Consider the following 140,818-nt stretch of genomic DNA (forward strand, 5'->3'; position numbering starts at 1 on the left):
TCAGTTGACATCTCCAATATTATACGCTGATACTCTTATTTTAACTTACTACGATGTTTCTTCTTTTTCACTTTCTTATAAATTAGTTTTAAGAGTTACTATCCTACTTAATATTCTAAACACGTTAATTAATTGATAACTATTATTTTATAATATATTTACAGAATCACGAATTTAATATTTTTAATAAAATTTAAATTAAAAACATTAAAATAAAATATAAAAATTTAAATAATTAAATTACCTTATCGTTAGATTTTCCATAGTTAATAAATGGAATAGATTGGGGAAAGCAGTTGATTATTTGGAGCATAAAAAAGTGGGGTAGTGGCAACATTGAAAGTATTTTATCATTGAAATGGGGGGTGGCAGCATTTAAGTCACGGGGGTCCTACCTTACATACCATGCTAGCTGTTACCATCCCATGCTCTTCCCTATCAAATTATTTACTTTTAATTTTTTCTTTCCCCCTCCCACCCCCATGTTTATTATATTTTTTAAGTTTTTTTTTTAAAAAAATAAAATGAAGTATTATAATAAATATATATTTTTATTTTTAATTATTTACTTTTAATTTTTTCTTTCCCCCTCCCCCCCCCTTGTTTATTATATTTTTTAAGTTTTTTTTTTTTAAAAATAAAATGAAGTATTATAATAAATATATATTTTTATTTTTAAAATATTACTTTATTTTCAATTAATTTTACCTTTATTCAAACTACTGTAATTCCTCCTTTTTTTTTTTTAGATTCTCGGTATTATTTCTCCTGCCACTTAGTAATTATCACCCATTAATTTGGACATCACATTGTCGCAAAATTGGTCCCATTGCCAATTCATCTATACCTCAAACACATTTTTTATGTATATAATATGTGTGTGTGTGTATTTATGTAAGTACAGGTATCTTTCTTCTTCCGTGATATCTATACATTTGGGAACAACCCCACTATTCTTCTAATTAGTGGGAATTTTATTACTGTCTTTCATGTTAACAATAGTTGTACATCAGTAAATTTCAATTATTAACTCTCTTCTCATTTTCTTCGCAATATAAAGAAATAAAGGGTAGATTGAACGAGACATTTCAACGTTGATTTTGTTTAAAGTTGAATCATGTAATAAATTATCGTCAAAAAATTGTATTTATGAATTATGGGTAAACGTGTTTAATCATTTATTGATTCAATCTACTCAATATATCATCAATTATTAAAAAGTAATCTTCATATTTATTAAGCTTATGTAAATAATTGGCAGTAAATTTAGTTCCAATTACATGCCACGTTAAGCAAATGAATTTATTTTAATCCCCCTCCAGAAAACACTTGAACTTCGACCATAGTCTGTTACTACTTGAGCTATTTACTGCACCACCGTAAAAGGTAAAAATGGATGGTAAAGAAGGGGGAGTAAATTTAATTGTAGAAAATTACTCTGGGTAGGTGAAAACTTAGATGTGAAGTAAATGTTGCTGGAATTACCGTACCGGTCAAAACAATTCCAAATTTTAATGAAGTTGGTACAAACTCATCTGGGTAAGTCGTGTAGCAACCCAGTTTACGTAAGTCCACTGTTCATATCCTCTTATCATGCATGTGTGTATATATATATATATAAAATTGTACTATCAATGAAAGTTCACGTCACCTATTTTCCCAAACCCAATAATGTTACAGGCAAAGATTTTGCCCACCTCATTCTTCATCTGCTTCAATATTTTTATATGACTGCGAAAAAATCTGAATTATTTTTCCACTATAAATCATTTTGATTTCTATTTTATTTATTAATAAATAAAATTTAAAATACATATTGATTAGAAATAATTAGAAGTAACGTGAAAAAATAATAAGAATACAAAACAAAATAATTACAAGAAAATAATAATTAGTGTGTGAAAGTGAAAAGGACTGTCCCTGCATGTGAGGTGTCAAACGGTAAATCATGATATAATAGTAGTCTGCCTCTGCAACGACGACGTTTTGTACATCACACGCGAATAAAACAACACCGTATAATCTATGTATAGAAAAGCTGGTCCACAAAAACTGATCTATTCCAAAGACTAAATCCACACGCTTGCCGAACCAAATTTCGCCACGTGGTGGTAAATGCTTATAGTTCAGGAGCTGTGGGTCCCACATTCCCCACCCACTTCCTGAAAAATAACAAAAGGCCTTTAAGGCCCAAATACGCAAAGGGAAGGCAATGAAACTGCCGTCACTGGTCTGCGTGTTCTATTTTTCATTATATTTTGGTTTGACTTTCAAACACGATACGCCTATTTTCTCTCCTCCTTCCGCTTCTTTCTTTCAACGCCCCCCAACATATATGGTAGTTGGGTGTTGGGTGTGGTTAACTTTATCTCTCTACGAAAACTCCTCTGTCTATAATCCATATCACCTTTCTCTTTTCTCTCTTTTTTCGTCTGTTTATATTGGGTTGGATATGGTGGTTATCGTTGCTGGCTGGTAAATCTCGACAGAGAACAGCGTTATGGGTGCTTGTGTCTCGACTCCTCAGGGCTGTGTTGGTGGTAAATTGAGCTCCTCTAGGAAGAAGAACCGAAAAAGAAGGAAGGCCCTTAAGAAAAGAGTTTCTTCGCACTTATCTGATCGTAGATCACTCGACCGGGTTGATAGGTCCGCCCAACCTGATCATCACCGCGCTTCCTTCACCAGCCAAACTTTTCAAGGTCCGCGCCCCTTCCCTCTCTCTCTCCCTACCGCTCTATTCTCTTGTTTTTGTGATGAAAACTTGTTTACATTCAATTTACCGTTTACCGTGAAATGTGATCGGTGGTTCATGTCTGTTTGTTGATTTGTCTGGTGGGTGTCGGCTTTTCTGCGTTTCTGTTGGTTTGCATGAGAGGTTTTGGGATTTACTTTTGAGTTTAGATGATCTGAAATTGTTACCTGAGCTAACAGATTAATCTGTTAGCTCGGAATGCAGGCCTGTGATAGGCTACAGAGATAAGTTAAAGTAGCTGTTTTCTTTTCCTAAAAGTGAGTCTATATTGGTAAATGTGATCACAATAACCCCTCTCTCCCTCTCTCTCTCTCTCTCTCTCTCTCTCTCTCTCTCTCTTTAAAGCCAAGTACAGTGGTGTGTCCCGGTGAGTAATTCGTGTTTTGCCTGATCTTTAGGCAAAGTAAGTTTTGTGTGGGGTTCTTTTTTCTGACCAAATTATGACACTGTTAATGAATAGAAGCTCAGTTTTCGGAAAAGTATAGTGGGTATCTGGAAAGAACTTTGGTACCTTTCTTCTTTGATGATCAACAAGTAGTTGAGATGCGTCTGGATCATACCCCATCTTGAAACTATACATAGTCTTTGCTTTGTCCTTGGATGTTCTTTTCCTGGGAAGTGCTTTATCATTTGCCAATTTCATCTACGTTAAATTTTTAATATAATTAGAAAATAGTAGATGAAGTCCTCTTCTGCGGTTTATAGTGATTGACTGGTATCTTCTTCTAATCTATTCCAAATTAACAATTGGGTTTAGATTGCTTTTGCTTAGACTTGAGCACTAAAGAGACTTGCTTTATCATTAATCTGGCTGCGGAACTGTAAGTGATAGTTGACTGTTAGGACCTGGGTTCATTTCTCTGAGCTGCACTGACTCAGCTTTTTGTTGTTTCCAGCTGTTAGAGGGGCCTATTTAATAAAGTGGGACTTCTCTTATAAGTAGTAAATGGTGAAAGGTATGGCAGAAGTGATCATGTTTGTCTAGACCCTTGCTTAACCAAAACAGGAGTAGGGAAGCCCAAATATAATGTACTGTTACCAATGTACATGTGGATGATGCCAATGCCTTGTTTTTATAAGCACTTTCAGTGAGTTGATGCCTAAATTGTTTTGAATGGTGGCAAGAAAAAGTAAATACTGATCAGAGAGCCTTTGGTATATAACTTGAAGAGACAGATCTTCTAAAGGGTATCAAGATCCTTCTTCTGTAATCTTTTGTTGGACATTCATTTGATGTGCTTGTTTTTTACTATGCCGAACACTACTTTGCAGATTAGTTGCTTGATTAAGTCCAGTCCTCTGCACCTTTTTATATTTTTCAATACATTTATAATTCGTTATGTCCTCTACAAAATTACATTTCATACCTTACTTTTTCTCATTCATTATCCCTCTGTGCTTTTTCCTCTTTAGATATCGCTATTTTATTGCCGATAACTTAACAGTGAGCTGGGTTTGAAAACTGATTCTAATTACTTTTTTTCTATTTTAGCATTCTTGGTTATTGTTTCTATCTAATTGACGTATTTAATATATATATACTCAGAGCTGTCATTTCCTTTAAGATCAGTTCAGTTTTTTTCCTATATAAAGTTATGCCTAATTTAAGCACTTTTTCCCTTTAGTTGAAAATTGCATTCTAATACGTACCTCCTTCTGTTACCATGTCACGGCATAAGCAGGAAGCACTGAAGAGGCATGGTATGATTCAGTTGCAATATTTGAGTCTGACTGCGATGAAGACTTTGAAAGCGTACAGGATGGTAGGACATTTTGAGGTGTCTAACATCTAAAGTAGATAAGATTTTTTTCCCCCTTTCTGATTAGCTAGGCATGTTTATCATTGTATTGTATATACACATTTATGTGCAGATGTGTTTTCTTTAAATGACTTTGAAGGTCTATCTGCATCAAGCATGTCATCTGTTCGAGATATTAGTGGTGCGGGGCGCACCTCTTTTACTGACCACATGCATAGGCAAGGGGATATATCAGCTGGCAATTCCTCTCGCTATTCGGTCAGTGAAGTTGCTAAAAATTCTAATGGTCAGGTTTCAAATTCAGATGATGGTGGTTCCTTATTGAAATCTGACAGCTCAACAAATGAAGCAAAAAAACCTGTCTTCCTTGATGAAATCTCCTCCTCTGTGGATGAAGGCTCTAGCAAGCAGGAAGGGTTGTTGGAAAACTGTGGGATTCTTCCCAACAATTGTTTGCCTTGTCTTGCTCCTATTGCCCCTACAGTTGAAAAGAGAAGATCACTAAGCTCTAGTCCTCCCAGCGCAAGGAAAAAGACTGCCTTAAAATTATCATTTAAATGGAAGGAAGGGCATCCTAGTGCCACTCTATGTGAGTACCTAAGCAAGTCTTTGTCAAGGTTTCCCTTTGACTACTTTAAACTTATTCTACTTCTGTATATTCAGTTTCTTCCAAGATGCTGCTGCAGAGACCAATAGCAGGTTCTCAGGTTCCTTTCTGCCCTGTGGAAAAGAAAATGTTTGATTGTTGGTCAAACATTGAACCAAGTAGTTTTAGAGTTCGAGGACATAATTATTTAAGGTATGACTAGGCAAGGATCCTCATCTACAGCTCTTATGTTTAAGTTCTTAAAAAGATTTTGTAAGATACTGCATCACGTGGGTGGCTATCTTATTGCGATAAATGTTTTTAACTTTCTCTTGGCAATTAATATTTTCCATGACAGGGACAAGAGGAAGGATTTTGCATCAAACTATGCTGCGTACTATCCATTTGGTGTTGATGTATTCTTAACTCCGCGAAAAATAGATCATATAGCTCAGCATGTGGAACTTCCTGCTATTAGCTCTTCTGGGAAGCTTCCACCTATTCTTGTTGTAAACGTTCAGGTATTCCAACAGTTTGCTACTCATGTCTCTTTCTTTTGCATAAATAAGCTTAATATGTCTATTCCCTGGGACTTGCATATTTGTCTTGTACAGAGATTTAGCTCTTTTCAATAGTGTATTTCGAGAATTCTTTAAAATAGTCTTGGTGTTCATCTTTTATCTTTCTGGGATAGGCTGCTTTTATCTTTTTTCATTGGGTGTTTTGTTTGCTTTATCTTCTTCCTTAATCCTTTATGGTTAGTTTTCATTTGGAACCAACAAATGAGGCTTTCTCTATATTTATATCTAATACATATATTCCGGGAAATTTCTTGAGCTTGAACTGATTATATTGTATCTACATATATAGAAGTATGTACATACGCATGCAATTACATTCGTTTGTTTCTTTCCTTATGTTTGAACTGACCATTTTCTTTCCTCACATTACAGATTCCATTATATCCTGCCGCAATTTTTCAGGGTGAAGCTGATGGAGAAGGAATGAGTTTTGTTTTGTACTTTAAGCTTTCGGATAGTTACTCTAAGGAACTCCCACCCCATTTTCAAGAAAGTATCAGAGTAAGATGTTGCCTTTTTAAGATTATGTTCCAAACATGTTGCTTCATTTGTCTAGTGTTTGAGGTATCCGTATGATCATAAAACAAGAACCCAAACCTTCATTGGGGATAATTATTCTTGATCATGATTCCTCTAAAAAAGTTAGTCTTTTCTTGATTATGATATCTTGAGCTTACTTGACAAATTTCCCAACTGGTCCTTGTTGGAGTTCTTTACTCCTGTTTAATGTATGTTCAGAATTTTAATTTCTTCTTCATGTATACATTTTTTAGAGTGATTTCTTATTGATTTGCATCCATATTCCCTTTCAAAACAGAGATTAATCGATGATGAAGTTGAAAAGGTCAAAGGTTTTCCTGTAGATACTATCGCCCCATTTCGTGAAAGACTGAAAATACTAGGTCGCGTTGCAAATGTAGATGATCTTCATTTAAGTGCTGCAGAGAGAAAACTTATGCAGGCTTATAATGAAAAGCCTGTACTTTCGCGTCCACAACATGAATTTTACTCTGTAAGCTTGCCACTGATTGATTGATTTATGATTTATGTGAATATATGGAAAAAAATAGTTTAGCATTACTTCCTTTTACATGTGCAAATGCAATTCTGCTTAATCTGTTTCTTTCTTTCTTCTATCCTTAGTGCTTCTTTTCTTTGGTTACAAACTTATTGGATCATTCTTTCGTTACAATCCTTAGTGTTTTCCTTATTGCATCTTCTTGTTAGGTTTCATTAACCTTCTTTATTAGGATAATCTGTGCTAAAATGTACACAGCTCATTTTTCTTGAACCAACATGTTTCCTGAACCATGTCATTAAACTAACACCAGGGAGTCAATTGGCATTGTCTTTCAGTGATAGAATGAAAAAGAAAAAATTAGTAAATCAAGGGTATATTGATTCACCATTATTCTTCTTTGGCTAACTATCATCAATTTTTGTAGGCTGAAGATTACTTTGAGATTGATATAGATATGCACAGATTTAGTTACATCTCTAGAAAAGGATTTGAAGCATTCCTAGATAGGCTAAAGCTCTGCGTCTTGGATGTTGGCCTAACAATTCAGGTAACTTTTCCCCCTGTACATGGAGTGAAGAAAAAAAGGCGTTTCTCTATTACTTTTGTTACTTTGTTTTTATTCTGGTGACTCTTCAAAGCTCAGAAGCATTTATTATGGAATATTGGATTCTTAAACAGGGAAACAAAAGTGAGGAGCTTCCAGAGCAGATATTATGTTGTATACGGTTGAATGGTATTGACTACATGCATTACAATCAACTTGCAATAAGTCAAGAGTCCCTTTGACTTAATAAGTGCTCAAAGAATGTAAGAACCACAGTTAATATTTTTAATAAATGGCTAACTTCAATACCTTTTCTTTGTGCGTTTCTTGATGTTCTAGAATGCCTCACCTTATTTACCAGAGGCAGCAAATCAAGATTTGGAAACCTGTTCAGCTTATCTGGGCCCACCCATATAACATTTTCAAGGATTATAGTCTAATCATTTATTCATGAGTTGGTGATAAATTTAGCCTGGAAATGGGCAAGGAAGAAGCAAAAGCCTGTCTTCCAAGATCCTTTTGTTTTTTTTGTTGCTGCTATGTTTATCATTTTGTAGGCTGCGTTTAGAGTTTCAAAGTCATGTAAACAACAAAGATTTTCTTCAGAAGTGAAATGGAATGTTAGCAAAGAAATAGATGAGATCATTTTTGGATGCTGTTCTTGCATATCGTGGTCTATGTTCCACTGATAAACTTGACGAGTTACTTGCCTCCCCGATATGTGCTCTTGTCATCATCATATTAAAGGATTTATCATCGTAAGTTTATGCGGAATCTATTAATGATACTTTTAGTTAGAAAAAAATATTTTGTGATTTTTGGTTGAAAATTGTGTTTCCAGAATCAATTTACAACTGTGAATAACAACATATTCCTCTTATGGTAATGTTGAATCCACAAGTATATGCGAACTGAATCTCAAGCCCTACAGGCATACAGGGATTTTTCAACATATAAACTTAAAGCTTACAGGGAGCGAGAGGCTTCCCACATAAACCTTTGTTTCTAGCAAAGGAGCTCTCAGGAAAGTCACTGAGAGGTTTACCAACGGGAATTTGCCCCTCCAAAAGATTATCTGATAAATCTAGCTCCTTAAGCTTTCTCAGATTCAAAAAACCAGTTGGTATTTTTCCTGCGAACTGATTTCTCTGGAGCTTCAGTGTCTCTAACAAGCTTGCATTTGCTAGTGCCTCAGGCAAGCTCAATCCTAGCCTATTGTGGCTTAAATCCAAACTTAGCATCTCTTTGAGTTCTCCTATTGAATCTGGTAATCTGCCATTGAGAAAGTTATGTGACAAATTGAGATACTGAATCTTTTGCTGTCCTTCAAGACTGATTTGCTCGATTCCATTGGAGAAACTGTTATCTGAAAGATCAGTATATGTCAATGAACCATCACCAAACCTGTTTCCTATCTCAAAGACCTTCTTGATGGTGCCTGTCAGCTTGTTTGAGTGAAGATCCAGCACTCCTAAGTTGTCCAGGCCTGTTATTGAATCTGGGATTTTTGAGACCAAAGAGTTTGTTGAGAGGTTTAACAAATATAGCTGAGAGAGCGTTCCAAGCCATTCTGGCAGGCCTCCAGTTAGATGATTAGATGACAAGTCCAGTTCCTGTATGAGGCTTGGAGTAGTGGCCAAGAAATCTGGAATATGCCCTTTGATTCCACAGCCTGCTAAGTAAAGTTTGGAGAGAGATGGCAATCTAGCTAGCCATACCGGTATTGAGGAGAAGTTTAATAGGTTAAATGACAGATCCAGTGATTGAAGGTTTTGGAGGGAAGACAGCTGATCAGGCAGTGTTTCTTCGATCAAATTATGTGAAATGTTTAGGAGAATAAGTTGGGAAAGTTGAGCTAGTGATCTTGGTAAACGACCAGACAACTGATTGTCATTAAGATACAACTCTGTCAAAGATTTTAGGCTGCCTAAACCAGAAGGAATAGCTCCTTTAAGCTTGTTGTTTGCTAAGGAAACTCTCTGCAGAGAGCACAGATATCTGAAATTTGGTGGTATTCTACCGACTAGCTGGTTGTTCTGGAGCCTGAGAAAACCAAGAGAAGGCATCTGACCGGAACTAGAAGGAAATGGTATCACTCCTGTGAGATTATTCGTGTCCAGATACATGATTGAGATGGCTGTAAGATTGGCTACTGAGAGTGGAATTTTCCCACTTAACAGATTGTTTGAAAGATCGAGCTCTTGCAGAACCTGCAATTCTCCAATTTTTTGTGGTATTTGACCAGTTAGAAAGTTGTCATGAATATCCATACGTACCAGATTCCTTGAGTTTTTAAATGATTTTGGTATTGAGCCAGAAAATCTATTTGAATAGAGAAGTAGAGTATTAAGACTTTCCAGATTACCAAGGCTAGATGGGAGAGATCCTGATAGTCTGTTCTCTTGCAGGTGAAGTTCTTGGAGTCTCACCAACTTACCAATGCTTTTTGGGACTGAACCACTGAGCCTGTTGCCATAAAGATAGAGTTTTTGAAGCTTTGGAAGTCGAAAACCAATCAATGGAGGGATTCTGCCTCTGAGACCAATGAGGCCACCGAGATCAAGCACTTCAAGTGAGGCAAGAAGTGTTATTGAAGGCGATAACCATCCTTCCATTTGAGATTGGTAAACAGAATCATTGTCGGAAATAAATCCTGGGAGACGGATTTCTGTCACTCTCCCTGTAGTATTATCGCACGAAATACCTTCCCATTTGCAGCAGCTTTTGTTCAAATCCCATTTTCCCAGCCTACCAGAAGTGTCAATCCAAATCCCGGCCTTGAAGCTTGTTAAACCTTTCAGGTCATCTGTATTGCAAAGTCTATCTATACCGCTTCTTACCTGTCCTGCTATCACTGCTGTGAATAGAACCGGAAGAAGCAAGAACAGTTGACAACACATGTTGTTTTCACAGATTGTCTGATGGTGTTCAATGAGAAAAATTGGCAGAGAGGTAGTTAGCTGCAGGAAGGTGAGAGGGACTTGTGGCATGAAAACCGGGGGATGAATGGAAGTTAATTATGTCAAAGATATTCATTTAGCTTTTTCTTTTTTGTTTCCTCTTTTTCTTTACAGTTTGTAGTGCTGAAAAGTTTTAAATCTGTCTGAATCATTATGTCTTTGGTTACTGTTTAAAGGGGTCAATGGAGATTATTTAATAATAACAATAATTAATAAAGCTGCAAATTGTATATAATTCTGTAAAATGGCAGAACCCAATAGTTTCAAAATGATTAAACAAAAAAAAAAAAATCCCTTCCAGTCTCCTCTTTTCTTAAAATGTTCAAAAGATCCAAAACGCAACTTTTTTTTTCTGAAGAAGCAGCAAGGGTTTTAATTGCATTGCATCTTTGTTTATGTTAACCGAGGACTGAGACTGACTTCTGTCAGCGTATTGGAATATTCAAAAGAGAAATATAAATGGTCATATTATAATTAATATTAGTTTGAGTTTTTCCAAACAGCCTTCTTGAACTTCCCTAATTATATGTTCAAGACTCATTCTCACTAAGATCTTGGTTACTTCTGTTTTGTTTTTTTTTTCCTTTTCCATAACAAAGAAATAGAAGAAAGATGACAAAAGAGAAACATGTACATGTTCCAACATTTTTTTTTGCCTGAATTCACATAATATAATGTTTTTAATTTGAACTTTATGCTAACAACATGAAATCACTTAAATTAGTGAGTGGAACATGCTAAAATTAAACTGAAAATTTCAAATTTGCAAGAAACTTTTAATTTTAGATTCATAAGCATCTGCTATTTGCAAGAAACTTTTCCCATAAGATTTACAAATGTTTGAAGCCCATAATCGTCTTGGTCATCTAGTTGTAAAGAGTACAAGTTCTTTAGTTCTCAGTTTCATTGATCAGCTTTAGCCCTCAATTTCATTGAGCTTCAGGGCACTGCACATGCAAGAAATCCCAGTCAGTCTCCCTTCCAGCACACAAAAGACAATGTTCTTTAAAAAGAAAACAAAAAAGCTGAAAACCAGTTGATTTGCCTAAAGAAAGCAATATTTAGACTGTACCAGTAGCCGCTGGAGTCCTTTATGTGTTTGTAGAGACAAAATCCAGAACTCTAGTTACTGCCATAAGATTTTGCTGAAGAAACAGATCTTGCAGATGTAGATGCAGTTGGACTTGTAGCATCTCGCTCTATTCCAAAATTGGCTTTCCCGGTTAACATCTTTATCGCAATCTGAGCAACTTCAACGAACCAATCATCCTCTGGCAGTACACTGCTAAAACAAAGTTACTTAGCTAGAGTTATCAATGGCATATTTCTTGACAATAAAAGAAGGAATAAATGGGTTCAACAAAAATTGAACAGTCACTTTTGAAGGTGCTTGGTATATAAACATGCTCTCTAGTTTGGGAATTGATTCTGATTAAGTTTTGGTTTCTCTTCTGCTGGGTAATGTGTGAGAATTTATACCTTAATGAATGAAAGATACTTAGCAACCATCACATAAAGCAATCGCACCTTTTTACGATTAAGGACCAGTCCATTTTACGCTTCTTACACCAATACTTCTTACTGTTCTCACACAACAAACCTTGTCTTTATTATCAGGTCCAGGGCTACACTGATAATCCCTACCAATAACCTTCTTACTTTTACTTCACATTATAATAAAAACTAATTTTTTAACTTAAAAGTATCCAGGAGAAATAAAACAACTCTAGCATTACCTGTATGGATCTAGTCCAGTAGCAGCAACTGCATCAATGGCCCTAGCTATAATGTCTTTGATAACTTGATGCAGATGACGAGATAAATACCGGCCTTGGGATGAGAAGATCATCACAAACTCCATGTCCAAATAAAACTGAAAATCAAATTATTACAAAAAAAAAATTTAATTCATCAATGATGATACTTTCCAGTAAACAAGATTTTTCTCTTCTTTTTCTTCCTCTTGATTTAAATTATACCTGTTGCAGACCAAGGGAACCAAGAGGTCTTGTTCCTGCTTCGATCTCTTCCCAAAAACTTTGATCATCAGAGATCCACAGAATCACAGTCTCTGTGAGTCGCATTAACAGAATAGTAGCAAATCTTTCCCTACCCACAAACATATCAGTCACAATGCCTGCCATCCGTGTCAAGTTGGTAAAAAGTTCCTGAGGAAAGATGGAGTTGATGACACGTTATAAAAACACAAATATGCTACGCAGAGTATGGGGCAGATGATGGAAAATGTTCTTGCTCCTTCATGTTGAAGGAATTAAATTATGAAACAATAATTATTCATGAGAATTACTTCATGATCCTTTCATGTTGCAGTTTTGAGCAGCATGCTGACGATATTCAAAGAACTGATAAACTTCCTCATGGTATAATTTATGGACATTCTATATTTCAAAAAAAGAAAAAGAAAATTTCATAGACATTCTGTTGTCTATGTATGCCACTGGCATCAACTTGATAAACGTAACAAACATTTAATATTTGTATACCAAGTCATCAACTGCAATGTAAGCTATTACCTGAAAAATTGGAGAGGGAAACCATTCTGGTTCTTCAGTTGTCTCATCCATGGAAATGTAAATGTCTGCACTTAGACGAATGTCCCCTTCTTCTGTAAAGATGAGATCCAAAGCATGCTGCCTACAAAAGGTATCTCGCAGGCGATCCACTGAGCGCTGAAGCCTCTTCTTCCATTCTCTTTGTTCAGTTAGACGGCTGTGTCTATCCGAACCTCCTCTGAGGGACTCATCAGACCTACTAGACTGATTGGCGTTGAAAAGCTTCAGTGCGGCTCGAGGGAGGAACTCATCTGCTAATAACAATGAATTAGACAGCAAAGCTACTTGTTGTGCTTCAGTTTCTGCCATCTTAACAATTTTATGTCCAGAGCCTTCTAAGCTCTCTTCATTCTCCACTGATCCTGGCAATGCATTTATCAACAGATTGACATACGAGTTGAATACTTGCAAAACACCTTCTAATGCCACTCCACCCAACTGAAGGCTCTCATCAAGGGGCCCTATGTCCTCTAAAAACTCCTGAACTCAGAAGTAATCCTAATGGGAAGTTAGATATTTCCTAACATACAACCAAATAAGAAACCAATTGGATTCTAAGGAGCATGAATGGTTATTTTTCATATTACTCAATGATCAATGTTGCCTAGCACCAGATGAAACATGTGACCAGCCTTTTAGCTTTGAATATACCATACAGAAACTATCAACTACTATGTTGATTTTAATGCCTATTCAAGAAAGAAATAGTAGCCATGTAAAGATGCACATGCTTGTTAATGATATTAAAAAGTATATCACACAGAGGGAAACAAAATTAAATTACCTGAACCATTAAACTGAACCTGTTGGCACTGATAGAAAGCTTCGGCAGTGACGTAATCATAGAAGATGAATGACGTGAACTGGTTGGCGAATAAGCGAGCGACCAGTCATCTGTGACTGCTAGAGCAGAGCAGCTTTGTTCAATTCTTCTCAAGTTGGCATTCACCGCCTGTTCGATATAAGGCCTAAAGAGTCTCAGCAAAACAGGAGAAAGGGCCAAGCCACGAGCTTCCAGCAAAGAACAATGGCCCATGCATATCTGCAGACATTCACTCGTATCTCGTAGAACACCTGATGCTGCTGATGAGGCTAAAGTGTTCCTCTTCACAATAAGAGCAAATGTCTCGCACTGTTTCACAGCCCAAGACACAAGCTCAGATGAAAAAGCAGGCTCCTCACCAAACACTGCCAAGGAATCACTAGCTGCTTGCGCAATGGTTGAGAAAACAAGCTGAGAAAGAGCAGCCGTAAATACTCCTCCATACGAGGTATATGAAGAGCGAAGGCTTTGCATATTGCGTTGCAGTTTCTGCTGGTGAGAATTAAGTAGCAGGGAATGGGCACGGGGACCGTCCCCAAGGGCTTTCAAGGCTAAAACAGTCGAACGGAGCTCAACAGCATGTGTAGACGGTTGGCAAATGGTCTCTGCAAGTTGATCAGCTAGCTTCTGTCTCTGTTCTGTGATAGCAGTCTGTAGTGAAAGAAGTGCGCTTGGACTCAAAGTGTGTCTCCCATTTGCCTCATCTGCTATATTCTGTCCTTCATCTAATGCAGCCATGGCTTCATTCACTCTCTTTTCAGCCATCAAAACTTCCAGGTTGTCCAAAAACTCTGCAAGCCAATTCTCAATCTTGGAAAGTTCTCCATTTTCAGCGTCAGATGTGTCCTCTTTCGTAGCATCTTCAGCAGCAGCACACAAGGAAGTGATGAGAGCACCATCAACCAAACCATGAACAAGAGCTGCTTGAGCAGACAAGAGATTCCTCATGGAAAGTATCTGCCCCTCTAGATCCGAAATCTCTTTGGATGTGCTGCAACATGAAAATCACTATGATCACAATGATAGCAGATAGATACGCTTATAATAAGTGATAAATCACCATGATCCTGCCGTGGTAATTAACTCTTTGGAACTACTAAATCTATTATTTGAAATTTTATAAAATACTTGTATGAGCTCCTAACGATCACCAGTTCTCATTCCTAAATGCAAACGGACATGTGTTTGTGTGTGTTTTGACATATATATGCTCACCGAATGAAGGCTCCATAATTAGCATAAACACTTCTACGCATCTCCTCTGCAGATGCCTTCTTTAATTCGACAAGGTAAGAGCACAAATGCCTTATCTCCTGTCAACAATGCAGAGCATGCATGATCAGTGATTACGCTCTTATACATCCTGCGTCTGCTATGCCATGACCAAAACCCAGCAGTTACATTTGGGTGACCTATTAATCCAGAAATCAGAAATTAACAGGTTTAAACTCCTACAAATTGAAGAAGCTTTCGATTTATGCGAAACAAATACCTACATAAGAAAGCACTTTTCTCTTATGTGTCTGTGTGCATTTGAGGGAGAGAGGGAGAGAGAGAGAGAGAGACCTTCTCATTCATATGCTGGCATTTGGAGGTGAGATAGGCATCAGGATCGAAGTTGGAACTTTTGAAAGCTTTCAAGCGATCGTTGAGAGTGAGATTGCCTTCCAGCTCTGCCGAGTCCCCAATACTCGACGACATTGAGATTCTTGATCTAGCTTCCATCTTTTTAGCAAAGCACTGTTACAAAGTGTTCTTTCCCCGAAGAAGATATAAATATGAAAATCCAGAGTTAGCAACAGAAAACCTCCAACCAAAAGAATTCGAAACCAATAAAAAATAGCCCAACAAGAGAAGAAGAAGAAGAAGAAGAAGAAGGAGAAGGAGAAGGGAGGAAGAGACAAAATGGAAAAAAAAATGGAGGGGGGTTGAATTGGGAGAGAAAGGCGGCAAAATTGGCTCTGGTGAGCCATTGACAACACATACGCCTCGCTTGGTTCGTTGCCAATATGTACGGGTCATGATATGTTGCGCGCTAAGCTGACGTGGCAAAACCACCTCGACATATTACTAATTTCAATAATTAAATATTGTTTATATTTCTAAATATACTATTTGGCATATATTTTTATTAAAAACAAGTAATACTTAATTATTAAAATATATGGTTTTCATAAATTTTTATTAAAAATGTTGATTGTTAAAACTAAATTAAGCAATTGTTATTTAGTTTTAAGAGAAATGTCAAAAGAGCAATTAAATAAATTGAGTATATAAGGAAATTAGAATATGAAAAAGTTATTATCACTTTTTAAAATGTTAATAAGCATCATCATATCAAATTTAGACCCTCAAAGAGAAATTTCTAATAACTGATTTCATATCAAAATTTCGTATACTCAACTTTTATAATTATCTTTTACTAAATCCTATTAAGTGTGAACTTTAAATAAGATTAAACAAATTTCTTAATTAAGCTTTGTTTCTGCAGCAGGAATTAGATTATGAAAAATAATTCATGGTAAAAGAGCTTTTACTGTAATTAAAGCACAATACAGATGACCGTAAATCGAAGCAGAATAACTCAAACTTTCTAAATTAGCAGCCCATAACTTTATTGCCCATTTTAGACTTGTCAACCACCGTGCCGTCGTTGCCGGCGAGCGCTCTGTACTTATCTTTCCTAGTGAAGCTGGTGCACTCATACGAAAGAGTTGCAGCGATCGTCCTCTGTATATAATTGGCCACCTCGTGGCTAGACTTGCCGGAACTGCACGTCAATTCGACCGGCAACTTGTTCAAGAAGGTGACTTCATAGGCCGGACTTGGGTTCATGAAGAAGTAAAACGGGTCCATCCCTTTCCATCCTCTCGCCGTGGTTCCATGAAACATGGTCATGCGGTTTACCATAGCCACCGGCACCAGCTGGTCTGTTAACTCAGCGAACAATGCGGAAAACCTAAGAAGAAAGGGTTCACGGCAAGTGGTGCCTTCTGGGCATATGGCTAGATCGCCTTCTTCGAGCAGTTTCTTGATCATGGACGCGTCCTTGGCTCGGTCTCGACTCAGCCGCACGGTCTTGATGGGAGAGATGATTTCGGAGAGTCGAGAGACGGAGTAGGTGACTGCAGGGATAGGGCGGCCGAGGGCTGTGGAGAGGAAGATTGGGTCGAGTAGGGTTCTGTGGGAGCAAATGAAAAGAACCCCAGATTGACCGGTGGATTTTTTGGCCGGAGGAGGAGGATTTCCCTTGACGGTGACACGAACGCCGAGTGCCCGGAAGGCGTAATAGACTAAGGGCATGGGGAGGAGAGCACCGGCGGCAATGCGCAAGCAAGCTAACGGAAAGCCAATGGGGATCCAGAGAATGGTGAGGAGAGCCATGATGGGCGTTGGTTTTTGCACGAGACGGCCGTCGTGGAAAATTACTGGCTTTGGGAGCTTGTCAATTGTCACTGCCTTCATCTCTGGCTTCCTTGGCACAATGTAACTCTCCTGCAATAATTTTGTTATTTATTAGTGTGGAAATTTTATAATAATTAATTATTAAAATATGGGAAATTTTAAGGGAAAAAATTTAGTGATGGGTGGATGGAGACCTTGCAATTTGCCATGAAAGGAAGATCAGTACGCCTATCTCCAAGCCCAATATCAGGCTTCGTTTTTCCAAAAGCTTCTGTAAGAGCTTCCGCTTTGTTCTTCCCCACCAGCACGCCACGCCCGCCAACAAACCCTGTTGCTCTTCCCTTAAACGTCCCAATCTCAGTCCCCAACACCATATCAGCTCCCAAGAAATCTCTCAAGAACGGCTCCACCATCACTCCTGGATTGGCCGTCAGCACGCACCGTTTCCCGCAAGAAGAAAACACCCGCCATGTCTCCGGGTGAAGATCGGCCGAGTAAAACTTGGGCAGCACTGCTCGAGCCACCGACTTGATGTCACTCACCTTCATGCCAACGAAAGTTGCAAAGATGAGAACTTGGATGCCGGCAGACTCCGAGATGAAGTAGTAGATAAGGCCGGCAAATGGGGAGACCAAGAGCAGGAAGAAGAGCCTCAAGACGCCACCAACTTCAAAAGCCACGAGCGCAAAGTAAGGGAAAGAGCTGCGGCCTCTAAGCAAGGTCCCATCCATGTCGGCAACCACTGTGTCCTTTTCTCTCCCTATCGACGCACAGTTTTCTACAGTAGGAAAGGTGTTGATAGCCATGGCAGGCTGATGGTCAACAAAAACGAAGAAGAAGAAGAAGAAAAGATATATATATATATATATATTGTATATGGTGTCGATATGGTTTGATGCAGGGTATATATAGAAATGATAGTTGATAAAGAGATGATGAGTTTGGTTTATGATGGCTGTGAGAACAATGACAAGATTGGCTGGCGCCGGAATTTCCAAAATTGAAATTGACAGAAACTGAAAGTTTGATTATGAAATAACCGAGGGTTTGCCATTCTTGTTTTTCTGCTGAGAAACAAATTAAATTTGGAATACGTAACTAGTTTATTGCCTTCGTTTGCATCGCCATCTTTTGTTTGCTCTCAATTTATATAAAAAACTACTTTCCCGTGTCTCTTTCGTAGCTTACGTGCGCATGCATGACCATTCTATTATAGTGTTATATTGAAAAGTAAAATCTACTTAACTTCCCAACATTAAGGCTCTCATAGCCTGTATACGTACGTACACATTATACATTGTACTAACGCGGAGTATACTATAACCTCCCATTCTCGAGATTTAAATACAACAACATCGCATATTTATGAAAAACTCTCATAAATATATGAGCTTCATTAATCATACTAACTTTAACCAAAATTTCCTATATGTATGAATTTTACGTTTTATAATTAGTTGTTATCATGTAAGGAAAAATAATACATCTAATTTGACAAATAATTTTTTCTAATTCTCAATTCACACTTTTCTACAAAATTTCCAATAAAATTTTAATTTAAATATATATATATATCTCATATATATTTTTATATTCAAAATTTAACAAAATACATATTTTATATACAAAAAAAAAAAAAAAATTAATTCCTGAAATAAACTAAAACCATACTTAACCTCCATGATATAAGTTAACATGATATTTTATCATCATTAGCATGATCTCTGAACCGACTCTTATAACATAAACACGTTAGCATAGTCAATGTTTAACCTTTTCCTTCTCATTCTTTGATAGAATTATAATGTGTAATATTTAACCCATTTGACATGATTATAATATCATAAAATAATATCAAGAGAATATAATTAATTATTATGAGTTTGTATCACTTGTTCAAAATAATTTGAAATCTCTATACTAATTTCTGTATGACATAAAAACACAATGATATTACCATCTTACATTTTTCAAACTTACATAAAATAATAATAATTCTCAAAATTATAGTTAGTTAAACTCCCAAAATAATTACATTTTAGGAAGTACATTAATTCATAATTTTATTTCTTGAAATGAAATCTAATAAATTAAAAATATACATATATTACATGAAAAGAGTTTTAAGTTCTCAAATTTACATTATTTGTATGTACAATAATAGGATTTTGAACTTATAAATTATAATATATATATCTATATATTATTTAAAGCTTAAAACACTAATACAGAGTATAAATTACTCACGTCACTAGCAATTCAAACTCAATTAAAAGAAACACTCTAACTACATTAAACTATCACCTAAAATCACATAGATCGTTTTATTTATCAAAACAAGTCTAAATTCATACTGATTGATGTTGTACAACTAACATCCTATGCCGGATTCTTGAAGGGTTATCAACTCAATTCTTATGGGTGTGTCAAAATTTTTTTTAAAATAATATTTTTAAATTTAACTTAACCAAATAAAAAAATAAATTTTATAACAAAATGTATATCATAGTGTCACCTCCATTTGAAATATTAAGAGAATGTTAGAAAATAATTTATGTAATTTTTTGAAGATTTTAAAACCTTAAAAATTAAACACGTTCTCTATAATAATAAGTATAATTTTAAAAAAATATTTTAAAATTTCAATTTTTAATTCATTCAGAAAGATCGAGGATAAATTACAATCCCTGATAGTAAAGTTTATTTTTAAATTCAAAAAATTTTCCAAATTAAAATGATCAAACCCCTAAACTTCAACATGGTGATATTTCTCGATCCTAAATGAACCAGGACATGATTTTATTGCTATTATAAAACTTGCTTGAAGGGTTATCAGATCTATTAAAGAATCACCCAAAGCGTGGCTAGAAACATACTTTTATGCACCAACAAGTTGACCAAAAATTATATAAGAACCTGCCACCTTAGTATTTTTAAACTCTAATTTTATCTCACCACGCAATTAATTTGGGTGCGATGCCAGGTATAGGAACCTTCATTAAGAACTTTTAGACAGTATACTTGTTATATAATGTAATAGATATGTAAGGGAGTGGGATGGACGGTTGGGATGGGATGGGTATAATCAATGGTTAGGATGTGAAGTTGGGTGGGATATAAAAAGTGTGTAGGGCAGAGAGAAGAAAGAAAAGAGGGAAAGAAGGGAAAAAAGGAAAACAGAGAGTGTAGGAGAGAGAGAGGGAGACGATTGCGAGAGGCGAGTGATCGAAGGTGCAATTTATCGGATGTTTCTGGAAGAGGTGAGGTCGCGGTAGATTTGGTGAGATAGAGGAGTGTGGAAGCAAGAGGTAAGAAGAATTTAGAGTTCAAAACTGTATTGTGGCAATGTATCTTGAATTTATGTATTGCAGGTTAACCAATGGTTACAGATGTAGGGAATACGGATTAAGGAAATGATTTGAGGTGGAGTTGTGTTCGAAAATAGTAAACGGGGGAAGAAGGTGATACATTCGTTGAACCGTAGGGGAAAGTGGGGTTCTAGCAGGCCGATACTTAGGGATTTTGGTGAGCACATAAGGGGGAGGATTAGAGAAGGTTAGAGTTAAAGTCTGCTAGGCTAAGTGGGGAGAGAAGACTGGCTAGGAACGAACAGAACTGAGCAAACCGAAAGGTGCAGGAGACGGACAAGAACGGACAAGAAGGCACTTACTTGTTCAGGTGTGTGTGTTTGGGAGGCCTTTGGCTGATACTTAGGGACTTTGGTGTGCCGATATGGTGAGACGGCACGTCTATGTGTATGTGTTATGTGGCCACTTTGTGGTTGGTGTGTGCCTGGGCGTTTACTGATGCGCAAGGTGCCGATAGGGTGAAACGGCACGTTTGCATGTGTGGCCACTCAGTGGTCGGGATGTGGTTGGAATAAAACAGGTGATGGTGCATGGAGGTGCCAGTAGAGTGAAGAGGCTCGGCTATGTGAGTGTGGCCCTTAAGGGGTCGATATGTGTTTGGGTGAGGGCGTTTACTGTTGTGGTGAGACAGTGGATGTGGCACAGGTGTGCGTGGGTGGCCTTCAAGGGCCGTTATTTGCACAAAGACTTGCAGTGTGAATTGGGTGGTTTGAATATGGGAAATAGGAAGGATATGATTGAGTCTGGTCATGTTGAGAGGTTGTACTCGTGAGGGCTGTTGGTTGTTTGGGTCGTTATGGTATTTGGTGTGACGGTATTGTCGAATGTGTTGGGTGGATTTTGTGTTCTGTATCTAGGAGTCGATTGGGCCCATGGTTGAGAGCCGGGCTGTGCCAGCTAGTCGCAGGGGACGAGGAAAACAAAGTATTAGAGTTGGTAGGTAGCAAATAGGAATGAGTATGAGCATGAGGGAAGCATGGGCAGAGAGGAGTTGTAATGAGTAGGAAGGAAGGAAAACGGAGTGTGGAATAAAATGTTGGGAAAGGAGTTTAACTAATTGTCATACTTTAGTTTTAAATTCTAAATTGTTCTTATTGGGTTATGTATACTCATTACCTTCATTTTCAGATGCAGTACAATAGGAATCAGAACCGAAATGCTTAGTCACGGGACTCCATACTTAAAAGAGATAGAATAGTAATATTGAAATTGAGATGAAATATTACAATTAGCTGTGCTAAAATGATAATTGAATTTCATGTGTTTATTTGTATTCGTTGGATTAATTTTGGTTTAATGTTGTATATCTTGTAAAGAAATGCGTCTACCTTATAACAAGAATTTTAATAGAGTTGGTTAAATTTTTTTCGATACAATGCGTTGATATATGATACTGTTATCCTAATTTCGTAAGACAGAAAAGTGGTTTGTCACAGTTGGTATCATAGCATCATTCTAGGAACGAAGATTCATTTAGTAGATTATAACATCCTTATGGATCAAGGAAAAGAAAACTAATATAAGGCGTTACAATGCAGGTGGACAAGGAGAGGCGTTGAAAAAGGGTAGGGGCCGACCCTGACAGGGATCGACACCAGTCCCTCAGGGGGTACTGACGGTGTCTTATGGGCCTCCGTCCTTCCAGTAGGTGCTACTCTCCGCCTTTCAAGAGCCGCCCCATTCCCAACAATGCCACCCACCACTCATCCTAGACCATCTCAGATACCGCTGATGAGACAGCCCCCTGGCCATCAGGATGACTTCAATTGGTTGTGTAGAATAGTGGAGAGTCTGGCCATAATGATTAAGGAGAGAGAATTACGGCCAGAGCCATCTTTTTAGGTACACCAGAGTATTGGCCAAGGGGGTGGATACAAGTAATATTGAGAAATATCGAAGATTGAATCCCCCTGCATTCAATGGAGGTTTCGACCCACTAGTTGTAGGGGATTAGATCAAGGAAACTGAGAAGTTATTTGATGTAATAGAGGTAACAACCGAACAAAAAGTACAGCTAGCCGCTTTCATGTTAAAAGAATTCGCTGAATGTTGGTGGAATCTAAAAAAAATGGGTCTTAATCCCTCTAGTGACTTGGGAAGTATTCTTAGAGGCTTTCAATAATGAGTATTTTTCAGACTTTCTTAGGCAAGTGAAAGATATTGAATTTGCATAGTTGCATCAAGGGAGGTTGTTAGTGGCAGAATATGCGGAGAAGTACATAAAATTGAGTCGTTTTACTCCAGAAGTTATGATGAATGAATTGAAGAAGGCCAGAAGATCTGAGAAAAGACTGAGGCCAGAGTTGTATCACCAAGTGGCAGTGTTCACCTTATCTACTTATCAAGCGATACTAATGAAAGCATAGTTGGTAGAAACTCTCTACAGAGAGCAGATGGAGTATGGTAAAGGACCCCTCAATTATAAGCGAGTACCACCACCCTCCATTCAAATGGAGAAGATACAGAGGATAGTACAGGATTTAACCCCAACACATTAGATACAACCAAAGAATGCAGTGTGTACGCGTTGTGGCAGAAGTCATGAGGATAAACCATGCCCAGATTCTGGTCGGAGATGTTATAGATGTGGCAATACACAACATTTAGTACGGGACTGTCCCATGCCCAGGGAGCATAACATATCAATGGTTCCAAGTTGAGTGTTCGCTCTAACGGCATAGGATGCAGAGGCCACTTCAGAGGTTATTCAAGGTACACTTTATATATTAAACTTTCTTGTTAAAGTTCTAATTGATCTAGGGACAACACATTCATTCACCTCGTATAGGTTTGTATCTAGACTGAAGGTAGAGCCAATGAAGCTAGTGGGCATGCTCATGGTATCTACGTCAACTAGTGGCATCATGTACACTGATGTAGTGTATAGGTCATGTAAGGTAGAAATAGCGGGAAAAGAGCTACAAATGGACTTAATTTTGTTAGATATTAGGGATTTTGATGTAATATTGATGATAGATTAACTAATTGCACACCATGCCGATGTGGATTGCTTCCATAAGAAAGTTACTTTTGAAGTCCCTAATGAGGAACTTCAAAAGGGAGGGGGGGGAGGAAGGCATGCTCATGTGATTTGTTACTGGAATATAATAAAATGGTTGCTTAGTATTGGTCTTCATTAAATTTATGTTCGTTACTCACGGATTATAAATAACGTGTAATCTTTTGAATTACATAGATTATACAACAAAGTCCTAATGAGTATGTTTGATAGGGATTGGGAGTAAAAAGCCACACTTCAGGAGATACCAGTGGTCTGAGACTTTCTTAATGTATTTTTGGACGATCTTTCGGGATTATCGGTGGATTGAGAAGTCGAATGTACTATAGAATTGTAACTCGGTACTCAACCCATCTCTAAAGCCCTACACCGGATGGCTAGATTAGAACTGAGTAAACAACTACAAAAATTATTAGATAAGAAATTCATAAGGCTAAGTGTATTGCCATGGGGCGCACCCGTATTGTTTGTAAAGAAAAAGAATTGAACTATGCGAATATGCATTGACTACAGAGATTTGAATTAAGTAACAATAAAGAATAAATACCCACTTTCGAGGATAGATGACCTCTTTGATTAATTATGGGAGCGCAGGTATTCTCAAAAATAGACCTACGGTCCGAGTATCACTAATTGAAGATCAGGGCAGAGGATATTGTAAAAATGACTTTTTGCACCCGGTATGGACATTATGAATTCCTTGTTATGCCTTTTGAACTAACAAATGCCCCTGCAGTGTTCATAGATTTGATGAATTGGGTGTTTCGACCTCTCTTAGACTGGTATGTAATTGTTTTCATACTGGTATACTCTAAAGATTCAGAGGAACATGCAGAACATCTGAAGAGTGTATTAACAATACTGTGAAAGGTCAAGTTATATGCCAAGTTTAGTAAGTGTGAATTCTGGTTAGATCATATATCTTTATTGGGGCATTATAGTATCAAGAAAGGGAATTTTAGTAGATTCGGCAAAGGTAGAAGCAGTAATAAAATGGAATAGACCAAGCACTATAACTGTGGTTAGAAGTTTCCTAGGATTAGCAGGGTATTATCACCGGTTTGTAAAAGAGTTTTCGAGCATAACAATCCCACTCACTAGATTAACGAAGAAGGGTACAAAATTTGAATGGAATAAAAATTGTGAGAACAGTTTTGGTCGGCTCAAACGGAATCTCACTACTGCTTCAATATTAACCCTCCCATCAGGAAGTGGGGGCTAGGCGGTCTACAGTGATGCTTCTTGTTTGGGTTTGGGGTGTGTATTGATGTAGCATGCGAATGTAATTGCGTATGGATCTAGATAACTAAAGGTACATAAAAAAAATTATCCCACACACGATTTGGAATTGGCGACAGTGATATATGTCCTGAAGTTGTGGTAGCACTAACTATATGGGGAGACCTTTGATGTTTATACTGATCATAAGAGTTTACAGTAGTTGTTCACACAGCGAGAGCTCAATATGCGGTAAAGGCGATGGATTGATTTGTTGAAAGACTTTGACTGTCGAGTCCGCTATCATCGAGGAAGGGAAAATATAGTAGTCAATGTTCTCAGCTGTAAGAGTACTAGGATACTGAGCCATTTAATGGTGACTGAATTGGAATTACGGGGGCCCATGCAAATGGTGCAAATTCAGGGATCACAACAGGGTAAGCATATGGCCAGTTTGAGAACTCAGTCGACTCTGATTCAGAAAATTAAAAAGTGTTAGATGGCCGATGTCAGTTTACAATTGATCAAGGAGGGGGTGAAGCAAGGGAATTCAACTGATTTTTGCTTATCTGGGAATGGAGTGCTCAGATATAGGGGCATGATGTATGTGTTCAACGACAGGAACTTAGGGAAAGAAATTTTCAAGGAAGCACACAACACAAAGTTTGTTATGCATTCAGAGAGTACCAAAATGTATAGAGATCTGCAGAAGCATTACTGGTGGCATGGGATGAGACGGGATATTGTTGAATATGTGTCAAGATGTTTGATTTGTCAATATGTAAATGCGGAACATCAGAAATCTAGGGGGTTATTACAACCATTACCTATACTGGAGTGGAAGTGGGAGCACATTTCAATAGATTTTATGATAGGTTTATCAAAGAACCACATGAATTAGGATAGTATTTGGGTGATTGTGGATAGGCTTACCAAATCCTCATATTTTTTTTGCTATGAAGATTTCAGACTCGGGTGGATCATCTTGTTAGGCTATATGTGAGGGAAATAGTTAGACTGCATGGAATTCTTGTCTCCATTGTCTCAAATAGGGACTCCAGGTTCACTTCAAAATTCTGGAGAAGTTTACAATCACCCATGGGCACGAAATTGAACTTTAGCACTGCTTTTCATCCCTAGATAGATGGACAATCCGAAAGAACTATACAGGTATTAGAAGATATATTACGAGCATGTGTTTTGGATGTGAGAAAGAATAGGGAAGAGATGTAACCATTGATAGAGTTCGCTTACAATAATAGTTATCATACTAGTCTTGGGATGACCCCCCTATGAGGCTCTTTATGGTAGACCCTACAGGTTGTTGGTTTATTGGGACGAAGGGGAAAGACAGTTGTTAGGTCCAGAGCTAGTGGAAGAGACGATTGCTAAGATATCAGTAATAAGAAAGAACTTGCAAGCAGCTCAGAGTAGAGAGAAGGGGTACACGGATAATAGAAGAAGGGATCTGGTGTTTGAGGTGGGTGATCATGTATTTATGAAGGTGTCACCCATGAAGGGTTTGTTGAGATTCGAAAAGAAGGAAAAACTGAGTTCTTGTTTTGTCGAGTCTTTTAAGATTCTGGAAAGAGTGGGTGTAGCGGCCTACCGAATAACACTTCCCCTGAGGTATGTGGTGATGCATGATGTGTTTCACGTTTTAATATTGTGAAAGTATCAACTTGACTTATCGCATATTATACATCATAAGTTGTTATCATTGGAGAGAGACTTGATGTATAGAGAAAAACTATTGTATATTATGAAAAAGGCAAGAGAGAAAATTGAGAAGTAGAACAATATTAATGGTGAAAGTGTTATAACAACATCACTCGGGGAGGCAACTTGAGAATAGGAGGACGAGATGAGAACTAACTATCTGTAACTTTTTTCAGGAAATGTAGTATAATAAAATTTGAGAGACCAAATTTCTTTAAAGAGGGAGGGAGAGGGAGATATTGTAATAGATACGTAACAGAGTGGGATGGATGGTTGGGATGAGATGGGTATAATCAACGGTTAGGATGTGAAGTGATGGGGTATAAAAAGGATGTTGGACAGAGAGAGGACAGAAAAGAGGGAAAGAAGGGGAAAAAAAAGGAAAACAGAGATAGAGGGAGAGAAAGAGGGTGACGATTGCGAGAGGTGAATGATCGGAGGCGATTGATTAAAAGTTTTTGGAAGAGGTGAGGTCGCGGTAGATTTAGTGAGATAGAGGACTATAGAAGCAAGAGGTAAAAAGAATTTGGAGTTTAAAATTGTATTGTGGCAATGTATCTTGAATTTATGTATTGCAGGTTAACCAATGGTTACAAATGTAGGGAATACGGATTAAGGAAGTGATTTGAGGTAGAGTTGTGTCCAGGAATAGTAAACGGGGGAAGAAGGTGATACATTCGTTGAACTATAGGGGAAAAGGGGGTTCTAGCAGACCGATATTTAGGGATTCTAGTGAGCACATAAGGGGGAGGATTAAAGAAGGTTAGAGTTAGAGTCGGCTAGGCTGAGTGGGGAGAGAAGACCGGCTAGGAATGAACGGAACTAAGCAAACCGAAAAGTGAGGGAGATGGACAAGAATGTGGCCACCTGTTGACTGGCATTTACTTATTCAAGTGCGTGTGTTTGGGAGGCCTTTGGCCGATACTTAAGGACTTTAGTGTGCTAATGTGGTGAGACAGCACGTATGTGTCTGTGTGTTATGTGGCCACTATGTGGTTGGTGTGTGCCTGGATGTTTGTTGGTACGCAAGGTGCCAATAGGGTGAAACGACACGTCTGCGTGTGCGGCCACTTAGTGGTCAGGATGTGGTTGGAATAAAGCAGGGGCTGGTGTGTGGAGGTGCTAGTAGAGTGAAGAGGCTCGGCTGTGTGAGTGTAGCCCTTAAGGGGTTGATATGTGTTTGGATGAGGGCGTCTACTATTGTGGTGAGACAGTGGATACGGCACAAGTGTGCGTGGGTGGCCTTCAAGGGTCGTTATTTGCACAAAGAGGTGCGGTGTGAATTGGGTGGTTTGAATATGGGAAATAGGAATGATATGGTTGAATATGGTCATGTGGAGAGTTGTACTCGTGAGGGCAGTTGGTTGTTTGGGTTGTTATGGTATTTGGTGTGGCGGTATTGCCGAATGTGTTGGGTGGATTTTGTGTTCTATATCTAAGAGTCGATAAGGCCCATGGTTGAGGATTAGGTTAGAGTAAGAGGGGAGTCGGGTTGTGCCGGCCAGTTGCTAGGGACGAGGAAAGCAGAGTATTAGAGATAGTAGGTAGCAAATGGGAATGAGTATGAGCATGAGGGAAGCATGGGTTGGGAGGAGGTGTAATGAGTAAGAAGGAAGAGAAACGGAGTGTAGAATAAAATGTTGGGAAATGAATTTAACTAATTATCATACTTTAGTTTTAAATTCTAAATTGTTTTTATTGAGTTATGTATACTCATTACTTTCATTTTCAGATGTAGTGCAGCAGGAATTGAAACTGGAATACTTAGCCATGGGACTCCATACTTACGGAAGATAGAATAATAGTATTAAAATTGAGATGAAATGTTACAATCAACTGTGTTAAAATGATAGTTGACTTTCATGTGTTCATTTGTATTTGTTGGATTGATTTTTGCTTAATGTTGTATACCTTATGACAAGAATTTTAATAGAGTTGGTTGAATTTTATTCGATATGGTGCATCGATACAGAATAGTGGGATATGTTATCCTAATTCCGTAAAACATAAAAGTGGTTTGTCATATATAACTTACTAAAATGAGGAAGTTATTGTATAAAAATAAGAGAAATTCTATGAAAATTATATGAAATGACTATCAAACTCTTATATATTATCTGTAAACATATAAAAAAACTAGTTAATACTAACATTAGAATTTTGATGCGCAGACATAACATAATCCGCTATACAGGAGTGAGCTGTTATGCCCTCTATATATATTATATACATGCCTATATATATATATGTATATATATATAACTAAATAGTTGGGGAAGTAAGTTTATAACTTGGCAGACGCAGTCAAATAAGATTGAGTATTCATAAGTTTGATTATAGTGTTTCCATCTCTTTTTATGAAGATTTATGTTTGGATGTTATTATTGATATATAAATACAATATAATTAATAAAATATATAAATTTTTAAATAAAAATAAATACTGCACTTATAATGTATAAATAATAATATTTTTTTGACAATTAAAATTTATAATTATAGAAATACACCAAATATATAAATTTTAGTTAAAAATTTTATATATTTAATAATTAAGAGTATCTAATTCTGATATTTTAAATTTGTGTATCCATTTTTTATTTTTTATTTTAAAAAAAACAAGATATAATATAATAAAATATATGAAATAAAGAAGGTGGGAGGCCAATCAGCAAACTCTGGGCTTCAGAATTTTTGGTCTCTTCTAAAATAATCCGCGTGGAGGCCCAAGGAAATAATATTCAAATCCTATTATGCATTAATATAATTTGCAAGTACATAATTTCCTCTTGCTTATATAACATATAATTGTATTAAAATAATTCAAATAAATACATTCACTTGTGTCTGGATGATGGTTCTCTAATTCTTATTTTACCTTATAAATTTTAAATGCTTGTTATAAAAAAATAATAATTAAATTTTATATATTTAATATTCAATTGAATCAACCACATGAAATATTTAAATTTATACGTTTAACAGTCAATTATAAAATTACAAAAATACTTATTTAAATTAGATATTAAATTTTTAAAATCATAAAACTATTTTTTAATTTTTTAATCACAATTTCATTTATATTTTACATAATTAAACTTTGAACCGAATATAAATTTTCATCTTAATTCAAATCTCATTATTTGTCAAATAAATTATACCCAAAATCAATGTCCACAACAAAAATAAAAAAACAAATAATAGAATGCAACATAAGATTGAGCAAATACAGATAACTTGGTGAATTATTAAACTATACTTTTGAGTCACATGATATTGCAAATTCTTTATAAATCAAAATAATAATCAATGAATATTATTATTCGAAAATTGTTAAATTGGTACACCTATAGAATATTGTTAGGCATGTGTAGAATTAGAGATGTAATCAAATTCAAAATAAATTAATTACTATATATTCGCCCACCATCCAAATCTACAGCCTGGTCCACCTCTAACATTTCTCAGAAACCTCCAAATTTCTTCAGTCGCAATCAACACAGTTCCATTCTGGGATGGAGAAAAACTGATTGTCAAACCAAACAAAAAAAAAAAGGAGTAACTCAAGATTTATTAAATTGTGATGATTAAATTTTGATATATATATATATATGTATGTATGTATGTATATTGTTGGGCAATTATGGTATAATGTTAGGTTTAAATTAGATATGTGTATATTAAAATTTTCCCATCAAAATGCCATTTAGATATTGTAGCACCCGGAAAGGAGGAGGGGAAGAAAAAAAAAAAAAAAAAAAAAAAAAAAAAAAAAAAAAAAAGGGGGGCCACGTCAGCAGCCGCGTCAGCAGCCACGTCAGCAGTCCCGGCCAACCAGTGCCTGCCACGTGGCAAGATCGCGTCACTCCGAAAGGAGCCACGTTGGCGATCCGCGTGGGTGCGATCCGACGGCCCAGATCAATCACGCGATCGGACGGCCCAGATTCAATCGCACGGACGGCCCAGATTCAATCAAAAACGAACGGCCCAGATTAAAACAAAATGAACGGCTGTGATCAAAAGGCAAGGGGTTATAAATAGAACCCCCACACCAGACCACAAACCCTAGCCGCCAGCCGCTCGCCGGAGAAGACGAACCAGAGGCCGACCGCCGCCACCCGCCGCCACTCGCCGCCGCACCGGGGAAATTTCCGACCGCCGATCGAGGTAAATTTCATACCCCCGACTCGTTTTTCCGCACTGATTCCTCCTATGGCCAAATCGAAACCGAAATCCCGGCCAAACGGCCGGAATACGCGGCCGAAGCCCAGCGGCGCCGCCGCGCCCCCTCTCGGTTTTTGCCTCCGACGAGGCCCTTCCCGGCCTCCGTTCGATGCAATTTTTATATCACCGTGATCACCATTCTTTTCTCTACAGGTTGACCGGAGCCGAATCACCAAAACACGAACCTCGCCGGAGAGCCGCTGCACCCGAGAGCGCCGCCGCCGGTAAGCTCCGTTTTTTCCGTGATTTTTGGCCCCCCGAGGGCCCTAGGGCTGTTTTCTGACAAGGACCAATGCGAGTGTGGCCGAATTCGGCCGAAAACGGCCGAAAACAGTCAACCCGAGGCGACTCGCCGCCGCCAGCGGCGGTGCCGTCGCCGGAGCACGGCGGAGCCGCCGTGCCGGAGTTGCGATTTGGTCCGAAAGGGGCCCTGGGCCTAATTTGGATTTTTTTTGGAACACGTGCAGGTATTGTTAGTGTGTTTCAGTTCCCCGGGAAAAATTCAGGGAAAATTAGGGAAGGCCTGCAGGCGCACTGTGAATCGTATTCGGATCTCGAAAACAAGTAAGGACCCCTCACCCTATTTCCTATCACGGTATTAAAGTTCAAAATGATAAAACGGTATTTCTTGAATTAACGCATGTGTGAAATTGCTTAAGGTTGCTAATGGAGCCCGAGTCTAGTGTGATTGATGATTTACTGTTATTTGGCCTGTTTTACACTGTTTTACAGCTTTAAATGCATTATGGGGTTTGATGTGTTCATTTTACAGATTTGTGTGCATATACTACGTTTTTATTAATTATGGGTTGAATGACTGAAAAACTGATACTGTATGTTGTCTGTTTGGCATGAATTACTGTTTGCTTGTTTAAATGTGAATTGATGATGCTTATTGAGGAAAAGGGAAATGAAACATTGTGTAGACTGATAATTGTATGATGGGGTCAGCCTGACTAGATATCCTGGGAGATGGTGGACGGACCGGGTCCGTAGGGAACCCTACCGGGATTGTGGTCTCACATGCCGGACGGGGTATGGAGATCTTATGGTTTTGGCGCCCATACCGGACGGGGTATGGGGACGGCCCGTTTCACCCTCATACCGGACGGGGTATTGAGGTTTATGGTTTTGGCGCCCATACCGGACGGGGTATGGGGACGGCCCGTTTCACCCTCATACCGGACGGGGTATTGAGGTTCATGGTTTTGGCGCCCATACCGGACGGGGTATGGGGACGGCCCTGGAAACTGATTATGAATGTTAAAGGTTAACGGGTAGCGGAACCCCTATGGACCCCCACGGATACTAGTAGGCTGGTAAATGAGAAAAAGATATGTTGTACAATGATTGAATTTCAAGAGGCGTGATAAGTGTTATGTTTTACAGCTTATATTATTCAATGATTATGATAATGTTATTGTTTTCTTATATTGTTTTCATAAATTCCACCAAGGTAAGTGGATGGTAAAAGTTTTATTATTGATAAAAGGTTTTTTTGTAAATTATGCTCCATTGGTCTTTTGTGTTTTTCTACCCACCTTTACCTCCGTGACGGTGAGATATCGTGATGTTCTTACTGGGCTAGTGTAGCTCACTCCTTATTTAACCATTTCAGATCAGGAAGACATGGTTCCCGAGCCCGTTCCGCAGGAGGATGACGAAGGGGATACCTAGAGACTCTGTAGTCATACTCATAGTTTTATTTTCGAGTTTCTCTCTTAGTTAGTTTAATCTTTTATATTTTAAGTACGTTTCTGGTTTTTCGTGTAAGGGATGTTAACTGAAATTTTGATCTCGCTTCCGCATTTGATATATTTAAATACTCATTTCATTTTAATATTTACGGGGCCGTTACAGTTGGTATCAGAGCCGCATTTCCTCGGACCCATCCCTTACACAATAATGCCTTAGAGTAATACTCACCGATATATCGTTACCCAATCATTCCTTGTGAAAACGAGTACACGGGAATGAGGAGAGGAAGGCCCCCACTAAACCAAGCGGCCCAAGATAATTCGCTTCGGGAGGATTTAGACAGACTATTTGAGATGGTGGAGGCTCTCGTAGCTGCCCAGCAAAGGCAAGAGGAGAGAAGGGAGTTACCCGGACCTCCTCCGCTAGCGCAGGTTGAGCCCCCGCTACAGCAGGCTGATCCCGAGCCACCCCGGCAGGAGCCTGTTCCTCCACAGTACCACCCGGCGCCACAGCCGCGGTACGACCCTGTACCACAGCCACGGTACCAGCAGGCGCCGCCACAGCATATTCCAGTGCCCCCACCCCATCAGCAGGCGCCACCACAGGGTCCCCCAGTTCACCCTCAGCCGGCCCCAGTTCCTTTACCTCGGGACCCCGCTCCCTCCTTGATCGACCCCGGCTTCATAGAGAGGTTGTCTACAGGGCATGTGCCGTGGAGATAGCAGATAGAAAATTGAGGGTAGACCTGATAGGGTTAGACACAGGGGATTTTGATGTAATCCTAGGAATGGATTGGCTGGCGGCGTATCACGCCACCATAGACTGCTTTAATAAAAAGATTGTATTTAATCCTCCCAACGAGGAGCCATTTACAAGTTAATAAAATTATTCGGTACTGATTCTCCCTAATGACAAATTCTTTTCTCCTTAATTCCCAGTGCGTTGATATTGTATTTTCCCTAACTAGGTAAACCCAAGAAGGAAGTTTGTATCCAAGAGATTCCAGTAGTCCGAGACTTTCCAGACGTATTTCCGGATGAACTGCCCGGTCTACCAGGGGACAGAGAGGTCGAGTTCACCATAGACTTACAGCCAGGAACCCAACCCATCTCGGTAGCTCCTTACCGAATGAGCCGCATCGAAATGGAAGAGCTAAGGAAACAAATCACTGAGCTACAAAACAGTGGCTTCATTAGACACAGCATTTCCCCATGGGGTGCCGGGGTTACTTTTGCAAGGAAAGGAGATGGAACGTTGAGGCTGTGTATTGATTATAGAAGGATAAACAAGGTAACAATTAAAAACAAGTATCCTCTCCCCCGGATTGATGACCTTTTCGATCAGTTGCAGGGTGCACAGGTCTTTTCTAAAATAGATCTACGATCAGGTTACCATCAGGTAAAAGTGAGAGCAGAAGACATCCCCAAGACGGCATTCCGAACCAGGTACGGACACTATGAGTTCCTGGTTATGCCGTTTGGGCTAACCAACGCCCCGGCCATCTTTATGGATCTAATGAACAGAATCTTCAGAGAGTTCTTGGATAAATTTGTCATCGTGTTCATCGATGATATCTTAATCTACTCAAAAAGTAGAGAAGAACATGCTCATCATCTTGCCCAAGTCCTCCAGGTACTCAGGGAAAAGAAGTTGTATGCAAAGTTGAGCAAGTGTGGATTTTGGCTCGAGCAAACCGCCTTCCTAGGACATGTTATATCGAAGGAAGGGGTGTCGGTGAACCCCGAAAAGGTTGAAGCGGTACTTGGTTGGAAAAGGCTGACAACAGTTAAGGAAATTCGCAGTTTCCTAGGGATGGCGGGTTATTACCGCCGGTTTGTCGAAGGGTTCTCCAGTCTAGCGGCCCCTCTAACCCGACTCACAAAGAAGAATGCAAAGTTTGATTGGAATGAGAACTGCGAAAGGAGTTTTTCAGAATTGAAGAAGCGACTGACTACTGCACCCGTGCTGGCTCTACCGAGCGGATCAGGAGGGTATACAGTTTATAGTGACGCCTCCTATCTGGGCCTGGGTTGTGTCCTGATGCAGCATGGAAAGGTTATAGCATATGGGTCTAGACAGCTAAAGAATCATGAGAAGAACTATCCTACCCATGACTTGGAGCTTGCCGCAATCATACACGCCTTGAAAATCTGGCGCCATTATTTGTATGGAGAGACCTTTCAGATCTACACCGATCATAAGAGTTTGAAGCACATCTTCACTCAGAAGGATCTCAACATGCGTCAGAGAAGGTGGATGGAACTCCTCAAGGACTATGACTGTGACATCCTATACCATCTAGGTAAGGGCAACGTAGTAGCCGATGCCCTCAGTAGGAAGAGTGCAGGCACCCTAGCCCATCTGATGGTTTCGGAATGCAAGTCCATTGGGGCTACGCAGCAGGTTCGACTGCAAGATCTGAAAAGGGCCACATGTTTGAGCCACCTAGCAGTCCAACCCGAGTTAATCCAAAGAATAAAGGAAGCCCAGTCAATCGACCCCGCCCTAGTAAACCGCAAGAAGGATGCAGAACAGGGAGTGAACTCAGAATTTCAGATCTCTGCCGACGGATTGATTCGTTTCAAGGACAGAATGTGTGTCCCAGACGACAATGAATTAAAAAGAGACATCATGACAGAGTCCCATAGTTCAAGGTTCGCCATGCATCCAGGAAGTACAAAAATGTACCAAACTATGCGACCCCGATTCTGGTGGAATGGGATGAAGAGAGATATAGCCGACTTTGTATCTAAGTGCTTGGTATGTCAGCAGGTCAAAGCAGAACATCAACGCCCAGGGGGGTTGCTTCAGCCTTTACCGATTCCAGAATGGAAGTGGGAACACATCACCATGGACTTCGTATCGGGACTACCCAAGGCACGATCGGGACACGATGCCATATGGGTAATTGTTGACCGACTCACTAAGTCTTCCCACTTCCTGGCCATCAGGATGACTGATTCGTTGGACAAGTTGGCAAGAATGTATGTCCGGGAAATAGTCAGACTGCATGGGGTCCCAGTAACAGTGGTATCCGACAGGGATCCCAGATTCACTTCTCGGTTTTGGAATAGTTTCCAGCAAGCTATGGGAACAAAGCTGTCCCTCAGTACTGCCTTCCACCCCCAAACCGATGGACAATCAGAGAGGACAATCCGTACGCTGGAGGATATGCTCCGAGCTTGTGTCCTTGACTCCGGAGGCCATTGGGACGACCACCTACCCTTGATAGAGTTTGCCTACAACAACAGTTACCAAGCAAGCATCGGCATGGCCCCATACGAGGCGCTATACGGGCGTCCGTGCAGGTCACCGATTTGTTGGGAGGAAGTGGGCGATAGAAGATTGTTTGGCCCGGATTTGGTGGAAGAAACCACGTCCAAGATAGTTAAGATCAAGAAGAACATCCAGACAGCTCAGAGTAGGCAAAAGAGCTATGCTGATACCCGGAGGAGAGACCTGGCCTTTGAGAAAGGTGACCGTGTGTTTCTTAAAGTCACCCCCTTCAAGGGAATTAGTAGGTTCGGCAGAAGGGGAAAATTAAACCCCAGATACATTGGACCCTTTGAAATCTTAGACAAGATTGGTACCACTGCCTACAGACTTGCACTGCCCCCTGAGTTCTCCCGGGTTCACAATGTGTTTCATGTATCTATGCTGCGCAAGTACAATCCGGACCCTTCTCATGTCGTGGCTCATGAACCGCTTTCACTCCGAGAGGACTTGTCTTATGAAGAAGTACCGGTCAGTATCACAGACCGAGAAAGCAGAATACTCCGTAACCGGGAAATATCATTTGTAAAAGTCTTGTGGCAGAACCACACGCCTAGGGAGGCGACTTGGGAGCTGGAATCAGAATTTAGGGCCCAATATCCTCATCTGTTTGATCAAGAGTAATGAGGCAAATTTGGGGACCAAATTTCTTTATGGAGGGGAGAGTTGTAGCACCCGGAAAGGAGGAGGGGAAGAAAAAAAAAAAAAAAAAAAAAAAAAAAAAAAAAAAGGGGGGCCACGTCAGCAGCCGCGTCAGCAGCCACGTCAGCAGTCCCGGCCAACCAGTGCCTGCCACGTGGCAAGATCGCGTCACTCCGAAAGGAGCCACGTTGGCGATCCGCGTGGGTGCGATCCGACGGCCCAGATCAATCACGCGATCGGACGGCCCAGATTCAATCGCACGGACGGCCCAGATTCAATCAAAAACGAACGGCCCAGATTAAAACAAAATGAACGGCTGTGATCAAAAGGCAAGGGGTTATAAATAGAACCCCCACACCAGACCACAAACCCTAGCCGCCAGCCGCTCGCCGGGGAAGACGAACCAGAGGCCGACCGCCGCCACCCGCCGCCACTCGCCGCCGCACCGGGGAAATTTCCGACCGCCGATCGAGGTAAATTTCATACCCCCGACTCGTTTTTCCGCACTGATTCCTCCTATGGCCAAATCGAAACCGAAATCCCGGCCAAACGGCCGGAATACGCGGCCGAAGCCCAGCGGCGCCGCCGCGCCCCCTCTCGGTTTTTGCCTCCGACGAGGCCCTTCCCGGCCTCCGTTCGATGCAATTTTTATATCACCGTGATCACCATTCTTTTCTCTACAGGTTGACCGGAGCCGAATCACCAAAACACGAACCTCGCCGGAGAGCCGCTGCACCCGAGAGCGCCGCCGCCGGTAAGCTCCGTTTTTTCCGTGATTTTTGGCCCCCCGAGGGCCCTAGGGCTGTTTTCTGACAAGGACCAATGCGAGTGTGGCCGAATTCGGCCGAAAACGGCCGAAAACAGTCAACCCGAGGCGACTCGCCGCCGCCAGCGGCGGTGCCGTCGCCGGAGCACGGCGGAGCCGCCGTGCCGGAGTTGCGATTTGGTCCGAAAGGGGCCCTGGGCCTAATTTGGATTTTTTTTGGAACACGTGCAGGTATTGTTAGTGTGTTTCAGTTCCCCGGGAAAAATTCAGGGAAAATTAGGGAAGGCCTGCAGGCGCACTGTGAATCGTATTCGGATCTCGAAAACAAGTAAGGACCCCTCACCCTATTTCCTATCACGGTATTAAAGTTCAAAATGATAAAACGGTATTTCTTGAATTAACGCATGTGTGAAATTGCTTAAGGTTGCTAATGGAGCCCGAGTCTAGTGTGATTGATGATTTACTGTTATTTGGCCTGTTTTACACTGTTTTACAGCTTTAAATGCATTATGGGGTTTGATGTGTTCATTTTACAGATTTGTGTGCATATACTACGTTTTTATTAATTATGGGTTGAATGACTGAAAAACTGATACTGTATGTTGTCTGTTTGGCATGAATTACTGTTTGCTTGTTTAAATGTGAATTGATGATGCTTATTGAGGAAAAGGGAAATGAAACATTGTGTAGACTGATAATTGTATGATGGGGTCAGCCTGACTAGATATCCTGGGAGATGGTGGACGGACCGGGTCCGTAGGGAACCCTACCGGGATTGTGGTCTCACATGCCGGACGGGGTATGGAGATCTTATGGTTTTGGCGCCCATACCGGACGGGGTATGGGGACGGCCCGTTTCACCCTCATACCGGACGGGGTATTGAGGTTTATGGTTTTGGCGCCCATACCGGACGGGGTATGGGGACGGCCCGTTTCACCCTCATACCGGACGGGGTATTGAGGTTCATGGTTTTGGCGCCCATACCGGACGGGGTATGGGGACGGCCCTGGAAACTGATTATGAATGTTAAAGGTTAACGGGTAGCGGAACCCCTATGGACCCCCACGGATACTAGTAGGCTGGTAAATGAGAAAAAGATATGTTGTACAATGATTGAATTTCAAGAGGCGTGATAAGTGTTATGTTTTACAGCTTATATTATTCAATGATTATGATAATGTTATTGTTTTCTTATATTGTTTTCATAAATTCCACCAAGGTAAGTGGATGGTAAAAGTTTTATTATTGATAAAAGGTTTTTTTGTAAATTATGCTCCATTGGTCTTTTGTGTTTTTCTACCCACCTTTACCTCCGTGACGGTGAGATATCGTGATGTTCTTACTGGGCTAGTGTAGCTCACTCCTTATTTAACCATTTCAGATCAGGAAGACATGGTTCCCGAGCCCGTTCCGCAGGAGGATGACGAAGGGGATACCTAGAGACTCTGTAGTCATACTCATAGTTTTATTTTCGAGTTTCTCTCTTAGTTAGTTTAATCTTTTATATTTTAAGTACGTTTCTGGTTTTTCGTGTAAGGGATGTTAACTGAAATTTTGATCTCGCTTCCGCATTTGATATATTTAAATACTCATTTCATTTTAATATTTACGGGGCCGTTACAGATATATATATATATATATATGTAGTCACTTGTTAAATCTATACAAATTGGAATGACATACTCATTTATATTAAACTTCCAAATATCAAACACAATACACTTAAAATATCAAATAATAATATTTAGCTTTAAAGTTTACAATAATTATATTTCATTAACTAATCTTATTGCACTATGTAAATTATATTTATATAGTAAAAAATGTAATAAATTAATAATTATAAAGTGATTATTTATTTATTTAAATAATTAAAACTTTAAAATATAAAGAAAAATAAAATTATTAACCTAGTAGTTTGTTTAGTTGATATTTATAACAAAATATTAATAATTAGTTATAAGATTAATTACTTTTTTATCATCTATTTTTACGAAATTGTGAATTAATTTCGTATATTTTGTTGCGTAATTTATGTTATAATTATACGTAAAATTAATGAAATATATGAATTTATATTTAAAAAATAAATTATTATAAAAAAATCGTCAATAGTATTATTTAATCATAAGAATAAAATAGAAAAATTTATTTTAAAAATTTTAATTTATTAGCTTACCATTTTCTGTCCACAACTAAATGAATAGAAAATACATTAAAACAATACTAATAGGATCCTAAATCAATTATAAATTAAAACTTAAGTAGATTTTAAAAAAGTACATTTAGTTATTGAAATTTAAAATTATTTTATGATTTAACAATATGCATGAACTAATTACATTTCATTTGACTTTTATAATAATAGTTCATTTATTTTAAACACCCGACTAATTATTCAACTGCAAATTAATTGTAATTTACATAAAGTTAGACGACCTAATGTTTTAATTGTTAATTAATACTTGGAGTCTAACCATCTCTTAAAAGTTTATTACTAACTAACCATACGTCTCATTTATTCAAAATTAACGTAAAAAGGAAAAAACGTCACGTGTTTTCACACCTCGTTCATCAAAAAATATAAAAACGTGACCGGTGAACCGGCGTTTCCTGTCACCTTCCGCGGGAGTTGAATATTAATACACCGAGTGACTAATGACGAGTCCTGATAAATTCCCAATTTCATGTTGGTCCACATCAATCGTGGCTCTTTTTTCACTATTTTTTTCGCCTATCCGAATATAAATCAAATAATAATTCGACATTATTAATAATTTACCTTTTAACTTAAAGTAATAGTAAATTAAATAATTGTTATCGACATTATATTTATGAAATAATCAAATTTAAAAAAAAAAAAAAAATTAGAAACTGGTATAAATTTTATGGGTCATTTTGGCTGTGCCATAATGATTGAAGTGACAATATTTTAAAATTTGAAAAAATAAAAGTGATAGACAAAGACACCTCCAACGATTAAAATTTAAAACCCCGTCACAACTTTTAACGGTCCTTCCTTCGCCGCTACCAATCTTAACCATTACATTCTGTAAAGTTCAATCATTATTTTTAATTTTATTATAATAAATATATTTTTTTTAATTTTAAAAAAATTACACGGGAGAGAAAAAAGTTGACCAAGACCCCGCGTCGTTGAAAGAATGTGGTGTCCACGCCATCACCGACCACCTGTGACCTGTCCCTTCATTACTTGCAAATTTTAATCTCTAGCAATTTTTAAGAAATTCAAACGGCAGCGTTTAGGGAATCTAAATGTGGACTGCAAACGCCGTCGTTTTGGTGTTAGAAGCAGAAGCCACTACTCCTGCCTTCGTCTCAGGTACGCGCAACGATAGGGAAACAAACTGGGGCGTTTTGCTCTCTTTTATTTCCCTTCACCGCATGGGAAGTGGTGAAAAGGACTTGGCTGATCAAATAGTCTGTCAATTTTTAATTTTTCTCAATCAAGTTTTCAAAGCTTCTATTTCTTATTAAGTTCTAACTCTTTTGCTTCTTTGAGTTCTTTCCCCAAATTTGTTTTTGCACGAATCTTAGGGATTCAGAGGAGCGAGAGAACAAACACGGTTTTGTATACCAACCAAACCAAATAGAGGCTCTTTTGATATTTGTTTTCTTCTTTTGCCTGACGACCCACTTCCTTTCTTCTTGAAAGGTGAGATCTTTTAGGGAGTTTTTCCTTCTTCTTCTTCTTCTTCTTCTTCTCAGTGGCAATGAAGCGAGGGAAACTCGACTCGCTGCTGTCACTGAGTCGACTCCGGCTGATTCAGTTCTTGATGGGTGTTCTCTTCTTCTACCTCCTCTTCATTACTTTTGAAATCCCTTTAGTAATCAGAACTGGCTTCGGCTCTATTTCTGGTGACGGTTCCGTCGGATTCCTCACTGACGCATTGCCTAGGCCTCTGGCTCTCGAGACCGAACAGTACTTTTCCGCCAAAGAAGCCCCGACTCGACCTTTGAAAGACCCCTCCCCCAGTGCCGCCGAGATGTCATCCTTTCCCACACGGTCGAGGACGCCGGAGAGGAGAATGGGGGAGTTCAGGAAAGTTTCTGGTCTTTTCTTCAACGAGAGCAAATTCGATGGTACTGGCAACCCTGACCAGTTCCCCGTGCTCCTCAAGGCCGTTAAGCACGCCTTTTCTGTGGGCAAAAAAATTTGGGATGAACTTGAATCGGGGAAGGCGAAGCCCGACATAGAGAAGCTGAAGCAAAATCAATCAGAATCATGCCCTCATTCTATTTCCATATCGGGGTCGGAATTCTTGAACCGGAGCCGAATCGTAGTGATTCCTTGTGGGTTAACACTCGGGTCGCACATTACAGTTGTGGGTATGCCGCGCTGGGCTCACGCGGAGCATGATCCGAAGATATCGGTGCTGAAGGAAGGGGACGACTCGGTGATGGTGTCGCAGTTTATGATGGAGTTGCAGGGGCTGAAAACTGTAGACGGTGAGGACCCGCCGCGGATATTGCATTTCAATCCAAGGCTGAAAGGCGACTGGAGCGGAAAGCCAGTGATCGAGCAGAATACTTGCTATAGGATGCAATGGGGTTCGGCGCTTAGATGCGAGGGATGGAAATCCAGAGCTGATGAGGAGACTGGTAGGTGATTTTTCGTTGTCTTTTGCCTTTCTCTGGATTTGATATTTGTCACTGTAGCTTGGGAACATTGGTTATGAAATCTAGTGATAGTGAATGCAGAATAACCTACCTTATTTGAAGGTTCTAACAAATTTTTAACCACTCTGAGACCGGTGTGTTTTAATGGTCAAAAATTTGTTGGCTAAGTTCATTACTTTCAAGTGACAATATGCAATTATTTCCAAATTATGCAGTTGATGGACAGGTAAAATGTGAGAAATGGATTCGTGATGATGATAATCATTCTGAAGAATCAAAATCCTCATGGTGGTTAAACAGACTAATAGGCCGAACAAAGAAAGTTACGGTTGATTGGCCTTACCCTTTTTCAGAAGGCAAGCTGTTTGTTCTTACCTTAAGGGCAGGCTTGGAAGGTTACCACATTAATGTTGACGGCAGACATATTACTTCATTCCCTTATCGCACTGTAAGTATTTTTCTACATTGCTTGATCTTCGTGATTAATATGGAATACTTACTTGTTTGTCTATAATCTTTTCAGGGATTTGTCCTTGAGGATGCCACTGGATTATCTTTAAATGGGGACATAGATGTGCACTCTGTATTTGCTGCATCCTTGCCTTCTACGCATCCAAGTTTTGCTCCACAGAAGCATCTTGAGATGTTAAACATTTGGAGAGCACCACCTCTTCCCAATGGACCTGTGGAACTTTTTATAGGCATCCTTTCTGCTGGCAATCATTTTGCTGAGCGGATGGCTGTCAGGAAATCTTGGATGCAGCATGAGTTAATACAAAATTCGAACGTTGTGGCTCGGTTTTTTGTAGCCCTGGTATGGGTGAATGCAAGATGCATATTTTCTTTTCGGAACTACTATGAGAGTTGTTGTTAGTATGGAGAATTTAATTACATTCTCTCTTTTTTCAGCATGGAAGAAAAGAAGTCAACTTGGAGCTAAAGAAAGAAGCAGAGTATTTTGGTGATGTTGTTATAGTTCCTTACATGGATAACTATGACCTTGTTGTGCTGAAGACTGTCGCAATATGTGAATATGGGGTGAGGGTGTAGGGACAATATATTCCCACTGTATTTTGTCTATTAAAATTTACATGTACAATCTATCAGAGTTCTTGTTACTAATGAGCTTAGCTTACATGAGATACTTTGTTCTCAATGTTTGTGGTTATCCACAGGTTCGTACTGTAGCTGCAAAGTACATCATGAAATGTGATGATGATACATTTGTTAGGCTGGATGCTGTTATCAAGGAAGCAAAGAAAGTCCATGCCGATAGAAGTCTATATATTGGGAACATGAACTACTATCACAAACCTCTTCGTCATGGTAAATGGGCTGTGACATATGAGGTATGATTTTCTCTTCAATTCTGCAAATATTAGATGGCTCAATTGTTTAATTACCTTTCCCAGAGTGCTACTTTCTTTTCTGATGCTCAATTATAAGATTCACCATATACTTGTTTTCATAATGATGTGGGTAAGAAGGCGTTTTCATGCAAAAGATTATGATATAATCTGCTTGCTTCCTGTTTGGATGCCCTCTCTCTTGAGTGGCTTTCTTTTGTGGACTTGGTTCTATTCATGTTTGGTTCGATATGCTTTGGCATGAATTTGTTCTGCTGGATGGTACAATGCTTTTAGTTTCAAGTGTGTTGTTAGAGTAGCAAGCTAAGAGATTTCTATTTCATTTAAATAGATCTATGTTACCAATGTTGTGATTTGAAACTAATTCAGTGCTCTTCCTAAAACGAGGATTTTGAAATAATATCTATCTAATCTTTTATTGCCCCCACCTGCCATTTAGATGATCTTTTTCTTTGCCTTGTAATGGGGGAGTTTTGAATTTTTGTTTGTTTGCAGAAATATGATTTAGCGCTCTGTTGTTCCCAAGTACCTAGTGAAGGTCAAAGCATTATACAGTTGTCATTTTTTCTAAATAATCAACTGATGGTACTGAGTTTGGCCAAATTTCTTGGCAGTCCAGAATTTGTTCAATCCCATAAAACGTTAATGTTATGTTTTATTGAGTTTCCTCTCTTGAGGGGTATTAGGATTTTTCCATATCCTTAACAATTTCTAAGGATATTGTGTTGATAACCAGGAATGGCCAGAGGAAGATTATCCTCCCTATGCTAATGGTCCGGGATACATAGTATCATCTGACATTGCAGAGTTCATTGTTGATGAGTTTGAAGAAAATAAATTGAGGGTAAGTATTTGCAGTTACTTCTGTACCAAGTAACCTCTATGTCCCTTTCCAATTCTGTGTCGATGCATGAGTCACTCATGCGAAGGCTGCGCTAATCGGTAAACATGGATGAATTATTGAAATGGATATGTACATTATGCAGTTATTCAAGATGGAGGATGTGAGCATGGGAATGTGGGTGGAAAAGTTCAACAGTTCAAAACCAGTGGAGTACATTCATAGTTTGAAGTTTTGTCAGTTTGGTTGCATTGAGGATTATTATACTGCTCATTACCAATCTCCAAGACAGATGATATGCATGTGGGATAAATTGCAACATCACGAAAAGCCCCAGTGCTGCAATATGAGATGATCGTGGCACATTAATGCGGATAGTGTTAATCTCAGCATGTGGTAAATTTGAGAAAGGAGACATAGAAAGAAGTTTTGCAGTTATAATTATTTCTGTAAATATCCAATGGGTTTTTTAGTTTTATATATATATATAGGGGCTTTTCATGATCCCCCTTCCAAATTCATTCATTAATTTAGCCCTTTTTCCCCCTTTAGCCTCTCCATTTCTCTTTGAAATGGCTTCAGGATGTCTAATATCTAGTTTGATCCGTAGCCTGTAATTGAAAAACAGCTTGACCAGAATGCAACAAATACTTTTGTTTAAGGGCAGACTCTCTCTCTCTCTCTCTTTCTTTGTGTGACCATCCTGCTGATGTATTCATTTCATTTGCTTTATTTGAGTATGTAAATCTGAGTGTGAGGAGAAAAAATATTTGTATTGACCTCCAGTTTTTCACATGGACTATTCAATTTTAACCCATAAGATCTTACGAAAGAAGCAATTTTTCAGTTGAATACGTAGATATACCTTGTATAGATATAACTTGTAAGTGTCGTCTATAAGTAATCTCAGCTTTTGCTGTAAGTAAGTATTGAACATTTGGATGCAAAAAGGAAACCAAGTAGGTGGGTTTTTTCTTTTATTGGGTTGATGTAAAAGTAGGCGTGGAACTTTGTATGTCACTATGTAGAAGCAGCCAAAGAAGCTTACATAAAAAGAGAGAAGCTTTACACATAAAAAAAAGACCCAGGCTTTATTATATTGAAAGCGATTCTCTGTTAGTGGATGCTTAAGAGAATCTTATTCCATTCCATCACTCAATTTAATTTAAACCCACCAATCCAAAATTCAAATGCCTACTTTATCCATGTAGACCTGAAAACTCATATAAAACTTCTTGGCTTAATTTAAATTTTCTAGCATTTGCTGGATTTTTTTTTTTTCTTCTTAGTTTTGGGATGAATTAGTTTGTGCGTGTGACATTTTAAAAATACCTTATTGTATATTACTTTTTCTAATGGGTCAAAGATTTAAGCACTAAGATTAATGTTGCACTTGGTTCAAACATGTTTTATGTCAATTTAATTCTTAAATTTTAGTAGTAATTTAAAATTTTGATGTACAGTTGAATCAATTATGGATTTGTGTTTATACTCGTCAAAGGAAAAAAAAAAAATGAAAACACCTACTTAAATTGAACATAAAATTAACTTAACTTTGACTTGTAAGTTTATTTTTCATTTAAAATTTTATTTTATTTAGCAAAATTAAATGTTGAAGCAATCTTAACATTATTTTTTTAAAAAAGACAAATTATCAACGTTAACTTTAAAAATTTGCAAAAAACAAAAATTAGTAATAATCCTGCAATCTAATCACAAAGGTAACCTTAGCTTATAAATTCACAATTCCTTTATTACATAATTATATTATCAACAATAGTAAAAGTGATGCCTAAAAGAAATAATAGCAAAAACTGATTACTATATTTACTTATAACACAAAATACATACATACATATATATATATGTGTGTGCGCGTGTGTTTTGTGTTATAAGCACAGAAATCATAAAGTCATTTTCTTCCTGTTTTGACTCCGTCCTTCACCGTCCACCATTACCTTTATTTACACATTCCTTCCTTCTGAAGATCTTTCCCAGTTCATCACATCACATGAAGAGAAAATGGTCTTAAAAAAACTTCGGCATTAACTTGAGTCAGTTTGGGACTGTTATAATTCCTTTTTTATTATTATTAGTTTTTCACAATTAATCTACAGTAGTACCCAAACCAGAATCCATGGCAGACCACCAAGCAGCCAATTCCCTGCACATCAAAAAATTCCCAATATTAGACAAACCAACCTGACGTAGTTTTTTTAAAGAAAAAGAAATCAATATAATTAGTACCTTTCTGCAATGGAAGAAGTTTTAAGCCATTGTTAAAAGATGTTCCAAAGAAACACTCAGTTGATGTATTGAATCCACTAGGACAGCTACATATAAACGTATTATAAGATTCTGTCCTATACCCACAAGCTCCATTTGTCCTCTCGCAACTGGCGCAGGAGTTTGGATAATCATTATAAACATTGAACTTATATTTCAGGGCAATCCCATACTTCCATTTTCTTGGGTCTGATTCCTGTCCGTTAAAACTATAAAGCCCAGAATAAGAAGAACAATGCAGCTTCTGTAAATCCATCTCAAACGACGGTCCAAGATCAACCGGCGTGTAAACACAGCAAGTTGAGATAGGCAGATTCATCATGCTAATCGACGTGCAAGAATACAAGAAAGTGCAAATGGGTGAACCCTGTTTGTCACAGAGAGGAACAGAGCTGGAGTTTGATTTGAGGATTGGGGAGGAAGTGGGGGAGCAGTCGAGGAGAGTGAAAACGGTGTCGTCGTGGAAAGAGAAAGGAGCGGCCCAGTCGAGACCAAAGCCATTGCTGGGTCGTGTGCAGTCGCAGGTTGACATGGAAGGATCTGAGATGAATATGAGCTGGTTGGTGTAGTCTATGTCGGTGACCGGGTAGCAGCCGGTGTGTGTGGTTAAGGCGAGTTGCTGGTCATGGCAGGTTACGTATTGTTGAAAGCGTGGGTCGCCGCAGCCGGGGCCGGTGCCGAATGGGTATCGGACTGGTAATTTGCCGCAGTATCTCTGGCAAGATTGAGATGAGATTAAGGAAGGTAGAAAGAAGAGAGCGATGAAGGAGACGAAAGGAAGAAGAGAGTAGTTTAGATTCATCGCAGGAGGAGACTGTGAGACTAATCAGACAGAATAGGGAGAGATTTGAAGGTGTGATATGTATGTATATGGGTGTCGGTATATATTCTGATTCGGCAATCGGATTGGTGATGACATGGATTTTTAGTTTGTTTCATTTTTGTAAGTTGCTTTTCTTTTGTGTACTATTTCAGTAATTATTACAGTGATATAAAGTTTGTTGGTCTAAAATTCTTATTTATACAAATTTATATTAAACTAGAGCATAAAAGTTTATCTTATCATTTTTCTACTACAAAAATAGGGAGAAAGGCAACTCTCATTAAGCCATCTTCGCTCTAATGGTGTTTCGATAGATTTGGTGAGTCTTATGAATTATAAGTTGAACATAATTATTATTTTTTTATATAAATATACATAATTTAAATAGCGTAGTTGTAAAAAATAAATTTATTAATAAAAATATCAATAAGAACAATTAACGTAGATAAATCGTGTCACTGACGTAATAAAAATTTGAATACGAGAGAATCGACTTTAATGATCAACTTTCGAATCTCTGAACACTTTACTAACTTTAAATTTTTAAAAATTTTATAAGTTTTAATCAATAAAAACATGTAAGAAATAATTTCAAAATTATTTATAATTTAATTATTTATTTACCATAAATATTTCTGACAATATTACTAATAGAAAATTTGCACAAATTATTTTGAATAGAATTATGGGTGTTGAGTTTAAATCCCATTAGAGAGACAAATCAACTTACACCAATATAAGTACAAAATATTATACATAAATCATATGTAAGTACCTTAATGATAATTAAAGTGCACCAAATGGTACAACACAACGAGTTAATATTATTACACAATAAAAAATAGTTATATATATACATACATAATATATAATATGGTAATGCATGTTTCTTCATCCAAAAGAGTGGATAGTAAATATTAAAACTAATTTATTTAATGAAGTAAAGAATGGTCCAAATGGAAAATAAGGTGTTGGCATGCGTCTTGCTTCCTTAGCGGGATTGACTTCACTTTTATGACTTTCGGTGTTGGTTGGGGTGAAATGAAGTTGTGATTTTTAAAAAAACAATTCCAAAAAAGAGAAGAAAAATTAGATTTTTGAAACGAAAAGTTATAATTTTATTCTAAACTCTTTTTTTTTTTTAAAAAAAAAAAAAAAAAGTAAAACGTGGTGGCAAGTGAGCCCTCAAAACATGGCTAACAGTCAAAGCAAAAACCCAATAAAGGCAAAGGCAAATGGAATCAAATAAAGGATAAGAAAGAAATGGGCTGAAAAAATAAGGCCATTACTATACTTACATTATTAATTTGAACTAGCTTTTTCCCCATCTTCATTTTTAATGTTCGTGATCATCATTCCTAACAGATATATTTATATATATATATATATCACCTCGAGAGTCTAGAAGATACATCCCTGCATTAGTTTGATTAAATTATAATAAGGGTTCAATCGTTTTTGTTTCAATAATAATTTTTCATACTTAAAATTAAAGGCAAAAGCATGCTTTTTTGCTTAGTGGGAACCCTTCACATGGAATTTTCAAATAATCCGATTTCTATTTATTTTTGGTGAATTATTATTGACACTCTGTTCATTAAATTATTTAAATTGTTCATAAAAAATCAGTTGGGTTGAGAAATTTAATATTAAAATTTTTATAGTCGATTACTGGCCCCATGGACCTTAAAACTAGTTTTGCGTCGACCATAGTCCATACATATTGAGCTGGATATCCGAATGATTCGGGTTCCGGGTCATGGGTTCTGTTTAGACGAGCTAAAATGATGTGGAGCGGTATGTGTTCGTGTTCAAACTCTGGAGGCGATCAACAAATGCTTCAAGATTGTTGTCTGAGTACAAATTTTTTCTCAAGGGCAAACGCTAAGCCTGAAGCTTGTTGCTATTTGTTGGCTTCAAGATATTGTCGAGGACTCTTTTCTTTACTTATTGTTTCCTTCTATGGCGGTTGGTATATCCTCCTGCTGAAATACGCTAGCATTGTACAGGTGGGTTTCTTTGTTAAGGTACGAGGTTAATGGAGGACATGAGTTTCAATTTCTAAGTTGATTGGGATTGGTAGTTAGTTTACGGACCATGGATTTTTGAGATTTTGGGCATTACTCTGTTGCTTTTTGCCTGTCTGGACGCTAAGGCTAGCACAGAGGGTGTTTGATGGAACGTGTCTGAGAAAAGTTGGATTCGTTTCGAAAGAGGATGAATTTTTAGGATTAAGGTTTACTCAGATAATTTTTTTATAAGATTTTGTGGGAAAATTTGTATCGTGAAGTTTGCAACAAAATGTTTTCTTAACTTTTCATTGGTTTTACGTGATCAAATTTTTTCATTTCTGCTTGCTAGCTTCTAGATGCTTATTGGGGTGGCAAAGATAAAAAACTGGAACTTTTAATTGGTTAGCTTCTTTTGTTGTGTAATTACACTGAGTCGAGGCTTATTGGGATGAGTAACTGGAGTGGTTTGTGTCTCATCATTCTGATGTAGATTTGCTTTGAATGTGGAATTGGACTAGTTTTGCTATATTTTTTTTGTATTAATGTATTTGTTTATAAGAAGAAAACGTTTAAGCTAATTTGTCCAGAGTGCTTGCTCTTTTCTCAACTCCTTTTTATTTGTTCTCAGTTAATATCAGTTTCCATGACGGAGTATTAGATTTCTAAGAGATACCAACTTTCTAGAGGTTCTTCCGCAGTAATTATGAAGAATATAATGGATATACTTTAATTGCTTGAAGATTTTGAATCACAGATGGTAATTCACTTGTGATGGAGTTATGAAGACCCCTTTCATCTTTTCCTCCACTTGGAGGAAAGCTTCTGCATCAACAAACAAGGGTTCTCAATATCTCTTATGATGGATTTCATTCAAGATTATGGAGAAGAGTGCCATCTCCTCCCTTGGCTGTTCTTTTCAGCTCTTGTCCCAACGTTGTTTTGCTCCAAAGTCTTTTCAGGTCTCCTTATTTAGAAGACTAAGCCAAAGACTTCATTATGCAAGGTCAGCCAATGCTAGACCTTTTCCTGATTACTCCCCCAAGAAACCCACCATAAAAGACTCTGAATTTGTCCATCAAATCTCCAATGCAATAAAGTTACGTCGCTTTGAGCCCCTCCGTCGCATCCTAAAGCCTTATGAATCCAAGTTCAGGCCTGATCACTTTATTTGGATTCTCATGAACATTAAGACTGACTATAGACTGGTTTTGAATTTCTTTGATTGGGCATGCATCCGCAGAGAACCAACACTAGAAGCCCGTTGCATTGTTATTCAAATTGCCACAGCTTCAAAGGATTTAAAAATGACGCATAAGCTTATTCGTGATTATTGGGAAAAACCAAATTTGGATATTAATCATTGCTTCCCTTATTTTCTGGAGCGGTTAATTTATACATATAAGGACTGGGGTTCAAATCCTCATGTATTTGATATTTTCTTCCAAGTCCTCATTGGAGCTGGAATGTTCGGTGAGGCAAGAAAGGTTTTTGACAAAATGTTGAACTATGGATTAGTCATCTCTGCTAATTCCTGCAATTTTTATCTCAGCCGATTATCGAACAATTTCAATGGAGTTGGGATGGCAATTCGGGTTTTTAACGAATTTCCTGATGTAGGTGTCTGCTGGAACACAGAATCATACAACATTATTATTCATTCTCTTTGTCAATTGGGGAAAGTAAAAGAAGCCCACCATTTAGTCCTGCTAATGGAGTTCAGGGGCATTGTTCCTGATGTTATAAGTTATAGTACCATAATTGATGGATATTCTCATGTTGGAGAGCTACAAACAGTGTTGAAGCTTATAGAAGAGATGGAAATAAAAGGATTGAAACCAAATTCATATACCTACAACAGCATAATTCTTCTTCTCTGCAGAACAGGTAGACTCTTGGAAGCAGAGAAGTTCTTTAGGGAGATGATAAATTGGAAAATTTTTCCTGATAATGTGGTTTATACAACTTTGATTGACGGGTTCTGTAAGAAAGGAAATACAGGAGTTGCGTATATGTTGTTTGATGAAATGCATGGTTTAGGAATCATTCCTGATGTGTTAACATATACAGCCATGATTTGTGGCTTGTGCCAAACAGGAAAGATGGCAGAAGCAGATAAACTCTTTCATGAAATGCTTAGTCGAGGGTTTGAACCAGATGAAGTTACATATACTGCAATTATTGATGGCTATGGCAAGGCAGGTGAAGTCAAAAAGGCCTTTTTGGTCCACAACCAAATGGTTCAGATGCACTGTACACCAAATGTTGTCACATATACTGCTCTGGTTGATGGCCTTTGTAGACTTGGGGAGGTAGATACAGCAAATGAGCTTCTTCATGAGATGTGTGGGAAGGGCCTTCAACCAAATATCTGTACCTACAACGCAATTGTTAATGGCTTATGTAAAGTGGGAAATATTGCACAAGCTCAAAAGCTGATGGAGGATATGGAGGTGACAGGACTTCATCCTGATACTGTTACTTATACCACTCTAATGGATGCTTACTGTAAGGCAGGGCAGATGGTTAATGCACATGAGCTTTTGCGAGAGATGCTGGATAGAGGGCTTAAACCTACTGTTGTCACGTTCAATGTCCTGATGAATGGGTTTTGTATGTCTGAAATGCTAGAAGTTGGTGAGAGACTACTAAATTGGATGTTGGAGAAGGGTATAATGCCAAATGCAACTACATACAATTCTCTTCTGAAACAATACTGCATTAAACGTGACATGCGAGCAACTACAAGTATTTATAGAGGCATGTGTTCTCGAGGAGTGATGCCTGATGGAAACACTTACAATATTTTAATAAAAGGGCATTGTAAAGCTAGGAATATGAGAGAGGCATGGTTTTTGCACAAAGAAATGGTTGGAAATGGATTTGATCTCTCTGCTAGTTCCTACAATGCCCTCATCAAGGGATTTGTTAAGAGGAAGAAATTTTTGGAGGCAAGAGAACTTTTTGAAGAGATGAGAAGGAAAGGATTAGTTGCAAATAAAGAAATATACAATTATTTTAATTATATAAATTTTGAAGAAGGGAGCACAGAGTCCATTCTGGATCCTTGTGATGAAATTATAGAGAAGTGCCTTGTGGGTGAGGCTGACAATGAAAACTAATAGCTGGCAGCCAGAGTTTCAGTTTTGATTCGCATACACCTGCAGGAAAGTCTCTTTTCAGAATCGGTTATAATCTTCTAAGCATCATGGTAAATTTTTTCCTCCTGGTCTCTGCTGCCTTTAGTAGTCTCCACTAAGTTGTCACACATGGTAACAGTTTGAATCTCATCGGTTTCTCTTTTCTTCACGATAGTTCATCCTTTTAAAATATATTTTTTTTAGTATTTGTTCATCTTTTTAATTACTTTGTTGCATTAGGCGAATATTGGACTTCACTGAGGAATAGTCTATGGTACAGCAAAGTTAAACACGGGTTTAAAAAGCCTAAGTTAAGCATGGGTCATATTAACCAACCTCGACCATAAGCATGCAAGCACATTAACGTGCAAGGATGCACATGAACGGGAACAAACCACCAGTTTACACTTAATGCATGAAATGCATGAACACAATAGCTGTGGTTTGGGAAAGTGAATTGAAGAAGTTTTAAGCATGTCGGTGACTCCTAGTGCTAGTGATAATGAACACTTTCTTAAATATTTTGATAGCCAGACTATTTACACGAATACATTATTTTTTTGGTGAACAGTTGATATGTGCACTGGGCGTCTGAAATTAATGATGACGACATGATGGATCAAGTGCTCTGATATGCATTTTCAGCATGCATGTGTCGACTATGTCAATATAGCTGTCTATGAGTTCCCTATATGAAGGTACTGACGATGGATGAAGTACTCTGAAATGCATTTTCAGTATGCGTGTGTCGACTATCTCAATGTGGCTGTCTATGAGGAGTTCCCTATATGAAGGTACTGAACACCGTTCCTATAGACAAATAATTCAGCTTTTTTCTGAGCTAAAAGATGAACTTGGATTGATGCAGTGGGCTTGGTCATCAGAGTTGAATTTCTGTCATCTTAGGTTGGAGTTTTGACCCAAAACAGATGAAGCACAGTTATGGAAACCCTACGAAAATCAACCCCAATGGAGAGAGGAAGCTGGTTCTTGGGCATTATTTTTATCGAACTGACTAGAAATCACTTGTGCATGAAGACAAGTTGACCGGTCACCACATGAAATGGGAATTTGACATAAATAGAAGGTGGTGGCTGTCAGCAATCTCAAGTTATTATATGTCAGAATTTCTGATTTCAAAACATCCTGGTAACCCAGAAGTTTTGTAAACTCGGAGTAAAGTTTTAACACAGTTCTTTCATTGGCATACATATCTCCTGTCCATTTTTTGAGGAATTCTTCCCGGTCTGACAGTATAGATTTGCTAGTGGAGCTGATGAATGTATACAATAATAGCACATGAATACACAGTGCTAATTGTGAATAAAAATTCTGTATATGATGAGAAGATGACCTTGTATCAAATATATGTTTCATTTCAAGACCTTTCCGTTCACTCAAAGTTCTTTCAGGGATGTAAGCTTTTTAATCACCTGCGTCTGAACTTATCTATGGAGTAGGAGTTTTTCTTTTGTTGGTCTGAGGTCGTGAGTTTTATATTTTTAATGGTATCAAAACGATATTATGTTGAATTTATTTGTTAAGAATTATTTTATTTAAGCGAGAACCCTCGCAACGAAGGCACCAGTGGTCTAGTGGTAGAATAGTACCCTGCCACGGTACAGACCCGGGTTCGATTCCCGGCTGGTGCAAAATTTATCTATTTTATTTTTGAGTGACTTCCAAATGAAATGCCTTTTTTTTTTTAAATAAAAAAATTCTTATTATACTTTAGAAACTAATTATGCGGCATTGCTTTAATAAATAAATAAATATTTCATAATTTAGGCACTTTCCCGAAGGTTGATAATCAAGTGGCCCAAGTCCATCAATAGACGTAGCCCAAATCCACCCGCAGATAACTTAATACCCTACCCCTCGAATCGTTCTCCTCCATATAAATTCCCCCTCATTTCTTTCTTTACCTCTAGGGTTTTCGCTCCGTCTGTCTGCTGCTCATTCCAAACCCTAGTAGCCGATCGACCCACCTCAAGCGAAAATGGTAAATCTTTCTCTCTCAACCTCTCTATTACGGTACCTCTAGATGCTGTGTTTGTGAATACACTCATTATGCAAATAAATCAAAACTGTATTTTGATACTTTTTTATGCTTTAACATTTGAAAACATAAACAGCCGTCACACAAGACATTCATGATTAAGAAGAAGCTGGCCAAGAAGATGAGGCAGAATAGGCCCATCCCTCACTGGATCCGCATGCGTACTGACAACACCATCAGGTCCTTTCTATTTCTTTTTACTCTTTGATCTCTTGTTTTTCCTTTTGGCTTAAAATAAATCTATAAATCCCGTTTTTTGATCTGTTTCAGGTACAACGCGAAGCGCAGGCACTGGCGTCGCACCAAGCTCGGGTTTTGAGAGGTGTTTACTTCTCATTATGCCCTCCGTGTGCTTTTTAAGCTTTTATTATTTTTCAAGTGGTTTTTTGAGGTTTAGTTGTTATGGAAATTCTACATTATGATGATTTATGCTTTTGTATTTAACTAGAGGACCATTCTGTAAGGAACTCTACGGAATCATAACTTTCATGTTTCGCATTTTTGAGTAATTTGAAATTTGGTTCTACATCTGGGGTTTTAATTTTTATTTTTTTACTTGATGATGATTGTTTTCCGTAGATTAGACTTTTATTTTGGCTGCTTATGTGTTTCTTAGTCATCCAGTATTATCTTGTTCATTTTTTATCAATGGAGTCACTCCCAAAAGTACCCTACTCAGCCTTTTTTACATCAGTTTTGTGAGTTAATTTTGTTTGTTTTTTTGCATTCAAGTGATCAATTTTATATCACATTGTTTGCTGCATCACCTTCATAGGCCTTCAACTTTAGTTGCTGCGAGTAACTCAGTATATAAGTATCAAGTTTATTTCGGTGATTTTTTTACTAGGTCATTTGCATCTACTTTGTACCCGTTGTAGCAATCTGCTTATCGCCCTAAGCTGATTTAAATAGTGAAGGCTTTAATCATTCAATGTCTCATTATGTTCGAGTATTCAGAAATCAGAAAACATATTAGCCTTTGATTTGCTGAATTCGTTATTTTTATGTTACTACTCCTTATCCTTTTGATAACCATACTGGGAGACTACTTGTTAGTACAATTTGATATATGTATGATTAAAAGTTTTCATGTAGGATGGAGTCCTATCTATTAGCTTTTGCTATTGCAAAGGTGGTTAGTTTATTCTGCCTTCACGAAAAGCATTTGTGGGTAGGCTCTTCATGTTGGAGGTGATTTTGGTTGTAGTTTTGGCCATGTGTTTCCTATTTGACATGGCATAGATGATTGTTGCTGGTAATGTCTTACAAAGTTATAGCATTTTATGTTAAAAGGGAAATTCATATGATACTGGGGAATGCTTTTGTTTCTTTTTTTGGTTCTTTCTTTTTAGTACGAAAACATTAGGTCCTGTACTCGGTGCATAACTCTCACCACTAAATTAATGACATTTTATGGTAATTGACTATGAAATGTTACCATATAATGTTATCAAATTACTGTAGTATGTTGATGTTTTCCTTTAGTCATAGTGCTACCACAGGCTTCACAGTGGAAGCCAGGAATGGCAGGCATGACATTTTATGAGTAGTTCTTGGAAAGTTACTGTTGTCTTTGTTCTTATGTATGTTTATTCATGAAAGTAAATGTCTATTTAGTGTTTGTAGAGATTCAATTATAATTAAAAATAAGTTTTTTGAGAATATTGAAATTTTATTTTAATTTATTATTACATCTTCAAAAATGTTTCTTATATGTTATTTTTATTCCATACGATTACTAGATTTGTTTTTTTTTTTCTCAATTTTAATTTATCATGAAATGAAATTAGCAAACATTAATTTTTGTCATTATCAAATAAATAATAGCTTTTAAAGATTTCAATTAATGAACTTCGAACTTATTTTCTTAATTATGTTAAAATTTTAACTTTAATTATTTTATGTGGAGGCTACGTCGCTCTTCTTTTAATCATGTTCATCAGCAAATCAATTGAAACCTATCAATATCATATGTAAATCTTCAGTTAAATAATCTTTAGATTGTCTTAGTTTGAAGTGAAGAAAACAAAAGAAAACACCACTTGTAAATTCTAATTTCACCCATATGGAAATTTCCTATAAAGTTATATATATATATATATATACACGTGTATATACATAAACGTACTTTCAAAACATTCACATCACAGAAGGTGCAATTCTTTGTTGGTTGAGACGAACCGACCTTGCTGCAAAGAGCAATTGAAGTATAGGATGTCCAACTACAGCATTACATATGCATATATGTACTTTTTATCTTAAACTTACAAGTGAAATAAAACTAGAGTTTTATTTGAATAACATTTTATTTATTTCACAGAAGAGCTTAAATTTCATAAACTGAAAAAAAAGGAAAAAGCAAACAACCCTTTAGTAACTTAATTACTAGATTTGTGTGTAATCATGTGTAATATCCGAAATTAATTTTAAAATATTTAAAATTAACACATAAAATATAATTTTTAAATTTAAGAATTTTTATTTAATATAAAAATTAAAAAAGAATAAGTGTATGATGAAATTAAAAATAATTTTAAAAAAAATTGGTTAAAATTTGGGTTCTGAATGTATTTTTGAAAGAAAAATTAAAAACTATGGGGTTAAAATATAATTTATGAAAAATATGTCACGTAGAATCGCCTAATCAGCAGTCCCGATGAACCGGAGCGTGTCGCGTGGCAAGACACGCTGATGCGGTGCCACGCAGGAGCCACGCTGGCAATCCGCGTGCCTGCGATCGGACGATCTGGATTTGTTCCCGCGCGTGTGGACGGTCCGAATCCGTTTCCTCCTCAGGCACGATCAGACGATCGCGATTAAACGCGATGATCAGCCCAAATTTGTTCTCTCTTTAAATGCGATCGTACGGTCCAGATCAAATCACGATGAATGGTTCAGATTCATTTCCTATTTAAACGCGGTCGGACGGTTTGGATCAAACACGGTGAACGGGGCAGATTAAAAGAAAACGGATATAAATACCTCACTATACATCAAACCCTAACCCTATTTGTTAACCCCCATCCCGAAGAAGAAGAACCAGTCGCTGGGAAGGGAGTCGATCACCGCCCACCACCGTGCCAGAGTCACCTCTGACCGCAAAAAAAAAGTCTTCCAGTTGCTCGAAATTTGATTTTAAACACCTTCATGGCCAAATCGAAGCAAAAAGACAGGCAGATAAGCCGAAAATCCGGGGTAAAGCCTAGCAGTGCCGCCACATAAAAAATAAAAAATCTCATCCGATGAGTTCCTTTATGATTCCCGTTTCGTGCAAAATTTTTACCATTGTATTCACCATTTTATTTCCTACAGGTTGACCGAAGAAAAACGCTCAACTGTGAAGGTAAACTGTGAAGGTAAACCAGCGGAGCCGCCGTACCAAAAAACTCTGTCGCTAGTAAGATTATCTTTTTTTACTTTTTTCGGCCAACTAATGCCGCTTAACATGTTTTCTCGCATCGATGAGTATAAAACTGATCGAAATCGATTGAAACTGGCCGAAAACGGCTAGCTCGAGGCAAACTGCCGCTGCTGCCAGATGTGCCGTCGTCGGAGTACGGTGGCGCTGCCGTGCCGGAATCCAAAAATTGGCCAAAAAGGGTTTATAATATCGATTTTAGGTTTTTTGGAGTATTTCTAAGTATTTTAAGCGTGTTTTAATCTCCGAAGAAAAACTCAGGGAATCCAGGGACTGCCAATAAGCGCAGCTGAAAGTTTAGCATTTCGGACACCGATTCGAGTAATAATTCCTCACCCTATTCCTTATTATGGAATTGAACTTTAATTATAAATAATGTGATATTTTGTACAATTTAGAAAATCTCGATAATTAATCACAAATTACTAATGGAGTTAGAATTAGTTATTTATCATTGTTTATTTTGTTTTAATTGATTGATTTATTTTACAATTTTAAATGCACGATAATACGCTAAAGTTGGTAAGATGATTCAATTATATTTCTTTGATGCATGTATTACTGGTTTTACGTAATTTACAGTTAAATTGTAAAACTGAAAATTAAATGTAAACAGAGAATTATTTGGTTAAGTGAATGAATGAATGATAACCTTATTGGATATCTTGAGAGATGGTGGACGGACTTGGTACATAGAAAATCCTACCGTGAACGTTGTCTCATAACGGACGGGGTATCGATGATTGTTATTTTGACGCTCATACCGGACAGGGTATGCGGACGATCCGTTTCACTCTCATATCGAACAAAATATTGAGGAATGATATTTTTGGTGCTCATACCGGACGGGGTATGAAAACAGCCGGTTAGTTAACAATGTTAAATAAGAGTTTATGCGTATTGAAAACATACTTATGAATCTCCATAGATAAGAGTAGTCATGTTAAAAGAAAAAGTTTTTATTTTGATTAATTGAATATGAGATTATGATATTGTTGTGTTATTGCCTTTATATGTCCGTTTTGGAAATTTTGATACAGTAAGTGTACAATAAATGATTTTATTTATGATAAATAAATTTACTTAAATTAAGAGTTCCATTAGTTGTTTTCATGATTTTTACCAACCTTTAGTTCTGTGTCGGTCGATGAGTAGTGTGACATTCTTACTAGATTAGTGTACCTCATTCTTTCATTAACCATTTCAGATCAAGAGAACCAAGATCCAAACTCTAATTCACAAAAGGGTTGCGAATATAATATTTAATTGTTTATTTTCCATTTATTTTTTTAAATTTTTCGTTATTTTTTTAGAAGGATCATTTCCATAATTTTATTAGGTATTCTAAATTATTGTGTATGAAATGTAAACTTTAATACTATTATTTTGTTTTCGCATTCAAATTTATAATTTATTTCATTTCTAATTTCTGACTACTATATTATGTTTTTATCTATTAACATAATTATTGGATATTCATAGCATTGTACTTTTTAAGTACAGCTAAATTTTGTAAAAAGTAAAAACTGTATAATTATAAATTCTCTTTTAATTTTTTTATAGAAAAGAATGTTATTTAAATTTATAAATTTTTGTAAAATAAATCTCATTAATTCTCAAAATAAAAACAGTACGTATATATATATATATATATATAAAAGCAGAGTGACAGTGCACCAAACGGGAGCAGGCCTTTGCTGCCACTTGCCCCTCTCTCACTCCTAAGTAAACACACTAAATCCAGTAATAGGCTTGAAGCTCGGAAACATTCAGATATTTTATTAATTAAATTAATAAATTTACAACCTAATCTCTTTATAAATACAAGACGGTTCAGCATTTGTCAACATATAGTTTTGGATTTATATCTTGTTTGATCCATTTTTATGTGGTGAGTATCCTTCATCTTCGCAAAAAGCTATGAAGACATGGATACCCATCTAGATTTTCCTGAATAAGACCCCAAAACTTTGTCGATACGTAGTAAAAAAGAAGACAGCTTCTTTTGTATGCATTGGAAGATTTTAGAGACCCTGAGATTGCGAAATGGAAAGAGGAGTGAAATTGGACAGGTGGGGGTATGAGGTATCTACCTCTTCTGATTCCTGTATCTCTTCGATCAATGACTACTATTATCAGGTTTTACTCTCTTTTATTCTGCCCCTCTTGATGCAAAATCTCAAGGGTTTTACTTTTCTGATTTTCTGGCCTTGTTTCGTTTTTATTGATGAAGGTACTTACTTATGGAAGGAATAGAAGCGTGATTCTCGAAGCTCCTCTTCATGATAAAGACTGTGTTTTGGCCAACATTCTGGCTGCTCATTTCCTTTGTTCCTCCGACCCTTGTAGAGCTCAGTTACATACTCAAGCCGCCAAATCTCATCACGTAAGTTTTTTTTTTTTTTTTATAATTTTCTGGGTCCTATTCTTTGTTTGTTGTTGTAATCCTTTTGAATATGGAGAGAGGTATGGGGCCTGTAGAGAGTTGTGCCTTCGTTAAATAACCTGCACTTTTTGATTTTGGTTTGGCTTTATTGAAATTCGTCGAGTAGGAGAAAGCAACCCCGTATGAGAAAGCTGTTTTTGATGCTGTCAATTATTTGATCTCTGAGGACAGAGACGATGATGTGGCTGTTGAGTTGCACTCGAAGGTAATCACGCTTTTTTAATGATTCTTCTTGTGAGAACTGCAAAGTGATTGTTATTGTCTGATGGGGGCTTCGGTGGAGCCTTCCTCTCATCTCTTCGCAATAAATCCTCCCAAAAGAGCGCTTTCAGTCTATTTTCCTCTTATGATGGTTCTGAGCCTACCACAAAATGGTTGATTGTTTCCTTTTTGTTCTCATGATTTTTCTATTATCTTTAAAAAGAGTATTCTTGGGCTAAGGTTTTGCACTTTATCTCTTAGTGATATTATGATGCCAATTGGTGTAGAATTTAGATTAATCATTATTTTACCTGTAGACAAAGATAGTGTTCCTATATTAAAGTTTTCCCTCTTTTGACTGTACCCGTTCTTGGCTATATCCCTTTAGTCCACCACTACCCAGCTAGTGAGTGATCCCAAGTAAATATAGAAGAGAGGTAACTGTGTTGCCAATGAATGAATATAACATATTACAGATGACCAGTTCATGGAATTATCCTCTTGTGCCTCTAAATAAAAATGGAAGGTAGGAGCTAATTTGCTTCCATATATAATGAAATGATTCTTGGGGTTTAAACTAGAGCATATTTATGAGAACAATTGAACATAGTAAATATAGACGTCATCGTATCAAGTGTTTATGGATAAATGGAAGGGCAAGTGTGTTCTAGAAATTCCTTCATAATATAGCTGGAAGTGGTATGAAGTTCAAAGCAGTTCTTAAGAAGCACATTTCATTGACTATGTCTTGTGACTAACTACTTGACATGGGGCCCAATCTTGATCTGAAATTTTAGGTTTAATTCTATGCAGCTATTGAGAGAGTTTCCTAAAGATTTGGGTTCTTTGAAGAGAGCCCAGGTGCTGTGCTTCTACATGGGTCGACCTGATTTTTCTCTAGCTCTTGTTCAGCAGGTTCATTTCTGTCCTTGTAATGAACTTAATCAAAGTGAGGAATGGTACTTTTTTAATTTGTCCTTTGTTACTTGGCCTTATTGTAACATTGAATAGAAACAAGTCTTACAGTCTAATGAAATCTTTTTTTTCCCCCTTGAAATGAAATATCAAATTTGACAGTATATGTTAATAACTCATTGTAACTTACCTGGGTTCCATTCAGTTGTATAATGGTTGTAAGTTTGATAGGTTCTCCCCAAAAATCAAGAAGAAAGTTACATTTACGGAATGCTTGCTTTTCCATTACTAGAGCTCGGCCGGATGGCTGATGCTGAGGAAGCTGCAAAAAAGGGGTTTCAGATCAACAAGCAAGACTACTGGGCACAGCATGCTGTGAGTTCTAATAAATTCAGTCCACTTAATACTTGTAATTATTAGATGCCAGTAGCTTCACTGTTTTTAGATATAACCTTGTGGCATCCTGTCGAAACCTTCAGCAATTCTGAGCTCATCTGACATTATCTTAAATGCATGGACAAATTATAAAGTAGCAAAACTGTGAAATGGTAGATCATGAATGCCTTAAATTTTCAATTATGTACCTGACAGGAGTATTGGCATATTTTTAGTTATTCTTCTTATTACTGTAATACCCTCCGGCCATGGTTCTTTTTCAATATCACCAGATTTTGTAATGCTTCTTTTCAATGGTTCTCATAGCAGTTGGGTTCTCATGCAGTTGTGTCATGCCCTTCAGTATGAGTGTCGTTTCAGGGAAGCAATAAATTTTATGGAAGAATGCTCGCCTTCCTGGAGTTCTTGTTCATCATTCATGTACGAATATCAATCCAACTAAGTATTCCCAGTGTAAATTTTAAATTCATAGAGCCCCATTCTTTTTTAATGAGCATTTTGCATTTTTACCGATGTATAGTTTCAACATTTAGGTACACACACAATTGGTGGCATGTTGCTCTTTGTTACATGGAAGGTCACTGCTACATAAGAAAAGTCCTCGAGGTTTATGATCATTGTATCTGGAAGGAGTTGGAAAGAAGTGATGCTGTGTGTGCAGAGGTATATTTTTGTCATCATCTCTCATGACCTGGGTTCCTTGTTACATGCCTTAACTTCATATGCATATAGGTGTACTTGAATGCTCTGGGTTTACTATTACGTGTGGATGTGCGCGGTGAACTTGGCATCTTTGAGGATCGCCTGAAGATCTTAGCAAGTAATCTGAAAAATCATGTAAGTAACACCTTATCACCTTTATTGTTATCTATATTTCAATATGATTAGACATTTTTAGAGTGAATAATCCATCTATGACTGAAATAATAGTTCCAAAGAAATCCTGATTAAAAAAAAAACAAAAAAGCTGCTCTGCAGGAATTAAACAAAAAGAAAACAAAAAAGAAGGTTAATAATAATAATGGACAGAGAGAATAGTTGAAATATTTAAATGATGGGCAGAAATTATGCCAATATGATGGGCAGGCAATGACAGAAAGAATAGTTGAAATATTCAAATGGCAAAGTAATGTAGATGTATTTTATCTATGTTCGCCATAAGTATATGCTTGGCCTTTCTTGGGGCATATTTAGATCAATGTGGGATTTTTTGTGACAATTTCATAGCAATAGACATGCTTCTTTAAGGACTATGATGCTGGAATGAGAGCATTATATATAAGTAATGCTATAATCACCACAAAAGAAACTTGCAATTAAAACTCAGGTTACAAAGAGTTTGATTGAGAATTATGATGTTGCTTTTTATCTCTGTCATTTCATGGTTTCCTGAGGTGACAAAATAGTAATTTACATTCAGTTGTGCAGAATCGCAGAAAATGTCTGTATGCTGTTTTATTACTCTGATTCTTTGGTATTAGAAAATTACCGGATTATGCCATGTGGTACTGATAAGTGCAAGACATCACTTCTTATACTAGTAATTGAACCAGAATATGTGAAAAAATCACATAATTGAAATGAAAACACTGTCAACCATGAATTTGTGTGGAACTGTGGATTAAATTCCCTGGTTCTTTACCAATAACATGATAAGATATGCATCTTCTAGACCTGATATTTACTAGTGTATTAAATATTCAGGAAAATTGGTACATAGAGTTGCATCTTGATGTGTTGATATTATGGGCATTAGCTAAAACAGGAGAGCTTTCAAAAGCAGGGGATTTGCTTGAGGGCTTGAAGTCTCGGTTAGAAGAATCTTCTTCTCTTTGCTTTAATATTTTCAAGTGTACTCTGTCGATTTCCTTTTTAACAGAAGTTTTGATCTTTTGATTTCATGTAGACATTGTAGAATGAGCGAGAAGAAGAAGCAAATAATGCAGAAAGGAATTCTGGTTTGTTCCACTCAGTCTCCTTTTTATCATGAATTTGCTTGTCGATTTCTTAAATTCCTTGTTGCTAGTTTCTAGTATAATTCTTTTAGGTATAGTTTCTATAACTTCAAAGGTATCATTGTCAGCTTTATTGAATTCTAGCACAGCAGGCCTGAGATCATGAATATAATCGGTTCCACTTTGAACACATGTTGCTGCAATGAGAATCACCTTGTGCCTTCTCAGTTAATTCAAAATCTATTCCTCTTCCATCCAACTAGCTGAAGTGCAATTTGCAGATAGTAAAGGAATAAGAATTGAATTGAACCCAATGGGTTGCGAGACACATTATTAAAGAGGAGTTAGTAAATAAAGATAATTCTATGTATGGCTAATGAAAATTCAAAACTGGAATTTTCTTGTCATTTGATTTTTCTTAAGAATGCTGGTTATCTTCTAAAGTTGTAAAGAGTCTCGTTTCAGCTTGCAGAGGCCCTGTATGAATATGGAAGGGGTGATGATAAACGGGCTTTGGAACTTCTCGGACCAGATTTTGACGCCATTGACTGTAAGGTATTTTTAATCATGATTCGTTTCTGTCATATTCTTTAACAAACAAGATAAATTCACTCAAAAAGAGTGCCAAAAGACGGGTACCTCTCATTACATGTGTACATGTTTAAAGTCATTTACAAAACAAAAGCTTTATGAAATGCTAAACATACTGGAACTTCCAAGTTGACTATATAAAATGGAATCTTGGTATTTCTCTGTTACAGATCATCGGAGCATCTGATGAACAGGTTGATGTGTTTAATGAAGTTTGGTACTGTATGATGCTGAACACTGAACGAGCTAGCGAAGGTATGATGTATATCCAGCTCAGGTTGCAATATCCTGATTAAGATGATTACTTTCTGACTAGCTCTCTGTTGAAATTGCAGCAATCAAAGTAATAGAGACGAGGATCAAGAAAAGGGAAGGACTCCCTTTCTTGTGGCGCCTCCTGGTATACCTCTAGTTTCCGAATACATAACAGTTTGTGCTAATAAAGAGAGCCTAATCGTATAGTCTTTGCGTCTTTGGATCAGGAGCGAGGTTATTTGATGACAGGCAGCCCGGAAGCGGCTCGTGCGGGTGAAAGGGCAAGGATACTAGAAGCAGCCTACTTCTAATAAATGCTGTGAAAGCACGTGCTGGGCGCCTAGGCAGGACAAGGTTTCAATAATGTAATGGCATTGCGTGAATCTGTGTGATCAAAGTAGATTGAATAATCGTTCACCTGGGGAAGAAAGAAGACAAAATATAAAAAAAAAAAAAACATGTATGCATGTGAAGTATGTAATCCATGTGAGAATAAAGATGGGAGGCTGCAAGTTGGTTTTCTTTCATTAGCTCTGTGCATGAAGTGAGTTTTTATACATTCATAGATGAGTTTTTTATCTACTGAGTAAATTTTAATTTATCTTTTTGAACTATTATAATTTTGTTATTTAAAATTGTCCACTTTAACAGAATTAAAATGTCGAAAATCATTTATGATTACATTTACGAAGCTCTTATTAACTGGGGTCATAGGAACATCAAAATTCTCAGAAGGCTGTCTTTTCTCCTCCATTTTTTTATATCCAAAAATGAAAATCAACTGTACCATTAAAAACAAAAAAAAAAACAAAAACTGGAATCACCCAGAAGAGATCCAGGTAAGAACTTTAAAAGTAAAAAGTAAAAAAAATAAAATTACAGCTCCAACTATCTACCTACCTACCATTAACATTCTCTTTCCTCATTGGCTAATTCTGCAAACCGCACCCAGTTCAGCGGCTGACACCGGTCATTCATCAGTCAAACCCCACATAAGCACGTGGGCCAACACCCCAATTCTCACACGTCACCCACGCTTGCTTTCCCGTTTGACCCGCAACCCGCACGTGTGCCATCACGTATCCGCCGCAGCTCCTCAACCACCTCCCTCGCGTCCGGCCTGTCGTCCTTGTCAGCCGCCACGCATCTAAATGCCAGCTCTGCCACCGCGTTAACGCCTTCCATTGCCTCCGGATCAGCCGCCAAGACGGGATCCACCACCTGCCGGAGCATACCCATCTGGATCTTCGACACGGCCAGATCCGCCAGCGCCATTTCTCCCTTCTCTCTGCTCTGATCCACCGCTTTCTGCCCCGTTATAAGCTCCAGCAACACCACCCCGAAGCTGTACACGTCGCTCTTCTCCGTTAATCGGAACGACCGGTGGTATTCCGGATCTAAGTACCCAGGTGTGCCCTGAGGCCCTGTCCACACGAACCCAGTCGAGGACGACGACGTTTCTGGGACGACTAAAAGCCTGGACAGCCCGAAATCTCCCACTTTGATCCTCATGTCTTTCTCCACGAAAATGTTAGACGATGTAATGTCTCTGTGAACTATTGCCTGTACCACAAAGAAGTGCAGGTATTCTATGGCGAGAGCTGTTTGCAAGGCGATATCGAGCCTCACCGGCCATGTTAAGCACCCTTTTCTGTAAATGCTTTTAGGTCCATGGAGATGGTCTGCTAGAGTACCGTTTGGGACATACTCGTAGACAAGGAGGAGCCCTCTTGGGTCGCTGCAATACCCATGAAGCTTCACGAGATTTGGGTGATCAATGGAGGACAATATCAAGATCTCATTACAGAAAGATTTGGTGGAAAACGCCATGCCTGCTGCTGCTGCGTGGTGATGATGCCTGTGCAGGTACTTAACAGCCACGGTACGACCATCGTTCAGATGACCTAGATACACGGACCCGAACCCGCCGTCTCCGATCTTCCGTTTGGGATCGAACTTGTAGGTTGCTGTCTCCAGCTCTTCGTAAGTGAAGACTGGAGGGAGGAGACTAGCAGAGCGGATACGATGTAGGAACCGAGTGGCTGGGTCTTCTTCACTGGCCGATGATTTTAGCCTTTTAGACCGGAAAATAGCAAGCGCAATGGAACCAGCAAGCAGTAAACATGTCACCGCGGAAATAGAACACAAAATTGCCAAGCGATTGGAACTTCGTGTGCTAATCCAGTTTGGTGAAATGCTAGATTGAGATAGGAAGCAGATGAAATGCTTGCTGGGGTCAGATGAATTGAAGCCGCAGACTCCGTTTTTAGCTTGACAAGTCTTGCAGCTGGAGAAGTAAGGGTCTTGAAACTCCTCCCATTCAACTTCAATCCCCCATTTGGAGAAGAAATTTTCCAGAAAACCCAATATATCATCTTGGCAACCTTGTTCGGACAGAGGGCGTCGCATAGATCCACAGCCGTGAAGGAGCTGAGCTGGGTTCTTGATGAGCTTGCAATCCCAGGGACAGTGGCTGCAATTAGGCAGATTAGGAGGCGAACAGGAACGAAGAACGGAGAAACGAGAGCAAGAAGCATCGGAGACTCGAAATGGAGTTCCAGAGAAGTTGATAGAGTGATTGGAAAGGGAAAGAAAGTGAAGAGAGGAGCAGTCGGTCACTCCGGTTGCAGCTAGGGGGGAAAGAGTGAGAGAGGAAGAGTAGGGCTGATATTTAATAATAGCAAAAGAGAGATAGTTAATGGTGATAATGGAGTGAGGAAACCCGCATTTGATCTGAAAAGAAGGGTGACCACAGCCAGGAGAGAGGGAGAAAGGGAAAGAAGGAGAAGAAGTGAAGGGTGGACAAGGGGATTTGGAAATATCTGTCGTGAGAGAAGAACATCTGTTAGCGGCTGGAGTGAGTAGGAAAAGCGAGGAGAGTAGGAAGAGAGTGAGAATAGAGGAGTAAGGTGGTGGTTCAGGCATGGATGAGAACGATAAGCAGAGAACCCAAATGAAATTCTCATCAAACGGAGGAAAATACAAATAGATGAGAGAAGAAATCCAAATCTCAATCAGGTTCTTGGAGTTGCAGAAAGTGAGAGGGAAGGGGGCCACGTACTCACGTGAAATTTCTGGGAGGTGAAGACAAAAGACTCAAAAAAAGAGTGAGCCGCTGGGCGCTGTAAAAAGACTGGGCAGTCAGCCTGATATTTTGCTTTTCATTGTTTTCTCAATAAAAGTAAAGAAATAAGTAATTGGCGTTTCGTCTACCTCGGGGACTGCAAAACGGTGAGTTTGTACAGGTCAGGGGAGACTTCTCGCTTAAAAAAATATGGCGCCACAAATATCCAAAAAATAATAAATAAATAAATAAAATTAATTTGCTCGTGTTGGTACTTAATTTAAATAAAATATTAAAAAGAAAACTATGCCTAAATTAAATAATCTGGTTTTCTATTAATAATATGCTATTTTAGTTATTAAAATTTTATATTTTATTTAAAAATTATAAATTTGTATAAATTATTATTTTGTATATATATATATTATAATTTAATCATAATTAAATAATAATATTTGGTTAAATTAAATTATTAATTTAATTTATTAATATATTACTAAAACTGTGATAATTAAATTCGTAAAATATTTCATAATAATTAAAATTTTTTAATTTTAATAATCACAACAAGTATACAGTTAAAAAAATAGTAAAAATAATATTAAATATATTTTATTTTAAAATTATAACTTATAATTTTTATTAATGATGTAAAATATATTTATTTATAAGTGTATTATAGTCTCACTATAAATTATTTACAATATTTAATTCAACAAAGCAGTATTTAATTTATTAATTCATTGATAAAATTAAGATAAGTAAATTAAATTTTGTTTCGGCAAACTGTACAGACTCCGGCTAAAAAATATATTTCATTATGTTTGGATTCTTTTTATTTGAGTAATCATAATATCTTAATAATACACATGGTTTTTTAATAGTAAAATACTATATATGTATTTTGACTTTATAATAGTAACATATTAAATATAATATCATAAATTTGACTCTCTTCATATTTAACATCTCTAATTTTTTTTTTTTTTTGTTTAAAGTATATCCTTGATATCCTTATGATTTATTTAGTTTGCTGAATAAATTTAAATAAAATCGAAACGGAATACAGTAGCTATTACACTTAAAAGTATTTATTAAGGAAATTGTCAGGATGATGATTCTTAATTATCACATATATTATGATTTTTCTCATTTCCTTAGGAAAAAAAAAGTTCAAATTGATTAAGTTCAAATTCGATTTGAGTGGGATTAGGGTTTATGAAGTGAAAAAGATTAAAAATTAGAGCAAGAAAAATATGAAGGTCGAGATTCCAGTGTGGTAATAAAAGAGAGTGTATGTAACACCCAACATTTTATTTATTTATTTTTTATTTTTTAATATAAATATAATTATTATTTAATTGAATTGAATTTATTTTAATTTAATTTAATGAAAATAATACTAAAAATATAAAAAAAAATAATTAAAGATTTAATTGAAAATAATTTTTTTAAAAAAGGTAAAATTGATATTCTGAGGGTATTTTTGAAAGAAAAATCAGAAACCGGAGGTCAAAATGCAATTTAAAAAAGTTACGCCACGTTAGCTGCCCGGTTAGCAGCCTCGACCAACCAGGATGCTAACGCGGGAGGCCACGCAGGGGGGCCATAGGGGCGATCCACGTGTGCGCAATCAAATGGATAAGATCCTTTACTGCATGCACGGACGACCCAAATCGAAAATACGCACGGACGGCCCATATTGCATCGCGATGGACGGCCCAAATCCACTCCCTATTTAATTGCGATCAGACAGTTCAGATTAAAAACGATGGACGACCCAGATAAAAAATGGATGGGTATAAATAACCCCATCCACACCCAAACACTAACCCTAGCCGCCAGAGCCCATCGCCGGAGAAGACAGCCCAGCCGCCGGGGAGCCGACCATGCCACCCACCGCCGCACCGGAGCAATTTTCGACCGCCAAACGAGATAAAAATTTTTCTTCTTGCATAAAATTTAATTTTAAATCCACTTATGGCCAAATCGGAGTGAAAGAACCGGCCAATTGGCCGAAAAACGTGGCCGAAGCTCGGGGGCGCTGCCGTAGAGTGTTTCGAAAAATGCCTCTGATGAGACCCTTCCTGATTCCTGTTCGATGTACCACCATTGTGATCATCGTTTCCTTCTCTACAAGTTGAACGAAGCAAAATACCCAATCGCAACGTGAGCCGGAGGAGCCGCCACACCGGAGAGCCCCACCGCTGGTGAGTTTCGGTTTTCTACATTTTTTTGGCCCATCGAGGGCCCTAAGTACGTTTTCTCGCAGGAACCGATACAAGTTTGGCTGAATTCGGCTGAAAATAGCCAACTCGAGGCGGGTCACTGCCGCGGGCAGTGACGCCGTCGCCAGAGCACGACGAAACCGCCGTGCCGGAATTCTGAAATTGGCTGAGTAGGCCCTGGGTCTGATTTTTGGGTTATTTGAGACATGTGTAGGTATGATATCTAGTTTTAGAGTTTTAAATGCATGTATTACTGTATTACTTGACCACTGTGTGATTTTGAAACTTAAGATATGTTTGTATTACTGGGTGCATGTTCATTATTTATGTGATTATATTTAATTTGGTAACGGAGATTAAGGAGAAATAAGAAAGGGATGCGATCTAATAAACAGATAAGGTGACAGCCTCGCTAGATATCCTGAGAGATGGTGGACAAACCGGGTTCATAGGGAACCCTACCGTGAACGTTGTCTCATACTGGACGTGGTATAAAGACTTGGTCATTTGGCGCTGATATCGGACGGGGTATGGGGACAGCTCGCTTCACCCTCATATCGGACGGGGTATTAAGGTTTAATATCTTGGCGCCCATACCGGATGCGGGGGGAGCCACGTAGGCGTTCCACGTACGTGCGATCGAACGGTTGAAATCCGTTCTCGCGGGCACGGACGACCCAAATCAAAAACGCGCATGGATAGCCCAGATTGCATCGTGCACGGATGGCCCAGATTGAATCGCGCACGGACGACCCAAATTGAATCGCGATGAATGACCCAGATTCACTCCCTATTTAATCGCGATCAGACGGTTCAGATTAAAAGTGATGGACGGTCCAGATCAAAAGCGGATGGGTATAAATTACCCCATCTATACCCAAACCCTAACCCTAGCCGCCAGAGCCCCTCGCCGGATAAGATAGCCCAGCTGCCGGAGCCCCTCGACGAAGAAGACAGCCTAGCCGTCCGGGAGCCGACCGCCGCTACCTGCCCCCGCATCGGAGCAATTTTCGACTGCCAAATGAGGTAAAAAAATTTTCCTTGCACGAAATTAAATTTTAAACTCACCCATGATCAAATCAGAGTGAAAAAATCGGCTAATTGGTTGAAAAACGCCGCCGAAGCTCGGCGGTGCCGCCGCAGGTTGTTTCAGAAAATACCTCCGATGAGGCCCTTCCTGATTCCCGTTCGATGTAATTTTTCTACCGTTGTGATCATCGTTTCCTTTTCTACAGGTTTACCGAAGCAAAACACCCAATTGCAACTTGAGTCGGAGGAGCCGCCGCACTAGAGAGCCCCACTGCCGGTGAGTTTTGGTTTTCTACTTGTTTCTGACCCACCGAGGGCCCTAAGTGTGTTTTCTCGCAGGAACCGATGCAAGTTTGACTGAATTCGGTCGAAAACGGCCGAAAACAGCCAACCCGAGTTGGCCCTGGGTCTGAGTTTTGGGTTATTTGGGACATGTGTAGGTACTGTAAGTGCGTTTCAGTTCCCGAAGGAAAATTCAAGGAACCTAGGGACCGTCCGTAGGCGCAGTAACTATCTAGTTTTTGGTGTTGAATCAAGTAAGGACCCCTCACCCTATTTACTATCATAGATGTGAAGTTTAAATAAATAATAATACGGTCTTTTGTACAAGTTAGATAATATATGCATAATTAATTACGGATTGCTAATGGAGCCCGAAATCTGATATTGTCATCTGTTGATTTATTTTACAGTTTAAAGATATGATGATATCTGGTTTTAGAGTTTTAAATGCATGTATTACTGTATTACTTGACCACTGTGTGATTTTGGAATTTAAGATATGATTGTATTACCGGGTGTATGTTCATTGTTTATGTGATTGTATTTAATTTGGTAACGGAGATTAAGGAAAAACAGGAAAGGGATGTGATCTAATAAACATATAAGATGACAACCTTACTAGATATCCTGAGAGATAGTGGACGGACCGGGTTCATAGGGAACCTTACCGTGAACGTTGTCTCATACCAGATGGAGTATGGAGACTTGGTCATTGGGCACTCATACCGGACAGGGTATGGGGACGGCCCTGCAATTAAGATTGTTAAGGAAAATGGTTCACGTATAGCGGAAACACCCATATGGATCCCTATGGTTACTAGTAGGCTGGTGAAACGAGAAATAATGATGATTAGTTATTGTTAATGAATATGAATTTATGATATGTTCTATGTTACTGATTATGCATGAAGTTATGATCTGTATGATATTATTGTCTTTATATGTTATTTTCACAGATTCCCCAATGGTAAGTAAAAGGAAAAATGATTTTATTTTTAATGGATGTATTAGTTTAAAATTTGTACTCTATTGGTTATTTTTGGTTTTCTACAAATCTTTACTTCTGTGCCGGCTATATAGTGTAATGTCCTTACTGGGTTAGTGTAGCTCACCCCTTATTTAACAATTTTAGATCAGGAGGATCCGGTTCCCGAGCCCGATCCGCAAGAAGGCTACGAGGAGATGTTAGATAGTTTATAATTTTTTTTTTATTTTTTCCATTTCTCGTAGTTCTTTCAAAGAATTTGTTCTGTGATGTTTGTTAGTACTTTTGAGTTATTGTGTAAGTAATGTTAACCTTAATTTTTATTTCTTTTCCGCATTCAAATTATTATATGTATTTTATTTTAAATTTTTCGGAGGCGTTACAGCGTACAAATGGTCTTTATAAACTAATGATAACGTGAAATAAAGAAATTTTTTTATAATTGAATGGATCATGCATTTGGGCTTTCTATGTGGATTGATTTGATTTCTTTTGGGCATGCAATAGATTTTATAGACCAATATGATTCTCTCTATCTCGATTCTTCTATCATTTTATTTTTATTTTAAAAAGAATATAAATATATTTTATAGTAAAGTGATTCATATGTATTAACTACATTACAACATTATAATAAACATATAATTAAGTGGAACCAAGGAATTTAAAAAAGATAAAAAGAAGTATGAATTATGATTGAGAAATTTTAACAACCACTGTGGAGACGATTACGATCCCTACACTGATCTTTGATCAAATGGAAGTATTATTGAAGATGTCAAAGGAGTGACAATATGTTTGGAAAGCTTAGTCTTTTAATTCTGCCCTCTGGGTGCTCTAACGGTGTCGAAACATATAAAATGTTTATGTTTGGTCCTCACTCAAAATATCATAATTCTAAAAATTAGCAGGGCTTAATCTTATGGGGGGCAAATGATTTAGAAAATTTAGAATATAGTTTTGATTTTATAATTTCATAATAACTTTTTAACTCATAGTAAATATGATAAAAACCAAGTTTAACCCCCCATAACTGAGGCTTTCACCCAAATTCTCTGCTTCTCTTTCGGGCGGAGGTGTCTGTGTGAGATGACGAAGAAGATCGGGTCACTTCACAAATATTAACCTTTTTATTTTTATTGTCAAAATTCTACAACATCATTAAAAAAAGTTTCTTATGTAGCTACGAGGCAAGTTTATTGCCGTTAAAGAGGCAAATGGATAGCATGAGGATCTGATTTAAAAATCTCAAGGAGATATCAATACACAAAGAAATGAAATCTACTTATCCGATTCTTAAGTACATATCCCTAATTTAATCAACCTCCAAATTTCAAGTTTTCCTTTTGGCATCTTATCCCCCACCATCATCCTTGCCGTCACATATTCCGAGCTCCAAAAACCTCAACGTCTTCCTCGCCTTCATCTGTAATCTGTGATATGTCATTCCCTTCTCTCCCCTATCATCCGAGCACGACGTCGTTTCAAGTTCGGAATGTCGTTGACCTGACCGGATATATGTATGCATTATAAAACGACGTATAGCAGGGTCCAGTTTGAAAATTGCCGCAGTTTTAACATTTAGGAAGGTGAAGACCCGCAAAAGCCCACGCGAATCACGAGACGTCCACGTGCCCCTCCCCTCACTCCTAAGTCCTGTACTATTGTTTCGTGCCGACACGCTCCCTAAGCGCGTGGAGCAGCAACATCTGCGTGATACGTGTTATATAAATGGAGATGGATGGAGCCACGAAACTTCATTATCAAAATCCGATGCGACTGCGTTTTTCCTTGTTGCTTTCTCCGTTTCATATTTGATAATCTTCGGAGGTAAGAAAACTGAATAAAATCCCGACAAAAATTACAAAACAAATCAAACTTTTCTCTCGATTAAACAAATAAATCCTATTAATTAATTAACTCCCACATCAAATCTCCCTCTGTTTCTTCTGTCATCGGCTATGGAGTTCTTCACCAACGCCAAAGCTGTCAAACTTAAAAGCCACCTCGACAAGTATCTCATCGCCGACGATGACCAACAAGCCGTCCGTCAAAGCCGAGACGGTTCGTCGCGTAAAGCGACATGGACAGTCGAGTTGGTGGAGACGAAGACCCATCTCGTCCGCCTCAAGAGCTGCCATGGCAAGTACCTTACAGCCTCCGACGCGCCTTTTCTTTTGGGCGTGACGGGTCAAAAGGCCATGCAAACGACGCCGGACAAGCTATCTGACTGGCAAATCCAGTGGGAGCCTATAAGAGACGGGTTCCAAGTTAAGCTCAAGTCATGGTGCGGCAAGTTTCTGCGCGCCAACGGAGGGATGCGACCGTGGAGAAACTCCGTCACCCACGATCATCCTCATACCGGGTCGACCAAGAACTGGGTGCTTTGGGATGTGGAAGCCGTGGAAGTGCCCGAAACTGGGTCGTTAATGGAATATTTATCTGCGATATCGAGCTTCTCATCGGTGGCGGATGATGTTCTCGAGGCGGCGTCGGATGAGGTTGCGGATTCGGATACCGAGTCGCCAATGTCGGTTATGGCCTTGAAGAGTCCGAGGTTTTCCGTTGTTTCCACAAAATCACCCAAGTTGGGCCCAAAGCAGGTCCGTATTCAATTACCATCCCTAATTAATTTGGACAAAAAAATTATATTTCAAAAAATCTAAAGGTATTAATTGAAATATTAATGCATGGAATTATTTGATAATAATGAAATCATAATGATGGGAATGTTTTATTTATTCCTTGTGGAACTCTATTGCGTGTACCAGAAGCTCAATAACAAGAACACGTTTTATAATAAGATTTGTTAAAGATTAACAAGTTTTTAGGAATATTATTATAAAAATATATAAATTGCTTAATTTTCTAGTCTTAAAAAATATGTCAATAATTAGTTTTTTCAAACAAGGGGTAAAATGGATCTTGGCATTTGTGTTCCACCATAGACCTGCACCAACCCTGGTCAGCACTACTCCAAGAGCACTTTCACTTTTAATTTAACTAACCTTCCACCCAAATAATTTCCCTTTTATTTTTTATAATTCATTAATATATATATATATGTAATTACTTCTCATGGTTGAGTTAGCATGTGCATGTATGTCTCTTTCACAAAAAAAGTTGAAATTATATCCAATTTTTTACACCACGATACAACATAAATTCTCACATGCAAGTGTTGTCGTCTCATCAACCTCAAACTTCTGCATCCAGATCATAACTACATATAAATATTATAATTTTTATAATAAGGGCATGTATGAGCGGAGATGCCCACTTTCCCCAAGTGGGTTTTTTCAGTCAGTTACATATAATATAATATATAAGCCGTGTTAGGTGAGTGTATCAATGGCACGCACCATGCATGGAGGTGCAGTATTCACCCATCTGAATTCACTGCCTTTGTTGTTGCTCTTCCCTTGCACACAACACCATATGCATTCATCCAAAATTGTCCAGGCCACATCTTTTTTTTTTTCTAATTTTATTGTGTATATTTTTTTTGAAGTAACAATAAGATTTAGTGCGAGTCAACTCGGCTGAGGATAGTCAACAATGTTGACTTTTTCAACGCAGTAATTTCTCATTTAGGTAAAACTTTTTTCTCTTTTTACCTTGTCCGAAACTGCTTAGCAGCTTCCGTAACTAAAAAGGTTGTGTGTAAATTTTGACCTCGTGAGCGACAAGCCAATAGGAATAAAGAATTTAAGCCACGCAAATCCCGCGTCTGTGTCTACTCGCTTCCCCCAGATAAAGCCATTTCATATGTGACAAGTATATTATCAGTTTAGATTTCAGAAATTCCCTTCCAGATCGCCGTTTCGATTTATAGTCTTCTCAGTTTCTCTTGACTTTGATTGACCAGGCCAATTTTAGGAAAGGTCAGACGGGGATGGAGTTCTTTCACAACGCCAAAGCGGTGCGTTTGAAGAGTCACCACGACAAGTACCTGCTGGCTGAGGAGGACGAGGAATCCGTCAGTCAAGACCGCAATGGATCCGGCAAGAGCGCCCGATGGACTGTCGAGCCCGTTCCTGGGACTACCTCCATAATTCGTCTGAAGAGCTGCTACGGAAAGTACCTCACCGCCTCCAACCAGCCCTTTCTCTTGGGGATGACCGGCCGCAAGGTGCTCCAGACCCGGCCCGGCAGGCTTGACTCCTCCGTCGAGTGGGAGCCCATCAAGGATGGCTCTCTTGTTAAGCTCAAGACTCGGTATGGTCAGTTTCTGCGGGCTAATGGTGGCCTTCCGCCTTGGAGAAACTCCATTACGCATGATATTCCTCACAGGACCGCCACTCAGGATTGGATCCTCTGGCATGTTGACATCGTGGACATTCAAGTCCAGTCCCCTGTTGGCCACCAAGCACAGCAGCCCCCGCCGCTCCCGCACTCTGATTCTTTGGATTTCGAATCCAGCTCCCCCTCTTCCGTTTCGGTCAAATCTAGCAATTTCTCTAGGCAAGAGGTTTGTGATCTGCATCAATTTAGTTAAATCTCTTGTTGGGTTTCCTTCATTTTCCTCTAATAGCAATAGTAATTGTTGGTTTCTTTCATTGTAGTCGAGTGATTCTTATGTGGGTTCCCCTCCAAAATGTGATGGAAGGACTATATACTATCATATTGCTGATGATAACGGTGAGGTTGACGATGAGGTAGTAGAGGGTTACTCCTTCAGTTTCAAGGGAAATGGGGTTGAAGAATTGACTCGAAAACTGATTGAAGAGACGGGTCTTGAGGATATCATTGTGTGCACTCGCAGTCCATTGAATGCAAAGCTTTATCCCCTCCGGTTGCAGCTTCCCCCAAACAATGCCGATATGCATGTTGTCGTAGTGCCGCCATCCTCAAAATGTAAGCATATGAATATTAGTAGATACTGTCTTTATTCTGTGTTACTGTGTATTTAATTAGTCACACACTTGCTAGATTTTTGCTCTCTGTTTAATTCTTTTGGTAAAATATGCTGCTGGCTTTTCGGTGTGTTTATATTTAAGATTAGACTGTGTTGAATAAACTTGGTCATCTGGTTTTATATCTGCAAATATTTATAACCAAGCACCAGACATTTTGCATCTACTGGTTGAATGGTTCTTGCTTAATTTTTATTACTTATGCGACAGAGTTCTTAGGCTGCTAGTTGTTTAGCATACTGATTCAGAAGATAATAAAACTTATCTTATTTGTTTCCAGTAATTTAAACTCTCATTGGCGTGTTAAAAATCATGTTATGCACTGGAGAGCGTTGTTAAAAAAATTTTAGCTGCGTCTGGGTGTTTTATTTGAAGCTAGTGATTTTATTAATTACATGGTAGTATTGTTAAAAAGTCGATTTGCTTCTACCATCTCAGAGATTCTGAGATTGATATAGTCACGGGCATAATAAAAGAGTTTCATGGGTTTGTCTTGATTGTGTTGGATATCATTGAGAAACAGGAAGAATTTTTATCGAATATTAAGTTAAACTACTATCATTCTATGAACTAAGACACTTGGCTTCTCTCCATACCCATGATTATCTTGCTCTTTCTTTCCTTCCATTTCTTAGGTTTCAGACAGTATTGCTTCTATATACCGGCTTTCTTACAATTTCTTCTTTTTGTTTTTGGGTGTATCAGTAGCAAGAGATTTTGCAAAGCTAGGGATTTTGTGAAATGCGTCCAAGAGAAGGTTACCATTTTTTTGCATAGAGAGATTCACATCAACATATTCTGTACGTTCTGAAGCAGTCTTTGTCATATATGGTAATCAGAAAGCATAGTCAAGCAATGTCCATGTTCATGCACCACCAGAACAGAATATAATTTATCAAGAGAGAAAGGCCTCCAGTAGTGTGATTGTGGAGCAGAGAATCCTTGCTATAATGCTCTCGACACCCATGGAAGATGCTCAATTACTCTAGTGTTGTAACATTTTCTGGTTCTCTGTCCCGCATTGTGCTGTATGTATGGGTTGATAGGTAGCTAGGTGTTTCAGCTGCTTGGATCTTCCTTCTTATACATATCTCCACGCCCCGTGGAGTCAATTTTTTCCTGTAAATTTTTTCATATTCTCCTCATATTTCTTGCTTTCATATGCTATATTTCGGTACATTCTGTGTCTTAGCAACGCAAAATGGTCGCTCTTCCAACATAAATTAACGTTAGTATGTTTGGTGGATGAGATAGAAATCCTACTTGTTTCTATCAGTACATATTGATCCTAGTTTGTATAGAGGAAAGAATTGTTGAAGTTTCCATAAATGGTGATTGTAGATGGCTATAAAAGTTTCCAAATCTGAAAATGAAGTAAACCAGTTTTTGCAATTTTAGGTAATAAATTAAGATGCCAAGTTGCAAATGAAAAGGATATCTTTCATATTTGGAATGGTAGATAAGATGTATGTATCTGCATATGTATATGTACTTTCTTTTACTCTCCTTAATATGTACTTAGAATATGAATTAATTATTGACCCTGTGATGTTTATGGGGAAGCCATGCTACTCAATCTAAATTTTCTATAATTTTTTATTCAATTCATAATCAAGCTAAATCTACAGAATGGCATCCAAAATTTCACCTGCAAATCCACTCACATGGTTAGATTATTCAATGAGATTTTATGAGTGGAGAAGGTTATTCATCTCTGTACTGGTAATTGGTATGTTTGTCAACTTATATTTATGCTCTTTTTTTTTTTTTTTTCGTTTCCAATTTCTCTCCTGTTTAATAGCAGATAATGTTAATATGTAAAGAATTACATCAGAATAATTTATGTAGCAAAATTGTTTAACAGTTTATTTAAAAAATATTCTTATTTTATTATATTAATTCAGATAAATATATAATTAAACTGTCACGTCAGTTTGTACATAAATTTTTATGCACAAATACTCTATTATCTTCTGTACTAGTTCATTTTTTTTCTATTTAAGTTCATGTACTAATTTTTAATTTATTTTGACCTTATATTTTAAAATTTTTATTGATTCAATCATCTTTACTAACTATTATTTATAAATTATTAATTTCTAAAATATAATCAATAATATTTTAAAATTATAATATTCAAATGATAATGTATCAGATGACCTGTTGCCATAATCATATTCATAAATTCTGAGCGTTGACTTGAAATTATCTATGACTATGAATTTATAATCATCATTATTACAATGATTACTATTGACGTCACCACAAAAAGAACTAGAATTTCCTTACTTCAGAAAAAATATCAACCCTAATCATTGATCAAAGTATATAATATAAGTTATGAATAGCACATTGATCCCAAGAGTGGAGGAAAGGTAAAGAAGAAGATAAAATTTTGAAATTTTTAATCTGAGATGACTGATATGTTATGATTTTGACACTTCATCAGTAACGTGTATAGACGTTAACAACACTTGATGCTTATGAGTTAGTTTAATAAAAATTTGAAAACATAATTTTAAAATAGATTTAGTATTAATATAGAAATTTAGATAGAAAAACTAAATTCCTATGATAGAGTATTTCACTTAAATTTTTGTAAAATCTTTTGTACCTCCATATGATTCTTTAACAACATAGCAAACATGACCTGCATATTTACTTGTGGAAATTTAAGATTGTTTATAGTAAATTCCTAGTTAATATTAGTCTTGATATTCATAATTAAAATCTAAATTTTTTTGTGCTTAATTAGTGACAATTAAATTGCAATAAATCATACTTTTTATTCTACATGTTAAAAATAATATGGTAATTCAAATAAAGAATAAATTAGATCCTCAAAAGGAATTGGATCAAACTCGATGTAGGTACTCTTTGATGGGTATTTAAAGAACTTTAGAAAAAAGCAGAGCAAATAATTGAAATGAAAATGTAATATTATTATAAAGCATAAGTTATTAAAGGTGTATGGTTTGAATTTGGGAAGTCTATGTTGATAGCCATCAAATTTGCTTCTTCTTTGGTTGGAATTGAAGAGACAAATACATCCATTACAAGTGATAGTTATGATGATTGTTGTTCAGGGTGATGGTGGTTGACTCCATTTTTTATCATTTGAGTTTCTGGGTGCAAATTCAGTGAAGAAATTTTCATTTGGCTTTCAAGATCCTCCACTAAACCCTAAATACATAATAATAGTAATGAAGGAGAAAGACTTCAAATTGATTTGGAGCCTCTTTTGATGCCATGAATAAGGTCTCTTTAAGGGACAAACAGGAAAGAGCAGAGAGGAATAAAAGAATAGAAATACTATTTCACAATTTTATCTATATTACTAAAACCAACAGAAATAAATACTCTTTCTCTTTTACCCAGCAAGTACACAACAGTAATTTTCTTTCCATTTATTTCTACATCCAAATAAGAGGAATAAAAGAGAATGGTTTCTCTTTATCTCTTACCACTTCAATTTTTTTTTTTTCTTTCTTTTTCTCCTTTCCCTCTATTTCCTAAACACACCCTTACAGCCACCCAACTTTTTTAGAATTAGGTTGAGTCACTTTTTATGGTGTCAAAGTCACCCAATTTGGGTCCAAGATATTAGTGATATAAACAAGCCAGTATATGCAGAACTGTATATATGCTTCAATCTGAAACTAAATTTCAACGTGGGTATCTACAGAAGCTAAACAGTTCATATCAAAGCAAATATCTTGACAAGCAAGTTTCCCTACCAACCATGTGGCATCGATACAACTGAAGACTAACTGAGGGAGATGCAACTTGACATCTAGATAGGTCTGACTCTCCAACCTCTCACTCTCATAAATGCAGACAACTAATTCTTTAGTCAGCTTTTGCAAGTGACTTCTATATGTCAAAACAGTTCTTGCAGGGTTGGCACCAAAAAACTGTACAGGTTGGACTCACCTCAAATTTAACTGAGCTTTGATCGGTACTGAGTTGAAGCTGTCCAATTCTATTTTTAAACTTGTTTTAGTTTAAACATTTTTGAAGTAGACAGTTTGATTTATCAAGCATGAAATGAACATACTACTATCATTCGAGCTGAATTTGAGTTCCTCAAATAATTGAATCAAATTTCAAACCAAATTCAAGGTTCATCAGCATTTGACTAAATTAAACTCAATTTCAGATATCGGATTTACATCTAAAAATCTATAACAAGAACGAACGTAAATATCAATTTACAACTTCTGAGCTCCTTTTTAGTATGGTTGTTGAACAGAGAGGCCTGCAGATTTGAGCAGAATAGAAAGTAAATGCTTGTAGTTGCTTGTCTCTACTGAAGGAAAAAAGGATCAGCCAGTTCATATATTACAGAAGATTGCATATGCTGGCAATTTTTTTCAGTAAAATCAGACCTTCATATATACAACTTTTGGAAAGTTCTTTCATGCAATTATATTATGTAGGTTCTGACCCTTTAGATAACCCCCAACATTCATCACCAATAATCCATGCATGAGCAGGAACCATTCTTGAAGTGATGGAACCTGGCACGATCCCTCACAATAATCTCAACATTGAAGATTCTAGATATCAATTTCGTCACCTGGTGACAGTCATTGCAAACTCGAAGATTCTTTAAAATACGGATAGGAACTCCTGGTTTCATGTTTAATAACCCCAAAGCAATAGCAAGTCTCTCACTGTGCAGCCTAAGGGACTGCTGTTTACCCTCGTGCAACTCATCAACCATTGGAGCTTGTGAGTAGTCTGGCAAATAGCCTACCAACAGGAGTCTTTCATCTATCACATTCAACATTCCATATATTTCCTTTGTTAGTGGATGAGACGTGTCTCCTGCAAAAAATTCATGTGCAACACCATCAATCTCAATTGAACTGCAGCCAGGCTCTTTAGCAATGCCTTTATCAGTCATCAATTTTCTAATCAACCCAACATCATTCCACCTGCTAGCTGATGCATAAACTCTTGACAAAAGCACATAGACACCACTACAGATGCCTTTCTCTGTTTCAAGAATCTGTCTGGCCATTTCTTCACTCAGCTCAATGCTTGCATTTTTCTTACTACATGCATCAAGAAGACTCCTCCAGATGACTGCATCAGGTCTCATTTCCATGCTTGATACAAGATCAAGAGCTTCATCAATGAAGCCTGCACGAGCAAGAAGATCAACAATGCAACCATAGTGCTCTACCACAGGCTTAACCTTGTATGCTTTGACCATCATGTCAAAATACTTGCGGCCCTCACTGACCAAACCTCTGTGATTACAAGCACTAAGAACACCAACAAATGTGATAGAGTTGGGCTCAAAACTCTCTGTGTTTATCATGCAGGAAAAATACTCTAAAGCCTCCTCTGCTCGCCCATGCATGGCAGAACCTAAGATCATTGAATTCCATGAGGTTACATCGCGGGTGTGCATATCATCAAACACCTGCTTAGCCATTTCCAATGACCCACATTTGCAGTACATATCCAGCAAGGAGTTCTTGATTAAAACATCCATGGCGACATCAATATCATTCTTTTTCAAAAGGTAAGCATGAGCCCACATTCCCAGGGACAAAGCACCCAGACCAGCACAAGCAGTTATGATGCTCTGCATGGTATACCCATCTGGTTCAAACGATTCCTGCATCTCCCTAATCAGTTTTAACGCCGAATCAAACTGACCAAACTGAACGTGGCCATCAATCATAACATTCCAAGATACCAGACTTCTCTCAGGCATATTAACAAACACCTTCTCCGCCGACTCCAAACATCCGCAAGAAGCATAGAAATGAATCAAACTATTATTTACATAAGCATCTAAATCAAACCCATGTTTAAAAATCTGACAATGTAGTTGTTTCCCTTCGAACAGAGCAAACAAGTAAGCACAGGCTTTTAGCACGAAGGGAAAAGTATGCTTATCGGGGAGAACACTTCCCAGCTCCAGCATTCTCTGATAAAGCGCAATGGCCTGTTCTTTTCTATTAACGCCACGGGCACAAGCTCTGATGAGAGTATTCCACATAAACGAATTCGGGTTCTCAATTTGATTGAAAACCCGATAGGAATAGTCAAGATCGGCGAAAGACGAGAAACGAAGTATTTTGCTATAAACAAATAAAGCGTCTGGGTCGTCAGGAAACGTGGTGCGGATAGTATGAGCATGAATCTTTTTGAGCTCAGACATGTCCGTACACTGGTTCGGGTAAAGAAGAATACGACCGTGGTTGTTAAAGTAATCGTCATTGTTGGAATCTTTGTTCTTCCTTGAGAGAATTTGAGGACGTGGGATATGGGTAGATGCGAGAACCATTTTCTGCAGCAACTTTAATCGGAACTTAACATAGATTATAGAGGTTTTCTATCAAGAATCAAGTTCATTACCCTGAAAATCACGCGACATGTTCTTGCTTGGTCGGGAAAAAAAAAAAAAAGAAATCATATACAATTAAGAAAGCAAAGAGACCCGCGTCACCATGACTGCTGGTAAACTTAAAAAGTTCAAACCCAGGAGTTGACGGAGAAGAGCTGAACCTGATTCGTTTTGTCCAGTATCCATGGCTGGATAGGAGGAAGCTGTTTTATTTCCTCGATTATCAGTCGGGAAGTAGAAACAAGAAGAGCCCAATATTGAACTGGGCCGGGCTCTAATATTGTCTTCGGCCCATAAGCAATGGCATGTTTCTTTTTGTTTTATTATTTTAGTTGTACGGTCAATTATAGTTTTGAGTTTGTTTTTGTGTACTGAAATTAATTTCTTATTATTAATTAAAAATAAAGTATTATTATTATTTTTTATATATTAAGAGATTCGTAAAATTTTTTTTGCCCAAAGTTAATAAAATCAAACATAGAAATAGACATTTATTACTGATAAAATAAATTAATTAGGGTTAAGTATGATTATGGAGTAGACCCTTTGGTGATGCCCATCTTGAATTTAAAGAGTAGAGTCCAAAGAATCTGACTTTATCATATAAAAAAAAAAAAAAATATCTCGGATGTGATGATGACAAATGATACTGAAGCCAAAAAAAATTTATTTCAGAGAGAAGAAATTTATCAGAAATTCATAATTATTGTGGCTGCAAAATTATAAAGAAATACCTAAAAAAAAAGCTTCAATTATTGAATTAAAATCCCCCCCCTCCCTCTATTATTGAATTGAATCAAACAGAGACCAAGGATTTTTATTGTGAGAAAAAAAATAGATATTATAAGTAATTGAATATTTATTTACCCCTTGATTGTTAATGTTTAAAAATTTGATTGTATACTTTCTTCACAATGCAATCTAAACCTCACTCGTATAGCATCTACTTGTAATCAATCACAAAGTTCCTAACTCATTTTCTTTAAAAATTTAGACCGTTTTTGGCATAAATTTAAAGAATTTTTGTAAAATTTATTTGTAAATTCGTTGTTTTTTTTTTTGAAAAAAGAAAAATTAGAGAATGATAGAATGTTATATTTAAAGTTATAAAAATTGATATTGTATAAAATTTTATGCAAAGTTACAAATGTATTCTATTATCACTTGATAAAATAATTACGGATCAAATATTAACTCTATTATCATTTGATAAAATAATTGTGGAGAAAATTTCTGCCGCACTGCTTGTGTGTAGACATAGTGTAAATATAATGTGATCTAAAATACCAGTGTTGATAATCCAGAGGACTATAATGTTTTCCGATTGTGTTGAATGAGCCGAGAGACAAAAATGCATACTAGAAAATTTAGATACATTAGTGTTTCTAGGAGGTAAGATATGATTGTACTAACTATGCTGAAGGCTACTTTTATTGTAGTAACACCATGAATTATACATACTGTTTTTTCTGTAATAACTAACCATTCTTTGGTACTATTATGCTAATACAGAAAAGATTATGATATTTAATTGATACTCTGCAACTTCACTTTAACATAGTTTTTACGTCTTTGGTTATCCATGCAGTTTGTAACAAGCTTTTACACTGGGCATGATACAACCAAAACAATTGAACTTGTTTGGATTGGTCTTAAAGCACAGTCTCAGGCGAGTAACCTACCACTTTTATAATGTGAACATCAATATTTTCCATGACTTGCATTAGATCTTTTGATGTTTTTGTTCAAATCTCTAATACTAAAATCAAAGCTCTATTTGTTGAATTATCTAATGAAATTTCTCTAGGTTGTTCTTCATGTTGGATAATAGAATATATTTTATTCAAGTTAGGGAAAGACTTTATCAATATTATCTATACTTTGATACTTTTATATGATTTATTTAAATTCATGAGAAATTTTATTATTAAGTCTTTTTATTGATAACCAACCGTAACTCTCAGCTTTTCACATGCAGATTAGAACTAACTCATAATTAAACAATTCATAAAAAATGACTTTGAGTTTCAAGAAGTATATACTTCCATAAGCATGATTCTATGTCAAGTTCACTATTACTTACTTTACCTCATCCATCAAGGAAGCATTATATTGTGTATGTATTTGCTCTATCTTGATCCAAAGCTAACAAAATGTATATGCATAAAAAGTATTGCACTTGATATCGATAGATAACACATTTTGTATCTAAGTAATAATAATATCATTACATTAAAGTTAGTATTCTATGAGGAGATCATCGAAATATGATGATTCCTTCAAACTCCTGTCGATAAACTCTATTTTGTTCTTAATCCATAAAGTATTTTTCATCGATCTCGCCAAAGTGCAATAGTTGTTTGAATTAAACAAATATTAGAAGCAATGCACCTAAGTTTTTGCTGACTTTGATGTAGTATGAAATATTCAAGTGAGATGGATCGATGATATTTCCACTCGATGAGGTTGGATTTTGAAGAGGAGTCGAATTACGCTGTTTATTTTGAGTTTTCATTCTCCATTCTTGCTATGATACCACGTAAAAAAAAAAAAAAATTTGATATAAGCACAAATACAGAATCTAAACAAATCTTAACAAGAAAGAAATGAAGAAGACTAAAGAAAAAATGGAAGAGGCGGCAATTTGATAAAATCCTAATTAGGTTTTCCATTTTCTTTCTTATTTAATTTATTCTTGAGGAAATATATATATATATATATATATTTATATGGGATACAAAATGGGGTATACCTACACACTACACTACATACATATTTATGTTCTCCTTTTAATCTTACCTCTATATACATATATACATACATTATATGTACGTGGATCTTCTTAAGGGTGCCACGACCTGCCTTAATATTTTTGAAATTTTATTTGTCATTGCTTTTAAGAAAATAAAAGTAAATTAGAGTAAAGAGGGAGTTTCAAGAACTCCTTGTAACCTTATCAAATTTAATTTAACAACTTTGCAAATGGCAGTTGAATATATATATATATATACACACATATACAGTAATGTATATATGTAAGTATGCGTTTTTTAAGAGTGATTAGATCGATTTCAAAGTTGACATGGTCCAAAAAATAAAAATAAAAAATAAAAAATTATAAACCCATTTTAGGTTCGGGTGACATGTTCAAATTCAATTTGTTGAAATCTACCTGAGCACCGTTATATGTATATATATATATTGATATTAATTTAAATATTATTTATATTTTATACATGTATTTTTGTAAATAATGATAAAAATAATAAAATTTATTCATTTATTACTGAGTTTAGGATGGATTTAGATTCATATTTTATAAGTTCGGGACAAAATAGTTGAGTATGATGAAATTCGCATTCGATGTCAGTCCTAATTTTAAATGTCATTTTACTCTAAAATATAATTAAAAAGTATATTATCAAAAGACTTTTAACTTAAACTAATAATATTTATATCATTTTATACACAGAATTTAGCAGAGTTTGAATTTAATATAAATAAATTTTGGTTATTAACGAGTTGGATTTTTAAAAAAAAAAAAATTTGTAAAAAAATTATCAAAACACTACTTAATTGAATAGTGATTTTTCTTTCATAAGATTTTGTGGATTTGAATTAGGTTGTATTTACTTTGTGTTATAATTAATATTTATGTATTATTTAATTAATAATTATAATTTATTTTTTTTAAAAAAATATTAAATATGAATAGATTTAACCACTTGTTTACATTAATTTAAATCAATTTGATTGGTCATAATAGATCAAACCCATTTTATATTTATGCAATATATATATATATATATACGTATATAATTATATTTATGTGAACAATCAATATTATAAATTATATATATATATCATATTTATTATAATAAATACAATTTGGACACAAATATTAAATAAGCTAATTCAAGTTTTTTATTGCTTAATTTGTAACGCCCGAAAAATATGGAAAAAAAATTGATTATTTTATTTTAAATATTTTAATTAGGTTTAAAAAAAAAAAATACCGCCACATCAGCAGCCACGTCAGCAGACCTAGTCAGCAGTTATGACCAACCAGGACCTGCCACGTGGCAAAATCACGTCGACCGGGGACGAGCCACGTTGGCGATCCACGTACGCGCGATCGGACGGCCCAGATCAAGCGTGCGCACGGACGGCCCAGATGCAATCGCACGGACGGCCCAGATTCAATCAAAAACAGACGGCCCAGATTAAATCAAAATAGACGGCTGAGATCAAAAGGCAAAAGGGTATAAATAGAACCCCCATACCTGACCACAAAAACCCTAGCCGCCTGCCCTCGCCGGAGAAGACGAACCAGACGCCGGAGAAGCCTGTCGCCGCCACCCGCTGCCGCACCGGGGAGATTTTCGACCGCCGATCGAGGTAAATTTCATACCCCCGACTCGTTTTTCCACGCTGATTTCCCCTGTGGCAAAATCGGAGCCAAAATCCCGGCCAAACGGTCGAAACCCAGCGACGCCGCCGCGCCCCTCCTCGGTTTTTGCCTCCGATGAGGCCCTTCCCGGCCTCCATTTGATGCAATTTTTATATCACTGTGATCACCATTCTTTTCTCTACAGGTTGATCGGAGCCGAATCACCAAAACACGAACCTCACCGGAGAGCTGCCGCACCCGAGAGCACCGCCGCCGGTAAGCTTCGGTTTTTCGTAATTTTTTGCCCCCCCGAGGGCCCTAGGGTTGTTTTATCGCAAGGACCGATGCAAGTGTGGCCGAATTAGGCCGAAAACGGCCAAACCGAGGCGAATCGCCGTCGCAAGCAGCGGCGTCGTCGCCGAAGCACAGCGGAGCCGCCTGCTGGAATTGCGATATTGGCCAAAAAGGGGCCCTGGGCCTAATTTGGGATTTTTTGGAATACGTGCAGGTACCAGTAGTGCGTTTCAGTTCCCCGGAAAAAATTCAGGAAAAATTAGGGACAGCTTGTAGGCGCACTGTGAAGCCGGATTCGGACCCCGAAACTAGTAAGAACCCCTCACCCTATTTCCTATCACGGTATTAAAGTTCAATAATGATAAAACGGTATTTCTTGAATCAACGAATGTGTGAAATTACTTAAGGTCGCTAATGGAGCCCGAGTCTAGTGTGTTTGTCGGTTAACTGTTATTTGGCCTATTTTACAGTTTTAAATGCAGTATGAGGTTTGATGTTTTCATTTTATAGTTTCGTGTGCAATGACTGAGATACTGATGCTGTATGTTGCCTGTTTGGCATAAATTACTGTTTTGCTTGTTTGTATGTGAATTGATGATGCTGACTGAGAAAAAGGGGAATGAAAGATTATGTAAATTGGTAATTGTATAATGTGGTCAGTCTGACTAGATATCCTGAGAGATGGTGGACGGACCGGGTCCGTAGGGAACCCTACCGGGATTGTGGTCTCTCATACCGGACGGGGTAATGGGGTTTATAGTTTTGGTGCCCATACCGGACGGGGTATGGGGACGGCCCGTTTCACCCTCATACCGGACGGGGTAATGGGGTTTATAGTTTTGGCGCCTATACCGGACGGGACTGGAATCTGATTTCAAGTGTTAAGGGTTAACGGGTAGCGGGACCCCTATGGATCCTCATGGATACTAGTGGGCTGGTAAATGAGGAAAATATGTTGTGTAATAATTGAATTACAAAAGGCGTGATAAGTATTATGTTATACAGTTTATATATGATTTCACGATGATGATAATGTTATTACTTTCATATACTGTTTTATGAATTTCACTGAGGTAAGTGGATGGTGAAGGATTTATTATTGATAAAAGAATTTGTTGTAAATTATACTCCATTGGTCTTTTTGTGTTTTCTACCCACCTTTACCTCCGTGACGGTGAGATATCGTGATGTCTTTACTGGGCTAGTGTAGCTCATTCCTTATTTAATCATTTCAGATCATGAAGACATTGTTCCCGAGCCCGTTCCGTAGGAGGACGACGAAAGGGATGTCTAAAGACTCCATAGTCATATTCGTAGCTTTTACTTTCGAGTTTCTCCTTTAGCTAGTAGGATCTTTTATATTTTGTGAACACGTTTTTAGTTTTAGTGTAAGGGATGTTAATCGAATTTTTGACTTCGTTTCCGCATTTGATATTTTTAATACACATTTCATTTTAAATTTCCGGAGCCGTTACATAATTGATTCATTATAAATAAATAAGATAACTTGTAAAGATGTCATAATTTCTTTTTTTTTTTTTATTTATCAAATGTCATATATAAATTAGATATATTAATAATAATTTATTATACATCAACATAATCTGTTTAAACATTGTTAATGCGTTTTATTGTCTTAAAGGCAAACTAATAATATAAAAACAACACTAACCTTATCAACTAATATTCTAACATCACAGACTTCTAAATTACTTAAATTATAATAATTAAAATATATTGAAATATTACTCTTACTTCTTTTTTTTTTAAAAAAAAAAACTCTCATTTACACACAATAATTTACTTAATTTCAAAATTCATTTTCTCTTTATATATAATTTTTGAATTTTATAAAATTTCCAAATTGGTGAAAAATCACAATAGAAATTTATACAAAAACGACAAAGATGAGATAATCTAAACACATAATTAAAATTTTTTATATTATCACCACCACAGTATGATTTTCTGTCAATTTTTAATAGAATCAAGCAGCAAAATATATAATATAATTAAAAAAAGATTAAAAACAATAATGAAAAAGTAATAAAAAGGAAAGCGAGACAAAGGATAAACAAAGGGGTGGGGACGGTGTCGTTTTGCGGGTAATCTTACGTAACAGCCAATGATTTCTACCCGCCATCAAGAGACCCCTGACCGCAATCTCTACTTGACTGCACGTTCTTCTTCTTTTTATTTATTTTTTTAAAAAATATATTAAAAATTATCCCTGATAAAGTAACATGCCTGTCACCGACGCCTGTATATTATGTAGTATATTTCCTGATTTATTACGACTGATTAATCGGGTGAATTAAAATCTAGTGAATAAAATAAAGACAGCGTATCAATAACAAATCTTTTATTATACAGCAAGATATATGAGATTATTACCACATCAAATATTTGAATTGTAAAAAGGTTTATTATTATTTTTTCCCCATAAAAGGGTGATTTTTTTTATTTTATTATAACTATATAAGATCTATTTGAAATATTTCAATTATTTCGTATTTATTTATATTAATATTTAGTTTAACAATTCAAAATTTTTTAAATAAATTTGAAGGTAAAAAAGAATTCCAAAGTACCGTATTTACTGGAGAATAATTTCGGTTAGGGTTTTCCGATAAAGTTGTGATGATTTTAAAGTTTGCTAATAGTTTTTTTTAGAAAATAAGAAGTTTTTAAAAAGTTGCTTTATTCTGATTGGATGCGGTTCCTGGTATCTGATTGTGATTGGGCGTTGAGAAAACATGGAAAGAAACAGCTGTCACTGAATCCTTATCCAGATCAAAGGGAGAGAAGATGGACGCGTATGAAAAGCGTAATTAGCTGCAGATGCCAAGTAAACGCCACGCCTTTGCGCGTTTAGCTTGACATGATTCTACCCAAACCGGCCCAATCGCCGGCATTTCTGCACATTCATCCGCTTCACTCCTCCACACTTAACTTAACTTGAACGTTATAACAATTACCCCACCCTTAATTCTCTTGGGTTTTATTTTTGTTTTCTTTGATTTTGATTTAAAGAACATTAGTCGATCGGTGAAATTTCTGGTGTTGAAAGAAGAAGAAGAAGAAGAAGAAGAAGAAGAAGAAGAATGGGGGTAGATTACTACAAGGTGCTGAAAGTGAGTAAGGACGCGAGCGAGGAGGACTTGAAGAGATCCTACAAGAGACTCGCCATGAAGTGGCATCCTGATAAGAACCCACTGGACAAGAAGGCAGCTGAGGCCAATTTCAAGCAAATTTCAGAGGCCTACGACGTCCTCAGCGATCCCCAGAAGCGTCAGATCTACGATCTCTACGGCGAGGAGGGCCTCCTCTCCTCTGATTTCTCCCCCTCCGCCGCTAATGGCACCGGAAACCCGGCCTTTCGCTTCGACCCACGGGACGCCGAGGACATCTTTGCCGAGTTCTTCGGCGGATCCGACGCTCGAGCCGGCGGCGGGAGCGGGAGGACCCGCGGCGGCAGTGGAGGCGGATATGGACGTAGTGTTCATGGGAATGGGAATGGGAATGGTAATCGTAATAGGGACGTGGGGAGTCAAGGAAACAAGAAACCGCCGGCGATAGAGAGCAAGTTGTCGTGCAGTTTAGAGGAGCTTTACAAAGGTGGCAGGAGAAAAATGCGGATCTCTCGTTTCGTTCCAGATGAATTTGGGTTCGTTCATTTTAATTGATTTCCTCATGAAAACCATTAGTTAATCAAATTTGCTTTTGTTGTTTTCCCAATATTTTGAATGCTTGGATTAGAATTTATAATTGCTGATCTTTGAAAGTAAACTGATTTGTTTAATTGGTCCGTTGGAACCCACAGCTTGGATTTAGTCAACTGGGTAGTTTACAATAGGATGAGCATAGAGATTTAAGCAGCCACTGAACTTTAATTCATTGAATTCAATATGGTTGTGGGCCTTATGGCCCTTTCAGAGGCAGGGGGATCAGTATAGTTTATGATTTTAGACATCCCCACCTGCTTCCTTTATGAATAAGATTTTTGTTTTTGACTGTTTTGAGAAATTTGGGAATATATGAACTGAACTTCCATTGATTTATTTTAGAGATATTTGTATAAAGTAGTGGGGTTTTTCATTTGTTTATTTCATCTGGAAAGCAATCATGTTTTTTGTGTTGAGGTGATTACCAGGTGATCCTCTTTTTCTCTCTGGCCTGATCTAGAGATAAACTTTTCTTGCAGCAAGCCAAAAACTGTTGAGGAAATCTTGAAGATAGATCTTAAGCCCGGATGGAAGAAGGGCACAAAGATCACTTTCCCAGAGAAGGGAAACCAAGAACCCGGCACCATCCCTGCTGATCTTATATTCGTGGTGGATGAGAAACCACATCCTGTTTTCAAAAGGGATGGGAATGATTTGATTGTAAATCAAAGTATCTCACTTTTGGAGGCCTTAACAGGGCAGACCCTTAATTTGACGACCTTGGATGGAAGGAATCTCACGATCCCAGTGGTAGATATCGTGAAACCGGGTTGTGAATTGATCATCCCAAATGAAGGAATGCCTATTTCCAAAGATCCCAGCAAGAAGGGAAAGCTTAAAATCAAGTTTGAAGTTGTGTTTCCATCAAGGCTCACCACAGAACAGAAATCTGATCTGAAGAGAGTGCTCGGTTGAGCTGATAATAAACCAGTTTTGAGTTAAATGCTGGAGGCCACAGCTATGCCTTAACACAGATGATATGTAAGTCAATCCAGTGTAAATATTTACATCTAAGTTGTTGACTATTTGTTCATAGTAGGAAGAAAGTTGGAAGTGTGCTGCAAATGGATGTTGGCTGTTAATTCTCTTGGAGTCTATCATCCTCAAATATTGCCTTTAGCAGCTGGAAGGTTGACTTTTTCCGTTGAATTGTGCATACTGCTAGTTATTTGATTGTAGTAGTTTGATTTGAGTTAAATAAGGAACTTTCTTGTTTCTTACCCACACTGAAACATTTGAACTCTGATTTACAGATTTAACCTCACGAATCTCTGTTATGAACAAAGAAAGAATCTTATACCCTGTGTTAAAACACAAATTTTTTCAGAAAAAACTCAGCCTATTTTCTACCCTGCTGGAGCCCCGTTACTGATAGTCATCTTTCTTGGGTTGACTGGCAAGCTCACTCATGTCAGAGCGTATATAGGAATAGAAGGTATTATAAGAAAAAGGTAGTTTACAGATTAATATATATGTATAGTTTTTTTAGATGGGTGAGGAAAGCGTTCCAACTTGAGTAGTCAAATTTTGCAGTAGTGTTGGGTCATCTAATTCAAATGCTCCCAGTATTTATTTACTTCATCAATCGTCTGAGTTGATGAGCGGCATCTTATACTTGTATTTAAACAGGCGTAATAAAACTATACATATATATATATATATATTAATTAAAGATTGTATGATCTTACCTTGGGTATATTTTGATTATACCAGTTCAAAAATTATTTTCACTTCTCACAAAATAAAAACTAAGAGTACCCAGTTGACTAAAATTTTAGTGGAAAAACAAATGTTAAAGAGTGTCTGGAAAAAGAAGAACAATATGGTATTTCTTCTGTAATCAATATTATTAAAATTTATATTAATATGGATATGTAATTAATTAATGAAATATATGAATTTTTTTTTTAATTTAAAAAAGTAATTATTCCATAAATATAAATAAATGATTTCAAAATTGATAACTTTATATAATTAATTTATTTTAAAATTTAAAATACAATGTCCAATTATTTTTCAATTTTTTTTGATCAATTAACGCAGAGAAGTAAAATTGATAACAATAACCAAAAACAAAAAAAAAAAAAAGATAAATAAAAGAAGGTTGTGAGTCAAAACATATAATATTCCAAGATAAAATGCATACATCATTTTATTAAATTGAAACTTGTCGAAGGATCGATGCTACTATCACTCTCTCTCTCTCGTCCTCTATAAACCATACATACATATACTCTGTGCCAGCAGTATAAATATATATATGTACATGAGAGGAAAAAAGAGTTTGATGGTGTGATTAAACCCTGTGTTTCTCAATCTTCTGCAGTAACTCGCCGGGCTTGGCTCCGACCACCCTATCAAGTTCTTCGCCGTTCTTCATGAGAACAATCGTCGGCATTGCATCAACTTCGAACTCCTCAGCCACATCCTGTTTTCATCGTTTACACCCACAGATACATATTCTTCTATTAGAAAATTAATATGTTATACATATATATATTGAATCTGGGAAATTAAAGAGTACTGATATACCCCTAACATGTCGACATCGATCTTGAAAAACTCGATATCTGTGAACTTGGCAGCACAGTCTTTAATGGTGGGTTCCATCAACTTACAGGGTCCGCACCAGCTAGCTGTGAAATCAATCACCACCTTCACCACCAACAACATTATATATAATTAATATCATCACCCGCCTCTGATCAATGCATGCACTCTACGTATTATAACACTCAATCATGGCTAATAATTATATATATATATATATATAATATGCTTACCAGTGTATTAGTATTTTTCGAGGCATGAAAGCGAGTCTTCCATAGTTTTTTAGAGTGGACCTCTGTGAGCTGAGATGTCTTTCGTTCAAATATCGTCGATGGTTTGGTCTCCAACACTGGTGTATTTGCTTGCTTGGGGGTTGAAATTTCAGCTCCCATGGTTAATTTCTTTCTTGTTTCTGAATTTTGAAGTGGCGATAATCACCACCACAAGCTTTTGTATAACTTCTGATGATAATTAGTGATTGTAGAAAAAGGATGTTTCGTTGTACTTAAAAGATATGTGCATGCCACACACCTTTATATAGACTTGAGTTCAGACATATTCAAAATTTTATATTATATATATATACATTAATGTGTACATATTTATTATAAGAGAATAAGATTCTATGTCTCCATCACTTAATGTTTTGTTCTCAAGAAAAAAAAAAAAAAAAAAGAACAGAAAATTTTGCAGCCGTGAACTAATTGGGAGAAGTTTTGAATTGCGTAAGGACCTTCTTTTAGATTATTTGACATACTCAAATGCTCCACTAACGTTAGTTGGCCATATATATATATATATAGAATATATATATATATATAGAATATATATATATATGTATATTTTTGATGGTCTTGTCCATCTTGTAATATCCATAAAATGCAATAGACATCAAGGGACAATGAAATAATCTCATAGTTAATTGAAGAGAATCTAACTCGAAGGATTAAAGCGGACGAGAACTACAAATTGAATTTCTTTAGGTAGGAATAAATTTCATCACCATATTGATGTATATGCGGGACAGAGAAAATTAAGCCTACTTCAACACATGTAAGTAATTATTTAGTGAAATATAATGTTTTAGAATTGAATCTCTTCAATAACTTGACGGGTTAGAATTTTATTTCTAAGAGAACAATGAGTCATGGAAAGAAGAGGAATACAAAAAGGTGACAAGAACTTAGAGATAAATGAAGTATAGGTTAAAAGCATTTTAAATATTATTTTTTTTAATAAAAATTTGTATATTTCATTAATTAGATAATATATACATATCAATTCATTTAATAAGTATATATGAAACGTATAATCTATCTAATATAAACTTATACCTCCACATAAAGAGAAAAAAATTATTTTAACACATAAATTAATAATTATAAGATGAGATATATCTATTAGAAATAAATATTATAAAATTAACTAGATTAAAATATCGTTGTGTTTACTTGATGATTACGCTACTAGGTCTATACAGAGTTTATGCTTAAATTGTATGTTTTATTTCAATTTCATTACTATATACAATTTTTTTAATAAAATACAAACTCTTTATTTAAAGTACTAAAATATTATCAGTGACCACAAGTTATTATGTTGTTCTCAAAATGCAATCCAATTTATTCCTTATGTTATGTGGTGATTTAAAACATAAGTTGAACTTAAGTGGTTACCGAAATGTCAAAAATGTCTAAGTTGCTTATGAAAAATGTGGTTGACGATTAAATTAACAAACCTTAAGGTAGGCTTTATAGGGCAATAGCCTTGCATGAGATGATTTTATGAGTTCTCACTACTTTTTTTCTTTGATTACGAGATGAGTCTAATTATTTAGACTACCATATTTATGATTGTCTTTTTATCTCTTGCTATCACCGTAATTTTTTTTTATTCGAAATGCTCCTCATCAATCCTATTCAAATATTCTTACTTCCAAATTCTTAATCTATTCTATTTCATTCATTTTTTATCTCTTTAAGTCAATTTATTTCTTATATCATTCTCTTCAAACTGTCTAACCATTCGAGCTTATCTTAAATTATTCTTTTTCAACTTCTTAAATATACCTTCAAATTTTTCTCAATTTATTTCTTTTGTTTATTTAGTTCACATATTCAATTTTATAAGAAAATTGAATTTAATCCCTCATATTATCATTCTCTCCAATTGTCATAAAAAAATAAGGTTATATCTTCTCGTATGACCATTTTATTTTTTAAATATAATATTATAGAATCTCACGTCAATACGATCATTAAATATTATTATGTGATCCATAATGAATATACTCTTTTAACTTCTAGAGAGATAAAACAAAGTTTATTGCTTTGGTTATATTTCAAAATTAACTTACCTCTTACTTTTTTAGTTTTTTTCTCTTTTAATATCAAACTACATTCGTCTAAGTATTTTTGAATTTGAAGAAATATGTTAAATTTCATAAAAAAATATATTTTTCTATATGGTTAATATAATACTTTTGTTTGGTAGCCTACCTTTATTTGTTATGGGAGGCTAATTAAATAGGTTGTTTTTATGGGTCACAGCTATATACAAGTCTAAATAAAATACTTTACATATTATGCTATGAGGTGTAAATGAGCTAGTAGATATGTGACATGCAAAAAAGTTTTCCTTTGGGATAGATGTTGTGTCTAGCTTTTGTCTATGCAAAAGAGTTTTATTTGGTGAGGCAGGCATGGGAAGGCCCTCAACTCAAGTCCACCTTATGATCGTCCATACATATGCCATGGCATCCTCTTTATGATTGTTGGTATTTTTGCATACTTAAATTATTTTAATAAATTAAACATGATTTTTCGATTGTTTTATATTAATCTAAATAGTCTAACTTTGATTTTGAAAATGAAGTTGCGTATTAAGGTCAAGAAGAGCCAATACTTCTTGACTAAATTCTTTAAGTTTTCGAGCTTATTGCTTCATTATCTTATCTACCTCTTCGCTAAATTTTGCCTTCTAACTCTTCGACCCTTTTTTGATAGTATACTATTGAAGGAAGGAAGTGAGCGAATGTGTTAAGTTGGTAATTTTCCAAAATTTTGTTATCTATTGCTATAGTATAGTAAACTTTGGTCCTTATCTGTTGCCCTAATTGGAAAAATATAAATCTAAATTAAACCCTCAATTATGTAAATTTGAAACAAAGGAGAGAGAATTAAGTGAATGAAATAAAATGGAAAAAGTGAGTAACCCAACTTTTTTTTGGTTAAACACTAAGACAGAGGAATCAAATAGGGTTAAAAAGAAAGTAAAGTTGACAGAATCTAAATCCATGAATGCTCACCATATCTTCTCCATCTCATGGTGGGTGTTGATTGAAAAGAACAGAAAAAGAAAAAAAAAAGCACGATAAGAATTTACTTGTGGCTGAGGAAGAGCATTAAAAAAAAGAAAAGTTTTACTTTTTTTTAATAATAAAATAAATGTTTCAATTATATATTTTTTGTGAATTTACTATTTATAGCGAATGATAATCTATTTTTATTTTATAATAAAATAATTTACGTTCAATTAAATAGTGTATTAACTATTTAATTTTTACTAATAACTTTTTTAGCGTGAGATTGTAAATTATTAAAATTAAACTGAAATCTAATTGATTCACACTAAAATGTTATTATTAAGTTTATATTTAAAACTTTCAAATTTATGTGATGATTTTGTTTTTAATTTCAGTTTAGTTTGATTATTATATTTTAAATAATTTATTTTTACTTTTTTATATAAGTAGGCAATAAAGTGATTTTCCTCTTTCATCAATAATTTATTTCTCAAAAAGTAGAAATTTTATCTCGACACTTCTTCCTCTTTATTAGTGCATTTTTATGTGTAGATTGTATTATTTTCAATACCATATACACCACATAATTGAAAAAGAAAAAAGGTTATCTTCTTAGAAATTATGAAGATTGGTGGTGGTTCAATATATATATATATATATATACATATATATATATATATATATATATAGAGAGAGAGAGAGAGGAAACTGTGATTTTCCTTCTTTTATTTTGTAAAAAGTATTATTTCACATTATTTGTTGTATCACACATTCAAAATATATATTTTGAAAAACCATGATATATACCCAACAGAAGAAAAAGAAACATATGCCATTCCTTTTACTATTTCCCTTAAAAAAAGACACAAGTTCATGATTCCCAAAATTTTTCTAATATTAATAAATCTCTGCCATAATTATTTAAAATTATGTAATAATCAGAAAAGTAGACAGTATTACAAACTTACCACAAAAGTATGATGGCTCCAGAGAGATTGCACTGCCAACCAATAGTTAAGAGTCTTATCATTCTTGTTGGCATTCTGAATCAGAATTTCTGACAATCTCCAGAAACTCAACCTCAAATAACCTTCAACTGGGACATCTCATTCCTACTATTACACCAACTATTAATGTCTAATTACATATGCATTCAATAAAATTCCCACCCACTGGATGCATTTCAATGCTCATTTACAATTCAGTTACTGAAAACTACAAGCATAAGTATCAGTAAGAACAAACACTGAATTGATCCAAACGAGTCATAAGGGAATCAATTGACAGATATTGTGCATCAGGCAGCATTTCTCCTTTTCTCCAATGCACCAGAATCAGCTTGCAAAAAGTTTGAATTCCTTTTTCATGGCAGACATCTTTCAGCAATTCCAACCAGCTTGCTGAGACCAACCCTGAACCAGCTATTTGATGGATTAATTGCTTCAACTTTAACAAAAGATTCTCCATATGATGATCAGTGCATTAGATAACCTACCTGTACTCACCATCAAAATTGTCCTATACCCATAAAATGGAGGAAAATTCAAGCCTCTTCCAAAGAGCAGAATCAATGTATATCACATGAAACAGAGAAAAAGCTAAAATTTCTTCTAAACATTTTCAATAAAAGTCCCCGATTTCAGAAACTACAAAAAGGAAAAGGGTGTCTTGGATGGTTATAACATCGGCTCACATTTCAAAACATTGTTCAAGGAAAGCAAAAGACATATTCACCACCCACCTACAAGACTAGCAACCAGACACCCTATTAAAACGCCTACATATGAGAATGTCAAGAAGCCACACCACCATCAACTGAAGTTCGACCTCCTAGACCTCCCGAGCTATGATTGTTGTAAGGGTGCCCCCCACCCCTGCTGCCTCTCCCCCTGTTGTTATAGTAGTTTCTTTGATAATAATTTCCAGGCTGCTCATAATATTGGTTCCGACCATTCTGATAGGCTCCACCTCCCCTACCACCACTTCGACCTCCACGGCCATTGCTATAACCCCTCCGACCACCACCACTGCCACGACCACCTCTTTGGTTTTGGTAGGACCGCCGCGGAATGTATTGTTGCTCCTTTGATTCAATCTCTCTCTGATTCTGCTCAACTTCATCCTCTTGCTCTGCCTTGAATTGTTCTTGAGAATCCGAAACAACATCTGTACGATTATGAGTCTCTAACTCATCCTGCAATATACAAGCCTCTCGTATTCAGTATCTATTAAAAGGAGGCAAGAGAATGCATCAGGAGTAGACAGTGAGTTCTTAGCTAATTAAATTACCTGCTGATGCTCCTCTGGTGGGCTAGGTTGACTATCATCAGCTTCATCTTGAAAACTACTATCGTCCTGCAGAAATTAAAAGTTGGTACAGAATAAGATATTGAAAAGACACGATCTAAGAAAAAATATATCATATTCACGAGCATATCAATGGATTGGAACCACATTTTCATATTAGAGAAGAGACAAGACAGGACATCCAACAAAAAAACAACTGGGGACCACTAAACTGCTCAAATCCAGCAGCTGCACGACCGTTGCAACTTTCTTCCCCTCAATGCAGCAGGTCAGAAGGTAACTAAACCAAGCAAATTTCTTTACAGAGAAAAACAAAGTGTAAACCCCTTCTATCACCTTGACACATGCACATACATGTGCGCACACAGACACACACATATTGACACAAAAAAATAAACAAATTAAATCTGTAAATTGGAGATATAAGTAGGCATTGAATATCATCTTAGGTGCTGTAACAACAAAAAGAAAAGATGAAATGAAAGTATAGTCCTATCTACCGACCTCAACAACCGAAACTGGATCAGAACTTAAACTATGAGATAAATTACTCTAACAAGAAGTCAAGAACCCCTCGTTATTCCTCTCAAACTTTTCCTTTTGAAACCCCAGCGACTGCCCCTTTTAGACCAAATTTAATTCTCGTAACAAAAGAAGTTGACCTAAGCTCAGCTGTTTTCTAATCATTTATATTCTTGTACATGTCATGTAAGTTCTATTCTGTATTTCTTCTCTATATCTTCACAATAGAGTTCAGATACAGTTCAACCATTCATTTAGTTACTCTTCCATTCAGGATTCAATGATTTCTTGAAGAAATACCATATCTGTGAATCCAACAAACTTCATGCTTTTCCAGATCTTTTCTTTCATTCGGAAAGTATTGTGCTTTTGGTAAAAGTACTGTCTATAATTAATTATTATTTCTCAGACATTACATGGTAAGAATGTATACACGGAATTGAATTGCACATTATAACATCATAAACAACTAACTAGAAATTATGAAAATTTTCCAAAGTCCTGATAAGTCATCCACAGGAAGCCGCAAATATCCCCTAAATACTATCAGTGTCCTGATAAGTTTAGTGTCCTTCACCTGTACCTGAGAGAAATTTAATTTTATGCTGTGAAATACTATCAGATGACAACCATTCTGTTACCAATCAAGAAGAACAAGAGTATACAGCATAGAGTTTCTCCTGATACCCAAGTGAAAAAGAAAAAGTGATTAGTCAAAAGGCTCATCTCCAATTTCAGACAAGCAAGAAAACAATTGTTTGAATCTCTCCAGGAAGACACAGAGAATAATCACAGATTTCAGTGCCCCTTAATATCATCTTTTTTCCCTCAAAAACTATTGGGTAGAAGGGGTTGGGATAGATCTTGTAATGGTTCAAATACATAATTAAGGGAGAGAATTTTATGGTCGAGTATTAAAATGGCTGAGACTAGCGTTGAAAGAGTTCTTGCCTTTGGAGGTTTAGTTTGGGCAATGTTTGTTCTTTTGACACCATTTCAATTAAAGGTCTTCTGGCACCATCGTTGATAAGGGCATACAACTTGATGCAACTTTCAAGAATAGGTCTTTAGACCTATATGCTGTTGCAATAAACAAAGGTTCTCACATTTTACTGTGGAAAATCTGTAAAGATATACTCAGTTATCCCTCACAAATTTAAGGTAAATGTGAGAGGGAGAGATATAGGAGAATTCTACCATGATTAGGCAATATGCCTACTCCATGGAACCACCTACAAAATTTTTTCACTATTGAAAAACTAAATTTTTACAACTAGCATCTTTCCTTTATGCGGTGAAAGGAGAAAATCTAAAATTAAAAGTATATCAGTGCAGTGGAAAAAAAAAGGCATTTGGATCCCTAGTCCTAAAAAGCAGCATACCATATTGCAGGGCCTCCACCACCCAGAGACCAAACAAACCCAGAATTACCGTACTAGATATGGGTATTACCGATCCTGAACTGATCTGAACAATGTACAAAGAATATTGACCCATGGGACCTGAAGATCAGACTAAAACTAATTTGGTGCAGATTGGACTGCACCAGTTTTGACCAGTTTGGTTCCTCTGAACCGAAGTTGACCATTTTTATTTCCCTATTTTTAGTTTATCTTTACCCCCTCTAAGGACCTGTTTATGATTAATGAAATCAATAAAACAAACAACAATCCATATTTCTGAAATTTTTCATTTTGAAAATATTAATTGTTAATTTGTTATTAAAAATAAAATATTAAATTAATTTTGAAAAACAAAAAATTAAATTTCATCAAGTTTTCTGGTTATATATCACAGAAGGAAGACCAGACTGAACTGGACTACATTTGGTCCTACGACAAGTCAATGATTCATCATCACTTTTCTTTTGGGGGGAGAAGGGGGAGAGATGGGGTTGCTAGCACCCGCTTTCCCAAGAGCCTTTTGTGGATAGTAATCCCTCTAAACTAAATGCGAAGTTTCTTTCAAAGACCGTGCCAATAGTTTCTGCAAATAGGAATATTAATGACTAGGAGGAAGCTAGTATGTAAAAGATTTTGCAATAATTTCATAGGTGAGTATTGAATTAAATGTATTATTAGCATCTGATATCCTCACAAGAGGTCAGCTTTGACATTTGTGCAAGAGTCTTTTGTTCTCTGGGATCATATCACCAACAGCCAGATCCATTAAGAATTAGGGCTGTGGTACACCTAGAAGAGTATTAGTGGTGAAAAGAAACAAGTGGGTCTCATTCCCCTTACTATATTTTGGGTGGTGTAGAAAGAAAAAAACAGAAGAGCTTTTGAGAGGATCGAAGATGATTTCAATAGGGTTGGAGATAGATAATTCCAAACTCTTGGCATTTTGTTAAGGGTCGTCCTTTGTATTCTTCAGAGGATTCTGGGGATCTTATTGACATCCTGATTGACTTGGAAATACTTTTGTAGTTAGATTGGTATCCCCTTGGTGCTTGTAATTAATGATACATACCATACTTTTTATTTCAAAAATAAAGTATAGGTTTGGTACACCACTCAAGCATCTCAAGAGCAGATATAAGGCATTGCTTTCCTAACTCCTGATATTATTTGTGATTTGAAATGAGAGGAATAAGAGGTTTGACAGATTTTCACAGTTGGTTTAAAAGATGATGGATTCTTGCTCTCAAGTTTAGGTTTAACGGGCATTCTTTGCAAGATGAGGAAGAGCTTATACATCTTTGGAACTATCATCCTGTAATTGAAAGTTTTTACTGCATGCTCTCCATACCCAGCACATTGACGGTACCCCCTGGGGTCCAGTGAACAAACTTTCTTCGTGAAAAAATAACTATTTGAATTCAGGTGGCAATCCTAGTGATGTTTACATCAACACTTACATTTTCTATCAAAAGAAAAACTGTTTGGATTTCAATATCCTGTTAGTAAGCAGTTTAAAACTTAACTTGACCAAACATTCAAGAAAGTAACCGCAGCATAAATTTTTAGCTGTTGAAGACTTCTATTCCCACGGAAAGGCCATTACATTTAATTGGTGACCACGCTCTTAGTAATTGCATAAATGCTATTATCATCTATTGGAGTTACTAGAATTGAAAACTATTTAGAACAAAGCATGAACTTTACCTAGGCGATATTTCCTGTTATTTTATAGTTAACAAAACACCTGAAATATTGAAAATACAACTACAATGGAATTGTTAACTATAATGCCATATGATAGACAATAGTATTAAACAAAAACAGCTTTTATGGAGCTTGACTTGATCAATCCAGCAAGAAGTTAATCTAGAAACTAGACGCGTAAACATCCAAGTTAGGTGCAGATTGCCAAAGCTATGCTTTTCCCTTCTCATTAACTTATCAATAGTAAAAATACAACTCACGCTCTGCCTCCCATGCAAATGAAGCAGTGCTTCCTGATTTGCCAAAAAGGAAAACTGGTCTTAATAGTGTCATTCTTAACCAAATAAGTATAGAAAGATCTAACCGAGAAGGTTTCCGTGGAACTGAGACTTCAGACTGGTTGGCAATTACTCGTCCATTGAGACGAAAGAGAGTGTACTTAGGAGAAAATTACTTACATTAATCTTGATAAGACACTGCTACCAGAAACCAAAATGTCAATGAAATCCACAGCTTAACAGATGATGACTGCTATAACCTATACATGTGGACAAGATGTCTCTATCTCACACGATATCAAATGAGATCAATTTATTTCAAATTGAGTAGTCCTTGCATAACTAAAATTAATATTGGTTCTCCCTAGGCACCAAATTTCAATTGTAGTTACAGTGTAAGCTTTTTGCATGAGGGCGTTGGTTTGTCCACCTACCTTGGAGGTTTTCTTTTCCAAGCATCTAAAAATAGGATGAGAAGGAAGAGTTTAAGCTTTTATGGCATTGTGCTCTCATTTCTAGGTATTGGATTCCATGGTTGGAACATAAAGCATCCCCTTGTTGTTTGGGAAAGACTAGTGTTCTTGGCCCCTTTGAGCACTAAAGCGCACCGATTCTTTCAAGGTATTCCTATCATGAGTTTGTAAAAGAATTGAAATGCATTCAGTAGGTGGTTTCTCCCATACTTTCCTTCTGGTTTTCTATATGGGTTTCTCTTAAGAGGATTCCTTCTCCTCCAGCCTTGCATTCTCTCCTGCTCTTGATAGAATCTCTTCCTTTCCTTGCCAAAAAACCTTTTTACGGCGCTTCACAAAGAATACATATGTCTGTACTGTAAAAATCACAGTTAATACTTCAACTTTAAAGAATCCCCCTCCGAGGCATGTAAGAAAGGAATATTGGCAACTAAGTTTCCATTATCTATAATTACTCAAATACATTCTTCTAGGAACTTATGCCATTTTTACTCTTTACAGTAAGATAAAACAGTATGACTTTTAACTTCAGTTGAAAAGTTATAAGATTTGTTTCAGCTGATGCTTAAGGTAAGCAAAAGGCAAAGAAGGAAGCTAAAACAAATGCAGATGCTTATTGGTGTTAACAATTTAGAATCCACTCCAATTCCAAACTTTTCCATTCAGACCTTCCATAGTTTCTAAGAAGCAGATCACCCATTAATAGTTTACAAAATACTTCACGCATCATAGACCTATTGAAAGAGCAGTTGTTATGCTATGTGTTGAATGTGAATAGAAACTTCAACATCTTTTTTTGCACGTCGTTTCATCTATACTAGATCATCCAAGAATCCTGCACCTCGACAGTTAACCATTGAAATACAAAGTAGATGCCTTCCAAAAGAAAAAGTGCGAGAACTATGACGCTCCAGTTCCAAAACTTATAATCGACCAAAAAATGACCATAGAATGAACAGGATTAACATATTTGCAAAATTCATATGACACAAGAGACAGCTAAAAATTACGATCAACTCACAGGTGGAAAAAGTTTTACCGTTTGCTGGTACTGTCCAGATGAGCCTTCAACCTGGACTGGCACTTCAACGGGAACAATGGAAGCATGCATTGGCACCTGAAAAGCACCAAAGCTGCCAGCAGCCGCAGCAGCCGCGACTTCAACATGCGCTTTCATCTCAGGTGTGGTGGTGAAGTAATCAGAAGCCATTATCTTATTCAACTTCTCTCTCAATCCCGCATCTGCACAACCATAAGAGCACACAATATCTTCACAAAATGAACCAAAAAGGGGAAAAGAAGAGAGAAACTGAAAACTGAAAGCTAAGGAAAGTCCAGGAAATTACATGAAACGTCAGTTTTAGGCTCAATGGGCTCGTCCGAGTTAGATAACCAGCGCATGGCATGCTCGACGCACCGCTGCAAAGCATTCTTGTGAGACAAACTGGAATCCACCGGCCGGGAGATTAACAACCCGCTCAAAGACGAAATCATATCCAAATCTCTCTCGCCAAGCAGATCCGTGGCGTCATCAGTAACATAATCGTAAGTCAAGCAGCAACCCCTCTCGTGGGTCCTGGTCAACATGATAGAAGTGAAGTCAGCCTGGGACTTGACATCGAAGAGAGACCCGAAGTAGAGCAGCTTCACGAGATCCTCCACGGCGGGAAGTTTGGCGGTTTCTTCAGTTTTGGGTGGGTCTTGGGCATGCGAATCCCTATCATCTTCGGGAGGCGTTGTTTGATCAGAGGAGACCTGGTGTCGCTGGATGGCGAGACTAACCTCCTCGGCGACGGCGGAGGAAAGAGGCTGGCGAAGTTTCTCGAGCTCCTCGATTAGGACAGAGACGGCAGGCTTGGAGCGGAGAACGTCCTCTTGCTCCTTGTTGATGGGTTTTCCCTGGGCGATAGACTCTTCCATCTGGACAATTCGGTTCAATTTCTTGCGGAGGGCACGGAGGCGCTTGTTGATGAGGCTCACGACAGGTCCGTCCGTGACGTCGGAGGCAGCGGTGGCCGCCATTTTCAAGACTGGGGTTTAGGTTAGGCGGGGAAGAAGTACCACCGGGTGGCGGTGGTGGAGAGAGAGGAGGGGGTTTTGGAGGGAGGAGAAGAAGCGGCGCAGAGAGGGGTTTTTGAGGGAGAGAGAGCCAAAAAGCAGAGGAAATGTGGAGATTGAGGTGAGGTGGTGTGGTGGGGGGTTTGCTTTACTGATTACTTAAATAATAAAAAGGGGAAATGAAAATTGAAAAACCCGTGTCTTTTCAAATTATTTTCCTCTTTATATATATATATTTTTATAATTAAAAAAAAAACATTGTTTTTGCTTTTCGGGTATAAAATTCCTGAATCGGGCATTTTGGGGGTGTGGATTAATGTTAATTTAACTAATTAATGGTTCATAGATTGATTTATTTTAACTAATCATTACTCTGCCTCAAAGACAAAACAATGAGAATACCGTTTCGTCTCGTTCCATTGGATGGAAAAAAGATTTTTTTTACACCTTTTAAAGCTGGACACAACACATTGTAAGTGTAACAGAGAAGTCTTAACATTAAAACATCCAACGATAGTTTTCCTACTTTTAGTCACTCACTTTATTTATCAATTCTATTCGACTAACAAATACTTTGTTGATGTACAAACTGCAATGTAAATCTATATATGACAACAATCCAGTGAAGTAAATTAAAAGTGAAACGTACATTGTTTTCAAAAGCTCAGGTTGTGATATGAATCATCGGAGTTGGAACAAATCTCCAACATATCATTTACCTCGCACAAGTTATTTTTTTGTTTCAAACAGTAGATCTCAATTTGGGATCTGTAATGTTATTATGATCAGTTAAGAATACATCCTTCTCCGAAAAGCTATTTGAGGCAATTGTCAAAATCTTCTACAACCTGACCAAAACCAAGTTCCACAGGTATTCTCATTAACAAAAATGGCCAACAATGTAGGACTGCCTCCAATACAAACCTCTCAAAAAACTTCCTCTTCAGTTTTATGCTTACACATATCTCGAGATTTGGGCATTTATAACTCACCACAACTCTTATCACCAGCTTCAGTTTCCATTCAAAGATCTACTTCTTCAGGAAATCTAGCCCTTCCTGCGTAGACATACTGCATCTCCTCCTTCCACGTCTGCACATCTCTAGATTAGCCATAAAGAACTTTCTCATGCATTTGATCTTTATGCTTATCACAAGCCATAGAAACTCACCTCATGTCTAAAAGCAATCCTCATATTAGCTACATTGGTCTTATGGATATCATTGCCTTCCGGGCCCCTAATGAAATATCCATCACCAAGCCAATGCAACTACAGGAAACATTCACATGCAAAAATCATCAAAAAAGAACTTTGGATAGGACTATTTTGAAAACTTTCCAAGATGAGAAGAAACAGTAAAAACAGTAAAAACTATTGTTGTTTCTTTATGCTTCTCACCTTTGCCTCGTGCGAAAATCCAGATTGATAGACAGAATTTCTAGCTATCTCACATAAGTCACAAGCACTGAGTTTCCATACCTGCAATGCTAGAATTCTGTAATATATGCCACCTAGAATAATGGAAAAAATAAAAAAGAACAAACCTGTGCTGCAACACTATATTCTTCCACAAGTGCTTCTTTTGTTAAATGTATTTGTAAAGGATCATCAGATGAGAGAGAAACATTTAGGCCCCGTTGGAAGAAGGCAGGAAATGGATTACGATGATAGTCCAGGAAAAGAGAATTGTTGCTCAAAGGTGACATTGCTAGTCCGATCTGGATGACAGAATAAAATTAACAAGCAGCAAGTCACTACAATAAAACAAGAATTTGAATCTTTGGAAGATAAAATGGACTAAAAGTCCCATTTTACAGTTATAATCATACATCCTTCTATTTCTCAAGATTCAACTATTAGTCTGATTTACTACAAAAAATCTTTGTGTAAACAAATTGATCAAAAAGTCATTCTTATCAATATGCCTATTTTTACTTAGAAATTCGCAACCATTACAAAGTAACTTCTCAAGCAGAATATGGCATTTCTAGGTCATTTTAAACAACCTGAGCTAGGTAATATAAATACTGCAAAACAGGAGATTTCCGCAGATTAATCCCATGAGAAATGTTGGTGCACAGAAGGAAGCCAGCTGCCAAATGGTCAATGTCACCAGCCTGAACAGATTCAGATTGTGCAAATCATAAGCACTTAAGCAACTACATGTGAAACAAAATAAGGAACTCACAAAAAGTAGATAATAACCTCCCCACAGTGAGGTCGAAGTTTTATCGTTGTCATTCCTTTTGATTCACGAAGCTGAAAAAGCAAACAAAAGGACAATTGAATCAATTTTATTATCAACTGCCAGCTATTCCTTTGAAATGGTCCACAATCATGATTATGTACAAAAAACATAGACACACCTTGTTGAGAGTGTACAAGTTTGCATAGCAGTAATAAGCATAATAGGAATATGCAGGATTATAATCGTTGGTCCATTCAGCCGGGGGGTCCATATGCTTCTTTGGACGTCTTTCCGGTTTACTTTCATCATCCACAAGGTCAAAACCCACAACCTTCATCATTCATGTAGTTAGAAATAAATCAGTACCTTCATCTTTTACTGCAGGATAATTCATTTCAATGGTGCATTTTTCTTTTTATTTGTTCTGTTGCATATTTATCATGTGCTCTCTGGAGAAGTGCTTTTACACATTAAATTGGTCAAGAATGAAGAGAGAGAGAGAGAAAGGTAGCACAAAGGCCCAGTATATAACATTATCTTAATCTCATATAGAAGGTAAAATTACCTCACCCATAAATGCCAATTAGAAAGGCAAAGGGCAGAAGAGACACATGGTTGAACAAAATGGTACTTAGAATTGCACAAACTTTTTTTTAGAGAAAAAAGAATAAAAATGATGCAAACATGCCACAACTTCATCACAAACAACGGCATGCTTCCTACCAAGTAAAAGCTGATGAACTATTACAACTCATTGCATTCATTAAAAAATGTTTACAAAACTTACCTGCATGAGGAACAAATGCAACTGAGGATGAGAGTTTGGATTAATTGTAACTTCAAATAGAGGAATAAAGACATTGTCCAGAATGTTCTGAAAAGACTTGACGATTCCCATTCCCTTATAAACATTGTACAGTCGTGGTAGCTGCACATTTAAGTCCAAGTAAAAGGTGCATAAAGGAAATAATCATGATGATAGGAAAAGATAAAAGACTCGGGGTCGTAATTCTGACATAATAACCTAATCTTGTATTTTGCTTCTAACAAGCTATTAAAAGTGGTACTAATATTTCAATAATAAAAATCACCAGAGAAATATTGAGATTTATTTCTTGAAGTTTATTTTCTTTTAAAATGCCCATGGCTCATATTTGGATTAAAGCTAAATAGTCCACATCAACATGATAGTGTAGCCAGATTGGTAGAATATACTGATGTTTGAGTGTTGATCACTAACTAAACTATAAATGCATGGTAGGATACACAAGGTAGTGTAGAAGAAAGAGAACTTGAGCATACAACTTACAGAAGATTTATTAGAAACCAAGAACAAAGAACTCAGATCTCAACGGTCAAATTAATTCATCGTTTGAATAATAATGATATGAATAATCTTTTTTTCTAAAAAATAATATGAATAATCTACCAAATAACAAAGTTAGGATATCCTATTTATAGGCACCAAAATAAAATCAAAATATGAAATTTGTCTATGTAGGAATTCTACTAATTAACTAAGCTATTAAGAAAATAACTAAATAATAAATGCATACTAATAATAAGCCTATAATAGGCTAAGGCTACAAAATAACTAACCAACCACAGTTGAAAACCTCTCTTTTTTTTTTTTGAAATAAACAAGTGAGGTATATATTAACATGGTACCAAAAAAAGGGGGTACCAGCCAAGAACAATTTACATGAGTGTTAGTGTATCTATAACATTCCCAAAATCTTCATCACTAATAATGTTATACCCTAACAAAATAGCCCCAAAAAAATGAATCCACCTATCCCTTAATTTGTACATACTACTCCCAACACCCTCAAAAGCTCTAGACTTCCTTTCTTTCCAAATAATCCAGAAAACAGACAGTTGAAAACCTCTCTTAATTCTCTTTATTAATTAACATGACATACAAACACATAGACAAACCAAAAGAGATGCTGACAACTAAATAGCTCCTTGAGAGAGACCAAAGCACGCCTAATTCCTTCCTGAGAAACTGGAATTTGTTCTGCCCTTATGAAGGGGTATCCTTCTCTTAATCTTACAAACGACAATGCCTTACAATGCCCAAACTGGATGGTTCACTGACAAGAAGGTGAAAAAGCATTTTTTTTATGCAAATGAAAAATACTTCCATGACTTGTCTCAACTCTCACCTCTCCAATGTCAGATTCATGATAACCAAGGAAGAAGGCTTTTGTTTGAAGATATTTGAGTTGAAACAACTCTCTAACACATTGAAGTCTCTCAGGATAGTCCACAGAGACAGAATAATAAAGAAGATTTCAGGAATCTGAACACTGGAAGCCCAAAGCCGAATAATTTGGCATTTCATTACTAGCTACTCAAAAATTAGTCTCATGGATCTTATTTACAGTAAAGGCCCAGAAACTTCAATTTACCCATCTTATTAACATCAAGCAAATGACATTCAGTAGAAAGTTCAAGAAGGGCACAAGCAAGCACACAATGTAGCTGAATAGATAAAAGTCAATAAAACCTTAAAAAAAAATGACCTTTAACAAATGTTCAGATTACTAGTCCATAATCAAACAGCCCACATCACATTACATCAAGAAGAAACATCTGTTATCTGTTAGCTTAACAAGGAAGCAGGTGCTGGAATATGGATCATTGGCAACATAAATACCTGGATCAACCATACAGCATTTTCACTGTAAATTTCATTGTTAACAAACCAACTTGCCAGCTGGTCCCATTCACTTTGTTTCCTCCCATATATGGATATCCTGTACTCGGCCATCTGAAAATGCAAAAGATCAGTGAACTGAAGATCCACTAATTTTATTTAGAAAAGTTGGTTTTTCCAAATCTAGGATCCATATAAACAACTTTCAGTTTTTATTAGTGATCTTATAGTTAAATAAAGCTTAGAATGATGGTATAACCTATCAACTCATATTATCTATGCACATGGTGGACAAGAAAGAATGTCCCTATTTCCTTTGTGAAAATAATTACTGAACTTATCTAATATAAACACAGTTCCTAGAAGAAGTGTAGCAACTGAGATATCTTGCTCAAAAACAATTTATGTTGAAAAAAAGCTAAATATACTGACTCATAGTCAAGACTTGTGAAAACAGTGGCTTGGTAACAGTGAAAAGCCTGAAGAAATGAAATGAAGTATAACCAAGAAAGAGAAAGGGAAGCATCTTCTCTATTTATAATAGGAACTTATTTGTTCATTTTATGCTCTCTAGGAATAAAAATGAACAACAACAATCTTGCTTAAAATAAAATATATAAAATTTCCACGAACCAAAAAACTCCCATGAAAAAGTTAGATTATATATTACATAAAGGAACTTTTTAAGTAAAATGCTAATGAGAACAATTGTGTATGATACAATAATAATGACAATTACAAGTAACAGATAGAAACCTGCAATGACCATAAAAATGAATAGGAAACTGAAGTGAAATTTTTATATATTTGAACCTGATATTTGCTAGCTTCAAGGTCAGACAGAACTTGTTTTGTTACTTCCGCCAAAAAGCGTCCTGTGAGATTAACTTGAACAGTCAGCATATTATTTTTGAACTTTTTAACTAAATCCTATGTTTCAATAAGATATTTGTTATTTCAAAAACCAACACAACAATGTGAATAAAACCTTGGATAAGATTGTCCTGCTTTAAGAAGATTTCTCGAAGTCTACTTTGCCCACAAGGATTATATTTAAGATTGAATTTGTCAAATCGATGAAACGTACTCTTATCAGCATGAACATCCAGCAGATCAACATTCATATCATACCTGAAGTGTGATTTTCAACAGTTGCAACATATAAATAAGAGGGATCATTGGCAAAATTCAACTTCTGGCAAATACAAAAGAATAGAACCAACATAATTATTACCCAGTCAAGTCTAAACTCTCAAAAACTTCCTTTAGTGTCATATACTTGCCATCTCTGAATATAACAACCTGCAGAAGCATCAAAGTGGCCTGCTTTTACTATAATCAATCTTATCTTGTCAATCGTCAGAAACTTCAGATTCAAGCAGTAGAGAAAATTGCAAATAAATTAAAGTAGATCTTAGATATACCTCATCAGGTTCCTTTCTTAGCTTTGACTTTATGAAGCGCAGAAGATGCTTTTGGTTCATACATGCAGAATGATGCACATGGGTATCAACTTTGCGGATATTGTAGAAATCCCGATGCGGGGCACTTTTCTGAGCAAGAAACTCCTTATCTGCATTTATTAACAGATAAAGGCGGAATTTCTGTATCGTGTTCAGATATAAGTTATGAACAAGGGCCAGAATAATCGAAAGAAACATAATGCTTAAACAGAGTTTGGAGAACACTACCTCTTCAAGAAATCTTAGTCTGTGATGGCATGCAGAACGGACATTTCCAATTGACATAACCTTTAGGAGGTGATGCATATCAGTGAAAAATTCAGTAGAACTTGCGACAGGAAAAAGCTCAACAGTGTCTGAATGATAAGTCATAAAAGATTGACCATTATTACATACCAAGAGAAGAAAAAAGTGTAAATAGATAAACTAGATCACTCAACAATCATGGCATCTATCAAGCCATTAACGGGGCCTTCCATTCATTTTTCATCTGATCCTTTTTCTGTGGGTTATGATTGAAAGTAGAACACAAATTACTTGCACATACCATTCTCACTAGCATAAACATGCACGACTCCATCTTCAATCCTGAAATGATGCTACATAAAAATAAAAACAAAATCACAGAACAGTATTTGCATTACTAAAAAACTGGGAAACAAATATGCGCAACTATATGCACATTCCTTTCATTGTTATTTTGTGGCAGCTTTCCACCATAATAGAAAATAAAACACTACTTTGAACATCATTTATAAGATAGTAACTCACTGCAGTTGCTTCAACAGGTTCAAAGTGAAATGGATCAGATTTCTTCTTCAATGTGTCAGACTTTTCTGCAGCTACCTTCCTCCATGGAGCAACCTCTTCATTATAAACATACTTCTTTCGCAAATCCAAACACTCACAAATCATTTTCCGAACTTCTTCCTCTTCTACATTTGCTGACTCTGAAATGGATTAAATTTAAAAAATTTAATTAAAGGGAAACGAGTTAGAAAAAGCATGCTGCAGCCACCCACTTGAGTTACCAAGTAAAATTAATTGCACAATTTCTCAATATATTATTCTTCCATAAATATTGCAGAGAGGTAGAAATTATACCAAACCTAAGAATACATCAGCTGACAAATAAGGGAAACAATAAAATCCAAGATTGAGAAAGCAGACTAAAATTTCAAATAAAGACTCAGCACTATAAATTAACATATTACCACCATGCAATAAGATGCTCTGCGGTAAAACATCAGCGAAGGTTGTATCGTTCCCCACAACATGAACTGGTGATGTATCTACTGCTTCTTTGCCATGCATAGCAGTTTTTTCTTCACATCCATTAGATTTTAAATTCTGATCTTGAACACAGTTAGCAGTATCACCAGTAAATGGAACAACTGAAGAACTTTGAATTCTTAAATCAACTTGCTGCAAGCAAATTCATTAACAACTATCAGATATCCAGGACTAAGAACAATTATTAAGCACCGTGGACATCTCAATTTCTTATTTATTAGTAAAAACTACTAAAATATGTCAACATATGCTCAAAGCAAAGTGAGTTTTCATATAGCTGCTCATATAACCTATTTTATTTGTACTTGCCAGCTAAAGTCCTGAGTTACTAGTTGTCATTTGCATGCTAACCAGTCGAAATTTTAACTTTTCCCAAAAAAAATATATGAATAAAGTGTATGAAGAAAATCACAACATCTTGCAATTTTCTTCAACATACCCAAGAAGCAGACTAGGAAGAAGGGTTAGAGACCAGAAACAACAAGTTACTAACACGACTAGATGACATTTAATTTAATACCTTCTTAATAAAATTATAATTACTCAAACCTGCATTACTCTCTAAGATGCACAGGAACTCTATTGAGTTTATAAAATAAGGAAACCTTATATCTTGAAGTAAGATGCCAGTTACAAAATTGCAAAAATATTGACCATGAAAAAGGAACTGAGAAGCAGACATGCACATACACTTAGGATCTCCGGAGTAGAATCTACATTCCCTAGACTGAAAAGAACATCCTCATCATTTGCAAGCTCTGTATCATCATCAGAATCCCCAATGCTTTCAAAAGCATTCACACCAGACGATCTTGGAGTAATTAACCTGCCAACAGATGCTACCCTTGTATTTGAACCAGCACGGTTAACAGGTTGATCCTCTCCTGCACAAAAGCAAAAACGATATCATATTTTCATTGCATGGTCGATCCAGAATACGCTGCTCCTGCCATTCCATGCACAAAATTTTGTCCATTTCAATTTCACAACAAATTCCATTCCATAAATATGTCGTCCAAGTCTATTAAAAATGTAAATTATCCTCTCAGCAAAATTAGTTTACATTGCAAGCGTGCCATCAACAATAACTTCTAATGAAACAAGAGAAACAAAAAAAGATAACTATAGATATTTTCGAAGAGGAAATGAAGCAGCATACCCTTCCTTTGAGAAAGCTGGATAGGAGGAAGACCTGACGGCACGAAGTTAAGCTTATCGAGGGAGGAGGCAGATAAGCCCTGAGCCCTAGCCCGTACAGCCTCATCAAACCTGGCGTCATCCTCAAACCATTCACTTCCCACGGCCACATTAGGCATTGAACTCGATACCGGATAACGTATGGGCAGAACGACACCTTTGCTATCGAACGAGCTGGACAGGAGCCTTTTCCGCACACCATTCACCTCCCCTTCGGAACCCAAGCCTCTCTCCTCGTATTCACTTTCATCTTCTCCTCCATCGAGAAGCTGTTTGTAGTCCCCTTCTCCTTCCTCTTCCTCGTCATCTCTGTTGGTGGAACCGGAGCCGCCACTACGATGATCCCCAGACTTACGGCGTATCTCGATGACGCGATCGAGTACTTGATCAACGGTGCGTTTATGGATGTAAAAAGCAGAGACTGCCATCAGCGAGGCACCTACCAGCGCCGCCATGGCTAGTTGAAAATACGAGGTCGTTAGAGGAGGATCCATTGGGACAGTAGATTGCTTGTGGAGTGAGGAGTGAGGAGTGAGGAGTGAGGAGTGAGAGCGAAACCCTAACTTGAGAAGGCAGTTTGATGTTGTAAATTAGAGAATTTATAGGTACTGCTGCGGAAGCCGAGAGGACCAGGTTTTGAGGGGGGAACCAGGAAGACGAAGGGAGAGAAGTCAAAAATGGACCAAAAAGTCAAACGATTTCGGGAACCCATATACAATAAATATACGTGGACAGTTCTTTTGCCAATCGCCGATGTGGGCCTAGGGCCCAATGCCGTTGGTTGTAACAGTCGGTGCGCTCTTAAATTAAGAATACAGGGCTAATGGGCTCTGGCGTCGGCCCATTAAGAGGTTTCCATATTGGGCAAGATAGCGGTAAAGACAGTCTCCATAGAACAGGCCCACAAAGTTGTTTTACTCGTCTCATTTATCTTATTATATTAATATAATCGTAATTATAATATGTTAAAATTATAACATATATTATTGATATACACTAATTATATTTATTAATACAAGTATATTTTTACTTTATATTTTACGTTAGATTTGGGCCAAATTGGAATCTAGGTTTAAATCAGAACCTGTCATCCCTGATTTTATTGCAGCCTCTTCCTTGGATTTCAATTTTACATAATATTTTTTTTTTTAAATATTGTTTAAATCAGGTTTTAATTTAGTTGAATCTAAATAGAAACAAATAAAGAAAATTAAATTTTATACAGTGTACATGTGCAAATTTGATCACAAAGTCCAATGATTGATTTGAAGGCAATCTATTGGACGTTCAATATTAATCAAATATAATCAATATTATTTTTGAATCATATAATAGTCACTGAATGAAAAAAGGCAGTAGCGTTTAATTTGAAAGAGTTTGCAAATGGGGATTACTGCTTAATTTAAAAAAAAAAATTATATAATTCTGCTTAAGTGGTTGTTTTATTATCTGATTCTGCTTCTAATAAAATATGCAGCGGCTCTTTATTTTTAAATAAATTATTATTGTGAGAGTTTTTGTCCCGCATCATCATTATAACAAGTATATTTTTTTTCATCTATATTATTTAAATAAAATAAATAATTTATCTCATTAATATTAAAATTGAATTATCAAATTTCATTAGAAATAAAATATGAACAAACAAATTTTTTTTCCTCATTTCTATCAAAATTTCTTAAGTTAAACGAAAATATAACGGTCCGAAACAATTTTATAAATTTTAATGAACAAATTTATTTAAAACATAATAAGAAACAAAATCATAATCCAAAAATAAAAGTTGTCCACTTCGTACAATTTATGAATTCAGCAAAAAAAAAAAAGAATCACTTCAAGAAAAAATAATAATAACATTAGTAGTAGTAATAATAATAATAATAATAATAATATTACAGCTGCCGTCCATTATCAATTAGTATTAGGAAATAAAAGAGCCACAGAGAAGAAAACAAAATCCACAACTTGAAGATTCGATAAGGAAAAAATAAGAGAAGAAGAAAAAACCAAGGCATCATTATCCATCACAAGCAAGACCACTCTCCCTTTCCTAGGGCTATTCAAAATATTATGCAGACATAATGACAAATTTGTGTTCATAATTGTCAAGCTCCCACAAGTTTCTAGCTATATGAAGTCTAATTTGTAACATCCTAAACTCCAATATCGGTAGATACGGACGTTAGCACAATATTTTCAACTACTAGAACAGATAAATATTAAATATGTAAAACTACACTTTAATAAACATATCTTGTGACAGAATAATTATTCATTTACAAATAATTAAGACATCTAAATTAATTTAAAACAATAAAATAAAAGCGAATAATATTTTTCTTCACTATCTTCTATTGATCTTGAACTTATTTTTTTATCTCTTTTGACTTGGACAATGATAAATTGGAGTGAGCTTCACGAGCTTAGTAAGAAAAAATTATTCTACAACAAAAATTTACGCACATACATTCACGCAATATATAAAATTTAATAATACTTATGATTAAGAAAGTGTCAAACAAAACATCACAATCAAAATATACAACAAAATAAATCATCACACAAAATATATTCTAATCCTCACTCTTATAACCTAATTCTTGTTCTTCTTTCTAATCACACTTATTTTTTACTTAAGATCTTAATTTTTATATATAATTAAACACAAACACACACACAGAATACACAATATCATCACGTACATCAGAGCTATATATTTCAAACTATTTTCTGAATCATCATGTACCAGATTACACAGCAAGCACAGGATACTCAAATTCCTCGCTCAACTGTACCAGATCACACAGCAAGTACAGTGCACCGTACATTTGCAATAAATTACACAACAAGTGCAGTGTACCCAAAGCCTATATGTACACACACTGGTTATACATTTCATATGTATAACATATGTACACACATTTTAATATACACACATATATATTATAATATAGACATGTACCATTACTACATGTCTCACACAAAATATATATTTATATTCACATACACAATCTCTATTGATATATACACACACGTTCATGCTTAAACACATATACACAATCACACACAATATAGTATATATACTTATTCATGCATTTATTTTTATCAGTTATGTTCTCATCAACTATGTTCTCATCAATTCATATATCATATATCGTATATTTTTATATACACACACACATGCGTAACAACATAGATATATATATACACTACATAAATATACACAAATACAAATTAGACATACTAATTGTATTTATATTATATTACACATACATTTAGACATTCACACAAAATGCACTATATACATATACCTTTTTATAAACATATAATTTATGTTTTCATACGGAATACACATAATTCTTACCTATGATATGATCAAAAAAATTTTGGGAATCCTTTTTAACTCGATCTATGGTCATCTCGAAAATTCGAATATCGTTTGTATAATTTTTCTCATTTATAATAGAAACACATATATTAAATTATGAATAATTTTAAAAACTATATTACGTGAAATTAGGAATGGATTTTACCTTGGGACACACAGTCCCGATTGCCAACATCATCACACACCATTATACGTGTGTTATCGAAAATACTAGGTACTGATGATCGAATCAGCGCGCGTCATCGCATGCGGCACATCAACATCATATTTGATCGTCACCCTTTCATTTTTCTTCCTTAATTAATTTTTTTCTTTTTTTTCTCTTTTTTTTCTTTTCTTTTTTTTTTCTTTTTTTTTCTTCCTTTTTCATTCTTTTTTCTTCTTCCTCTTTTCCCATAGCTTTCTTTTTGTTCTTTTTCTTCCTCCTTTCCTGTAACTCCTATTTTTCTTCTTTTTTTCTTTATTCTTTCTTTTTCCTTTATTCTTCTTCTTCTTCCTTTTTTTCTCTCTCTCTCTCCTCTTTCTCTCTCTACCCAACCATGATTTTTCTCTGTCTTCTTCTCATTCTTCTTCTCTTCCCTTTTTTTTTCTTTCTTTCTTTCTTCTTCTTCTTTCTTTTTCTTTTCTTTTTCCTCTTCTTCCCGCGACGTCTCCCTTTCTGCCGTGTCTCACCTCCTCGACTGCCGCTTAATCCTCCTCTTCACGTGGCCAAGGCTCCTCCCCTCACTTCTCTCTTTCGGCCGTAATCCTCACTCAGCTCAGCCTCCTCTCTCACCCACTCGAACTCAGCTCTCTTCCTCTATTTTTTTTCTTTTTTTTTCTGCTCTTTCATTACACATATATATACATATATACATATTTTCTGGTTGGTTTATTCTCTTTCTCTCTATATTCTTCTTTTTTTATTTTATTTTTCTTAATTTATAATTAATTGTATATATATATATATTATTATATTTTTTTCTTTTATACCCAGCTAGGCACCAGCTGGGTATTATAAATCTTTTTTCCTTAAAATAATTTGGTCCTCCAAATTGAACATCACGGAATTGAAATCACTCATTTTCCTACTTGGGAAAATATTTTTTGTTAATAAGGAATTTTTCTCTCATTAAGAACATGTTTATCTTTATTGGGGAATCTCTTTCACTTAGAGAAATTTCTCTTGGGTTGGAATCTCCTCTCCTCCTAAGAAATTTGATCTTTTAAATTTTTATTTGCGAGAACATGAAATACCCATCCATGTATTCTATTGACACTTTCATCAATAGATTAGAGTGGTTATGACAAATTCTTTAACGAAATCATTTTATCTTCTTATGTTTTCTTTTTTAATTTCTTACTAGTAAAGGTCTGTAGGTTTAAGGGTATTTTTATACACAATTATCTTTATACTCTTCCTCATTGTAAGAGAGCTTATTTTTTTAAAAAAAATTTATTGTTGTAATGATTCTATTATCAGAACACTTCTTTAGGGGCTTTGTTTCTTTTCTCTTCAAAATAATTTTATAAGCACGGTCATTTAGGAACTTAGGTTCCAATCAAGTGGTGATGGTGGTTCATTACGCTTCCATTGCACTTCTTTGATGAGAAACATATTGAAAATTTTTCGAATAGTTGAATGGGAGGACAACTCCTACCCTCACCTATGAATTTTTTTTTTCTAAGAGTACTAGAACTATTAGAAATGAGAATTCTAATTAGATGTTATTTGATTTTAATTCCTAGAATGACAGTTTATTTCTTAAGGATCTGGTTATTTATTTTTCTAGGATTTAGAACCACTACTGGAGTCTCTAAACGAAGTTGAAAATGAATTTTGAAACAGTGAGGGTATTTGTTTTCCTAGAGGGATATAGCGAGAAATTTTAGAAAAATTTAAATCGTCATTTGGCTCATATCAGGCTTAGAATTTGTTAGATGGAGTATATCTATTTGCGAGTTTCTCTCATTTTGATAATTTCTTCATATTAAAAAATTTTCTCACTCGAGGAATTTTTTTTCCACCCAAGGAATTTCTCTTATTTAAGGAATGCTGCTCTCATTTGGGAAACCTCTCTGCTAGGATTTTTTTCTTTTATTGAATCCAAAATTTGTTTGGAGGTATCTTTGCGTAAAATGGTCTCCAAGATCGAACGATCAATAGCCTAGAATAAGTAATTCTTTGCTTTGAGGTCCTTCAACTTCAATCCCTCAATTTCTATTTTCTACATATCAGACACAACTGTTCCAATTGCTGGTTCTGGAATCCCTTCCAAAATGACTTGTCAATACTCTTTATATATGAGGAAATTTTCCATCAACATGCTCCAATAATCATAATGATCATCGAAGCGAGGAATTGTAGTTTATACAAAATTGTCAGATGCCATTGACAATAATAATTTCAGTAAAAGAAAATCTACTATTTTTCTTGTACGAACCAGAAACTTGTGGCTCTAATACCACTATTGACTCAAATTTAATAAATTGTAGAAATAGGATTGATAGAATAAGAAGACAGAAACTAAACTTAAAAGCTTATCTAAAGTGATAGAAAATTAGCCTATAAATAGACGTTACAATCAGTAAATAATTAACCTATAATTCCTATAAAATATGAAGTAATAATCCCACTAACATAAACTAAAATGCTAAAACTTAGGAACCATCAAAGCATTAACCATAAAAATCTATAAAAATAAAATATTTTCAGCAAATAACTAAGTTATTGTTAACACGATCAACTAAAAATGTCAAGATAAGGAAGGAAGCCTCTGGTTTAGGAACGAATGGCGATGAAGAGGCATAATTTACAGGTGATGAAGAAATGGATGAGGCGAAAGACATGGAGATTCTTGTCACTAAAGAAGAGGATTGCGTGGAAATAGAAAGAGACGGAACGAAGGACAATGGTACCTGGAGTCGCGAAAGAGTCTCATTTCGAAACAAACTTACAAACACTAGGCATTCCAAGAAGAAAATAAAAGATCTTGAGATTAAGGATGAGGACGTGGTTATCAATTTGGAAAATGGCCTCCCTACAATTTCATTCCCTGACAGAGTTCATAACTACATTTCTAAATTTATGAAGAATTGTGTGATTATATGATTCTTGAGTAGAGCAATTAGCTACTGCGCCTTACTTGGTCGTCTCTAGAATCTTTGGAGATCAACATGAACCTTCTAACTCATTGGTATGAATAATGACTAAGCAAACTTTACTGACCCTAATGATTTCATGCATACACTCACCGAGGGTCTATGAGTTATCTACGAACACTACCTAACAATGTAACCATGGACAGCGACTTTCTTCATCGACAATGATACGGTGACCTTTGTGGTAGCATGGGTGAGATTCTCTTGGCTTCCACTTGGATGGGAATTTGTCTCCCAATCGGGACATTTGGTCCCAATGGGAAAGTATTTTTCGCTTCTGAAAATTTTCTCTCAGTTGGGAGATTCCCCTCCCCCCCTTAGGAACTACTTTTTTATCTTAAAGGAAATTAAATATTTTTTTCTAAGAGCTTGGCTGCTATCATTTGACTCGAAGGGGGTCAATAGGTGAATAAAATGCTAAGGCTATGATAGTTTTCCTTAACACCCATGAAATTCAACGACGGTGGTTGGTTAAGTATCATCGTCTGTTAATTTCATGGTGAACCCCTAATTGATTGAGTTCTAAGTTTGCTAGAAAGTAATTTATATGGTTCCTATCATTAGGTTTGTAGAATACTATTATCGCACTTTTCTTATTGAAAAATATTTCAGAGAATGTCCAAAGCATCTCTTAACTCCTAAGTTCTGCAGGTCTTAGACCTCCTAAAGTTTTTATGCCTCATGTTATAAGGGATGGTCTCGATGAACGTGTACTCTGATACTACCTGTAACATCCCAAGCCCCAATGTCGGTGGGTACGGATGTTAGCATAACATTTTTAACTAGTAAAACAGATAAATATTAAATATGCAGCGAAACTACACTTTAATATATATCTCTTGTGACAGAATAATTATTAATTTACAAATAATTGAGGCATCTAAATCAATTTACAATATTAAAATAAAAGCTAATAAAGTTTTTCTTCACCATCTTATATTGATCTTGAACTTGTTCCTCATCTCCTTTGACCTGGATGGGGGTGAATTGGGGTGAGCTTCAAGAGCTCAGTAAAAAAAAATTATTCTAGAACGAAGACTTACGCACATACATTCACGCAATATATAAAATATAATAATACTTATAACCAAGAAAGTGTCAAACAAAACATCACAATCAAAATACACAATAACACAAATCATCATACGAAATATATTCTAATCCTCACTCTTATAACTAATTCTTGTTCTTCTTTCCAATCACACTTATTTCCTACTTAAGATCTTAATTTTTATACATAATTAAACACAAACACACATACAAAATACATAATATCATCACGCACATTAGAGTTATATATTTTAAACTACTTTCTGAATCATCTTATACCATATCACACAGCAAGCATATGATACTCAGATTTCTCGCGCAATTTTATCAGATCACACAACAAGTACAGTGCACCACCGTACATCTGTACCAGATCACACAACAAGCATAGGATACTCAGATTTCTCGCACAATTGTACCAAATCACACAGCAAGTACAGTGCATCGTACATCTGTACCAGATCACACAACAAGTGCAGTGTACTTAAATTCCACACGTACACACACTGGTTATACATTTCACATGTATAACATATGTACACATATTTAAATACACATATATATTATAATATAGACATGTACCATCACTACATGTCTCACACAGAATATACATTTATATTCACACACACAATCTCTACTGATATATACACACATGTTCATGCTTAAACATGTATACACAATCATACACAACATAGGATATATATATATATATTTATTCATGAATTTATTCTTATTAGTTCTGTTCTTATCAATTACGTTCTCACTAATTCATATATCATATATCGTATATTTAATATATATACACACACATGTGTAACAACATAGATATATATATACTATATAAACACACACAAATACAAATTAGACATACTAATTATATTCATATTATATTACACATACATTTAAACATTCACACATAATGCACTATACACATACACATTTTCATTAACATATAATTTATGTTTCTGTACAGAATACATATAATTCTTACCTATAGTGTGATCAAGAAAGTTTTTGGAATCCTTTCTAACTCGATCTATGGTCATCTCGGAAATCCGAATACCATTTGGATAATTTTTTTGGTTTATAATAGAAACACATATATTAAATTACGAATAATTTTAAAGACCATATTACATGAAATTAGGAATAGATTTTACCTTGGGACACGTAGTCCCAGTCGCCAACGTCATCACGCACCATCGTACGCGTGTTATCGAAAATACTAGGCGCTGATAATCGAATCAGCACGCGTCATCGCTTGCGGCGCACCAACATCATATTTGGTCGCCACCTTTTCATTTTTCTTCCTTAATTAATTTTTTTCTTCTATTTTTTTTCTCCTTTTTTTTCTTTTTTCTTTTCTTTCTTTCTTTTTCTTTTTTCTTTCTTCTTCTTCTTCTTCTTCTTCTTCTTCTCTGTTCCCCTCTTTCTTTCTTTAACTGACCATGATTTTTCTATGTCTTCTTCTCCTTCTTATTCTCTTCCATTTTTTTCCCTTTATTCTTTTCTTCTTCTTCTTATTCTTTTTTTTCCTTTTCTTCTTCTTATTCTTTCTTTTCCTTTTCTTCTTCCTCTTCTTTCCGTGACATCTCCCCTTCCGTCGTGTCTCACCTCCTCGACTACCGCTCACTCCTCCTCGTCACACGGCCAAGGCTATAACAACTCGAAACGTAAAAGAAAATAAATTATGAATTGAATGCGGAAGCAAAATAATAGTGTTAGAGTTTATATTCCTTACACAATAATTCAGAATACCCAATAGGGGTAAGAAAATGACCATTCTAAAAGAATAACGAAAAATAAAAGAAAAAATTGAAAGTAAATAATTGAACATCCTATTCGCAACCCTCTTGTGGATCGAGATCTAGATATTGGTCATCTTGATCTGAAATAGTTATGAAAGAGTGAGTTATACTAGTTCAGTAAGAATGTTACACTACTCACCGATATAGAAATGAAGGTTGGTAAAAATCATAAAAATAATTAATGAAGCTCTTAATTTAAGTAAATTCATTTATTATAAATAAAATTATTTATTGTACACTTACCGTAGCGAAATTTTCAAAATTGACCTATACAATAACACAACAATATAATAATCTCATATTAAATTAATCAAAATAATAACTTTCCTTTTAACCTGTCTACTAGTATCCATAGGGGTCCATAGGGATGTTCTTACTACACATGAACTCTTATTCAACATTGTTAACTAACCGGCCGTCCCCATACCCCATCCGATATGAGCGCCAAAAATATCATCCCTTAATACCCCGTCTGGTATGAGGGTGAAACGGGTCAGCCCCATATCCCGTCCGGTATGAGCGCCAAAATACCAATCCTCAATATCTCGTCTGGTATGAGGCAACGTTCACAGTAAGGTTCTCTATGCACCCCCATAGATACCAGTAGGCAGGTTAAAAGAGAAAGTTGTTGTTTTGATTAATTGAATACGAGATTATGATATTGTTGTGTTATTACCTCTATAGGTCAGTTTTGTAAATTTTACTACGATAAGTGTACAATAAATAATTCTATTTATGATAAATGAATTTACTTAAATTAAGAGCTCTATTAGTTGTTTTCATGATTTTTATCAACCTTCATTTTTGTATCAGTGAGTAGTGTGACATTCTTACTAGGCTAGTGTAGTTCACTCTTTCATTAACCATTTTAGATCAAGATGACCAAGATTCAGATCCCAATCCACAAGAAAGTTGCGAATATGATGTTCAATTGTTTACTTTTAATTTATTTCTTTGATTTTTTGTTATTCTTTTAGAATGGTCATTCTCGTAGCCCTATTGGGTATTCTGAATTATTGTGTAAGAAGTGTAAACTTTAACGCTATTATTTCAGTTCCGCATTCAATTCATAATTTATTTCATTTTAAGTTCTGGGTTGTTACAGTTGGTGTCAGAGCCGCATTCCTCATAACCATTCCTTACACAAAACCCCTAGGAAACACTAAAGAATGAATTATCACTCAACCATTCCTCGTAAAATGTAGGTACAAAATATATGAGGATAGGAAGACCCCTACTAAACCAAGTAGCCGGGGAGGGTTCCCTTCGAGAAGATGTTGACCGATTATTTGAAATGCTGGAGAGACTCATCGTTGCCCAACATACCCGAGAGGAAAGGAGGGAGCTACCTCCCCCTCTCCCGTTGCCACAGGTTGAGCCAACCCTGCAGTGGGAGGATCCTGAGCCACCCCGATACGGCCCTACTGCTCCACAGTACCACTAAACACCACCACAGTATATTCCGGTGACCCAACCACATCACCCGACACCACCACAGTACAATTCGGTGCCTCCACCGTATCAGCCAATACCATCATAGGGCCATCCAATCCATCCCCAGCATAATCCAGTCCCTCTTCCACGGGACCCAATTCCTCTCATGATGGACTCAGGCTATATTGAGAGGTATAAAAGACTAAACTCATATACTTTTATGGGGGCATCCTCCTTTGAGGAGGCCGAGTACTGGTTGGCTGAGATAAAGGTCTTCATGACTCTTGGGGTGATTCCCGAATAAATAGTCATACTTGCCACGTACATGCTGGTGGGAGAGATAGGCCACTGGTGGTAACTCAAGCAGGCCACCCTGCCCGTTCCAGTTACTTGGGAACAATTCTTGATGGCCTTCAATACAGAGTACCTCTTAGAGTACCTCCGATATCTGAAGGAAATAAAGCTTGCACACTTAGTCCAATGTGATATGACTGTATCAGAATATACTTGAAAGTTTCTAGAGTTGGGCCGATATTCCCCTGAGAGCATGATGGACGAAGGCACAAAGGCAAGAAAGTTCGAGTGAGGCCTCCGTCTTGAGATTAGGCAACAACTGTATGTGTTCGAACTCAGTACTTACTCGACTGTTCTGGCCAAAGCACAACTAGTGGAGATGAACCTTCGCATTTTTTCTCCAGTAGTAGGGAACCTCAAGCCCTTGGTTTCACAACGCAGACCAGCATCTACTGCACTTATTCAACAAAATAAGAGACCTAGGCCAATGACTCAGGCTCTTCCTCATATTCCAACAACAGGATGCGGTAGGACTTGCCAATACTGTGACAAGGATCATGGGGACCGACCCTACTATCGTCTCAACAATACTTGCTGCATATGTGGGAGTGCCCGAGGAATCAGAACCAGACTAGACCTACTATCTAGGGTAGGGCTTATAACCTCACTCAGCAAGATGCAGAAGCCAATGCATACGTGATACAGGGTACGTACACTATCTTTAATCATCTTGCACATGTTTTGATTGATACTAGTGCCTCACATTCATTTATTTAACATGTTTTTACATCAAACTTGAATGTATTACCTGAAAGACTTGATTCTGTATTGTTTATGTCTACTATTGGGAGTAGGACACTATTGGGGGAGGTCATATAGAAAGTCTGTATTATAGATATAGCAGATAGAAAATTGAGTGTGGACCTAATAGAGATTGACACAGAAAACTTTGATGTAATCATATGAATGAACTAGATAGCGGCGTATCACGCTACCGTAGATTGTTTTAATAAGAAACTTGTATTCAACCCTCCTAATGAAGAGTTATTTACAAATTAATAAAATTCTTTAAACATTATTCCCTCATGATAATTTTTCCTATTATTAAGTGTTTTAACTAGGCTGTTTTCTCTAACTAGGCAAACCTACGAAAAAAATTTATGTTCGAGAGATTCTAGTAGTTCGAGACTTTTTAGATATGTTTCCGGATGAACTACCCAGACTGCCAATGGACAGAGAAGTTGAATTCACCATAGATATTCAACCAAGCACCAAACCTATTTTGGTTGTCCCTTATCGCATGAGTCGTGTTGAGATGGAAGAGTTAATAAAACAGATCAATGAATTGCAGGATAGTGGATTCATCCGATATAGTGTATCCCTTTAGGGTGCCGGAGTCACATTTGCAAAGAAGGGGGATGAGATGTTAAAATTATATATTGACTACAGAGGACTGAACAGGGTCACGATCAAGAACAAGTATCCCCTCCCTAAGATCGATAACCTTTTTGATCAGTTATAGGGTGCCCAGGTCTTCTCCAAAATAAATCTGCATTCAGATTACCATCAGGTAAAGATCAAGGCAGAAGACTTTCCCAAAACAGCATTTCAAAATAGGTACAAATACTATGAGTTCTTAGTCATGCCATTTGGACTAACCAAAGCACCAGTCATCTTCATGAATTTGATGAACAGAGTTTTTAGACAATTTCTGAATCAGTTCGTCATTGTATTTATCGATGATATCCTGATCTATTCAAAAAGAAGAGAAGAACATGCTCACTATCTGACTTAGATTTTACAGGTTCTCAAAGAAAAGAAGTTTTATGCAAAGCTGAGTAAGTGTGGATTCTATCTCGAACAAACTACCTTTATATGGCACATCATATCAATAGATGGAGTGTCAATGAACCCCGAAAAAGTTGAGGTAGTGCTCGGTTGGGAAAAATTAACCTCGATTAAGGAGATTCGTAGCTTTCTGGGAATTGCAGGTTATTACCACAGGTTTGTGAAAAGATTTTCTAGTCTAACTGCTCCTTTGACTCGGCTCACAAAGAAGAATGTCAAGTTCGAGTCAAACGAGGACTGTAAAGGGATTTTTTCAAAGCTAAAGAAGCGGTTGACTACTGCACCTATATTGGCCTTGCAGAATGGGATATGTGGATATACAGTTTATAGTCGTAAGAAAAAAACTACTTCACCCATGACTTAGAACTTTCTGCAATTATCCGCGTCTTGAAGACTTGGCGCCATTACTTATATAGGGAGACTTTTTAGATCTATACCGACCATAAGAGTTTGAAACATATATTCACTCAAAAAATCTCAACATGCATCAGAGAAGATGGATAGAACTCCTCAAAAACTATGATTGCAACATCTTGTATCACCTGAGCAAAGACAACGTGGTAGCTGACGCACTCAGCAGAAAAAGTACAGGTATAGTGGCTCACTTAGTGGTTTCAGAATCAGAGTAATAGGGGTCACACAATAGGTACGACTTCAGGACCTGAAGATAGTTACATACTTGACCCACCTGACTGTTCAACCTGAGTTGATCTAGAGAATAAAAGAATGCCAATCCGCCGATTCCACCCTAGCAACCCTCAAGAAAGACGTAGAACAATGAGTAAATTCAGAATTTTGAGTCTCTGCCGATGAGTTGCTTAGATTTCAGGATAGAGTATGTTTTTCAAGTGACAATGAGCTGAAAAGGGACATCATGACAGAGGCTCATAACTCAAAGTTTATCATGCATCCCAGAAATACTAAGATGTATCAAAGTATGCGACCTCGATTTTAATAGAACAGAATGAAAAGAGATGTGGTCGACTTTGTTTTCAAGTGTTTGGTATGTCAGCAAGTCAAGGTAGAGCATCAATTCCCAGATGGGTTACTTCAGCCAGTACTAATTTCAGAGTGGAAGTGAGAACATATTACAATGGATTTTGTGACAGGGTTGCTTAGGGCACACTTGGGATATAATGTCATTTAGGTAATTATGGACTGGCTCACCAAGTCTTCTCATTTCTTGGCCATTAAGATGACCGACCCCTTGGAGAAGCTAACAAGAATGTATATCCGGGAGATAGTCAGATTACATGAAGTGTTAGTGACAGTAGTGTCTGACAAAGACCCCAAGTTCGATTATGGTCTAGTTTCCAACAAGTTATGGGAATGAAACTATCATTTAGTACTGTATTCCACCCTCAAACTGGTGGGTAATCATAAAGGACAATTCGCACACTTGAGGATATATTTCGAGCTTGTGTTCTTGACTTTGGGGGCCATTGGAATGATCATTTGCCCCTAATAGAGTTCACCTACAATAACAGGTACCAAGCAAGTATCGGCATGGCTCCATATGAGGCGTTGTATGGCCGCTCAAACAAATCGCCGATTTGTTAGGAAGAGATGGGTGATAGAAGATTGTTCGGTCCAGATCTTGTGGATGAGACTACAACCAAAATAGTTAAGATCAGGAAGAACATTAAGACAGTTCAGAGTAAGCATAAGAGTTATACGGATACCCGGAAGAGGGATTTGGAATTTGAGAAAGGTGATCGAGTGTTCCTTAAGGTCACTCCTTTCAAGAAAATCAGTAAGTTTGGCAAGAGGAAAAAACTAAATCTCCCGGTTTATTGGGTCATTTGAAATCTTAGACAGAATTGATACTACCGCCTACAGACTGACACTGCCTCCAGAACTATCCAGGGTCCATAATGTGTTTCATGTATCCTTGCTACGCAAGTATAACCCGGACTCCTATCACATCTTGGCCCACTAGCCTCTCTCACTCTAGGAAGATCTGTCCTACAAGAAAGTACCGATCGGTATTGTGGACCGAAAGAGTAAAGTACTTCGTAACCAGAAAATTTCCTTCGTTAAGGTCCTATGACAGAATTACATACAAGGAGAGGCCACATGGGAGCTAGAATCAGACTTCAGAGCCCAGTATCCCCAATTGTTTGATTGAGTGAGAGAGAGAGACAAATTTGAAGGACCAAATTTCTTTTAAGGAGGGAGAGTTGTAATACCCAGAATTAATTTTAAAATATTTAAAATTAATGTATAAAATATAATTTTAAAATTTATAAATTTTTATCTAATGTAAAAATTAAGAAAAATAGGTGGATGATGAAATTAAAAATAATTTTAGAAAAAAAGGGTGAAAATTTGGGTTCTGATGGTGTTTTTAAAAGAAAAATCAGAAACTAGGGGTTAAAACGTAATTTAAAAAAAATGTGCCACATAGGACTGCCCAGTCAGTAGCTTGGATGAATCCGAGCGCGCCGTGTGGCAAGGCATGCTGACGTGGTGCCACGCTCGTAATTTGCCTGCCCGCAATCGGACAGTCCAGATTTGTTCCCTCGTGCGTGGACGGTCTGGATCCGTTCCATCCTCAGGCGTGATCAGACGGTCATGATTAAATACGATAAACGGTGCATATTCGTTTCTTCTTTAAACGCAATCGTATGGTCCAGATCAAATTGCGATAAACGGTCTAGATTCATTTCTTATTTAAACGCGATCGGACGATCGAGATCAAATGAGATGGACGGTTCAGATTAAAAAAAGACAGATATAAATACTTCACACCAAACCCTAACCCGAGCCGCCAGCCCCCCTCCCCCTGAAAAAGAAGAACTAGTCGCTGGGAAGGGAGCCGACCGCCGCTCGTCGCCGCGCCGGAGCTACCTCCGACTGCCAAAAAGGTAAAAAATTCTCCAAGTCACTCAAAATTTGATTTTAAATACCCCCATGGCCAAATCGGAAAAAAAAAATCGACGAATGAGTCAGAAACTACTAGTAAAGTCCGGCGGCGCCGTCGCAAAAAAAATGAAAAAGTATCTCCGATGAGACCTTTTTCGATTCTCGTTTCATGCTATTTTTTACCATTGTATTCACTATTTGTTTCCCACAGGTTAATTGAAAAAAAACACCCAACAGCGAAGGTGAGCCGGCAGAGCTGCAACACCGAAAAACTCCACCGCCGGTAAGCTTCTATTTTTTTATTTTTTTGGCCAACCGAGGTCCCTTAACGAGTTTTCTGGCAGGGATGAGTATAAAATCGATCGAAATCGACCAAAATTGGCTGAAAATGGCCAGTCCGAGGCAAATCATCGCCACGGACGACGGTGTTGTCACCGGAGCACGGCAGTGTTGCCGTGCCAAAATTTTAAAATTGGCCGAAAAAGGATTTGAACACCAATTTTAGATTTTTTAGGGGTATTTTTAGATACTTGGAACGTGCTTTAATATCCAAAATCCGAGAACCGCCAGTAGGCGCAGTTGAAAGTTTAGTGTTCGAACACTGATTCGCGTAAGAATCCTTCACCCTATTCCTTGTTATAGAATTGAATTTTAATTATAAATAATGTGGTATTTTGTATAATTTAAAAAATTTTGATAATTAATCACAGGTTATAATGGAGTCGAAATTGGTTATTTATCACTGTTTATCTTGTTTTAATTGATTGATTGATTTTACAGTTTTAACTGCATGATAATACACTAGAGTTGGTGAGATGATTCAGTTGTGTTTCCTTGATGTATGTATTGTTGATTTTGCGTGATTTACAGTTAAATTATGAAACTGAAAATTAAATATAAACGAAGAATTGTTTGATTAAGTGAATGAATAAATGGTAACCTTATTGGATATCTTAGGAGATGGTGGATGGACTGGGTGCATAGAAAATCCTACCGTGAATGTTGCCTCATACTGGACGGGGTATAGAGGATTAGTATTTTGGTACTCATACCGGACGGGGTATGGGGACGACCCGTTTCACTCTCATACCGAATAGGGTATTGAGAGGTGATATTTTTGGCTCTCATACTGAACGGGGTATGGGAACGGTCGGTTAGTTAATAATATTGAATAAGAGTTCACGTGTAGTGGGGACATCTCTATGGGCCCCATAGATACTAATAGGCAGGTTAAAATAGAAAGTTTTTATTTTGATTAATTGAATATAAGATTATGATATTGCTGTGTTATTGCCTCTATAGGTCAATTTTGAAATTTCGGTAAGATAAATGTACAATAAATGATTTTATTTTTGATAAATGAATTTACTTAAATTAAGAGCTCCATTAGTTGTTTTCATGATTTTTACCAACCTTCATTTCTGTATCGGTGAGTAGTGTGACATTCTTACTGGGATAGTGTAGTTCACTCTTTCATTAAGCATTTCAGATCAAGAGGACCAAGACCCATATCCCGATCCATAAAAGGGTTGTGAATAAGATGCTCAATTATTTACTTTCTATTTATTTCTTTGATTTTTTATTGTTCTTTTAAAATGGTCATTTTCGTAGCCCTATTGTGTATTTTGAATTATTGTGTAAGTAATGTAAACCATAACGATATTATTTCGCTTCTGCATTCAAGTTATAATTTATTTCTTTTTAAGTTCCGGGTTGTTACAAAAGCTCCTCCCCTCACTCCTCTCTCTCGACCCCGATCCACACTCAGCTCGGCCTCCTCTCTCACCCACTCGAACTAGGCTCTTTTTCTTTTTTTCTTTTTCTTTTCTTTTTTTTTTTATGCTCTTTCATTACATATATATATATACATATTTGTCGCATGGTTTATTTTCCTTCTCTCTACATTCTTCTTCTTTTTTTCTTTATTTATAATTAATTGTATATATATATTTTTATACCCAACTGGACACCAGTTGAGTATTACATAATTAAACCTTCCACAATAAAAACAATGTATAAAATTTGAAATCTTAACTTAAAACTAATTCAAACTCATATTGTGATTAGATCATTATTTAACGTAATAATTGCTATATTATTTTATATTTAAGAGATCGTAAATTTAAAATGAATTATATTTTTATTTAAAAATTATATATTTATGTTATATTTGATATTTATATATTATTTAATTGATAAATTTATGTATTATCCGACTGATAGAAAAATTACATCTCAAGTTCCCACGATAATTAAGGTAAAGAAATCAAAGGAAAAACCAGTCAAATGTAATCTTCTCTTGCAGAACTTTTGAGTGATCTTGTAAACGGGTCAACAATTACTGTTAATTGATATTGATGTACTGAAATTAGTGGTCCACTTAAACCATTTTGTTGGGAAGTCAGGATTCAATTTTGGGAGATTGTACAATTTGTTAGTGTGTGTGTGTATATATATATATATATATATGTATATTCTCATTAGTTATATAATATGAATTAATATCAATTTAAATAGTTAAATTAATATTTATATATATGTATATATATAATATTAATAAGGAGAGATTAACCCAACACATAATTAACGTCCATCTACTTCAAGATTAGGTGGCAGTATCCATTTATGGAGTTTTGCATCATATATATATATATATATGTATATATAACTAAAGAAAGAAAGCTGAAATTATATTGTAATCATATGGAGAAAAATCTTTCTACTGACCCACCACGAATAGTCGAGACGAGAGTCGTAAATATACACTTAAGAAAAGGATAAAAAATGTAAGAGGAAAAAATTGACAGGACGATATTTGTAGTCAATGCCTCTCGAAGACATATTCTGTGTGTCGTTATATATTTTTTAATTTTAAAAATTATTTATATGATGCTATAATTATTTTTTATTAAATTATTTAATTAATAAATATATAAATTATTCATTATATGTTAATTATTAATGAACGTATCACCGTTGAGGATCCTCAACGCTGACAGCTTTTAGGCCGCGCCAGATTTATGACACAGACACAACCGAGTTATTACAAAGTTTTTTGTTTTTTGTTTTTAAATATTATTTATTTTATGGTACAATTGAGGACTTGAAGCTATATATACACACACATCTATATGTATAGAAAAATATTAAAAATACTATTCAATCAAATTATTAAAAAGTTGGCTTATCATGATCACCCAACTCTATATAAGTAGCTACATTAGCTATATTTTCCCTCGCACGTGTAATGTTATGTTAATTATAATATATATAATTTGTTCCTCATCAAAGTGGACTTTGAATGTAGTTTAATGATTAATATTTTATATTTTATTTAAAAAATTATTATTTAATAAATATATTATAAATTATTAATAATTAATTTAAATATTTAATTTAATAATATATTCGTATTACTATAATAATTAAATTAGATAATAACTAGGTTTGAATTCTTATTTCAAAAAACTAATGAACTTATCATTGAAATGAAAGGCACGCCCTTCTATATGTATTAATGTTCGAATATGACTATATGCATTCAGTCTCATATATATATATATATAGAGAGAGATATATAGATGAAGAAAGGGACGGGTGATAATTATAAGTAATAACTCTATTTATCTTCTAAATATTATTAATTACATGTTTGTCGTAGGCCACGCATGGTACTTTATTTAATTAGCTAGTGACGTAGTTGGTGACGATGACTTCATGGCTTGGATGAACTTAGATCTACGTCTAAAAATGGCGTCTCTCCAACTAGTAAATTCTTTAGCTTATACCGATAACGTCGAGCAACATAGAGAAAGTAGATAAAGTTCAACACCCCCAACCCTGCTACAAGATAGTAGAAGTAATCCAATCTGCCGGAATTAATATCGTTGGCTAGCCAGTCCGGCCGGCCATGGCCTCCGGTGACTGCGTGCACAGTGTTGACCAACAAGGTGCTGAGGTAGCTAGATCCGGCAAAGGAGCAAAACAGAAGAGAATTCGCAATACTCCTCATGTGTTCAGGAAACTGCCTGTTGAAAAATTCAATCAGCCCAAGTGCACTAAATGCCTCGCATAATCCCAGCACGATGAGCTGAGGAGCAAGCCACATGACGGACATGGGGGAATTAGGGTGCGAAATGGCTGCAGCCCTTCTTTCCTTCTCGACCAACCCGGCGACCACCATGGCTAAAACTGAAAACACGATCCCAATTCCAATTCTTTGGAGAAGCGTGATTCCTCCGTCGTGTTTGGTGAGTTTGCGCAGGGCTGGCACCATGAATCTGTCGTAGAAGGGGAGCCAGATTCCTACAGTGATCATGGAGATGATGCTGATGGAGCCTGGTGGGATTTGGAAGTTGTGGCCCAGGTGACGGTCCATGTTCATGGCTTGTGATACTATGAATGTTCCTTGCTGGGACATGGCTGTGAAGCTGATGATGCCGGAAGCCCATATGGGAATTATTTTTATCAGGCATTTTACTTCTTCAACGTTTTGGATGCTGGTCAATCTCCATTTATTTGCTGGTGATCCATCTGGCTTCAACTCATCGCCTTCAACTATCATAGCCGCCTTGTTCAAGAACCTAATTAGTGAAAATACAAGTCAAATCATCACCCAGAAGCCAATGCAAATTCATAGACAAAAAATTAATTATAACAGATACAGAACTAAACAGGATATCTGTTATCTACCTACAAAATCCAATTTTCAGTAATAAACATAAGATTGAAACACTAAAAAATAACCATTATGTCTAATCATCACCCAATATAACCATATTCCTAACCTCATTAATTTCAGGATCTAAGTCAACTTTCAACATCTCCACACTTCGAGAATTAACCAACTTGATCTTGTCATTTTCCTAATGATAATTTAACATAGGTAACATCTGTAAATGAAAAAGATAGATTCTGGATGGATCACCTGAATTGGTTGGTAAGTGGTAGTTTGAACAACACTGTACTTCCATTCAACGGAGGATCATAAAAGAGACCTCCACCGTTAATTTTGTTATCATGCTGCTCTGAAGGAAGCTTAAGCCGGCGTTTCTTGAAAGCAGCCACACAAACCTGAGCAATGCCGGAAAATATGCTGCCCTCCGGCATAGCATGAACGTAGATTCTATACCCAACGACGAACATGACGATGGAAGCCACCATGAGCCCTGTGGGAATCCCGAATCCCCAGACCCAGCTAACAGAGTCCTGAATGTAAACCACCAGTGTCTGTGTAATCAAAAGGACGATAGTGAATGTGGTGTAGTACCAATTGAAAAAGCTATTGACACCCTTTATTCCTTCCTCCGTGGTTTGGTCAAACTGGTCAACGCCAAAGGGTATGCTACATGGTCTGATCCCGGCGGACCCAATTGTCAAGAAACCGAGGCCTGTCAGCAGGACACCCAGTTGAAGGCGGTTGGGCCCGATGCAGTTTCCGGCGGTGGGTTTGCATGAAGGGGGATGAAGGGTTGGTATTCCCGCCGTTAAGGTCACAATCACCATTCCCTGTTGATATGTAGATATATTATTAATTTAATACTATAAATGCAATATATATATATATATATATATATAAAGAAAGTTGGCGTATATAAATTAATTATGGAATTAATTGCAGAATATATATTAATCACGTGGCTGTCGGGCGTAAAAGAAGAGAGGAGTATTGTATTTATGGGCAAAGGCAAAGCATAACATACGAGTCACATGAGCTCAACGACTTTAATGAAGTCACCATATTTTTTGTTTATATTTCATTAATTAAAAATTATTTAATAGAAAAGAGAATGCATTAATTATTCAATTTTATTTGTACATTTCTATCTATGTAATCAAATTGGGTAAATGTTAATTATAGAAGATATGGTGGTACCATTTTTAGAAAAATTAGAAGGTGGGTTCATGGGGAACTTAATTTATATTTTTTAATGTTAATTTCTTAACATAAAAAATAGTGCAAGCTGGACTTACTCATCTACAAAAGAATTTACCTTATATATAAAGCAAGATAAAATTAACCAATTAGGAAAAAACAACTCAGCACATTTATAAAATCATTTAATTAATCTTGTGAATTAAGCATGTAATAATTTTTTTGAAAAAATGGAGTGAAGAATAACATACCATAAAAGAAGCGAGAGAAGCGACGGCAATGGTGGGAAATTTTCCGACGTAGGCGTCGGAGATGAAAGCACCGAGCAAAGGTGCAAAATTTGTAATACCAGACCAGATATTGAGAACATTTGAAGCCGCCACCTGCTCCATGTGAAATTCTCTCATCAGATAAACCATGAAGTTTGCTAACAGCCCAATCGTCGCCAATCTCTCAAGCGTCTCATTCCCTGCAATAACTCCAACTTCAATTACACATGTACACACACAAACACACACACACATATATATATATATATAGAGAGAGAGAGAGAGAGAGAGAGAGAAACCTAAAATGAAAGGCATGGTTTTCCATCCTCCAGGCTGCTTCTTTGCAACAGGGGAGACTGAATCAGCCTTGTCTGGCTCTGCAACTTCAGAAGATGGATTTTGGAAGCATTTAGCAGAGCAAAATGGCCATAGAGAACTCATTTTCTTCTTCTTCTTCTTGTCATTCTCTCTCGCTCCACTCGTCATGACGGACTAGCTTTGCTTCTGAGAGCAGCTAAATAATTGTGTATGTGTGGATGGATACAAAGATACATATATATGCACTGTTGTCAAGGCGTATATGGAGGCTTTTTGTGTGTCACATGTATTTATGGTGGGTATGTATCTACAAGAACATATGGATGGAGTGATAATTAAATGGGTGACGAAAGACGTTACAATTGATGGAGGTATGCTGACAAATTATGGCTAACAAAATTTGCGTGCTTTTGTTCTGGCTTGGCCCACCGTCTCTCAACATTGCAATGGTCACAAAACGTTTTAGTAAAAAATACTTAAAATTTCAATAATATCACGGTGCGAATACACCGTATAGAAGGACCCAAAAAAAAAAAAGGTATAACTATTTAGTTATTGAATTATTAAATTAAGTGTCAAAGTTTTTTATTTATTATTATTTAATTTTTATTTGTTTCATATTCTTAATTTGTTATATCGTTTATTATAAAAAATTAAAACAATTAAGTTATATTTATATATTTTATAATTAACTTAATAATAGTTTTAATTTCTATACTAATTCTTTTTTTTTTTTTGCAAGTTTTATTTATGTACTTAAAAAAAAAATTATGACGATAATTCATAACCATTAATGCACACTAATATTGTTAATGAAAAATGCAACATTGAATTTATATTCAGCACATGTCTTATTTTATTTAAATCAATATCTACATTAGATGCTATATGTCTAATGATACTACATTTAATATAAAAAAAAATTTAATTTTTAATTATATTTAATAAAAATTAAAAGAAAAATTAAAAACGTAAAAGAAAAAAACTTCATCGAAGACAATGACTTCCATAATAATCGCATTACAAGTCAAGTTGAAGTTGTCGTCTGTAGATTCAATATTTTTTTTGTTTTATATTTTTAATTTTTCATTAAAAAAATTAAAAACTTAAAAATTTATACATTAAATATTAAATCATAAAATACGTTGCATCTTACATAGATATTAATACAATCAAAATATGATATATATCTAACCAAAATTCACACGACACTTCTACTAATAATATAGTATGCATTAACAGATACAATAAAATTAATTTTTTTATAAAAAATATAAATATTAAAATTCCAAAAAATATATGCATATAGAATTAATTTGAATATTTTAAATAATAGAAAGACCAATTTAATATTTTAACCAATACTAATAAATTAAATAATCTTTTGATATTATTTTTCAAATGGTTCAGATATTTATTTATCATTTTAATATTTTTTTTTGTTAGAAAATAAAAAAATTAAATATTTAAAATAAATAAAAATATAAAAAATTAGAGAATAAATTATAATAAATGTTAAATTTTAGATAATAGTATAGTAATTTATTCAAGAATTATTGGATAAGAGAGTATATGGTTTAAAACATGACCATTGCTATTTTTTCTAAATAATTTATCTATTTTATCAAACAAGAAATATATTTAAGATTAAAACTCATGATTAATAAATTTTTTATACTTTAAACTGTACTGAAAATTATTTTTTATACGCTATATATACTATTATAAATTCATCATTTTGATTAGAAAATAAATACGGTGATTAATTAAATAAGTTAATTAACTTATGAGAGACGTGCATTCAACTCCCAATGTATAACTCCATCAGTACAGTTTGGTGACCCAGTTATATGTAATTTTTTGAATTGATTATAAATTTATACATTCTAATAATTATGCATTATTTATACATCAATAATTATATAGTTAATTTTAAATAATATAATCAATCTATTAATGCAAATAGACATGAAACGTACCAAAACTTTAGTATATGTATCTTTTGAGAAAATTATTATATGTATTCTCTTTTTTATTTTTGTTGAGAAAATAAGAATTGGGGAAAAAATTAAGGATCTACAATTTTTTATTGAAAGAATTATTGCGCTTATGACAAGATTATCTAAAGAAATTTTATTAATAAAATTAACATTATAAATAATATTACTTATATATATATATATAGATGAGTGAAAATTATGAGGATGGTATTTACGTAGTTGGAATGGATATTATATACTAATAGAAACGTATTCTTTTTTCCTTATTGTAAGCTGATATTAGGAATGAAATCATGGAATGCTGGAACACGAGTTTTATATAAGAACTACGAATTTGGTCAACAAAGTTAAAGTATATATATATATATTATAATAAATCCAATCATTGGTTATTTGAAAATTAGTTTTCACCTAATATTAAAAAGTTTTTTTTAATCCTTAATATGCATGTTTTAATTTTTTTTTATTATATTGTTTTGCGGTATATTAACATTATAGTTAGATTACAACAAAACATGTGTTATAATTAAACGTTTCATAACAACTCTATATATCTTAAATGTATATAAGTATCCAATATAAAGACTCAGAATTTAAAAGAAAACAAAGTCATAAATTAAATGTGAAAACGTATAATAACGTTAGGATTTACATTCCTTACACATAAATTAGCATGCCCAATGAGAATACAAAAATATCTATTTCACAGCGGTTCATAAAAAATGTAATAACATATAAAAATAGTAAATAAATATTGTAGGGAAGTTAATCTCTACTAACTATTGATAGAATCCCAGAAGGCACCTACTCACAGCCCTCCTGTTGATCAGGATCTGAATCTTGATCTAAAATCATTAATAGGGGAGGGAGTGAGCTATATTAACCTAATAAGAATATCACGCTACTCACTGATATAGAAACTGAATGTTGGTAAAAATCATAAAAACAACCAATGGAACTCTTAATTTAAATAAATTCATTTATCATAAGGATAACCATTTATTACATACTTGTCATTATGAGATTTCCAAAATCGACCTATAAAGACAATAACTCAAAAATATTATGATCTCATATTCAAGTGAGCAATAATAACAACTTTTTCTTTTTTATTTGCTTACTGGTATCATTGGGGGTCCATAGGGATATTCCACTATGTGTGAATCTAATATCTAAACTTATCAACTAATCAGCCGTCCCCATACCTCATCCAGTATGAGCATAAAAAATACTATCCATCGATACCCCGCCCGATATGAGGGTGAATCGGGCCGTCTCCATACCCCATCCGCTATGAGCACTAAAAATATCATCTGTTGATATCCCGTCCAGTATGAGGTAACGTTCACGGTAGAATTCTCTATGTACCCGATCCGTCTACCATCTCCGAAGATATCTAGTGAGACCACCATTCATTAACTCACATAACCAATCAATTTTTTATTTATATAATTATTTCAAATTTCACAAATCAACTGTAAATCACGCAAGACAAACAGTATATGCATCAAGAAAGTACAATTGAATTATTTAATTATTCTAATATATTATCATGTATTTAAAACTATA

The 140,818-nt window shown here is 36.2% G+C and overlaps 17 protein-coding genes, 1 long non-coding RNA gene and 1 other non-coding gene across 33 annotated transcripts; 9 read left to right on the forward strand and 10 right to left on the reverse strand.

The window, feature by feature from the left end:
- The first annotated feature begins 2,246 nt into the window (after positions 1–2,246).
- LOC110822642 (uncharacterized) lies at positions 2,247–10,439 on the forward strand. Of its 4 annotated transcripts, none has more exons than XM_088210227.1 (10): positions 2,247–2,699; positions 4,435–4,515; positions 4,625–5,101; positions 5,176–5,311; positions 5,457–5,619; positions 6,052–6,180; positions 6,497–6,691; positions 7,125–7,247; positions 7,379–7,507; positions 9,653–10,439. In XM_088210227.1, exons 1-9 carry the CDS (start codon positions 2,501–2,503, stop codon positions 7,484–7,486), a joined length of 1,611 nt encoding a protein of 536 aa, XP_088066353.1. In that variant the 5' UTR covers positions 2,247–2,500; the 3' UTR covers positions 7,487–7,507; positions 9,653–10,439. The 4 variants fall into 4 exon arrangements, with proteins under 4 accessions (XP_088066353.1, XP_021908493.2, XP_088066352.1 ...); XM_022052801.2 differs by lacking the exon at positions 9,653–10,439 and adding an exon at positions 7,606–7,897; XM_088210226.1 differs by lacking the exon at positions 9,653–10,439 and having other exon boundaries at positions 7,379–7,897.
- Positions 8,067–10,144, reverse strand: LOC110822640 (uncharacterized). Its single transcript, XM_022052800.2, has one exon. The coding sequence runs from the start codon at positions 10,142–10,144 to the stop codon at positions 8,204–8,206; it is 1,941 nt and encodes a 646-aa protein (XP_021908492.2). The 3' UTR covers positions 8,067–8,203.
- Positions 10,440–10,928: 489 nt separating the features above from the next.
- Positions 10,929–16,006, reverse strand: LOC110822832 (Vps51/Vps67 family (components of vesicular transport) protein). Its single transcript, XM_022053053.2, has 8 exons — positions 15,167–16,006; positions 14,816–14,913; positions 13,562–14,591; positions 12,739–13,257; positions 12,184–12,372; positions 11,941–12,077; positions 11,277–11,486; positions 10,929–11,151 (listed from the first exon to the last, which is right to left on the reverse strand). Exons 1-7 carry the CDS (start codon positions 15,323–15,325, stop codon positions 11,327–11,329), a joined length of 2,292 nt encoding a protein of 763 aa, XP_021908745.2. The 5' UTR covers positions 15,326–16,006; the 3' UTR covers positions 10,929–11,151; positions 11,277–11,326.
- A 109-nt stretch (positions 16,007–16,115) lies between these two features.
- On the reverse strand, positions 16,116–18,095 carry LOC110822880 (glycerol-3-phosphate acyltransferase RAM2-like). Its single transcript, XM_022053115.2, has 2 exons — positions 17,200–18,095; positions 16,116–17,095 (listed from the first exon to the last, which is right to left on the reverse strand). The coding sequence occupies exons 1-2, from the start codon at positions 17,809–17,811 to the stop codon at positions 16,199–16,201; spliced, it is 1,509 nt and encodes a 502-aa protein (XP_021908807.1). The 5' UTR covers positions 17,812–18,095; the 3' UTR covers positions 16,116–16,198.
- A 2,034-nt stretch (positions 18,096–20,129) lies between these two features.
- LOC148252795 (uncharacterized) lies at positions 20,130–28,283 on the forward strand. The gene is made up of 3 exons (XR_015813869.1): positions 20,130–20,313; positions 21,912–23,085; positions 28,062–28,283. It is a non-coding gene; the product is annotated as an uncharacterized LOC148252795 (long non-coding RNA).
- A 12,010-nt stretch (positions 28,284–40,293) lies between these two features.
- On the forward strand, positions 40,294–44,443 carry LOC110822787 (hydroxyproline O-galactosyltransferase GALT4-like). The gene is made up of 7 exons (XM_022053003.2): positions 40,294–41,556; positions 41,790–42,022; positions 42,098–42,388; positions 42,484–42,612; positions 42,750–42,923; positions 43,678–43,785; positions 43,928–44,443. Exons 1-7 carry the CDS (start codon positions 40,668–40,670, stop codon positions 44,135–44,137), a joined length of 2,034 nt encoding a protein of 677 aa, XP_021908695.1. The 5' UTR covers positions 40,294–40,667; the 3' UTR covers positions 44,138–44,443.
- A 1,299-nt stretch (positions 44,444–45,742) lies between these two features.
- LOC110822804 (Putative membrane lipoprotein) lies at positions 45,743–46,953 on the reverse strand. The gene is made up of 2 exons (XM_022053018.2): positions 46,030–46,953; positions 45,743–45,946 (listed from the first exon to the last, which is right to left on the reverse strand). The coding sequence occupies exons 1-2, from the start codon at positions 46,868–46,870 to the stop codon at positions 45,894–45,896; spliced, it is 894 nt and encodes a 297-aa protein (XP_021908710.1). The 5' UTR covers positions 46,871–46,953; the 3' UTR covers positions 45,743–45,893.
- A 1,633-nt stretch (positions 46,954–48,586) lies between these two features.
- On the forward strand, positions 48,587–53,442 carry LOC110822774 (Pentatricopeptide repeat (PPR-like) superfamily protein). Of its 3 annotated transcripts, none has more exons than XM_088209652.1 (4): positions 48,587–48,918; positions 49,658–52,111; positions 52,612–52,834; positions 52,909–53,442. In XM_088209652.1, exon 2 carries the CDS (start codon positions 49,782–49,784, stop codon positions 52,020–52,022), a length of 2,241 nt encoding a protein of 746 aa, XP_088065778.1. In that variant the 5' UTR covers positions 48,587–48,918; positions 49,658–49,781; the 3' UTR covers positions 52,023–52,111; positions 52,612–52,834; positions 52,909–53,442. The 3 variants fall into 3 exon arrangements, with proteins under 3 accessions (XP_088065778.1, XP_021908675.1, XP_021908676.1); XM_022052983.2 differs by having other exon boundaries at positions 48,587–48,900; positions 49,532–52,111; XM_022052984.2 differs by having other exon boundaries at positions 48,588–48,900.
- A 179-nt stretch (positions 53,443–53,621) lies between these two features.
- On the forward strand, positions 53,622–53,692 carry TRNAG-GCC (transfer RNA glycine (anticodon GCC)). Its single transcript has one exon. It is a non-coding gene; the product is annotated as a tRNA-Gly (tRNA).
- Positions 53,693–53,883: 191 nt separating this feature from the next.
- Positions 53,884–54,627, forward strand: LOC110822797 (large ribosomal subunit protein eL39x). Its single transcript, XM_022053012.2, has 3 exons — positions 53,884–54,042; positions 54,176–54,279; positions 54,370–54,627. Exons 1-3 carry the CDS (start codon positions 54,040–54,042, stop codon positions 54,416–54,418), a joined length of 156 nt encoding a protein of 51 aa, XP_021908704.2. The 5' UTR covers positions 53,884–54,039; the 3' UTR covers positions 54,419–54,627.
- Positions 54,628–59,347: 4,720 nt separating this feature from the next.
- LOC110822644 (uncharacterized) lies at positions 59,348–64,890 on the forward strand. Of its 4 annotated transcripts, none has more exons than XM_022052804.2 (14): positions 59,349–59,656; positions 59,751–59,903; positions 60,070–60,168; positions 60,978–61,113; positions 61,372–61,454; positions 61,801–61,895; positions 62,009–62,138; positions 62,208–62,312; positions 63,180–63,286; positions 63,382–63,433; positions 63,896–63,985; positions 64,192–64,276; positions 64,357–64,421; positions 64,504–64,890. In XM_022052804.2, exons 1-14 carry the CDS (start codon positions 59,564–59,566, stop codon positions 64,585–64,587), a joined length of 1,377 nt encoding a protein of 458 aa, XP_021908496.1. In that variant the 5' UTR covers positions 59,349–59,563; the 3' UTR covers positions 64,588–64,890. The 4 variants fall into 4 exon arrangements, with proteins under 4 accessions (XP_021908497.1, XP_021908496.1, XP_021908495.1 ...); XM_022052803.2 differs by having other exon boundaries at positions 59,351–59,656; positions 60,978–61,079; positions 61,311–61,454; XM_022052805.2 differs by lacking the exon at positions 64,504–64,890 and having other exon boundaries at positions 59,348–59,656; positions 60,978–61,079; positions 61,311–61,454; positions 63,903–63,985; positions 64,357–64,411.
- Positions 64,053–67,407, reverse strand: LOC110822643 (Protein kinase superfamily protein). The gene is made up of 2 exons (XM_022052802.2): positions 65,181–67,407; positions 64,053–64,694 (listed from the first exon to the last, which is right to left on the reverse strand). The coding sequence occupies exon 1, from the start codon at positions 67,199–67,201 to the stop codon at positions 65,297–65,299; it is 1,905 nt and encodes a 634-aa protein (XP_021908494.1). The 5' UTR covers positions 67,202–67,407; the 3' UTR covers positions 64,053–64,694; positions 65,181–65,296.
- A 6,234-nt stretch (positions 67,408–73,641) lies between these two features.
- Positions 73,642–77,957, forward strand: LOC110822757 (uncharacterized). The gene is made up of 4 exons (XM_022052948.2): positions 73,642–74,467; positions 75,733–76,335; positions 76,430–76,721; positions 77,486–77,957. The coding sequence occupies exons 1-4, from the start codon at positions 73,826–73,828 to the stop codon at positions 77,518–77,520; spliced, it is 1,572 nt and encodes a 523-aa protein (XP_021908640.1). The 5' UTR covers positions 73,642–73,825; the 3' UTR covers positions 77,521–77,957.
- Positions 77,958–80,845: 2,888 nt separating this feature from the next.
- On the reverse strand, positions 80,846–83,445 carry CRR28 (Tetratricopeptide repeat (TPR)-like superfamily protein). Its single transcript, XM_022053134.2, has one exon. The coding sequence runs from the start codon at positions 83,085–83,087 to the stop codon at positions 81,252–81,254; it is 1,836 nt and encodes a 611-aa protein (XP_021908826.1). The 5' UTR covers positions 83,088–83,445; the 3' UTR covers positions 80,846–81,251.
- A 7,220-nt stretch (positions 83,446–90,665) lies between these two features.
- On the forward strand, positions 90,666–92,776 carry LOC110822822 (uncharacterized). Its single transcript, XM_022053042.2, has 2 exons — positions 90,666–91,498; positions 92,036–92,776. The coding sequence occupies exons 1-2, from the start codon at positions 90,936–90,938 to the stop codon at positions 92,469–92,471; spliced, it is 999 nt and encodes a 332-aa protein (XP_021908734.1). The 5' UTR covers positions 90,666–90,935; the 3' UTR covers positions 92,472–92,776.
- An 884-nt stretch (positions 92,777–93,660) lies between these two features.
- Positions 93,661–94,631, reverse strand: LOC110822785 (thioredoxin H-type-like). Its single transcript, XM_022053001.2, has 3 exons — positions 94,340–94,631; positions 94,089–94,211; positions 93,661–93,984 (listed from the first exon to the last, which is right to left on the reverse strand). The coding sequence occupies exons 1-3, from the start codon at positions 94,496–94,498 to the stop codon at positions 93,853–93,855; spliced, it is 414 nt and encodes a 137-aa protein (XP_021908693.1). The 5' UTR covers positions 94,499–94,631; the 3' UTR covers positions 93,661–93,852.
- Positions 94,632–98,942: 4,311 nt separating this feature from the next.
- On the reverse strand, positions 98,943–106,312 carry LOC110822746 (glycine-rich protein). 2 transcript variants are annotated; one of them, XM_088210242.1, is made up of 4 exons: positions 105,444–106,312; positions 105,119–105,339; positions 99,700–99,765; positions 98,943–99,604 (listed from the first exon to the last, which is right to left on the reverse strand). In XM_088210242.1, exons 1-4 carry the CDS (start codon positions 106,117–106,119, stop codon positions 99,203–99,205), a joined length of 1,365 nt encoding a protein of 454 aa, XP_088066368.1. In that variant the 5' UTR covers positions 106,120–106,312; the 3' UTR covers positions 98,943–99,202. The 2 variants fall into 2 exon arrangements, with proteins under 2 accessions (XP_088066368.1, XP_021908629.1); XM_022052937.2 differs by having other exon boundaries at positions 105,137–105,339; positions 105,444–106,310.
- A 450-nt stretch (positions 106,313–106,762) lies between these two features.
- Positions 106,763–115,654, reverse strand: LOC110822726 (putative AMP deaminase). 6 transcript variants are annotated; one of them, XR_002541283.2, is made up of 20 exons: positions 114,922–115,654; positions 114,453–114,646; positions 113,684–113,894; positions 113,241–113,419; positions 113,017–113,068; positions 112,698–112,825; positions 112,431–112,610; positions 112,241–112,329; positions 111,995–112,137; positions 111,820–111,881; positions 111,007–111,120; positions 109,132–109,272; positions 108,523–108,675; positions 108,362–108,415; positions 108,163–108,273; positions 107,701–107,874; positions 107,555–107,635; positions 107,327–107,425; positions 107,148–107,257; positions 106,763–107,003 (listed from the first exon to the last, which is right to left on the reverse strand). XR_002541283.2 is itself a non-coding variant. In XM_022052901.2 (20 exons), the coding sequence occupies exons 1-19, from the start codon at positions 115,451–115,453 to the stop codon at positions 107,179–107,181; spliced, it is 2,766 nt and encodes a 921-aa protein (XP_021908593.1). In that variant the 5' UTR covers positions 115,454–115,653; the 3' UTR covers positions 106,763–107,003; positions 107,148–107,178. The 6 variants fall into 6 exon arrangements, 5 of the variants coding, with proteins under 5 accessions (XP_021908593.1, XP_021908595.1, XP_088066367.1 ...); XM_022052901.2 differs by having other exon boundaries at positions 107,148–107,247; positions 114,922–115,653; XM_022052903.2 differs by having other exon boundaries at positions 106,763–107,247; positions 112,241–112,308; positions 114,922–115,653.
- An 18,734-nt stretch (positions 115,655–134,388) lies between these two features.
- LOC110822577 (protein NRT1/ PTR FAMILY 2.13-like) lies at positions 134,389–137,521 on the reverse strand. Its single transcript, XM_022052707.2, has 4 exons — positions 137,231–137,521; positions 136,914–137,131; positions 135,715–136,295; positions 134,389–135,370 (listed from the first exon to the last, which is right to left on the reverse strand). Exons 1-4 carry the CDS (start codon positions 137,415–137,417, stop codon positions 134,503–134,505), a joined length of 1,854 nt encoding a protein of 617 aa, XP_021908399.2. The 5' UTR covers positions 137,418–137,521; the 3' UTR covers positions 134,389–134,502.
- Positions 137,522–140,818: the final 3,297 nt, after the last annotated feature.

The sequence above is a fragment of the Carica papaya genome, chromosome 8 (assembly GCF_054855325.1).
Source record: "Carica papaya isolate Zhongbai chromosome 8, ASM5485532v1, whole genome shotgun sequence".
Taxonomy (NCBI): Eukaryota; Viridiplantae; Streptophyta; class Magnoliopsida; order Brassicales; family Caricaceae; genus Carica; species Carica papaya.

Coding starts and splice junctions, on each gene's coding strand:
- LOC110822642 (XM_088210227.1), top strand. CDS start 2,501: ATGGGTGCTTGTGTCTCGACTCCTCAGGGCTGTGTTGGTGGTAAATTG. Junction 4,516..4,624: donor CTTTGAAAGCGTACAGGATG/GTAGGACATTTT, acceptor ATTTATGTGCAG/ATGTGTTTTCTTTAAATGAC. Junction 6,181..6,496: donor ATTTTCAAGAAAGTATCAGA/GTAAGATGTTGC, acceptor CTTTCAAAACAG/AGATTAATCGATGATGAAGT.
- LOC110822640 (XM_022052800.2), bottom strand. CDS start 10,144: ATGTGTTGTCAACTGTTCTTGCTTCTTCCGGTTCTATTCACAGCAGTG.
- LOC110822832 (XM_022053053.2), bottom strand. CDS start 15,325: ATGGAAGCTAGATCAAGAATCTCAATGTCGTCGAGTATTGGGGACTCG. Junction 13,258..13,561: donor GGTTCAGTTTAATGGTTCAG/GTAATTTAATTT, acceptor TTCTGAGTTCAG/GAGTTTTTAGAGGACATAGG. Junction 11,487..11,940: donor ACTGGACTAGATCCATACAG/GTAATGCTAGAG, acceptor TTGTTTTAGCAG/TGTACTGCCAGAGGATGATT.
- LOC110822880 (XM_022053115.2), bottom strand. CDS start 17,811: ATGGCTATCAACACCTTTCCTACTGTAGAAAACTGTGCGTCGATAGGG. Junction 17,096..17,199: donor CTTTCATGGCAAATTGCAAG/GTCTCCATCCAC, acceptor AAATTATTGCAG/GAGAGTTACATTGTGCCAAG.
- LOC110822787 (XM_022053003.2), top strand. CDS start 40,668: ATGAAGCGAGGGAAACTCGACTCGCTGCTGTCACTGAGTCGACTCCGG. Junction 42,023..42,097: donor CTTCATTCCCTTATCGCACT/GTAAGTATTTTT, acceptor TAATCTTTTCAG/GGATTTGTCCTTGAGGATGC. Junction 42,924..43,677: donor AATGGGCTGTGACATATGAG/GTATGATTTTCT, acceptor GTTGATAACCAG/GAATGGCCAGAGGAAGATTA.
- LOC110822804 (XM_022053018.2), bottom strand. CDS start 46,870: ATGAATCTAAACTACTCTCTTCTTCCTTTCGTCTCCTTCATCGCTCTC. Junction 45,947..46,029: donor ACTTCTTCCATTGCAGAAAG/GTACTAATTATA, acceptor TTTGATGTGCAG/GGAATTGGCTGCTTGGTGGT.
- LOC110822774 (XM_088209652.1), top strand. CDS start 49,782: ATGGAGAAGAGTGCCATCTCCTCCCTTGGCTGTTCTTTTCAGCTCTTG.
- LOC110822797 (XM_022053012.2), top strand. Junction 54,280..54,369: donor CGTACTGACAACACCATCAG/GTCCTTTCTATT, acceptor GATCTGTTTCAG/GTACAACGCGAAGCGCAGGC.
- LOC110822644 (XM_022052803.2), top strand. CDS start 59,564: ATGGAAAGAGGAGTGAAATTGGACAGGTGGGGGTATGAGGTATCTACC. Junction 61,455..61,800: donor ACTACTGGGCACAGCATGCT/GTGAGTTCTAAT, acceptor GTTCTCATGCAG/TTGTGTCATGCCCTTCAGTA. Junction 61,896..62,008: donor AGTTCTTGTTCATCATTCAT/GTACGAATATCA, acceptor TTCAACATTTAG/GTACACACACAATTGGTGGC.
- LOC110822643 (XM_022052802.2), bottom strand. CDS start 67,201: ATGCCTGAACCACCACCTTACTCCTCTATTCTCACTCTCTTCCTACTC.
- LOC110822757 (XM_022052948.2), top strand. CDS start 73,826: ATGGAGTTCTTCACCAACGCCAAAGCTGTCAAACTTAAAAGCCACCTC. Junction 74,468..75,732: donor CCAAGTTGGGCCCAAAGCAG/GTCCGTATTCAA, acceptor TTGATTGACCAG/GCCAATTTTAGGAAAGGTCA. Junction 76,336..76,429: donor GCAATTTCTCTAGGCAAGAG/GTTTGTGATCTG, acceptor CTTTCATTGTAG/TCGAGTGATTCTTATGTGGG.
- CRR28 (XM_022053134.2), bottom strand. CDS start 83,087: ATGGTTCTCGCATCTACCCATATCCCACGTCCTCAAATTCTCTCAAGG.
- LOC110822822 (XM_022053042.2), top strand. CDS start 90,936: ATGGGGGTAGATTACTACAAGGTGCTGAAAGTGAGTAAGGACGCGAGC. Junction 91,499..92,035: donor TTCGTTCCAGATGAATTTGG/GTTCGTTCATTT, acceptor CTTTTCTTGCAG/CAAGCCAAAAACTGTTGAGG.
- LOC110822785 (XM_022053001.2), bottom strand. CDS start 94,498: ATGGGAGCTGAAATTTCAACCCCCAAGCAAGCAAATACACCAGTGTTG. Junction 94,212..94,339: donor CGAAAAATACTAATACACTG/GTAAGCATATTA, acceptor TTGGTGGTGAAG/GTGGTGATTGATTTCACAGC. Junction 93,985..94,088: donor TCGATGTCGACATGTTAGGG/GTATATCAGTAC, acceptor CGATGAAAACAG/GATGTGGCTGAGGAGTTCGA.
- LOC110822746 (XM_088210242.1), bottom strand. CDS start 106,119: ATGGCGGCCACCGCTGCCTCCGACGTCACGGACGGACCTGTCGTGAGC. Junction 105,340..105,443: donor GCCTAAAACTGACGTTTCAT/GTAATTTCCTGG, acceptor ATGGTTGTGCAG/ATGCGGGATTGAGAGAGAAG. Junction 99,605..99,699: donor CACCAGAGGAGCATCAGCAG/GTAATTTAATTA, acceptor TGTATATTGCAG/GATGAGTTAGAGACTCATAA.
- LOC110822726 (XM_022052901.2), bottom strand. CDS start 115,453: ATGGATCCTCCTCTAACGACCTCGTATTTTCAACTAGCCATGGCGGCG. Junction 111,121..111,819: donor TTGAAGCTAGCAAATATCAG/GTTCAAATATAT, acceptor TTGCATTTTCAG/ATGGCCGAGTACAGGATATC. Junction 107,875..108,162: donor ATTTATATTACCTAGCTCAG/GTTGTTTAAAAT, acceptor TCTGTCATCCAG/ATCGGACTAGCAATGTCACC.
- LOC110822577 (XM_022052707.2), bottom strand. CDS start 137,417: ATGACGAGTGGAGCGAGAGAGAATGACAAGAAGAAGAAGAAGAAAATG. Junction 137,132..137,230: donor AACCATGCCTTTCATTTTAG/GTTTCTCTCTCT, acceptor GAGTTATTGCAG/GGAATGAGACGCTTGAGAGA. Junction 135,371..135,714: donor CCACTTACCAACCAATTCAG/GTGATCCATCCA, acceptor TTCACTAATTAG/GTTCTTGAACAAGGCGGCTA.